This window comes from Oreochromis niloticus, unplaced genomic scaffold (assembly GCF_001858045.2).
Source record: "Oreochromis niloticus isolate F11D_XX unplaced genomic scaffold, O_niloticus_UMD_NMBU tig00001623_pilon, whole genome shotgun sequence".
Classification (NCBI taxonomy): Eukaryota; Metazoa; Chordata; class Actinopteri; order Cichliformes; family Cichlidae; genus Oreochromis; species Oreochromis niloticus.
The window spans coordinates 105487-233747 of NW_020327428.1; the positions used below are offsets into that span (position 1 = coordinate 105487).

The 128261-nt window shown below is 43.0% G+C and overlaps 2 protein-coding genes and 1 long non-coding RNA gene across 3 annotated transcripts in view; 1 reads left to right on the forward strand and 2 right to left on the reverse strand.

Moving 5' to 3' along the window:
- Positions 1-1670, forward strand: part of LOC112844794 (uncharacterized) — a 5760-nt gene extending 4090 nt beyond the window's left edge. The window contains exon 3 of the mRNA XM_025904437.1: positions 49-1670. Coding sequence (XP_025760222.1) covers positions 49-1666 — 1618 coding nt within the window. The 3' untranslated portion in view covers positions 1667-1670. The remainder of the gene's footprint in view (positions 1-48) is intronic.
- Positions 1671-42949: 41279 nt separating this feature from the next.
- Positions 42950-44959, reverse strand: LOC109199654 (uncharacterized). Its single transcript, XR_002059963.2, has 3 exons — positions 44572-44959; positions 43919-43969; positions 42950-43647 (listed from the first exon to the last, which is right to left on the reverse strand). It is a non-coding gene; the product is annotated as an uncharacterized LOC109199654 (long non-coding RNA).
- An 8512-nt stretch (positions 44960-53471) lies between these two features.
- LOC112844793 (NACHT, LRR and PYD domains-containing protein 12-like) lies at positions 53472-109929 on the reverse strand. Its single transcript, XM_025904435.1, has 6 exons — positions 109370-109929; positions 91217-91390; positions 64813-64986; positions 60400-60573; positions 58454-58627; positions 53472-53509 (listed from the first exon to the last, which is right to left on the reverse strand). The coding sequence occupies exons 1-6, from the start codon at positions 109927-109929 to the stop codon at positions 53503-53505; spliced, it is 1263 nt and encodes a 420-aa protein (XP_025760220.1). The 3' UTR covers positions 53472-53502.
- Positions 109930-128261: the final 18332 nt, after the last annotated feature.

Below are 128261 nucleotides of genomic sequence, written 5' to 3' on the forward strand. Positions count from 1 at the left end.
CATAATGTTTACATGTGTACTGAAGACTTTCTGTTCTTTACTCTGCAGGATCAGCTTGATCTCATCACCACATGAAGAGATCATCTCAAAAAGTTTGCTCATCAGTTCAGGACCTCCTGCTGTCTATCAGCTGAGACCAAAGAAAGAGAAGATTGGAACTCTAACAAGAGTCACTGTTGGAGAAAAAAATCCAAACAACACAAACAGAACCATCTTACTTGTGGGAGAAACAGGAGCAGGAAAATCTACTTTGATGAACGCTCTGCTCAACTACACTATGGGAGTGAAGTGGGAGGATGAAGTCTGGTTCACGATTGTAGAGGAGAAGAACAAAAGTCAAACAGAAAGTCAGACATCAGATGTGATCGTGTACGAGATCTTTGGTTTTGAAGATGAAACTCTGCCCTACTCTCTGACCATCATCGATACTCCTGGTTATAGAGACACCAGAGGGATTGAACATGATGACATCATCAGTCACAGATTATTGGACTTGTTTGGATCAGATGATGGAGTCCATGAACTTCATGCAGTGGGTTTGGTCATGAAGGCGAGTGTGAATCGATTGTGTGACCGACTGAAGTATGTCTTTGATTCAGTGATGTCTCTCTTTGGAAAAAACATGGAGAAAAACATTGTAGCTCTGATCACATACTCAAATGGAACAAGACCTGAAAATGCCTTTAAAGCTCTTGAAAATGCCAAAATTAAATCTTCCAAAAATGACAAAAATCAGCCAGTTTACTTCCTGTTTGATAACTGCCAGCATGAAAAGCGAATGGAGGAAAACACAATTTCCAAAAATACATGGGAACTCACACAGACAAACATGGATCAATTGACAGAGTTCTTTGAAAAATCTAGTCCTAAAAAACTGCTGACAACAGTCGAAGTGTTAAATGAACGAATCAGACTGAAAGCCTCCATTCAAAACCTGAAAGAGAGGATAGAGTTTATTGAACTGAAACAGAAAGAAATCAGACAGAGGCAAGAAATTATAAATAAACACGAAGAAGAGATGAAGAAGAATGAGGAATTCACCATAGAAGTTGATGAGCCCTATAAAGATAAACAACCTATTGATGGTGGGAAGAGATTGTGGGTATTTTATAAGGGAGCTGTCTGCTGTACAGTCTGTGAGGAGAACTGTCACTATCCTGGATGCACAATGGCCTGGAAACCTGCACACTGTAAGGTCATGAAAGGAGGCCGCTGCACTGTTTGTACTAACAAGTGCCCTGCATCAGATCATGTGAAAGAAAAGTGGAGATATGTGACCAAAACAAGGAAGGTAATGAAGACAAATGAAGAAATGAAAAAGCTGTATGAGAAGAATGAGCTGGGATGTGCGTTGGAGAGGAATCCGTTAACAGCAGCTGCTTCATCACTGAACAAAGAAGAAATGCAGCAGAAACATGAAGACCATCAAAAAGAAAGTGAGAAGAAGTGTAACCTGTTGGAAAATCTTGAAAAGGAAATGATCCAACTGACAGCAGAGAAGTCACACTTCCTGGAAGAGTCCTACCAACATGTTGTCAGACTGGAGCAGATCGCTCTGAAAGCTGTTTCAGCATCCACTATTGTCCACTTGGACTTCCTCATTGAGAAGATGAAGCAGAAAGGAGATACAAAGAAGGTCAAGAAACTGGAGAAGTTGAAAAGGTGAGTGAAAGAAGGAATCAAAGCAGCACTGCGGTATGTCAACCTGAGAGCACTTACGGAATAGTGACTGTAGTTTATAATAATTATTAAAATATATAATTAATTTACATTTTAATTACATTAATTATAAATAATTGGTATTTTCATTTTAAAGGTTTATGATAAATCAAATCATATATATCAAATCAATTATATCAACCTGCTTATAGTTTACAGTTTTTAAATATTATTAAAATATATAATTAATTAAAAAAATTAAATACAGTAATTATAATTAATTGCTATTTAAATTTCAAAGGTATATGATAATTATCAGAGAAAGAGTACAGATTATTATCATTATTATCATTATTACCCCCCCCCCCCCCCCCCCCCCCATGGTGCATTTATGAATATATGAAGGATATATCTCCAAGAGATATAAAACTAGAAATTACAAATAAATAACATGCTAAATTTAGGTAAACAATAAGGGGTAGGTACTAATTAATAAGGTACTAATTATTAACTATTCAATTCTATACAATACTATAATGGTAACTATACAATATTAACTGTATGATAAGCAAAGATAAACAAAGACAGGATAAAGATAATACAAAGTGGAATGTGCAGTAGGTATTGAATACCAGTTTCAAGTTATTGTCAGGATATTATTGACGAGATATGACAAAGACGTGCAAAATGCAAAATGTGCAAATATAATATAATGTAGGTGTGTGCTCAGAACTCTGTGACTGAGTGTGCAAATAAACATATCGTTCCCAGATCCAGTTTGTAGTAGATTTGTGGAAGTTTTTGTTGCTTTTGAGTCCTTTGATGAGTATTGTAAAGTGTTTGTAAAGGTGCATGTGTATATCAGTCCTTTTGTGGTTGTAAGTTTAGGGCTCTGACTGCTTGGGGAAGAAGCTCTTGCAGTATCTGGTCATTATGGTTTTGATGCTGTGAAACCATCTGCCAGATGGAAGGAGGGAGAACAGTGCATGTAAAGGGTGGAAAGTGTCCCTCACTATGCTGTTCGCACGTCGGATCATGTGTCTGTCATAGAGTTGGTAGATGGGTGGGAGAGGACCTCCAATAAGCCTCTCTGCTGTCCTCACTATCCGCTGCAGAAACTTCTTTTCAGCAAGGGTGCAGTTCCCGTACCAGATAGTGATGTAGCAGCAGAAGACGCTCTCAATGGTTCCCCAGTAAAATGATGTGAGGATGGGAGGAGGGAGACTGGCCTTCTTCAGTTTCCTAAGAAAGTGAAGACGTTGGGCTTTCTTCATGATGGTGATGGTGTTTGGGTTCCAGGAGAGGTCATCTGATATTTGCACACCCAGGAACTTCACACTGTTGACCATTTCAACAGCAAATCTGTTGATGTGCAGTGGGGTGTGGGCCATTAAGTTCTTCCTGAAGTTAACAACCATCTCTTTTGTCTTCCATGGGGGGATTATGGCTCAAGAGTTTGCAGTTCGTCTTGTAATCGGAAGGTTGCCGGTTTGAGCCCCGGCTCCGACAGTCTCAGTCGTTGTGCCCTTGGTCGTTGTGTCCTTGGGCAAGACACACAGCCCTGTGGCGATAGTGTACTCAGTCTGAGGACTTTGGAGGTTTTATTTCATATGAAGACAGACTGGGGCCTGTCAGTTAGGAAGTCCAAGATTCAATTGCAAAGGGAAGTGTTTATTCTTAGTGAGTCCAAATTCCTTACCAGCTTCTCGGGAATGACTGTGTTGAATGCTGAGCTGAAGTCAATAAATAGCGTTCTGACATAAGTGTCCTTTTTGTCGAGATGGGAAAGAGAAAGATGAAGAGCAGATGAGATGGCATCATCTGTAGAGCAGTTTTGGTGATAAGCAAACTGTAGCGGGTCCAGATTCAGTGGAAGCTGGGTTCTCATGTGCCTCAATACCAGCCTCTCAAGCACTTAGTGATGATTGGCGTAAGTGCCACTAGCCAGTAGTCATTGAGGCAGTACACTGTGGACTTCTTTGGCACTGGGATGATTTTCGTGGTTTTGAGGCATGCAGGTACGACAGCTGAGCTCAGTGATGTGTTTAGGATGTCCGTGAGGATGCCTGCAAGCTGGTCAGCACACTCCCGAAGCAACCGGCCAGGCATGTTGTCAGATCCTGCAGCCTTTCGTGGGTTTACTCTCTGAAGGGTCATCCTGACATCTGTTGTGGACAGACAGAGTACTTGGTCGTTGGGGGAGGGGGACATCTTCCTTGCTGGCTCTTTGTTGTCTGCCTCAAAACATGCAAAGAAGTCATTTAGTTGGTCTGGCAGAGAGGGATCACTGCTGCATGCCAGAGTGTTGGCTTGTAGCTGTCAGGCGTTGTGTGGAGGCGAGGAAGAAGGAACCCAAACGCAGGACTCGCAGGTAGGTGAAGACTGGTGAAGGTTTATTATAAGGAATGGATGAACAGATGGTGAACGGACACTGACTGGCTGGATAACTGAATGGCTGACTGAACTGAGGGAACACACGGAAAGGACAACATCACATGAACATCAATGACATGACGAAGAACTGGTGAAACCGAGGAGCTAAATACACAGGTTGAATGATGACAATGATTGGAAACGGGTGAGTACAGGGCTGAACATAATCTGACTAATGACACAAGCTGACATGGGAAAAACAGGAAGTGAGAACATTAATGTGGCAAACTACACTGAACATGAACAGAACTGAATCACTGGGTCAGCGACCCAGGAAACCTGACAGTACCCCCCCCTTCAAAGGCCGGCACCCGACGGCCAAAAGAAAGAAAAACCAGAATAGGGTGGGCGGAGGGGGCCCAGGACGGAGGGACGGAGTCCAAAACAAAACAGTTCAGGTGGCCGGCCACGTGGCCTGTAGCTGAGCCGAAACAGTTCCGGTGGGCGGCCACGTGGCCGGCGGCCGAGACGAGAAAATTCCGGTGGGCGGCCACGTGGCCGGCTGTGACGCTGGAGGCGATCTGGTGGGCGGCCGCGAGGAAGGCGGCGGCGGCCACTGAGCAGGTCCGGTGGGTGGCCGCGAGGAAGGCGGCGGCGGCCGCTGAGCAGGTCCAGTGGTCGACCACGCCGGCGACGAGGAGAAGGTGGCTGAGGAGCAGCTGCAGGAGGCGGCGTGGGAGCCGGCGGAGACTGACGAGCAGCTGCAGGAGGCGGCGTGGGAGCTGGCGGTGACTGAGGAGCGGCCGGGCCAGCGGGTGCGGAAACCCCTGGCTGAGGAGCGGCCGGGGTAAATACAGGTAATTAGAGCAATCAAACTGTTATGTTAATCATAAAAGTATTATTTTATGGTATGTAACTCTGAAGGGAGTTAAAATATTTTTCAGAGTTCTAATTTTCTGGAGGCCCGTGAAGGTAGCATAAAACGGGACCTGTGTATCTGTTGCAATGGAGGAGGAGAAGAGAACGGCATGGAGAGATGCACGAGGTTAGCTGAACCAAAGTGAGAGACTCGGCTAGTTTTACTGAGGTTAACTAGCACAAAAGAGTGTGTGACTAGAAAGCTGACCGTGTGAGAGCTTCACAACAGAGTGTGGGTGAAGTGACTTTTTGTTTCAATGGTCGCACCACCGTGCTGTGTTTCCAGCTACGATCGCCGAGGCTAAAGGCTAGCCCGGACTGCTTGGCTTCGCCAAGGAGGCAGCCGCTATGGACTATCGGAGAGCTGGACAGTGACTGGCTAACGTGCTGTAGCAGAGACAGCATCGGGTCCGCAGGGAGTGGATTTAGTGTGGGACTGGTGAATGGCGACCTACCGAGCAACGGAACTGTAAGTCAGACTTTTGTGCTCTTACTGGGGAGAAGAGGATTTTTCTCCATCGTCCGGCGTGAGCAGCAAACAGGCCTGCAACAAGTGTGAATGTGAGTGTGTGTGGGGCCCATGTGTGAATATTGTGTGTTTAGTGGATTTATATAACGTGTTTTGGAGTGTATATTAGTGAGTCACTTACCAAAAGGTGATAACATAAGTTGGGTTGTTTAATATAATTTGAAAGGGAATTATTTCATTTATACAGTGTATTTCATTTGGTTAAGGAATTGGAATATCATTTGAGTTTAAAAAAGGGATGTGTTGTACAGTATTTGTCTCTGCCCTTACGTTCAGTAAACGTTTCGTTTGTGTTAAAGAGTTGTCTGGGGTCGTTTCTTTACTACTGGTTAAGTTTAACTTGTGTGTGGTAGAAGTATCGGTTTTTGTACTCGGTATCGGCAAGTACTCAGATCCAAGTATCGGTATCGGATCGGTTTGAAAAAATTGGTATCGTTGCATCCCTAGTGAAAAGTGGTCAATATAGAGATGCTGAAAAACATGCTCATGCAAACATCGTCGGGTCTGCCGTGATATGTTTACAATGGGACTTCTGCTCCTGAACCTCTGCTCACAGCGTCTGCAAATTGGGGCTGTACGAAGTCAGTTTACGCAGGACTGTAAGCTGTCATCTGTGAGGCGTGAGCGGTGTTTGTCTTTAACATAGTTCACGGTGGAGAACAGCTGCTGACATAATGTGGATCCGAAGATCCATAATTGGCCTATCTGGGGTTGAAAGTCTCGATAAATGCCCGTTTCGGCGGGTATACCGGCTTCCGTGAGTGTGACTCTTATTTTGAGCGATGAAAAAATAATATAATTTTATTTTTATATTTCAATATCACAATAATCTTCCAATTTAGAACTACAAGTTAAAAAGAACTAACATAAATAAAATACACTTAAGCTAAATACTTCTAATTTATTTTCCCAAACCATGCGGAGCCGCACTATAAGGACTAAAGAGCCGCATGCGGCTCCGGAGCCGCAGGTTGCCGACCCCTGCACTAGGCCATTTGATCAAGATATTAGAATATTGTGGTCTAATGTTTCAAAGGCAGCGGTCAAGTCAATTAAAACCAAAACAATGTGGTTCTGGCTTTGCACTTCTAGGTACTTGTTTCATTAAGCTTTAGGCTATCCCCTGTCTCATACTTCCTATATTAGTTCATTTGTTTTAACTTCTGTCTACTTGCTACCGGCTTTTTGTCTAGGTTGGTTTTTATTTTTGACTTTTGATGATTACATGTACCTATTCATCATCCACTTTCACATTCCCAGTCAACCCTTAGCGCATAAGTACTCCTGACTTGTATATACTGGTATAATTATAAATCTTACTTCTTCTTGTTTTTTATAGGATCTTTATCATACACTATAAAGTGCCCTCAAGTGGCAGTTGTTGTGATTTGGGGATATAATTTGTAATTATAATAAATGTAATTTATGTCAAACATGTTTTCTTTCTGTCTTTTTTTTTGCTAATTAGTTGCATCATTCTTACCTCAGAGGATGTTTTGCTAAAATAAAAAAGAAACAGGGCTTTGATGTCTACAAACGGTTTAAATATACAGAAAAACATTACGTTAACTCACATGTAGTTAGTTAAAATTTCTCACGAAGTAACTTAGATAAACATCTGACATTATGTGATGGTGAATTATTAATACAGTATATAGAAAAAAGGCTTAAGTTACACACGATGCTGTAAAAAACCAGACACAAAAAACAAACCATGCAACAGCTTAATAATGCTGTGATGGATCTGTTATTATGTTTTTGTTTGTTTTTCTAGAGTCATATCAAAAGTGTGAGCCTAAACTCGATTCAAAACAAATGAAAAAGTTCAACTATAATAATTCAAGCAAGGAGTCATTTGTGAAGATCACAGCAACCATCCTGAAGAGAATGAAGCTGAATAAGCAGGCTGATCATCTACTGAGCAGTAAGAGGATATCTATAAATATATAAGCTAATGGAAAAACTAAACATTTAATAAAGTTGCAAGATCTTGACCTGATTCTTCACAAGCACTTAGTTTGGGCAGGAAAGAAATGGTCATGTACCCTTGATAAATACTTAAATTATATATATTTTTTCTTTATTTCTATAGGAAGTCCCAGTGGACGTTGTCAGCGTAAACTTAAATCTGCTTTGAAGAAGAAGTTTCAGTGTGTGTTTGAGGGCATCGCTAAAGCAGGAAACCCAACCCTTCTGAATCAGATCTACACAGAGCTCTACATCACAGAGGGAGGGACTGCAGAGGTCAATGATGAACATGAGGTCAGACAGATTGAAACAGCATCCAGGAAACCAGACAGACCAGAAACAACAATCAGACAAGAAGACATCTTTAAAGACTCACCTGGAAGAGATGAACCAATCAGAACAGTGCTGACAAAGGGAGTGGCTGGCATTGGGAAAACAGTCTTAACACAGAAATACACCCTGGACTGGGCTGAAGACAAAGCCAACCAGGACATCCAGTTCATATTTCCATTCACTTTCAGAGAGCTGAATGTGCTGAAAGAGGAAAAGTTCAGCTTGGTGGGACTTGTTCATCACTTCTTTACTGAAACCAAAGAAGCAGGAATCTGCAGCTTTGAAGACTTCCAGGTTGTGTTCATCTTTGATGGTCTGGATGAGTGTCGACTTCCTCTGGACTTCCACAAAACTACAATCCTAACTGACCCTAGAAAGTCCACCTCAGTGGATGTGCTGCTGATAAACCTCATCAGGGGGAAACTGCTTCCCTCTGCTCGCCTCTGGATAACCACACGACCTGCAGCAGCCAATCAGATCCCTCCTCAGTGTGTCGACATGGTGACAGACGTCAGAGGGTTCACTGACCCACAGAAGGAGGAGTACTTCAGGAAGAGATTCAGAGATGAGGAGCAGGCCAGCAGGATCATCTCCCACATCAAGACATCACGAAGCCTCCACATCATGTGCCACATCCCAGTCTTCTGCTGGATCACTGCTACAGTTCTGGAGGATGTGCTGGAAACCAGAGAGGGAGGACAGCTGCCCAAGACCCTGACTGAGATGTACATCCACTTCCTGGTGGTTCAGGCCAAAGTGAAGAAGGTCAAGTATGATGGAGGAGCTGAGACAGATCCACACTGGAGTCCAGAGAGCAGGAAGATGATGGAGTCTCTGGGAAAACTGGCTTTCGATCAGCTGCAGAAAGGAAACCTGATCTTCTATGAATCAGACCTGACAGAGTGTGGCATCGATATCAGAGCAGCCTCAGTGTACTCAGGAGTGTTCACACAGATCTTTAAAGAGGAGAGAGGACTGTACCAGGACAAGGTGTTCTGCTTCATCCATCTGAGTGTTCAGGAGTTTCTGGCTGCTCTTCATGTCCATCTGACCTTCATCAACTCTGGACTCAATCTGTTGGAAGAACAAACAACCTCCAAGAACTCTGAAACAAGAGAATCTGCAGAGAAACATTTCTACCAGAGTGCTGTGAACAAGGCCTTACAGAGTCCAAATGGACACCTGGACTTGTTCCTCCGCTTCCTCCTGGGTCTTTCACTGCAGACCAATCAGACTCTCCTTAGAGGTTTGCTGACACAGACAGGAAGTAGTTCACAGACCAATCAGGAAACAGTCCAGTACATCAAGGAGAAGCTCAGTGAGAATCTGTCTGCAGAGAAAAGCATCAATCTGTTCCACTGTCTGAATGAACTGAATCATCGTTCTCTAGTGGAGGAGATCCAACAGTCCCTGAGATCAGGAAGTCTCTCCACAGATAAACTGTCTCCTGCTCAGTGGTCAGCTCTGGTCTTCATCTTACTGTCATCAGAAAAAGATCTGGATGTGTTTGACCTGAAGAAATACTCTGCTTCAGAGGAGGCTTTTCTAAGGCTGCTGCCAGTGGTCAAAGCCTCCAACAAAGCTCTGTAAGTAATTGTGTTCATTGCTTCATTCTTAAGAATGGTCAGAATGTGACCCCATAAACGACTTCCCTAAACCTGCTGGTCTGGAAGTCCGGCAGTTCATCTAAACAAAATGCACTTATACTAAAACATATATACTTGTGTTTGCAATACCATACATCAGCAAGAGAAGATACGACCTCTCTCATGACCCTAGGATGTGAGTGTGTATGCCAGAACACTCTGCAATGCATACAAAATCTTTGCAGACTACTAAGGATCACACATCCTATCACTCCACAATTGATTACACCTCTAAGTATATATGGTTATGTATTTCCCAATACAAATGACAATAATAAAATATAACCCCAACAGCAAAATACTTGAGCTACCAGATTGTACCTACATCTTTTTCAGATGTTCATATTTTAAGGTCTGGTTTTTGTCTAACCTTTATTGCAATCCCCAATGTCTCTCTTTTTTCAAATATAAATCTTTTACCTCGGTGTGGCCAGAACAACATGGTGAACCCAAAATACAGACAAAGATGAAGGAACTGAATATTACTAGATGTGAAGACTTTATTTACACACAGGAACTTGACACTTTGACTTTTTAACATGAACTGTGAACTATGTCAGTTCATTGGTAATAAACAGTCAGGTACTTGAAGCTGTGAGCATGAAGTGGGCTCTGTGGTAGGTTTCGGGAATGGGTCTTGTTTCCAAAGATGGTGATGTTAGTCACTGTAACAGAGGTAGAGCAGCGTCAGAAAGATCTCTGGTGGAGGTTACAGTAAGTGAACGAGGTTATCTTCAATGTCTTACTTCTCAGCAGCTGGAAAGCGACTTGGGGAAGGCAGGTGGTGAGGTCTGGGTGAGTAGTTGTTAGCTTTGAATTCAGGCAAATTGGTCCAGTAAGTCTAAGAGACGAAAGGCATTAATGTGGCTGTGAGTGAATCAGGTAGACCAGCAACCAGGAAAACTTGACTGAACTGCAAGGGTGAGTAGATGATCCGAGGATTAGGAGGTTAGCAGACTTGTTGAGTGTGCTGGTGTTATATTAAGTCCAGTAGACTACTGGTCAGATCAAGCGATATCGATTGTTTTCATCAATTAATGTCATTTAATCAATTTCATTTGGAAAAAATTAACATTGAGCCTGTGTGGATTTTTTTTTTTTAATACATCCATCCAAGTCTCAGTAAACTGCCACATATGTCTTTTGTAACATAAGGCAATTAAGATTCCAGCATGTCCTGAAACAGTGTTGAAATATTGTAAATGTAGTAGCTCGTCATGGCACCATGAATATACTTTAACACAAGTGTTTCATGTCTTCTTGTCATCACTTTTTCAGACTGAGTGGCTGTAACCTGTCAGACAGAAGCTGTGAAGCTCTGTGCTCAGTCCTCAGCTCCCAGTCCTCTAGTCTGAGAGTGCTGGACCTGAGTAACTGTGACCTGCAGGATTCAGGAGTGAAGCTTCTGTCTGCTGGACTAAAGAGTTCACAGTGTGCAGTGGAAACTCTCAGGTCAGGATTCAAACGTTAACACATACGATCATTTAAAATGTGAATTATATTATTAATGGACTTATCTATAGAGCTTTTAGCTGAACTTATATTTATAAGTGGATTATTAGACTCTGAATTACTGTGTAAAATTTGTCACAGTCATATGTTTGTTTATTTAAAAAAAATAATGCACTGGCCAATTTACATAAATTTGGCTAATCTTCCACAATATATACATTTGATTTCGTTAGGAATAAAATGTCCAAATTACATATTTTGCTGGATATTGGGTATTTATGAAATTATTATGTCTTTAATGACACCGCATTTCCATATTTAGGAGGTTACTGGTGGTATTGTTTCAGTGTTTGAGTTTTCCTTGCAAAGAAACATCTGGAATTTAACAATACATATTTTACGTTTTTTATTTTCAATACCAAACTGTCATAAAACACATAAGTACATATAGAAACAATCTTTTCCTATTTCTTTTTTATAGCATACACAAGACATAAATGAGATGAATACCTAAATACATGAATACCCCCCACTCCCTCCCAATAATGAAAAAATAAATATTTTGCAGAGAAAATGAGTTGACCCATCAAAAAAACAATAAATACAAAACTCATACAAAAAAAAGAAAGAAAAAAAAATCAACAATAAAATATTAATGCATTTCCTTATAGTTTAATATTAACATTAATATCTGCTAGCCTCCTAAAATAAGGTCTTAACATTAATCAATATTGATATAAATCTTAACCAACAATAGTAACAATATTTGTGTTAATGATTACTTGCTCCTCATCAAAACCAATTAATAATGCTGGAATATCTTTAAATAGAGTATTTTTATAAGGTAGATCAACCACTGCCAGGAATAGCAGAAAAATTTGTACATCATCATATGGTGGATTACAGAGAGATTTCTCGTGCTGGTACCTTTTCTAAGTATTTAAGTAATGGTTTCCAGTAAGTAAAAAATCTATCCGATGAGCCTCTGATGGAGAATTTTATCTTCTCCAATTTTAAGAGTCCTAAAATATCCTGTAGCCAGACTTTAATTAATGGTGGCTGAGATGATTTCCACAACAACAAAATTCTTTTTCTAGCAATGAGAGAAGCAAGGGCAATAAGGTTAACAATACATATTTTAAAGCTGTTTTCTCCAAAGGGATTTGTATTAGTGATGGTAAATTTGATTCTTTTTACCGAATCGAGTTTAAATGTGTCATGATCCTGGGTCCTTTTGACCCAGCGTTTTGTGTTTTCTATTATGGTGATATTGGTTCTGTTCCTTCTGTTTAGTGTTTATTCTGTTCTGCCCATCTATTCCTGTGTTAAGTCTGCGTTTCCTAGTCTGTGTCCTTGTGTATGTGTTCCTGTTTTATTGTGAAGGTCTGCGTCTTATGTGAATGTTTTCAGTTGCCTCCCTTGTCTCGTCACGTTAATCACTCCCAGCTGTGTCCCCCACCTGTGTGTAATCTCCCTGTGTTCTCTGAGTGTATTTTAGTCGTGTCTTGTGTCTTTGTCGTTGCTGGTTCGTCTGTGTTGTCTCCCCTCGGTCTCCCTGCGTCTCTCCATGTGTATTTCCCCGGACCTCCCTGCATCTTCGTTTCAGGTTTGTTTTGTTAGTTTTACCCAGTTTAGGTTTTCCTGTTCATGTCACCTGCCATTTCTGTTGATTTGCACTCCTGTCAATAAATATTCACCTGCACCTGAGCTGCTGCTTTTGGTCCTAAATAATTCCCACACGGCTTGCACCCGCAAACCGTGACAGTACGAACCAGCCAGCATGGACCCAGCAGCTTGCGACCCTTCGGAGGAGCTAAGGGATGACATCATTTTCTCCGTTGAGAATCTTCTCAGCCTGTGGTTGGAACATCCCCCGGAGGAGCTTCGTCGCGCTTTGGAAACACGCCTACAGCGGCTCTTCTCTGGTCTTCCGTGGCTGTTTGGCTCGTTCTCTCCGACCATTCAGGCCTTCCTTCAGCACACACCTCACCTGCTCTCTGCCACTCCTGCCTCGCTGCCCGACTCGCCGGATGTGATCTTGCCTGGCCCGTCGGAGCCGTCGGCGGGGAGGAAATGTCGATCGCGCCGCCGGCGCGCCACCCCACAGCCGGACATTCGAACTTTTAATTCACCGGCTGTGGTGAGTGAGGACTCTTTTTCGGACTGTGTGACTGTTCATTCTGGGGCTGTCTTCTGTGCGGCAGATGATTGTGAGAACAGCTCATCGCCTGCTCAGCAGCCGCTCTCAGCTCAGTTTTCTGGTGTCACTCCACCGCTGCTTTCAGAAGTCAGGCCCTGCAGGAGGAGCAAGCAGCGGCGAAAGAAGGATTATGTGGTGGAAGACACTGGGTTTACTCCGCTGCAATCCTTTGCTTTGTTTTTGGGACTTCCAAGTTCGGAGCTACACAAACTTCCCACCTCCTCGTCCCAGCCTCGCTCCACCACTCCTCTCCAGCCTCCAGTAGCTGCCCAGCCTCCAGTAGCTCAGTTAGCTGCCCCGCAGCAGTCTCCAGTGCTCCCAGCTTCACCCTCGGTGCAGTCTCCAGTGCTCCCAGCTTCACCCTCGGTGCAGTCTCCAGTGCTCCCAGCTTCACCCTCGGTGCAGGCCCCAGTGCTCCCAGCTTCACCCTCGGTGCAGTCTCCAGTGCTCCCAGCTTCACCCTCGGTGCAGTCTCCAGTGCTCCCAGCTTCACCCTCGGTGCAGGCCCCAGTGCTCCCAGCTTCACCCTCGGTGCAGGCCCCAGTGCTCCCAGCTTCACCCTCGGTGCAGGCCCCAGTGCTCCCAGCTTCACCCTCGGTGCAGGCCCCAGTGCTCCCAGCTTCACCCTCGGTGCAGTCTCCAGTGCTCCCAGCTTCACCCTCGGTGCAGTCTCCAGTGCTCCCAGCTTCACCCTCGGTGCAGGCCCCAGTGCCGCCTGTAGTCCAGGCCCAGTGCCGCCTGTAGTCCAGGCCCCTGTGCCGCCTGTAGTCCAGGCCCCTGTGCCGCCTGTAGTCCAGGCCCCTGTGCCGCCAGTGTCACCTGTAGGTCAGGCCCCTGTAGGTCAGGCCCCTGTGCCTCCAGTGTCACCGTTACTTGCAGTTCAGGTTCCAGTATTACCAGATTCACCCGTTCACTCCATGCAGGGAGAAGGCTTTATGTCTACGCAGTGTACTTTTCAGGGTTTAGCCGCCGTTGGCACAGTTAGCCACTCCAGGGCTTCCCCAGAGGCTAGGTCTCAGTCCCCAGCCGATTCTGGACCCCTGAAGATTAAGCAGCCCCCTGAGAACCACTTCATGTCAGCGTTGCCTGGGCAGAGGCAATGCTCAGTGCATTGTCAGTCGCCACTGTGTCAGCTAGTGGTCTCCATGACTGCTGGCTTGGTCATGGCTTCTGCTGGAGGGACCGCTCCGGCCTTCGTCTCGTGTCTCCGCTGGAGGGTCCGAGGGACCGCTCCGGCCTTCGTCTCCTGTCTCCGCTGGAGGGTCCGAGGGACCGCTCCGGCCTTCGTCTCGTGTCTCCACTGGAGGGTCCGAGGGATCCGTCCAGCCTTCGTCTGCTGTCGTCGCTGGAAGGTCCGAGGGATCTGTCCAGCCTGCAGCGCCTTCGTCTCCGGCTTCCACGCCGCCGCCTGCAGCGCCACTGCCTCCGGCTTCCACGCCGCCGCCAGCTGCAGCCTCACCATCCACGCCAGCGGCAGCCTCACTATCTATGCCGCCGCCTGCAGCGCCTCCGTCTCCGGCTTCCACACCGCCGCCTGCAGCGCCACCGCCCTTGTCTTCCACGCCGCCGCCAGCTGCAGCCTCACCGTCCACGTCGTCGCCTGCAGCGCCTCCGTCTCCGTCTTCCACGCCGCCGCCTGCAGCGCTTCCGTCTCCGTCTTCCACGCCGCCGCCTGCAGCGCTTCCGTCTCCGGCTTCCACGCCGCCGCCTGCAGCGCCTCCGTCTCTGGCTTCCACACCAGCTGCAGCCTCTTCATTCACGCCAGTTGCAGCGCCTCCGTCTCCGGCTTCCACGCCGCCGCCTGCAGCGCCTCCGTCTCCGGCTTCCACGCCGCCGCCTGCAGCGCCACTGCCTCCGGCTTCCACGCCGCCGCCAGCTGCAGCCTCACCATCCATGCCAGCTGCAGCCTCACTGTCTACGTCGTCGCCTGCAGCGCCTCCGTCTCCGGCTTCCACGCCGCCGCCTGCAGCGCCTCCGTCTCCGGCTTCCACGCCAGCTGCAGCCTCTTCATTCTCGCCAGCTGCAGCGCCTCCGTCTCCGGCTTCCACGCCGTCGCCTGCAGCCTCTTCGTCCACACCAGCTGCAGCCTCTTCATCCACGCCAGCTGCAGCGCCTCCGTCTCCGGTTTCCACGCCGTCGCCAATAAATATTCACCTGCACCTGAGCTGCTGCTTTTCGTCCTAAATAATTCCCACACGGCTTGCACCCGCAAACCGTGAAAAAATGAGTCACTCAACAAAATAAAATGGGTTTTTTAAGTCATTTGAGTCACTGAGTCAGTTGCCCAGAGAGTACCAAAAATGCACATTTTCACTCAAACTTAATTTATTTTTATTTTCATGTGAATCCAACTATTACGATGAGTGATTGAAAAATAAAATCAACTATTTTATAGAGCAAAAAAAAAAGATTTCTAAAGGGAACATTTATTTTATTAGTATTTTCCTCAAATGTGTCAAATATATATTTTCTCATCTAAATAATTTAGTGAAATAGTAAATTTCAGATTACTTTACTTACGTTACAGCAGCAGCACAATACGAGTCAGACACTGCATTTTTTTTTTTACTAGTGGTGGAACTGAGTTCATTTTTTTTTTTTTCAGTCTGCTTATCATCTTTGCAAAAAAACCCAAAACAAAGTGTAGACTGAATGTTCTATTGCGTCAGTCAGACTATCAGATGAAGGAGTGACTCTTTGTGAGTTTCAGCAGCTGGGAGGCAGGAGGGAAGGGTGAGTGAGTGGTCTTGATGCATGCTCAATCATGCAGGTAAATAAATCTCCAAAAGTTGATTCTGTTCATCTGGACGTAGCGTTTTGTGGGAGAAACGTTTCGTCACTCATCCAAGTGACTTCTTCAGTCTCAGCTGACTGCAGGTTTCCCCAATCTTATAAACAGTACGTTTGCATAATGACTGAAACCAGCCCACTGAGGGAACAATGGGCTGGGAGGTCAGTTCCTTAATCTTAATTATGCAAATTCTCATGACCATTGATCAACAACCACTGACCAAAACCCACTGATCAAAGAACACTGATCAATGGCCATGAGTCCCATTCACAGAGAGTCAGGGAATGGCTGCAATCACAGCGTTGTAAGATGGTGACAGATGTACCCTTAGGCCCCCTCCTCGATTCAGAGATGGTCTTTCCCTTTTCATGTAAATGGCCTCCTTAACTCCTCGCTCAAACCAGCGTTCCTCCCTGTCCAGGATGTGTACATCCTCATCCTTGTTTGTGCTCCAGTGGATGATGAGAGTCAAACCTTAGATACTGATCCGTATGTGTAGGTTTACGGTACACGTCAGCTTTTAGATGTCCCCCATTACTGATGGAAATCTCAGTCTAAGAAGGCTAACCTGCCACTTTTCATATCCTCCCTGGTGAATTTGATGTGTTGGTCCACCGAGTTAATGTGATCCATGAATTGTGGTACGTCCTGAGATCTGATTTTCACCCAGGTGTCATCCACATATCTGAACCAATGGCTTGGTGGTGTTCCAGGGTAGGATAGCAATGCCCTCTTTTCCACTTCTTCCATGTACAAATTGGCCACGATGGGTGAAACTGGGGAGCCCATGGCACACCCATGTTTCTGCCTGTAGAACTGACCCTTGTATGTGAAGTAGGTGGAATGAAGACACAGTTCCAAAAGCAAACACACTTGGTCGATGCTGAGGGTGGTCCTGCTGCTGAGGTTGGTGTCATCCTGTAATCTCTTACGGACTACCTCCAACGCTTCCGTGACTGGGATGCAAGTGAAGAGAGATGTAACGTCATACGAGACCATGGTTTCATCTGCCTCCATAATGACATCTCTCACCTTCTCAACAAAATCCAGGGTCTTCTGGATGTGGTGTTCAGAGCTGCCCACCAGCGGGTTGAGGAACGCTATGTCCATATGAACAGAATCAATTTTTGAAGACTTATTTTAAACAGTATATAAAAAGCTAGTACTGCTGGGACTTTATATTTTCACAAGCCAACATGAGCCAATCAGTGAGACGTCTAGCCATGACAGCTGTATGTTGCTGTGAGAAGAGTCAGGCTACATACAGTGATGCTAGTGTTAGCCATGTTAGCTTTTGTGTTTTTAGACTTCTTGTTTATTGTTAGCTGCTCTGTTTAGTTGCTTTAGGGTTTCTTAGTTTACTTTTCCTGCTTTATTTTGGTAGTTATCATGGCTGGTGTCATAAGTTTAGCTATGACGCTTCCTCCCCTGACATTGTCTACATTACTTTCAGCTGTCGAAGGTTTTATTGAGTGTTTTCTATATCTTCCATTTGAACAATAGTGGTGCACTCTATGCTTGAAGCTGCTGTGTGCTAAGTTCTTCTGTCAAGCAAGATGGCGCCTGTGTTTGGCTTTGCTGCTGTTGCAGCCCGCTGGAGGCAACAATGTAGTTTTTCACTGTCGTCAATCATTTTTTGTAATGTTGTTTTTGCTCTTTTGTGTTCTGACTTAATTTCTGCTGCTTTAAATTATGATCGGGAGATACTGTTAACCCTTTAAGGCCAGTCAGAGCGGGAACGCTCAGTTTTGCATAACTATTTTTAAATGCCTGTAGATCTGCAACCACATAAGCTAGCGCAATATTTTTTTTTTTTTTTTTTTTTTGCATGTGAAACCAGAGTTTATATCTTGTGCATCCAGCTTGTCCTAGGTCACCGCTTCTATCCACACATAGCTTTGCAAAAGTTGCATGAAAAGCACTTGCAGCAACAAGTAAGTAAGTAAAATTTTGTTTATATAGCACATTTCTAGATAAAAGATCACAAAGTGCTTCACAAAGTATACAACAAAAACTGACAAAAGTTAATAAAATGCAATTCTAAAAAGATGTGTTTTTAGCTGTTTTTTAAAAGTGACCACTGAGTCTGCAGATCTTAATTTGTGAAGAAGAGAGTTCCACAGTCTGGCGGCCACAGTGGCAAAAGCTTTATCACCCTTGGTTTTCAGCCTTGTATGCTGAATAACAAGTAGGCCCTGATCACAAGACCTCAGGGACCTACTAGGGACATAGGGCTGTAAAAGTTCAATGATGTAGGCTGGTGCTTGTCCTTGAAGAGCTTTAAATGTCAGAACCAGTATCTTAAGATGGACTCTGAATTCATTTTTGTGGAAATTCTAGGGTTTTTTTTTTTTTTTTTACCTTCAGGGCCTTACAGGCCTCTACTGTTTTTTTTAAAGTCATATTTGAGTTTATACTCTTCTGTATAGTTTCTGGGAGGCTTAGAACTCAAATTACACAGTTGTTAATAGTTTATTTTGATGCACTGCAGTTTTTCTTGCAAATTTGCATTATAATGTTTATTTTCGTTTTTCATGCTGTATATAAAAATTGGTGTATCTCAAAAATAAAACTATGAATACACTCAAATTACATTTCCTGTGGTTGGAAACTATTTTGTGCATCTTTTTTTGGTTCTTCAGTTTTGAGGGATAAACCTCTTAAATTTCTCTAACTACAAATATATGTAAAAATCAAAACAAAACTATTTTTAATTTTTTTGTTGTTTATTGCACTTTTTTGCTATATATGTAGTTACTATGGACTGAATGCATACATATTAGTAAAATTTGGGCTATAACAGTTGTATTGATGTATAGCAACTTGAACTGCTCCCCAAAATGGCACTACAGCATTTAAAATTCTAAAGATAAGCTCTGGCGGACTTGGTTGTATGGTAGGTCTTAAAGGGTTTAACATCAAAGATCCAGTGGAGAGCTACCGTAACAGCTGAATAGAAAAACTGTTCCTCTTCCTCTGGTGTGCTACTATTCACCACCCACAGGACTTCCACCCTCAAGAGATGGAAAAGGGGAACGTGGGGTGGCGTCCAGTTAAAACTGAGAAGGTAACAGAGGCTAGCTTCTTGGCTGTGGGGAGAATCCTGGTGCCTGCGACCACTTTCTCTCTTGACATTTAGTTGATATGTTACGCCGGTGCCTGGGACCTGTGCTCCGTGGCTCAAAAGCAGTTTGCTCACGGTGTGTCCGTCAAACGTTCACTGTTTGTATTGATAATAGCTATGTCTGCTCAACGATCAAGGTTTTTCCCAGCTCTGAAGTCGCCGTCCTACCCAGCAGGTCCATAGGTGTGCATTGGTCTTTATTTCAAGTGCCGCTGCAGTCAGCTGTTGATTTTGCAGATTGACCATCATCAACTCGTTCGCTCAATAACAAACAAATAATTTATTATAAGCAATCTCTTTATTAAAGAGTCTCTAGATTTTATGTGTCTGACTGAGAAGTGGCAGCAAAATAAGGATTATGTCCAATGTTCCCTCTAATGTTTCATGTGTCTGAGTGAACACACAAACTCCCTGAGCGGTCCCTTGGATCACTGGATCACGTTGTCATTATCGTGGCTTCACTCCACAGCAGCCACGCCGCTTTGCTTGTTAAAACACCGGTGTCGGCACATAAGGACGATGTCATAGCCTGTCAGCGATGTTGATTAGCTGCGTATATACGAATGTGAATCGCATCATTGGCTGGACTATGGGATAAGGTGGCATCGTTCTAATCCCATACGGGAGCAGCCAGTCACTTACTGACTAACACTGCAAAACAGAATTGTTAACGTATTTATTTTAATTTCAGTTCAGGTTAGATTTATGTTTTTGTGTGCAATGCAGATTTTCTGTGCGCAGAGACTGTGTCAGCAGATTGCGCACAAGCGCAGCTTAGAGGGAGCATTGATTATGTCCACTTGAATGAAATCTGCTCGGCTGGCTGCTCCATCATCTGAACTCCGCGTCTTTTAGGACGTGGTGGAGGACTTGCTGTTGTTTACCAGGACAGATTCACAAGCAGTCTGATGACCTCGGACTCCTTTTCTTCATTTGAGTCACAGATGATGGTCAGTTCTCTAAAAACCATTTATTGTAAATGGACTGGTTCTTACATAGCGCTTTTCTACTCTGTCTGAGCACTCAAAGCACTTATACATTCACCCAATCACTTCTTCTAAACTAAGTGTTAATTATCTAACATTCATACTCCGACAGATGCATTGGAGAGCAACATGGGGTTAGTATCTTGCCCAAGGATATTTGGCATGCAGACTGGAGCAGCCTGGGATCGAACCACCGACCTTCTGGTTAGTGGTTGACCTGCTCTGCCACCTGAGCTACAGCCACCCCAGTGATGAACTCAGCAGCAGTGTTACAGGATGCTTCATCAATATGAAGGCTCAAATCTCCCTATCAGTCTTTTAACTTTAAGCAGCATGTTTCTGGCCCCACACATACAAAGGGCCACACACTGGATCTTGTTTTCTCCCTGGGATTAAATATACATGATGTATGTGTGGAGGATGTCCGTGTGAGTGACCATTGCTGCATATTTTTTAATCTGTTATTTTACTTGGATCCTTCATCTCCTAAACTGATGATCCAAAGGTGGATTATAAACCAGGATGCTGCTGGAAGGTTCTCTGCCATTTTTGACCCTCGCATGGCTCGTAGTGACCTCGACTCACGCATTTTGTCTTTTAACCTCCTAGGACCTGGCGTCCACATATGTGGACATCACTTTTTGGGTTATTTAGACCAAAATACTCTATTTTGCTCTACAGGGGCTTGATATCTACTGACGAGGACATTATACTGCTACTGTTCTATCAAAATTTTAAACTAATATCCTCATATGTGGCTCTTATTTTTCTTAAAAACAAAATAAGATAAACAAAAATTCTGGTAATTCTGTTTTTACATTCATTGGGCCCCATTATGCCCAAATATCAAAGAGAAATTAAAAATGCATGTCGTGGAAGAGTTTGATCATTAACCTCCTAAAACCCAATGTAAATTGTTAGAAAGCCCACTGATTACATGTTGTTTACATGGCTAAAATGTTATGGCTCATTCATTGATAGTATTTTGCCGTAGAAATTGTTATGTCCTATATTGTGAACCCCCCATATCTATGCTGATGCTGGATCTACTTTTAATACAGGGGCTCAAAAACAACCAGAGGTGGGTAGTAACGAGTTACATTTACTCTGTTACATTTACTTGAGTAAGTTTTTGAAAAAAATATACTTTTAAAGTACCTTTTTTGCACGATACTTTTTACTTTTACTTGAGTACATTTGTGAAGACGAAACGGTACTTTTAATCCACTACATTTGCAAAATTCGACTTGTTACTTTTTAAAAAAAATAATTAGTTTAACACATTAGATAATATGCCGCCAGTGGAGTTTCCGGTAACTTTTTTACCAATCAGATGTGGCCATGCAGTCACATGACCAGTTTGAAACTGTGGCGGACAGAGAGGCCCAAGCATTTCACTCAGTGTTGCCAACTTAGCGACTTTGTCGCTATATTTAGCGAGTTTTCAGACCCCCTTAGTGACATTTTTTTCTAAAAAGCGACTAGCGACAAATCTGGCGACTTTTTCTGGTGTTATTGGAGACTTATTTATGACGACTTTTTGACGTGAAAACGCGTATCGCTCTTACTCTCAACAAGCAGCGGTGCTGCCGTGGGCACCTCGCCCATTCCAAAGCGCTCACAGGCGGAGGATAGTCCTCCCCCAGCTGCTATCAGGACAGGAGACGTTCACATCTATGCGTCCAAACGGCAAATGAATCGCGCATGAGCGAAGCCGCTGCTCCCGCACTCACTGTAACGCAGTCAGTTCTTCTTTTACTGTTATGCTGTTTTGTGAATTAGAAGGTTTAAAACTACTTATAAACACACACGCACACAAAGTAACTCCACCAGTGTGCCAATTTTGGGTTATTTTTGCCGGTCCAAGCCCGGATAAAGGAGCAGGGTTGGAATTGTGGCACTAAAAAAACAATAATTGCTAAAAGAAATATAATTTTTAGTTCTAAATGAATCCTAAATGCATTTAGAACATTTTTTACTCACTTTATGTCTCTTCCACGATGTTATTTCTCTCTCCAACAACGTAGGTTACAATTACATTAGCATGACCAATTATGCAAATTAGGCGATGACATCTTCTAGCGACTTTTAGGACAGCCAATAGCAATTTTCCTTACTGAGGAGTTGGCAACACTGTTTGAACGCACCACACAGGTACTCGAGGCCATGCGGTGGCTGCTAGTCTGTGTTGTCATTATTTTTTCTCCTCTCACCACCAACCTGTGTTTCCTTGGTTTATTGCTGTGTCTGAATGCCAGAAGGTGTGTTCTGATTATATGATGTTGTGTAGGTCAAATGTTATTGAGTGTGTTTGTTCACTTGTGAGGATGCTAATGCTATCTTACAATAATGCGCTACTAAGCTAATTGATGCTAGTTGTAACCTTGTGTGCAGTGATTGTTGAGGTGTTGGTACCTGTGAGTGCTGAGTACAGTTTCCTTGTGTAATCGTGGATCTATGTTTGGGTGCGTTGAATGTTTGACACGTGCTTTACTGATGGTTCACTTTATGTATCATCACTACAGACCGAATAAATCACCTGAACTTGGAAGTCTGCCTCCGTGTTCTTTAACCTGAGTACACCCACCTTACCTGGCCACTCTTCATCAGCTAAACTCCTGGAGACAACACTTTCTCCATTTTATTTAGATACAGCGGCACCTCTGAAGCAAAGTGTTGTCCATTCTTCAAATTTCTATCCCTGGATAAATGAAAATACTCAAAATTTCAGGAGATATTGTGGCAAGTTAGAACGGTTATGGAAGGCTTCCAAGCTTCAGGTTCATAGAGTACATCTCAAGGAATCAATATCCTCATTTAATGACATGATTAAAAAATGCCAGAATTGAAAATTTTTCAAATCTAATAGCTTCAAAGAAGAACAATCCCAAAGTGTTGTTTGATACAATTATGAAAATTGTCTCTCCTGATATTGCTCCTGTACCAATTTATACTAAATGTGATTGCAATGAATCTTTGAACTATTTTGTAAATAAGGTTGCTGCCATCAGGTCTAATATTTCTCCATCATCCTCCCAGTATCACACTGACATGTTGCTTACTTCTGATACCTGCTCCTCTTTTACTCCTGTTACCTTACAGGACGTCAGTGCTCTGCTTGGTCAGTGGAAATTGACTTGAAGCCACCTTGATGTAATTCCTCCACCATTTTTCATTAGTGTGTTTGACTCTATTGGCCCCTGTATTCTGGACATAATTAATACTTCTCTTCATACTGGCTCAGTTTTAAACAAGCTGTCGTTGAACCAATATTAAAGAAACCAAATTTGGACCCATCTCTTCCAAGCAGTTACAGGCCAATATCAAAATGACCATTGGTGTCAAAGATCTTGGAAAAAACAGTTGCAGAACAACTAAACAACTTTCTGGAGAAAAACAATGCTCTGGACATTTTCTAGTCTGGTTTCTGTAAACTGTCCTCCACTGAAATGGCTTAACTTAAAGTGTGTGGTGACATTCTGATGGCAGCAGACTCTGGAGAGCACACCGAGTTGGATCTCACCTCTGCTTTTGATACTGTTGATCACAGCATCATGATAAATAGGCTGAAGGACTTGTTCAGGATTACTGGTGTTGCTTTAAAATGGTTTCAGTCGTATCTATCTGAGAGATCTTTGACTGTCTGTATAAATCATGTGTTGTCTGAAACATCAGTTCTGCCTTCTGGGGTACCTCAAGGATCTGTTTTAGGTCCGATTCTCTTTTTCCTTTATATACTTCCTCTAGGCCACAGGTGTCCAACTCCAGGCCTCGAGGGCCGGTGTCCTGCAGGTCTTAGATGTTTCCTTGATCCATCACATCTGATTTAAATGGTTAAATTTCTCCTCAACATGTCCTGAAGTTCTCCAGAGGCCTGGTAATGAATAATCATTTGATTCAGGTGTGCTGACCCAGGGTGAGATCTAAAACCTGCGGGACCCTGGCCCTCGAGGCCTAGAGATCCCCACCCCTGCTCTAGGCCAAATTATCAGGCGTTACAATAATATTTCTTATCATCTCTACGCTGATGACATTAAGTTATACTGTTCTTTCAAAGATTCTCAGTTTGATACATTTTCTTGTTTAAATAATTGTCTGTCAGGAATCAAACAATTGTTAAACTTCAACTTTCTCCAGTTTAATACGGATAAAACAGAAACTTTGATTATTGCTCCTGATCACATGTCTTCAGAAATTAGGCAGCAGATCAGTTTTTAGGCCCTTCCATTAAATCGAGTCTCAGAAACGTAGGTGTTATATTCAACATTTCAATGTTGCTTGAGAAACTCTCTAAACAACTGGTTCAAAATGGTTTTCATCATCTAAGAAACATTTTTAAACTCAGACTGGTGTCAAAGGCAGAACTTGAGATGATTCTTCATGCTTTTATCTCTTCTCACTTGGATTATTGTAATGGTCTTTTTACTTGTCTCAACAAATCAGCTCTGGAGCTTCACACTGTACAGAATGCTGCGGCAAGACTTTTAACTGGCGCTAACAAGAGGTCACACATTAGTCCAGTTTTGGCTTCTCTTCATTGGTTGCCACTAAATTTTAGGGTTCATTTAACATTTTAGTCATAACTTTTAGAGCTGTACATGGTGAAGCTCCTCAGTACATCTCTGACCTGTTGAAACCTCATGCTTCATCCCGAGCACTTAGGTCTTTAGGTCAGAGGTCACTGTTGGTCCCACAGACTCGGTTCAACACACGTGGGGATCGAGCTTTTCAGGCCTGTGGAACTCCCTGCTGTTGTCTTTACGCTTTCTAGACTCCACTGACTCTTTGAAAAAGCAGCTGAAGACATTTCTATACAAACGAGATTATGTGCTATATAAATATATTTTACTTACTTACTTGAATAATAGTTCATTTATGAATATGTTTTTATTAAAATATTTTTTCTTTACTTTATCACACAATTAAATTATAATTCTCTAAATAAGGGTGATAGTGTGGCCTGTGTGGGTTCTCTTCAGGTTCTCTGCTTCCTCCCACAGTCCAAAAACATGCATGCTGGGTTAACTGGAGTGATTGTGAGCATACATGCATAAGTGTTTACCTGGCTACGTCACCGTGGTTACTGATGCTGAACCTATAATCTGGTCTGTATCAGGTTATCAAATCAAATCAAATCAAATCAAATCACCTTTATTGTCACGTCACATGTGCAGGTACACTGGTACAGTACATGCGAGTGAAATTCTTGTGTGCAAGCTTCACAAGCAACAGAGTTGTGCAAAATACAATAACGTGCAACAAGCAAAGTATAAAAATGGTTAATCTAAAAAGTAATAAATATATGTACCATATATAAAGGTATATACATTACTGAATGTGTGTACTAAATATGTTTTTCTACGTGTGTGTGTGTGTGTGTGAGAGTGTGTATATACATGTTTTACAAATGAAATAGAGTAAACAATAAAATAAGATATATAAAATATAAAATATACAGAGGTTGGTATGTGCAAAACAGTGGCATTAATGTACAGTTTGGAGTGCATAATGTTGAAGTTCCAGTAGTGAAGGTGAGGTGTCTATGACGTGTTCAGCAGTCTGATGGCCTGGTGGAAAAAGCTGTCTCTCAGTCTGCTGGTTCGGGACCGGATGCTGCAGAACCTCCTGCCTGATGGAAGTAGTCTGAACAGTTTATGGCTGGGGTGACTGGAGTCCTTGATGATCCTCCCCGCTTTCCTCAGGCACCGCTTCCTGTAGATGTCTTGGAGGGAGGGAAGCTCACCTCCAATTATCCGTTCAGCACACCGCACTACTCTCTGGAGAGCTTTGCGGTTGTAGGCGGTGCTGTTGCCATACCAGGTGGTGATGCATCCGGTGAGGATGCTCTCAATGGCACAGCGATAGAAGGTCCTGAGGATGCGGGGGCTCATGCCGAATCTTTTCAGTCTCCTGAGAAAGAAGAGGCGCTGCTGCGCCTTCTTCACTGTCTTGTTAATGTGTACTGACCACGTAAGATCCTCAGCCAGATGTACACCAAGGAAGCGGAAGCTGCTCACTCTCTCCACAGCAGCGCCGTTGATGGTGATGGGGGTGTGTACTCCTCTGCACCTCCGGAAGTCCACTATCAGCTCCTTTGTCTTTGCGACGTTGAGGGTGAGATGGTTGTCTTGACACCAGTTGGTCAGGGCGCTGACCTCCTCCCTGTAGGCCGTCTCATCACCGTTGGTGATATGTTCAGAGATTGTGTTTAAAATCGACTGAAGTGCCTCGTTTTCACTGATTCTTTTATTTACAGAAAGCTTTAAGTGTGATATAGATTCAGTCATATGTTACTAATGTCAGTGAATGAGATGCATGGAGCCTAAACTCCAGTGACAATGAGACACATACAGTGTGACTGCTGTGACTTTACAGCTGGACCTCCAGCTGATGCTGCAGAAAAAGTAGAAATGTTTCTGTTTGGTTCTAATCTGACGCTGAGTCTCTTTTACAAAGATAGAACTGAAGCTAATCCTGCTCATGTAGCCAGTTATTAAAATCCAAGTCACAGCACAGACACAGCAGACATTTAGTGATAATCTCACTGTATGTGGTCTTTTAGCGCCTCCGAGTGGTGAACATGTGGAGTGGTGTTATTCTGGGTGAGGAGTGTAACTGTTGAGTGAGACACACCGAGATGGTATGCTGGTAGCTTAGCCACAGCTCAGGTGTGGAGAAGATGAAAAAGGTTTTCTAGTTTGTAAGGAGGAAAAAACTGAGAGGACTGAGTTAAAGAGAGGCTGGAGAGTAACACAGAGCAGCCATGAAAGCTGCTCACACAGTTTAGACAGTTTAGCATCAAATGTTCTAGTGAGTTAGCTCCCAGCTAACTACCACACCAGCTAACTAGCACACCGGCTAACTAGCGAACCAGTTAACTAGCACACCAGTTAACTGGCACACCGGCTAACTAGCAGACCAGCTAACTGCAGCCACAGGCTGAAGGACGATTAAATGTAGTGGAGATATCAGGGATGACACTGGTGTGTCTGATTCACTCTTTAGCACTCCGGTCACTCCGGTGTGTCAGCCAGAACACCACTGAAGGCCAAATGATCCCAGCGTGTGGAATAAGGAGCTTAAGGTTCGGTTTGAGGCACTTTATTCTTTCACTGATTGATTCTTGTGGCTGTGATCACGTGTGTGGTTTCTTACAAAAATGAAGTACACAATACAAATACATGACAAATAAGATGAATAAATAAGTTACATATCCAGTTATATGCATACGTCAGTATAGCTAACATATCCATATATAAGGACAAAGATCACAGTACTATAATGCAGTAATGTTAAACACAAAGGTGTATATCTACATATATCTATCCGATCAGTGATCAGAGTACTGTAGTATACTTCTACTAGTTACACTATACAAACTAAACGGCATTAGTGCGACTTTAAGTTACCATCAGTACAGACGAACTGATGGTAGTTGGACAAAATAAAGACTTTGCAATTATTGTGAAGGGTTAAACTAAGATCAGCTGATTACCTCATAACAAATTGTTTGCTATAGAACACAGCTCCCACTCTTCATTAATATCATGTACTGTAACTCCCAGGTAACCATGGTTACCCAGCCACGCCCAGTAGTCTCCAGAGAGACCAACAGCTGGTGCACGTTGTAATGTCGTGGCTTTCGTAGTCTCTCCTTTTTCTACAGCTCATGTATTCTTCTTGTGATAGTGCGTCTTGAGGGAGGCTCATACATGCCATCATTTGTTGATCCTAAGAACGTTCCTCAGACCGACTTCTTCAACAACACTAATCGGCCTGCAGTTTGTAGCTACTCACTTCACTGTGGCGTTTGCAGTTTTTTAATTTGTTGTGGATTTTTAATTTGTTGTGGATTTTTAATTTGTTGCGGTTTTTTAATTTGTTGTGGATTTTTAATTTGTTGTGGATTTTTAATTTGTTGTGGTTTTTTAATTTGTTGTGGATTTTTAATTTGTTGTGGATTTTTAATTTGTTGCGTTTTTTTAATTTGTTGTGGATTTTTAATTTGTTGCGGTTTTTTAATTTGTTGTGGATTTTTAATTTGTTGTGGTTTTTTAATTTGTTGCGGATTTTTAATTTGTTGCAGATTTTTAAGTTGTTGTGGATTTTTAATTTGTTGCGGATTTTTAATTTGTTGCAGATTTTTAATTTGTTGCGGTTTTTTAATTTGTTGCGGATTTTTAATTTGTTGTGGATTTTTAATTTGTTGCGGTTTTTTAATTTGTTGCGGATTTTTAATTTGTTGCAGATTTTTAAGTTGTTGTGGATTTTTAATTTGTTGCGGTTTTTTAATTTGTTGCGGATTTTTAAGTTGTTGTGGATTTTTAATTTGTTGCGGTTTTTTAATTTGTTGCCGTTTTTTAATTTGTTGCGCTTTGCACTTCCCAGCCACCGTAGTGTGAGGAGGAGGAGGAGGTGGTGTATTCTAGTTAACGCAGTACTGAAACACTCCAGCAGAGGGCGCTGTTAAGTCCTTATTGTAACACAGTTACTGTGTGCAGTTAGACTTCATACATAATCTGCACTTATTTCAATCAGACATGCTGTCAGTAAATGATTGGTTTCTATTGATTCTACTTCCTGTTGACTAGTTTGATGACAGTGAAACAATCACAGCTGATTGTGTGATGATGTAAACTGTCACTGTTACATTCAGTGTGTGTGACATCATGTTAGTGCAGCTGATAACAGCCTGGTTATGATGCTGTTAGAAACACATGAACGTGTCCATAGATCAGTGTGTGTTTAACATGAGAGCTTCAGCCCTGCTGATGTGTTCAATAAAGACATGCAGGAAAACTGATGAGACTCTGAAATAACTCTTTATATTTATAATGTAACTCTGCATCAAAAGAACAACAAAGGATCCCAGACAGGTTTATGTCAACAAAGACGATTCTGATGTTTCTGTGTTTCTAACAGTTTGACATTATTAGTAAACAGACTGCAGTGAACAGGATTTATAAAGAGCTTATATATAAAGATATGACAGCTGTTTGTTGATCACTCTGTGTTTGGACCTGATCAGTCCAGCTGTTTACTTGAAATATGTTCATTTACCTGTGACGTTATATTTATGTTCTTGTCTCTGTTGAAAAACACATTTTAATGTCCCTCAGATTTTTCTCCCAGATGAATAAATATAAAAATGACACAAACTGACTGCAGCTACTTTTTGTCCTTTCTGTCAGAAACCTTCATGTGACTCATGAGAGACACGTTTCAGCTGTTTGTGACAGATCAGAGGCCAACAAGTCATTTATAACACTTTCCATCATTGTTTAGCACAAACACATGTTGACACAGCAGCGGGGCCGCAGTGAGAGTCAGAGCCAGGAGATAAAAACTCCTGTTTGACCACAGCCTCAGTTTGTTCCTGCAAACACTTCCTGTTGTTGACTGGGTGGAGTCAGGAAGCCAGCGAGGCCCTGCAGGACTGAGACTGCAGACTGGGACGTGCTCTGTGATGGAGATCAACAGCATCACTGACTGTTTCTGTGAGGACACCATCATCCCAGCAGGGCTGTTTCCCAACAACAAGCCCTGGACCATCAGAGACCTGAAGCTGCTGCTGAATGAAAGAAGAGGATCTTCAGGTCTGGAACAAGGACGAGCTGAGAGTGTTAATAACGTTACTAATGTTCAGCTACACTTTACTAGGTCACATCTGTGACACACGTCACTTAAATAAAGAAGGAAATATTGGCTCTGTTTTATCTGCTGGGCCCAAAAGTGACTCCCCGTATTTAAACTGCTATGAATAACTTGTTGGTCTATAATATGTGAAACATGTGTCAAATGTCTCCATCATGAAAGATATCAGGTCATCTTGAGCCACAAAAACATTCCTATCATGAGGTAGAAGCTGGAATCAGTTTGTTGCAGAGGGACGTTTATATATCCCATATTTATCCAGTTAAAGTCGCATTGAAATTCAAAAATGTCTTTTCAAGAGTCGTCTGTCCAAGAGGAGCAGAAACAAATATAACAACAGTTATTTAAGCTGTTTTAAAGGCCACAAAGGAGCAGATTGGTTATAATGCAGCTGCTTCAGAGGAATAAAGATGAAACACTGTTTTTATTTCATGTGTAACACCTTTCAATCATGTGTTGACTAAAGTCTATTGACCAGTATGAGTAAAGACATCACACACACACACATGGAAACACTGAAACCTGTTTTTGGTGCAGCAGCGGTCCCAGCTGCTCGCCTTTATCTAGACTGGGTCGGCTGCTTATCTCAATATAATCAATGTTTAAAGTTCTCAGTGTTTCTGTGTTGCTTCGTATAGGATCTCCCAGCATCATCACTGTGCTGTCCAATCATTGTGTGCTAGGTTACCCTTATAGTGCGATGTGTGTTTGCACAAAGAGAAGCATGTGTGTCAAATATAAATAAGCACAGAACAGAAAAAGCTGCCAGTTTCTTCTATTTAGAGTCAAGTTAGTGTTTTGTGTCTTTGTTTGAGGCCTAATGTCAAGCAGAGGTGTGTGTAACTGCACTGCTCTGTTATATGTGTGAAATGTGTGCTTCTCTTCAGCATCATCTTCGTCACTGCTGATTCCTTTGTGTCATCATGTGTTGAGAAGAGAGAACAGTTATAACGGAGGAGCAACAGGAAGCCCTGAAATCTGCATCAACAAGGAAGTGTTGGCTCACCAGAGATCCCAGCAGAGCCACTGGTTTGGCTCCAGTTGTTATAGATTCAGTGATGTTGTTCCTACAGATACATGTTAGCATCTTTATTGTAGTAAAGTCTTGTAATGTGAAGCTAGAAACAAGGCAGGAAACAGCTCCATGATCTGATCTTAATGATGTTGTTTTTATTTCTGTCTTTCAGAACTGGATTGAAACTATCAAAGGTCTAAAAACAGCCTCAACCCTCCCAAAGACAAACTTTACACACGTCATCTTTCAGCTACAATCTTTGTTGCAGGGATCTTCTGCCAAACAAGGCTGAGAGAAGATTTCTTACAGCTGTCATGTTGATGCTGTTTCAATCTTTGGGCAAACACACTCATATATTAGGGCTGATATCAGGGCTGCACAAGTTCTTTGTGATCATGAATAATAGAAGTGTGCCTGTTGAAGATCATGTTTGCTACATGATTATATGTCCTGTTATTGTTCTGTATTATATTCAGCTGTCAGCATCCTTTCCCAGCCCCTGTTACACCATCCATACAAAGCCAATCTGACTGTGAGCCAATGTGTTTGATAGTTTGTGCTGGATCAATAGATTTGACAGACTTGGTTCTCATCCAGAGGGAAACAGTCCAAATTCAGATCTAATGAAATGATGGAGGCTGTTTCCTACCACGGTGCTAATGTGTGACTAACAAGGCTCATGGTCTCCAGCAGACAAGCGCCTGGAATGAGGTGAGCTGAGTGTTGCTTTGGTGGGTCTGTGCCCACGTCATGCATCAGGATTCATATTGGCAATAGTTCATATCTCTGTTCTTTAGCCTTCATCACAAAGCTGTGAAGGAAAAACAAACATCTAACAGGATTTGATGGATGCAAAGTCCACTGAGCTCTTTGTCATTTACAAACTTGTCCAACCAACAAGAGCACAGATGAAAAACACAGTGACACTTAAAGGATTTTGCCATATATGAGCATAGATTACTTTCATATAGATTTTCAATGCAGGCTTTTGGTGAGCCGCTGGGTTCTGTCTAATAATCATCTCAGCATTTTACAATAGAATAGCTCTTTATTAGCTCTTCATTTATTGTTATTGGACATGAAACAAGGAAGCTGTGTTTCTCATTGGATGTTAGTTTCATGTTCATCAGGATCATTTTCTAAAGAGCTGATATTTAGACCATTTACTGCACTGGCTGCACATTCTGTCTACATTTCTCTGTATGTGCTGTGTTTGTCTTTCATATTTCTCCATATTGACACAAACAGTGAACAGCAGTAGATCTACTCTTCATCTGTTTTAGGCCCAGTGAAAGATCTGAAGCAGAAATGGTGTCATTAGGAGAAGAAGAACGGCGAGGAGGCAGCAGCTCTTAAAGATGAAACACAGCAACTTAGCCCTGAGCTCAGAGAGCTTCACATGAAAAAGCTCCTCAAGCAGATCATGTCAGAGGTTTGTCATCAACAGGAGGAACTGTTCATATCATAGAATGAAGGATGCTGTCAGCTGGATGAAGAAGGTTATTTAATGGCAAACGTTCACATTGAAGTCAAATTGTTGTGGTGTTGAACAGATTCATGGACTGATTGTCTCCAGAATGTTAGAAGAGCTTCAATGAATCATTAGAAACAACTTACAGCTGCACAGTTGTGTCAAACACATCTTTGTGTCATTGTGGGATTTTTGTGTTTCTACATGTGACACACGTCTAAAACATGCACACAATTTGAACACAAACAGGGACTCATTTGTTCCCACAGCCAGATGCTGAGAGCCATTTCCTTGTAGTCCTGTGTCTATATATATGTACCATTAGATGTTATTGGAATGATTGTCAGCTTTGATAGTTTCATGTATGTTTAGCTGGACGGCTGTTTGATCCTCCACATGTTTAAAGGTGTCCAGTCCTGAGACACTGGGGGTGGAAACAGCTGTGATGTCATTGGACTGTCACAAAGACAGAAGTGCATGAAGTGAGCAGCCAAGGAGCCGCTGATGTTTTGGATTCAACAGCATTTGAAAGGTTGACACAGACACATTTGCACATAGAAAGCTGAATTTGTCATATGCCACAGTGAACTCACTGTTCAGTGTTTTTCAGGAAGCTTCTTAACTGCCTCTGCTGCCAAACAAGCAGCTGATGTCCTTGAGAAGAAGCTGAAGAAGTCTTCAACAACAAATACAGGAAGTGGACTTTCAAATACTAGATTCACTTTAGACTCACACAAGAAATGACTCAACTAGCTGTGTTTGATTGACTCCTTTGACTCTATGAAAGCTCAGTGTGTGTCTGTACACAGACTGTTGTGTTGGACTATTATTCAGTTGTCTGCTTTTCAAATGTCTGCATCTCAGTGTAGATGAGGCTGGGGGTCATGGGAGGCCACCATAGCAGTCTCTTCAACATCATGACATCATCATAAATGCTGCTGGACTGTCTGATGGGCTGACGGTGAAAAAGCCGTCGGGAAGGAAACAGAAGACATTTCAGAGGCTGCAGCAGATTTCTTTGATTTGGGGCCTTTTTCAGCTTTATTGGACAGAGCAGTGAAGATAAGTGACAGCAAAGCAGAGGGAGAGAGAAAGGGGGCGTGGTCAGAATCAAAGCCAGGCCAGCTGCTCTCCACCTCGTGGCACATGGTCACCTGCTCATCCTAGTGAGCTCCACCAGCAGCCCTTTCACACAGTTTACACTGTCAAACACTGTGTGTGGACCTCAGCTAACAATAGGCTACATTTAAGTCTGGACTACATGCTTTTATATTGAGGCAGATTTTTACCTGTTTTTATTCCATCAGCAGCTCAACATCATGAGCAGCTTTGACATAAAGACATCAAACTCAAGCTGACTTTAAACTGGATCTACTTTTAATACAGGGGCTCAAAAACAACCAACATCTTTATTATATATCAGGACAGAAAGTCATTTCATCTCAAATGGAAAACAGCTTTATTTGGAATAATCAGCACTATCAACTGGTTTGGGATCTCCACCAGTTTCATGTCTTTCCAGCCTCTCCAACAAGGTTCCTGTAAAATCAGCATCTTTATTGGTTTGATAGTGATTGATTATTCAGTCCCAATCTGCTGTCATCTAAAGAACAAAATGATGTTTCTATGAGTCAAAAAGCTCCAGATGTTGTTCACAAAGAAAACAAAGATTAGGAACTTAAACACAAAGTGTTTGGAGCCAAAATGTTCCCAAGCTGCTCTTTTTGAAATGGCAGAGGTACAGTGGTGTCTAACAGCACACTGTGGAAGGCAAACATGTTATTGTTGGATGAAACTTCATGAATCCTTTGTAGATTTGAGCTTTTGGAGCCTTTCTTTTCTCTTCAGGTGTACAGAGGCTGAGGAGGCAGGTGAAGCAGGTGGAGCTGTTGTAATGCTGGCAGAGGGTGTGTCTTAGTAACTCTGTGAGGTAGAACTGGATCCAACATTGTGGATGTGTTGATGTTGGAGCCATTAAGATTCTCTGCACACTGTAGGATTTCCCTGTGATTCACTGCAGGGGCATTTTGGAGTCTGTCAATGAAACTCTTCATATTTGTGTTTGACACCAGTTTATAGAAACAGACAAATGTGTCATGCTTTTGTTCGGCCTCCACAAATATACACATTTGTTCATTGGTTGGACTTTTTGGAAGGAGACACATTGAAAACCATGTTAATAAGATCTTGTTGTTTCCTGTGGATCCGACACAGAGAGTGGACTTCAGACAGAAAGCGTGGAAGAGATTTTAGAGGCCGTGTGTGGCAACAGGAAGTTTCTGTATGTTTGCTGATCTTACATGTGGAAAACAACACGTGATGTTTGTGAAGTTCTACAATGATCATTGTTCTGACAGCATTTTGAGTGGGAACAGTTCAAACTGAGAGTAGTGGGAGTTATTTACTGATTGAAACAAGCTGAATGTTTCTGTGCACGATGAAGATCAGCAGCAGCAGCTCAGCTGATCAATGAATTGACATCTATCAGTCATTTCATGAGATGAAGTCATCAGCAGACATTTGTTCTAACTGTGTGATAAATGTCAGAACGTCAGGGCTCTGCTTTAGTCACTACTTGATGATCATTGGCTCATTGTTGAATCACGTGGCCCAGTCTGACCTCTGACCCTTTGCTGCAGGTCTTCTGTGTTATCTCCACTTTCATGTCTGATCTTCTGCTGTATCGTCCAAAATAAACATCTGAATCATTTCCAACACTTCAGCAGATCTTTAGTTTGGGCAGCACAGTACAAAATAACACATATTGTACTATACTGCCCACTTCCTGATCTTATTGGATCTGTGTGTGAGGTTGGTGAAGGAAACACATGTTTACTGAGTGAATCGCTGCCATTAGGAACTAGTTTTTATATCACAGCCTAGAAATCACACAGGACCATTTCTGCAAGTGAAAAGTCCTAATTGGAGGAAAATAATTGTGTAGTTTGTGTGACTGAAGAATTGTCCCAACTACATGTGCTGCTGACCTTTGACCTTTTCTTTAGGTGCACAGAGGAGTCTGTGGAAACATCCAGAGCTGAGGCAGTGCTACAGATGTCTTCAAATAAAGTGGTGTATTATCCATGTTTTCTATGGATCACATCAATATCCTGATCTAACAAGCCCCCTTTTTGTGGATTTTAGAGCCTCTGACTTTTGCTGCGTCTGCGTCTCATTTCAAGCACAAGAGCAAGAAGTGGATGAAGAAATGGGGCGAGTGGGGTCAGTGTGGTGCATGTCAGCTGTGCAAAGGTGTGCAAGGGCAAAGCTGAGGCGCGTCTACACACACAACATCTACACATTTAAATCATGTCAATTATTCTCATTCAACATATTCATTAAACTTCTGATTCAGAATGAAGATGATTTACTAACAGCACTTCATATCATTGTAAACACAACAGCCTAAATGTTAAAACCTTTTTATTTCTCTCAGAGCCAATAAGAGGTGAGGGGGGGACTTCTGTCTCTCTCTGTCCCACCTCTCTCAACAAGGGCTCATTAAATTCATCCCACTTTCATCATTCATTAAAAACATATTTATGCTGACTATGTGATGTAATGCAAGAACAGTAGAGGTGAATGGATGGATAATACAATAATAAAATGTCATATAATAACTGCAGCTGTCAGCAGGCGCAGAGCAGCTGAACTAGAACAGCAGTCGTACATTTATTTACAAACCCCACGTGTACAGGGCAGGATGTGCAATGGTCCAGGGGAAAAGGGACAAAGTCCAACACTCGCTCCTCTCGTATTTGTTTTCATGTTCATCGCAGTCACAGACATGTCTTTAGTTGTTGTTGTCAGTTACTCTGTGTGTGTGTGTGTGTGTGTGTGTGTGTGTGTGTGTGTGTGTGTGTGTGTGTGTGTGTCTCCTCTGGTCCATAATCAAACAGAGGACACCAGGAACAGCAGCAGCTCCATGTAACAAACATAAACATGTTTCCACATGAGATAGAGAACATGACCCTGTGACTGTGGCAGATCACTGTTTTAATGGATGCACCGCTACATTTACCCACTCAGCCCGCTGGCTTTTCACACAAACACACTTGTTTTCATGTTTTAGGGAGGACATCTAATTAAGATGATGCTTTTTCTCACCACTTATTCTCCAAACTGAAGCCTAAACCTGACACACACACACACAGTAGCTGCAGCTGTATGATACGACTTTCACCTGCTGCAGGTAGAACAAACACTCACTGACTTCTTAAAGGAAGCAGGTGTCACATATTGTAAAAACAAGCATGTAGTCACTTCTAAAGCTTTAGTTGTCCCCATGATGGACAGCACCTCCACCCCCTGCAGGAGGCTGTGGAGGCCCTGAGAGCTCCTTCATCCCCACAGTCACACTGTGACACAGAATCAAATGCACACTCTGAAGATCATGAGTGGGTTTTCTTTCTTTTTCCACAGAAAGTAGTGAGAAACAAGTCTGAGCTGTTTGTGCTCGTTCAGCCGTGACTCAGCAGCTAAAGCAGGGGTGTCCAACATACGGCCAGCGGGCCACATCAGGCCCTGATACACTTTCATATGTCAGTTATTATTAATGATTAATGTGGGAGCTGAATCTTCAGCTTAAGGTCAAAGGTCACCCAGGCTGTGAGCAGAATCCTTAATGCAGGAAAACAACTTTCCAGGACTTTCCCCAAATTCCAGGTCAGATTTCATTGGTCAGAGAAAAGAACTTCAAATTTGGATCCAGTGCTCGTGTCACGATGCTGATCAGCTGATCGGTCCTTTCATTGTTTATCAGAGGAAACTTTATAACTGAGTTTAGTTTGGACGATCCACCAATCACAGAGCTCCATCAGGGACCTTACAGTAACTACATTCAGCAGCAGAGCTTTGATTGCACTTCTCTCCACCACCACTAGATGTCTCCACACTCTGTGCTGCCTCCAATGAACCATCAGAGCTGCTGAGCCTGAAACTCTTTACTCGGTTGGAGGCGGCTGAGCCCTCCATCTGCCACAGCGATGTTTCCAGCATCACTTTATTTTATAGAGCTGGAAGATTTCTGAAAGTCACCAAAAACAACAAAAGTGGGACTTCCTGCTTCTCACTGAGGACTTCCTGCTTCTCACAGAGGACTTCCTGTTCCTCACAGAGGACTTCCTGCTCCTCACAGAGGACTTCCTGCTTCCCACAGAGGACTTCCTGCCAGTTCAGACAGAAAAAATAACCAAAGTATGAACAGCATTTCTTCATTCACATGACCTTTAACCTCTGACCGCTGAAGCTGGCTGACCTTTTCTGCTTCCTTTTCCATCTATTTCAAATTAAAGGCCCTCCTAATAGCTGCTGGAGAGTTTTGTATTAACAAGGCTTTTATTGTGAAACACTGATTTTTTCCCTAAGAATATGTGTGGCTCTGACAAACGTTCTTTGCTGTGAGAGACGGAGTTTAGCTTCCTGTGAGGACAGGAAGTGATGTGAAGGCTTATGTGAAACTATGAGGAAGCTGAACTCTGTGGCAGTCTGCCGTGATGTTTGGCTGCACACACTAAACTGAGCTGAAAGAGAGTGTGTGTGTTTTAGTGTGCAATAAGAAGTGAAACACACACACACAGCAGCTGCTTTCAGCACACACACTCACTTTGTTCACATGAGGACAAAAACTTGATTTAACTGAGCTTGTGTGACAGGAGAGTGTGAGTTTAAAGCTCTGCACAGATGAATCACACGAGCTGGGCACGTTTCTGTGCAGCTTCACCTGAGACATGAGGAGGGAGGAGACAAGGACACGAGGAGGCAAAGGAGACCCGATGACAAAGCGCTCAGAGTAACGTCTCTGACTGGAGGCGGCTTCATGGTGTGATGGTGGATAAAAGGCTGAAACATGCTGAAGGTGGTGTTTGACTGCAGGCTGGAAGCATCACACTTCATGACAGCGCTCGTCTCCCTGCTGCACACACGTCTGACTCTTCTGTGTTTCCAGATTAGAGAGCAACAGGCATGAAGTCGTCACCTGTGTGGCCTCGTTTACGAATGTTTGTATGAAAAAGTTCAAACTTCTCGGAGACGTCACACAAAATGACATCAGATTTATTGGACGAGACTATTTTGTTGTCACCACTGTGCGTATGTTGGAACAGCATAAACACAGTGGTGTGTATGTTTGAAACACTGGGAGCTCAGCGTCTGCTCTTCTTCTGCTCCATCCACATCTTTGCCTTATTTTACACAGGACTCCATCAGGTTACAGCTGAACGATGAACGCACTGTTTCCTGCCACAGGCCATCAGGCTGCAGGTCAGTCAGCGTTCTGATGGCGCCGATCTTTCCACCAATGACATCTGTCGTCACAGTCACATGACTTCTCCTTGTGTGAATTAATGTTCTCTATCGTGGCTCCAAAGCTTTGGAATAATCTTCCTCTTCACATTAGGCAATCGACATCAGTGCTGTTTTGTAAATCCAGAATAAAAATGCATTTTTATTCGCTGGCCTTTGACTCAGTGGGTAACTGACTTTTATTTACTCGTGTTTATTATTCTTATTGTGTGTCTTATATTTCTGTTGTTCAGCACTTTGGTCAGCCTTGTGTGCTTTTAAAGTGCTATATAAATAAACTATGATGATGATGGTGATGATAAAATAATAAAAACATAAAAAATAAATATAAAATAATGTATTTATGATGGCTCTGCAACAGACTGTAGACCTGTCCAGGGTGTACCCTGCCTCTCGCCCTAAGAAAGCTGGGATAGGTCCAGCGCCCCCCGTGATCCTGAAAAGGATAAGCGGAAGCGATGGATGGATGTATTTATGATGATTCAGTTTGTTTGTCTATTCACTCTGTGCAGCAGACAGCTATTAAATGTTTAAACTGTAGAAATACAATAATTTTGCTGCTGTAAAATCAGCATTTTCTCATTTTTGAAATATAAATCTAATATAATCTGTTTCTTCATGTATTTTCTTTAAAACAGCTTCTAATATTTCTAATATTGTAATTATAATCATCTATAATTATGTGGATGTGCATATTAGACAGTTTTTAGTGAAATATAAGCCTTCCAGAAAGGCAGGGTAAAGACGTGTAACTTACTGTGAAATTAAATATGTTCCCTAAAATGGTGGGCAGAGTTACAGACCCCTGACAGCCTTACCCAGTGAGCCGGCAGGTACTAAAAGGACAGGTAATGTTTGTCACTTTTGCACACACAGCATACTGATTTCCTAGTCATATCCCTTCCCACGTGACCGCCAGCTCACAGGTTATCCACTGGCTCTTCAACATCACTGGAGTTCCTCGCCATAACTTTCAATACCAAGTTTTTACAGGCCTCCCTGCCTATCTAAAACTCAATCGCATCACTCTTCTCTTTTAAAACTATCTCCTCGTTCCCACATGTTCCAAACCAAAGCTACTTTCCCTTTTTGGCACATAAACTTTGCACTACGCATAATCGCATAATCCCTCAAGGCCATTCCTTTATCTTTCACTTGCAGCATCTAAACCATCACTGTTCGATTCAATCACGTTGGTGCCGAACTGCGACTCTGGTGACTTCTCCTTGCTAATTAGAATGGCATTGCCTTCTTTTATGTCGATAAGCTGTCCCACCCATTCAGCTTTACATGGGGGCTGCACCTTTTACGGCTTTGGGGGGTTATTATGGCGGAAGGTGGTTCTCTTCAGCATGGCCTCCTGAGTTCTGCCAAAATATCCAGGTGCAGTTCCTGCCTTCGTCAGACAGTTTTGAAATCTACCCGGTAGTCATCACAGCCTTACTGAGGGGCAACGAATGGTCATGAAGATCCATTCTCATTCACTCAGACAACCTTGCCTTGGTGGACATAATCAACACAGGCCAAAGCAATTCCTCTTCCACCACGCCTTTCACGTGTCTTCTCACGTGGCTATCAGTCACCCACCAGTTTTTAATCAGAGCAGAAAATATCCCAGGCCATTTCAATGCCATTGCTGACTCCCTGTCTCATCTCTGCCTCCAGACATTCAGAGCCTTAGCCCCTCATTCAGAGGCAGCTCCAACACCAGTTCCTACATTTTCAGCCACAACATTTGAGATCTAAACTCTACCATCGCAGAGCTCATTAGCCTCTCCCATGAAGCGATAATAAACAGTCTCGCCGCAAGCACCGTGTCCACCTATTGGACTGCCTGGAACACTGTTCAGAATTTACCTCCTCATTGAAAAAATTCCATCCGGACCTTCTCTTCTGCTTCAGTGGTTCTCACCCTGTCTCCAAAGACTACCTTGTCTTCTTCCTCAAACGAAGCAAAACCAACCAATTGGGCAGCCCCCTACCTATATAGTAATTCAAAATAAACTCTCCTTTAAGCCCCTTTGAATCCCTAACCCATTAGCTCTAGCTCAGAAAATCCCAGCACGCCTTACCTTCAGATCCACTGTTCAACACTGAATCCGGCCACGTCCCAATCAGATCATGGTTTCTTTCACACTTTCGCCAAGTTCTCTCATCCTCCGGGATTTCTCCCAATCTCTTCCCTGGCCATTCCTTCTGCATCAGCGCAGCAACTTCCCAGAAGGGAATTCCCGACCACTTAATCAGTGCGCCCCAGGGTGGCTGTGGCTACAACGTAGCTTGCCATCACCAGTGTGTGAATGTGTGTGTGAATGGGTGAATGACTGGATGTGTAAAGCGCTTTGGGGTCCTTAGGGACCAGTAAAGCGCTATATAAATACAGGCCATTTACCATTAATCAATCTCGTGGGTCATCACAAGCCCATCAGTTATACATTCACAACAATTTCCAAGACCTTCGTAATGCCCGGTCTTCGCTTGCACCAGGGGATACCTTCTTTGGGGATCTACCTGGCCCGGGAGCCACTGCCAGACCATTTCGAGGCCTTCCACAAACCACAGCACCAGTACACAGTGACTCATCCATCCCAGCTATTAACATCTCAAACTTTATTAGAGCTGTCTCCATGATGACAGCTCTAATACTTTCATCAGTGAGTCAGTGAGTGTAAATGGTGTCCAGTACAGGGCGCTCACACATCACAGACAGACCTTGTGCAGACAGGATATGACCTCACTCTGTGTCACAGTGTCATCTGCTCAACAACAACAGTTCCTCCTGTTTAATGTGACCGTATGTGTACTAGTGATGGTAAATTTGATTCTTTTTACTGAATCGAGTTTGAATGAGTCACTCACCAAAATGAATCGGGTTTTTTGAGTCATTTGCGTCACTGAGTCAGTTGCCCCGAGAGTGCAAAAAGTGTACATTTTCACTCAAACTTAGTTTGTTTCTCTTTTCATGTAAATCTTACTGCAAAGATGAGTGAAAAAGAAAACAACAATTTATAGAACAAAAAAAATTAAGATTTCTAAAGGGAACATTTATTTTTCTTTCAACAGAATATCAATGAAATTTCTGACAAACAGAAAATGAAATTTGAATAAAAAAAAATCCAAAATATAAATAAAAGAAATAAAATTCACAGATTAATGCGTTCAAAATTACTTGTCCACTTCAAAGTGAATAATCCTTTCCAGATAGGCATTGAGGAAAATCAGCTCCCAAACCTTTCAAGGGCTGAGACGGTTTCTCATGTCTGTAATTATTTGTCCTGCCTTTGAAAAGATCCTCTCTGATGGAACTGAAGTTGCCACTGGGGTGCGGTTATGCACCTTAACATTGGTTGCCAACCAAGAAGAAGAAGAAGAAGAAGAATCTGTGAGCCAGGAGGGAGGGGGTGAGTGACTCCTTAGTCCTAAATGACGCCGGCTACGGAGGAACTGAATAATTCGTTCCTGCTACGATTCCGCATTGGACATTAGCTCTGAGGAAGGGAGGGGGTAATTAACTTAAATGTGCTGTTAGCATGTTAGCAGAGCGATGCTAATGTGAACTGGTGAGCTACTGTCTTAATGTGAGCTTTCTACTCACGGTTTTTTCTTCCGGTCCAGAGCAGAAATGTTTTTGTTAAGAAACTGGCTGGTTTTTTTTTCCACACAATTTTAATTATAAGCTAGATATATTTCTACTAATGAAATTAGTTTGCTAACATTAACAGGGATGAGTCAGTGAATGAGTCGGTTGGGCTTGTGAATCATTATTCAGAAGTCATTAAAGTGATTTTTGAGTATTGAACGATTCGTTCATGACTCGCACATCACTACTGTCTAGTTAAATCTCGCTGAGCTCCGTCTTATTTTATATGACTGACTTTTATTTTGAAAGAGACACAGGAAGGAAAACTTTCTCTGTAAAGTCAGCTTTATTGTTATCAACAACATATGTGTGTCGTAACCAAAGTTCTGCATGGGTAAAAAAAATCAGACACATAAAAACATGAAAAATCCATCCATTCTCTTCCGCTTATCCTTTTCAGGATCGCGGGGGTCCGGAGCCTAACGCAGCTGTTTTAAGTTGAGAGGTAGGGTACCTCACCAGTCAGTCGCAGGGCTAACACAGAGACACAGACAACCATTCACACTCACATTCATACCTATGGGCAGTTTAGGCTATGTCCACACTAGCCCGGAGAGATGTGAAAATGGCGTTTTCAGTCGTTTTCACAGAGTTGTGCGTCCACATTGAAACGGCCAAAAATGCTTACATTCCAGTCCTGCGCATGCATGAAACGCAAGACGATTCGGTCTGCCTCATTTCTGTCTGCTGTTTATTTACTTTCTGGCTCTTTGAAATGTCGTGGCAAAATGTCGAGGAAAAGCACCGAGTTGTTTAAATGGACTAACAATGAGGTGGAGTTGTTGCTGCGAGTAACACAAAAGTTGCAAAAGCGAGTGAGAATTAAAGAATTTGAAGAAAAGCTATCTGGAGCATGTACAGACTGATATTAATCTTTAATAGGGCTGTCAAACAAAACAACTGCTGTATAATGCCCTCCGCTATCTTTGTTTAATTGGTCACATGACTGCATCACATGACTAAAATACGTCATCGTTTTCAAAAGTCTCTGTTTCGCTGTCCACACTGCGACACAAACGAACCGTCTTCAAATGTATTCGTTTTCGAGAGCGTTTTCCTTTGGGGAAAACGCATTGGTGTGGACGTAGCCTTAGTGTTACCAGTTAACCTAACCCCACTAAGTGGATGTCTTTGGACTGTGGGAGGAAGCCAAAGTACTGGAGAGAACCCACATAGACATGGGAGAACATGCAAACTCCACACAGAAAGACCTGATGGTGGAGTCAAACTAAGGACCTTCTTCTGTGATGCAACAGTCCTAACCACTGTGCTACCTTAAAAACCTGAGACAAGATGAGAGATTTTAAGAAAGGAAAAAACAGGAGAGAACCTGAGTCAGAAATAACACACATAAAAGTAGTCAGAGGTCATTGTGATTTAAATCCAGGGAGTAGTTTAAACAGGTCTCTGATGTTGGGGAGGTCCTGTTGTGGAGGGGCAGTCACAGTAAAGACCCCGCCTCTTCTGTGCTTTAATCTGGAGCTCAGCAAAGTGACGAGCATTTGGTTCTTCTATTTTTCATCGTCCTTCAACACATCACTATGGTTGACCGTTCAGCAGATGAATTTCTTCAGCATTCTCCCTTCTGTGTAGACAGACAGACACACACTGAGCTCTAGACTCTACAGCTTAACCCTGAGTCTAAACTAAACCTGCAGGTCCTCTGGTGTCCAAAAGAGGCAGCAGTGAGTCAGCATAAAGTCTCAGCTTTAGCACAGTCGTATATTTACAGCAGTGTTTATCAGAGACACTGGACTTCCTGTTTTGCATCCATGAAACACAACAAGCTGACAGACGGTTTCATCTTCATCCTCCAGCTCCTCCTCCAGTTTCAACAACACAAACATCAGACTCACCCATCTAAGTTCTCCAACATCACAGGAGCATTTTCACCTTCCACCTCATTTCTGTGAAGACAGAAGACAGACAGTCACAGGTGGATCCAGACTGAGGATCTCTGCAGTGTTTGGACCTGAACTGGACAAACTCAGCTTTAACCTGCAGTTCCTCTGACATCCAGCAGAGGCATCAGTGAGTCAGGATGAAGTCTCAGCTTTGGCATAGTCGTATATCGTATTTCATATATACCACCTAACTCAACTTCAGTAACCCTACAAATGTCATTGCGGTTTAGTCTTCTGTCTTCATTTGTGTCTGAAGTGATAGCAGAGCTGTACGTTTTAATTTTACAGAAATCCCTCAGTCAAAACATGCTATATTATGTTTAAATGGAAACTAGCAAGTTAACTTCCTGCTGACTTCTAACTCTGTTAAACTTAATAAATCTTGTTTTCATGGATGCCTGGATTTTAAACCTAATCGTTACACCTGGTAAAGCAGGCACACTGAGGGCCCGGAAATGGCTAATGATGTCAGACTTAAAGACCGGACAGCTGTGCTTGTCAGAGACACTGAACTTCCTGTTTTACATCCACGTAACACAAGAAACTGACAGATGGTCTCTTCACTCAAAATCTTCCACTTTAAACAACATACACGTCAGACTCACCCATACGTGTTCTCCACCATCTTAGTTAATGCGTCACTTAGCCTCCACATGCTGTTGAGACAAAAGACAGACAGTCACAGTTGGATCCAGACTGAGGATCTCTGCAGTGTTTGAACCTGAGCTGGATAAACTCAGCTCAAACCTGCAGTTCCTCTGGTGTCCAGCAGTGAGTCAGTCCTAATAGACCCAATAAACATGTTTACAGTACTGTACTGATACTAAGGGCCTCTTTGACTGACAGGTAGATGGACAGGATACAGGTTCATTCCTCTACTGCTTCTGACCAAATGTAAAAGGTTGATTCTGTGAGTGTTCATGATTCAACCTCATGTCTGAGCTCTGATTGGTCCACTAAGAAGGAAGTTCCCTATTCTGCTCTAGTGAAAAAAATAAAAGTCTCTTATTTGCTTTGGACAGATGGCTTAGGTCGATCTGATATCGTCGTGTTGGTGTTGTTCCCAGATCGTCATGAAAATGTTGTTCCAGGATCAACATTGCAAGTGACCAATCAGAATGTTGTGACGTCATACTTTTGCGACTTCGGGAAAAACCGCCGTAAAACAAAAAACTGTACTTAAGCTGCGAGAAACCGCCTCTGTCCGCCGATCAACGGACCCTGACCCTAATCCTAACCCTAACCTTTTAATAAACGGTAAGCAGGATTGATATTGTCCTTGCAACACTGGAATTTCATAAATGCAAGAATGGCTTATATATATATATATATATATATACACACACACATACTATAGCAGCTGGATAGCGTAGTGGTTAGACTACACGCCTTTGGAGCAGAGGATCGCAAGTTTGATTCCTGCCTGGGGCGTCTGTATCCAGTAAGGGTCCTAAGGCTAGACATAATGCAACATAAATGCTACGGCAAGGAGGAGTCAGGACGCCATACACACATATATATGTGTGTGTGTGTGTGTGTGTGTGTGTGGATATATATATATATATCCTGCTGATGTTGATGCCCAGGAATCTGAAGCATTGTTTTAAGAGCCAATGAACACCTGTTTTTTCCAGATGAACTGATCCTGCTGCTTCAGCACTAAAGCTAAATGCTACTAACTGCACATAATGTCCTCCTGTATATATTCACTTCATGTATATAATGTTCTGTCTCTTTGTGCACAGTCGAGGAGTGCGTCAGGATACATTTCACTGCGTGTTGTACTTTTATAACTGTGCACGTGACAAGTAAAGACTCTTGAAAGGACAGTATAGGTGACCGCGCTGATGCCTGTTCATAATTTCACCAAAGCTAATAAACTGTTGGCTAAATGTTCTTGTTGTCAGAGGTAAACAGAGGTGAGAGGAGCAGATAATAAGGATTAAATATATGCTGAGTAACTAAATGCTGCTACAAGCTAGAGTATGAACTCTCTGTAAAGCTGGGCACACACTGTGGGAGTTTTTCAGTCGCGTTATTCAGCTCGTGCTCAAACAACCGAATCGCAGGGGTTAGAAGTTCATAGGTCATGATGCAGGGTTTCACACTATATGGCCCGATGCTCTGCTGCGACCTGAGTGCTCACACTGTGTGTATACTTTTTTCTCACATGTTCATCACTCCTACTCTCATCTGGATTATTTTTTGGTCAGCAGCTCACTGCTGAGTGACATTTCAGACACTGAGATTCATCCTATAGCTGTCAGCGATCATGCTCCTGTATCTTTAACACTAATGCACAAGAATAATACTACGCCAAGTAAAAACTGGAGATTTAATACATCACTGCTTAAAGATGAAGACTTTATTAAATATTTTAAAAAAGAATGGAAAACAAAATACGCAAAACAAAACTAGAATTAAATGAGATAATTGACAAAAAAACAAAATTCTTAGTACAAAGACTACGCTTACAAAATTATGAACATAGTAATAAATCCGGTCAATTTCTAGCAAACCAGCTAAAAATAAATAAAGAAAAAACAACTATATGTGCTGTTCAAGATTCATCTGGGAACACAATATATGATCCGAAACAAATAAACAACATTTTCAGGGATTTCTATAAAAAGTTGTATTCACCACAAATAAACCCATCTAAAAAGGAAATTGATCAGTTTTTGGACAACATAACTCTTCCAAAATTATTAGACACTCAAGCAATGGCACTGGATTCGCCACTGACGCCAGGTGAACTCCAGGAAGCCCTGATAAGTATGCCCAATAATAAGGCTCCAGGTCCAGACGGCTTTCCTGCAGAATTCTACAAAGAATTCTGGACGATTCTAGCACCAGTTTTTTACAGAACGTTGTTGGAAATCAAAGAAAAGGGCAGACTTCCATCAAATATGAATTCTGCAAACATTAACCTCCTGCTAAAACTAGGCAAAGACCCTGTATATCCCTCAAGCTATCGTCCAATATCCCTTATAAATGTAGACCTCAAAATAATCTGCAAAGCTCTCTCAAAGAGACTAGAGAAAATAACCCCCCTCTTAATTCATCCTGACCAAACTGGTTTCATAAAAGGTCGGCACTCATCAACAAATACACGTAGACTACTTAATTTGATAGACTACTCATACAGTAAAAACCTTGAAACTACTATATTTTCTTTAGATGCAGAAAAAGCGTTTGACAGAGTTAACTGGAAATTTCTATTTGCAACTTTACACAAATTTGGTGTTGGATCTTCTTTCATCAACTGGTTAAAAATATTATATAATTCCGCAACAGCTTGTGTCAAAACAAATGACCAAACATCCCCCAGCTTCTGTCTCCTGAGGGGCACCAGGCAGGGATGCCCACTCTCCCCTTCACTGTTTGCAATTTTTATCGAACCACTAGCAGCAGCAATTAGACAGAATTCAGTAATTAAGGGCATAAAATGCAAGAACATGGAACATAAAATCAGCCTTTATGCGGATGATGTGTTACTTTTTCTCCAAAACTCACAAACCAATATCTCTGGGGTGACTGAATTGATAAACTCTTCTGCAAGAATATCAGATTACTCAATTAACTGGTCAAAATCTACAGTCCTTCCGATTAATTGCTCCTTCCATAATTCTTCTCCTACACCACTGCAATCGGGAAATATAAAATATTTAGGTATTAATGTTTCTCCCAAGCTTGCAGATCTAACTAAATTAAACCACATCCCACTTTTAAAGAAAGTAGAAGGTGATCTGGCTAGGTGGAAATGTCTACCCATATCACTCATGGGAAGGGTTGCCGCTATAAAAATGGTGGTCTTACCAAAAATAAATTATTTATTCTCAATGATCCCAACTAAACCACCGCAAGATTGGTTCAGATCTCTAGATTCATATATGTCCAAATTCCTTTGGAAAAATAAGCCCCCACGTATAAGCTTAAAAACATTACAAAAGACCAAGGATAAAGGAGGATTAGAACTACCTAACTTTCAGCTATACTTCTTAGCCAACAGGCTTCAGTTTATCTCAGGATGGCTAAAACATACCCTCTTAGATGAACCTTGGCTAGATGTAGAACAAGCACTTTGCAATAATCTAGAGATTTCAGATCTACCATTTATCAGCTCAAACATCCAACGACATGAATGCTTCAAAAGCGTCAACATCAGCTCTTCTCTGACAGCATGGTGGGAGTTTCTGAAGTTGACAGAGTCTTCATTAATCCCATGCAAACGTACACCTATCTGGAACAACCCTGACATATTACAAAACTGTCACGGCTCGGGGCAGCAGCCGTGTGATGTGTGGAAGGAGGACTCAAATGCAGCACTTATTCAGATGTGAGGGTGGTTTATTAAGAATACTGAACATAAAGTGGGGATGGCAAAACAGAACTAAGGATGAACTAAACTGGGAGAAACTAAACCAAGGAGCAGCAAACCTGAACATGGAGGGAGGACAGCAAGGAGAACATGCAGGGGATTCACGGAGAAATGCAGCGTACGCAGGGTGACACAGAGGATGAACACAGACGACACGACAAGGAGCACAGGCAGACACACAGTATAAATACACACACCAGGTAATTAGGGAATGGCAGACAGGAGGGGACACAGCTGGAACTAATGGATGTAACGAGACACAAACCTACAAAGTAAAACAGGAAACTCACAGACTGTTTACACAACCAACTGGGGACACGAACAGAACACAAAGGAGAGACACAGGTAGGAATGAAAGAAACACACAACTCAAACCCTAAGAACAGATACAAAATCAGAATAAACTAGAAGAATGATAATAATAAACTTAAAGCGCTGGGTCACCGACCCAGGACCATGACAAAAACAATAACATGATAAACTTACCAGATTGGAGTGGTAAAGGAATCAAATATTTAGAACATATATTGGAAGGAACAGAATGAAGTTAATTTGGAAACATATTCAGCGATGCTATAACGTGGCGCACAGCGTGACGTGAAAAAAGGCACATACCTTTGACGTTACGTGACGAACTCTGTATTCCTCGTCCACACGTAAACGCAAAAAAGGAGTTTGAAAAAAATCTCCATTCTCGGTGATTCGAAACGCCGTTTACGTGTGGACGAAACAGCTGCGTTTTCAAAAATACCCGTGTAGGTGCGGACGTAGTGTAACAGAGTTAGTAGTTTATTTTCTTACTACCTGTAATTTATTGCAGATTACTTGTATTTGCTTAATTGTTTACTAAATGTTTGAAATAAACCGCAATGGAGCAAAATATGGGTGTGTGTGGTTGGAGGATGTGTTCGTGCGTGCGTTTGCGCGCGCAAGAGGGGGCGCGAACATTTTTCTTGTAAAACAAAGGGGGGCCCAGCAAAAAAAGTTTGGGAACCACTGAATTAATTCAATACAAAATACTACATAGAGTGCACTATACAGGTCATCAGATGTTCAAGATGGGCTTTACGTCTACCAACAACTGCTCACACTGTCAAGGCAATACACCAGACAATTACATCCACGCTCTTTGGTTCTGTCCACCAGTTCAGAAGTTTTGGTGCCTTGAAGACTTATCGAAGTGTCTGAAATGTAACATTCCAACTTCCCCTTTAGTATGTTTGTTGGGCAGCTTAGATAATGTCACTACAGAAAAGAATATAGCCCATATGGTTTTCACTGCCCTATGCATTGCCAAGAAAACAGTCCTCATGAACTGGAAAAATAAAAATAATCTTAATTCTAACCAATATAGAAATTATCTATTAGATTACATTAGTCTTGATACAGCCTCTGCCACCACATCAGATCAATTGCTCTGGGCTCCTTTGATCAGCTCCATCACCTAGTGGGGGTGGGGGGTCATAGTTTGGTCCCACCTTTGCTGTTGTTATTGGTGTAGGGGTAGGGACAGGCTTGGGGCGTCGGGGGATTCCCCAGGAGCATCTGCCTTGGAAGACTCAACCCGGGGTAGCGGTCATGGCCTATTAAGGGCTCTGTTGGCTCTTAGGTGACGTTTTCCTCGTGGCTGCGTGCAGCGGGGCTAGGGGAGGGTCTGTGCTGATGGACGTGGGTTACTGGCCTGGTAGCCTGGCTGCCCTTGGGTGGGTCCGGGACGGGCGTGGGGTTCTGGCGGTGCTCCGTCTCTGGGCTGAGGCCCTGGCTGGGCCTCAGGGGCTTGGGTCCTGGTTGGTGTGTCGCCGGGGTTATGGGCGGGTGGGTGTATGGGGGCCCAGCCCTGGCGCAGGGTTCCGCCAGCTCATCGAGCCACCCTGGGGGCTCTTCAACTGGTGGGGGAGGCTGTTACATCTTGCAGGAGGTCTCCTCTCTTCAGGAACTCACTCTGCAGGAGGGGGAGATATAGGAGAGGTGGAGGAAGATCTCAGCCTGGGCGTCTATTGTCTTGTGTAGTCTGGAAGATGAGTGGATGATGGGGTGGGTGCGGTTTTCTTTGTGGTGGGGTCGGGTGGGGCTGCTGAACTGGGCCCCGGTCCAGATGGGCCTGCACCCCTTTCCTTCGTGGGTTGCAGAGTATGGGGGTGCCTACCTGGGTCAGTGGGGAGCTGGCCCCAGGGAGGGTCACTTGCCCCTCCCTTCCCTCCCCATCTCCAGCTGCCTCCCTCTTCCCGCTCCACCACAATCACCCATACATGCAGGGCCTTGGGGTAAAGGTGTATCACCAGGGTGCAGGGGAGGCATCCCCCCCTCTGTCCCCTTCTGGCTGCCTGTGCCTCAATTTTATCCCACAACTTAGACATTCATATTATTCACAGTCTCATAACACATACATATAGGACCTTGGGGGTGGGCACACTACACGGAATCCAAAAGACCATCAGGGTGTACACCTCACCCCTGGCGTCATTGCCCACCTCTCAATTTTAAATACACGTAGACATTGAGGGCTAGCAGGAGGGGCTATACGCTTACCTGCTGCTCTCTGGCAGGTAGCTCCATGCCCTCCTGGGTTTTAAATGCACCTTAGAACACACATACATCAACACCACATATGAGCGGGTGGAGGGAGGTTTGGAGTCTTCCTACACCCCCGTCCTCTGCGGCCTGCTGGAGCGGGGGGGCTAGGAGGAGGAGTTGGCCGTCCGACTGGGGTCTGGAATGTGGGGCCTCCCTGCTGCTGCGGAGTCGGGGCGGTCTGCTTCTCCCCACCGCAGGGAAAAGGGTAACACCACCTGGGTCTGCGTGCAGTTTCCCCCTCCAGGGGCAAGGGTACCTAGACCCGGTTCTTAGAGTACGCTTGGGGAGTGTGATTGTGTGTACAGTGTCTATTTATACACTGTCTCCACGTTGGGTGAGTGTTGAGTAATTGCATATGAGAGCATGAGGGTGGGAATGGATGTTTGTATCTGTGTGTGCCTATTTGTCTGTGTCTATATGTCAGGTTGGGTATCAGACGCCACCTCTCTGGGGACATCTCAGGCCCTCCAAGGTTTGGAGGCCCATCTCCCCCACCACTTCCCCTCCTAGTGCCAGACGCCCTCAGACATCGGTGCATTGGTGGTTCTTTGTGTCCAGGGATGGGCGTCCAGGTACCCACCGGCTCACTCCTGGTGGCTGCTTATCGGGGCCTGGAGCCTGGGGCTTGCTCGGGCCACTTCGGGGATGGGGTGCCCTCGGCCTCTCGGCCTGGGGCTCGGTCACTCTGGCACAGCTGGCTGCCGGCGGAGCTCACGGGCACGTCACTGCAACCCCCCTGGCTTATGCTGCGGCTGCTGAGTGACCCCTCATCTGGGGCTCTCCTCAGCTCTTTCTGGGATAGTGGCGCGGCTGCCCCTCTGTTGGTCTTCCTTGGTCTCTTGTGTTCTGAGGGCCTCTGGATGTCTGGAGTTTTGATCTCCTCCATACCTGCTTCATGCCCTGGTGGACGGGGCTGTGGCTCCCCACACCCTCTACGTCTGGGGAGCCCCCTAGGGGCGGGGCGCAGAGCCATTGCAGGGGGGGCGGTATGAAGAGGGGGGAAAAAACAAAACGCTTGGACACTGCTAGCATGGGGTGGCCGTAGAAACGCAAAGCAGGAGATGAAGCATAACTGAATATGTTTCCAAACCAACTTCATTCTAAGCCAAAGACTAGAAAATATGGTGAAGCATATCTTCCCTTTGGTTTCACCTGCACAAGTTCCAAGGTAGGTCTCTTCGGCAGAATTGGTTTTCCCTTCGTCGGGAGCACGCGCTGGGCTGTTCAAATCACGGACAAACAGTATCCCATATTCTTGATTTTTAGTTCACAAACACTTGTTGTAATGACTAACTACTCCTGACATTTTGGAGATGTTAGCTCTTTATTCAGTGAAGTTACAGTGGGATACAAATAATATCAGGCTGATCCTGCCACGATTTGTTCCCCCTGTCTAAATTAAGGACAAACAGTATCCCACAGTTGTTTGTTTTTAAACCTATTTTGCAGGCATTTTTTGAAAAATGTATTGACAGCAATGTTGAATATTATTACACAGGGGAAAAAAACAACTACACGTAAAATAATCACACCGTGACGCCTCTGCCTTTGTAAAGGGAACATTTTTCTTGTAAAACCAAAGGGGGCCTACCAAAGAAAGTTTGGGAACCACTGCTCTAGCAGATCATTACATGAAGGAACCTTTTAAATACAAGCGCGTTCATGCTCACAGGTGTACACACGGGTGCTCACACACACTAACTACACCCTTTTTGGCTCTTACCTCAAAGCACACTGTGCGCTGTCGATCTTACGTGCTGCACAATAATGTTTAATATTTAGTATTTACTGTTATATTCCCATAGATCATCGTGATGATGTTGTTTATTATATTGCTCTTTTTCTTCTGCTTGTTTTCTCTTTTTTCTTTCTCAACAGGTGATCCAGGTGATTGATATATGTATTTTTGTCTGCATATTTTGTTGGTTTTTGTTTTTTGCCTTTTATCACCGTTCCTCTTCCCCGCTGTTTTTCTTTCCATCTTTCTTTCTCCCCTTTCTTTTCCCCAGTCAAGTCTGTCCCATATTTAGCAAGTGCAAATAAAATAAAATAAACAATAAAAGGTGAATCAAATAGACCATCACGGCAAGGCTGGGATGGTCCATTTGGTAAAGTAAATCCGTTGGGCATCTTTCTTCGCCTTTAGACAATAATTCTGGCAAAAGAGCCAAATGGGACAGGTTAAAAAAAGAAAAAAAAGAAAGCCTTTCCAGGTGAGTTTGATCCAGCAGGGTCTGAAGCCAGTACCAGATAGAGACTGTGCAGAGACTGTAGAAGGACAGAGCAGCAGCAGAGCAGTCCAGATACACTGATGATCCTCTGTCAGATCCAGAGGGACACACAGGGATGATGCTGTCTGACAGTGGAGCTGTTCTCAGAGCAGTTCACTCTGCAGCACTGACAGTCATCTGCACTTCATTCCTCTGTCAGTCACTGCTGGATGAAGCTCTCCTCTCCACCTCCCAGTAACATGGCCCAGTCAGAGCGTCTCTACACACAAGCTGCTGCTGCTTCAACCTCTCTGGATCATCAGGACACAGCTCCTCCTCTCTCAGCACACACACTGTCCTCTTTACCATCATCACCACCTGCAGAGAGAAGAAGGAAGAGCAGAGGAGATAAACGAGTGTTTCAAGAGACTCTTCATCAACTGTCAGTCAGTGATGCAACACATCCAGTATAAAGAGCAGCAGTGCTGGGACTGTACTAGGACTCATTGTTGGTTCACTTTTTCTAATCTTTGGATTTTTATTGAAGTTGATGAAAATGTTTTTCACTCCTTGTTTTAGTTTCAACTTTCATCAGAATCAGAATTGCGTTTATTGGCCATGTATATGCGCAGACACATACAAGTAGATGGTGACTCTCAAGCACAGCAATGTAAATCACAACTAGGGATGTCCCGACATATATATACAACACGGAAGCAGCTTGAAGCGGAGAGCGCGAGTATGTCTGCGGTCTGGAGGTATTCTACAGTGGCTTGCAAAAGTATTCGGCCCCCTCGAACTTTTCCACATTTTGTCACATTACAGCCACAAACATGAATCAATTTTATTGGAATTCCACGTGAAAGACCAATATAAAGTAGTGTACACTTGAGAAGTGGAACGAAAATCATACATGATTCCAAACATTTTTTACAAATAAATAACTGAAAAGTGGGGTGTGCGTAATTATTCAGCCCCCTGAGTCAATACTTTGTAGAACCACCTTTTGCTGCAATTACAGCTGCCAGTCTTTTAGGGTATGTCTCTACCAGCTTTGCACATCTACAGACTGAAATTCTTGCCCATTCTTCTTTGCAAAACAGCTCCAGCTCAGTCAGATTAGATGGACAGCGTTTGTGAACAGCAGTTTTCAGATCTTGCCACAGATTCTGGATTGGATTTAGATCTGGACTTTGACTGGGCCATTCTAACACATGGATATGTTTTGTTTTAAACCATTCCATTGTTGCCCTGGCTTCATGTTTAGGGTCGTTGTCCTGCTGGAAGGTGAACCTCCGCCCCAGTCTCAAGTCTTTTGCAGACTCCAAGAGGTTTTCTTCCAAGATTGCCCTGTATTTGGCTCCATCCATCTTCCCATCAACTCTGACCAGCTTCCCTGTCCTTGCTGAAGAGAAGCGCCCCCAGAGCATGATGCTGTCACCACCATATTTGACAGTGGGGATGGTGTGTTCAGAGTGATGTGCAGTGTTAGTTTTCCCCCACACATAGCGTTTTGCATTGTGGCCAAAAAGTTCCATTTTGGTGTCATCTGACCAGAGCACCTTCTTCCACATGTTTGCTGTGTCCCCCACATGGCTTGTGGCAAACTGCAAACAGAACTTCTTATGGTTTTCTGTTAACAATGGCTTTCTTCTTGCCACTCTTCCATAAAGGCCAACTTTGTGCAGTGCACGACTAATAGTTGTCCTATGGACCGATTCCCCCACCTGAGCTGTAGATCTCTGGAGCTCGTCCAGAGTCACCATGGGCCTCTTGGCTGCATTTCTGATCAGCGCTCTCCTTGTTCGGCCTGTGAGTTTAGGTGGACGGCCTTGTCTTGGTAGGTTTACAGTTGTGCCATACTCCTTCCATTTCTGAATGATGGCTTGAACAGTGCTCCGTGGGATGTTCAAGGCTTGGGAAATCTTTTTGTAGCCTAAGCCTGCTTTAAATTTCTCAATAACTTTATCCCTGACCTGTCTGGTGTGTTCTTTGGACTTCATGGTGTTGTTGCTCCCAATATTCTCTTAGACAACCTCTGAGGCCGTCAAAGAGCAGCTGTATTTGTACTGACATTAGATTACACACAGGTGTACTCTATTTAGTCATTAGCACTCATCAGGCAATGTCTATGGGCAACTGACTGCACTCAGACCAAAGGGGGCTCAATAATTACGCACACCCCACTTTGCAGTTATTTATTTGTAAAATAATGTTTGGAATCATGTATGATTTTCGTTCCACTTCTCACGTGTACACCACTTTGTATCGGTCTTTCACGTGGAATTCCAATAAAATTGATTCATGTTTGTGGCTGTAATGTGACAAAATGTGTAAAAGTTCAAGGGGGCTGTTAGGTTCCCCTGAGGGGTCTAGGCGGTGAGGGGGATGTAACAAAAAGTATCCGGGTCAGAAAAAGGAGACAAGAAGCCAAAAAGAAAGCGGGCAGCTCACTATCTGCAAACACAGACTGGCAGCTCACTATCTGCAAACACAGACGGGCAGCTCACTAGCTGCAAACACCACAAACACTCAGCTCACTAGCTGTAACCACTCACATGGCACTCTGGCACAGAGCTCACCTTTCCCTGGGGGTCAGCTGTGTAAAAGGGAAAGGTGGCACCTCAGGTAGAAGCGATTGAAGGACACTCCCACACAGGCACCTTCAGGAGGAGGCCCTGCTGGGGCCGTAACACCCCCTCCCATAAATACAAACCCGTGGTTTGTCAAATTATTACGATAACCAAAACAATTCCATAACCGTTTCATCACCAAATTGCAGGCTTTCCACCTACCAAACCCCATAGCAACGGTTAGGCATTTCCTGCGGAAGCTGCCAACCCCATCTCAGTGGGTACACAACATTGACAGAGAGTGGCCCCAGACCCTCGAAACAGTGTCCCATGTGATAGCCAGGGCTTTGAACCATCACATGTGGAGAACCCAGCAGGCAGCTAGTGGGCCTTACTGAAACACTTTGCAGACGATTCCTCAAGTCACCGGTACAGGCATGTTTGTTAGCCAGGGTTGCGGGTCTTACTGGTGGTTTTATACACAGTCTGTCCCCCTGCAGGTCATTTTGAGGACCTGGGAAATGGTCAACCAGCGGCAGCTCAGGGTTAGTTGACCTCTTACCCCGACTACATGACACTACTGAGCAATTATGCTCCAAGTGTAGCCTTTTACTAGGCCGGGCAACTTGTCGGTTTGAGAACCCTGACTGACTTTTCTCAAAGCAGGCCCTTTTTGCTTTGAGTGTGCTTTCTGTTTGAGTTTCAGCCTCAAACAGTTAGCGACAAGGTGTCCAGGTTTGTGGCAGAAGAAACAAAGCTTCGTTCTGAGTCTCGAAACCACAACTTTTTCAGCCTCATTAGCTGGCTCCCTCCTAGCTCTCCAAGATGTATTATAGTGAGAAGGGATGTCACATTCTGCAGCATTTGTTTTATGAGTTAGGGTAAACTCATCTGCCAGTATGGCAGACTGCTGTAAAGTGGAAACCCTCTGTTCACTTAAATAACAAGCAACACACTCAGGCACTGTGTTCTTAAAGTCCTCTACCAGCACAAGCTTAAGTAACGACCCCAAGTCGTTAACCTGGCTTGCAGAGCACCACCCATCAAAAAGCTTTGCCTTGTCCCTAGCGAAGTCAAGATAGGACTGACCCTGTGCCAACTCCAAACCTCGAAAATGCTGCCTATAGGCCTCAGGTACAAGTTCATAGGCCTGGAGGACAGCACTTTTAATCTTTTCATAAGCTAGGCAGTCATCCCTAGACAGATTGGAACAAGCTTCCTGAGCCTTACCTGTGAATTTACACAGCAACATCACCCCCCACACGTCTTGAGGCCACTGCAATGCAGTTGCTATGCTTTCAAATGCAATAAAGAAGCTATGAACACTGGACTCACAGAAAACTGGAACCAGGTGGATGTTATTGCTCACAAACGAGTCTCTGGACACCTGTTCACCAACAGATGTAGGTAGGCCCAGTGCTCGTCAGCTCCAGCTGATTCAACTGGAACACCATTTCAGCCTGAAGAAAACCACCACACACCTGTGCCAGTGCTCTCACAGGCTAGCCAACAATTAATGGTAACCAAACAACTTACTCTTCTTGACCAACTTACCTTTTTCTGCACACACATTAACAAATACAACTTACCCAGTTCCTAAGCACACCAAACTATACCTACCTATCTTCTGGAGCGTGCTGGGCTCGAGGTAACTTTAAAGGCAAAACTTCAGCAACTGGAGCACTGAATTGCCTACCCCCAACAGGGAACTAATCCCCACCCAGGATTACTCCAAAAATAAGAAAGGCAAAATAATAAAAGAGTGCCCGAAGGAAGAACTTCGGAAGGAAGAGCTCAGCTGGACACTCACCTAACTTAACTGGGAAGTTGCGGTTCTCAAAAGGTGACAAAGCAAGATAATCAAAACCAAATCCAACTTGAAACTCCCTTTTAAAATATCCCGGACGAGCCCCCACTTGTTACGTTCCCCTGAGGGGTCTAGGCGGTGAGGGGGGATGTAACAAAAAGTATCCGGGTCAGAAAAAGGAGACAAGAAGGCATAAGGGTTAAATTGAAAAGTTTTATTAAAGTAGCTCAACTAAAAGAGACTGAGAAGCCGCTATATCCATTTAAGAAAACAAACAAAACTCAGGCGTTGGTCAATAAAGTAAAACGTAAGCCAAAAAGAAAGAGAGCAGCTCACTAGCTGCAAACACAGACACGCAGCTCACTAGCTGCAAACACAGACACGCAGCTCACTAGATGTAACCACTCACATGGCACTCTGGCACAGAGCTCACCTTTCCCTGGGATTAAATACTTTTAATTACTGACGAGAGTCAGCTGTGTAAAAGGGAAAGGTGGCACCTCAGGCAGAAGCGATTGAAGGACACACAGGCACCTTCAGGAGGAGGCCCTGCTAGGGCCGTAACAGGGGCCAAATACTTTGGCAAGCCACTGTACAATTGATGACAGCAACATTGCCATTGCAAACTGTGAGATATGTAAACTTGGGATTGCAAGAGTTAGCAGTGCAGTTCCTAAAAGCAAATTACTGGCTTTGCAAACACTGTGGCACTTTCAGCCACAGCAGGAGTCGAACCCGGAAGTATCCCTCCACAGCCGGTTTTCATACTGACCTCAAACCAGCTGACGTGGGTTATGTGACAGTGCGTAGTTGATATGGGTTACAACAGCTTCACTGAGAAGCTGCAGCTTTACAGGAAACACGGGATCTTTGTTTCATACTGACTGTGTTTGGTACAATACTGCTGACAGCACCACCCACTCACTCCAACACTCTACTGACCCCACAGTCTCCAGTCTGCAGTCTGGACTCTCCTTAAGATCAGACAGCTGCTTCACATCTGAATCCTGCAGCTTGTTTCCTCTCAGCTCCAGATCTCTCAGATGGGAGGGGTTGGACTTCAGTGCTGCTGCCAGATAATCACAGCTGATCTTTGACAAACCACAGCTGGTCAATCTGTATAAAGAATGAAAGATGTAAGTTTATTAGACAAAGTGTGAGCTTGAAATCATTCAGTGTTCCATCATCTGTTCAGAGCTGAAGAAGGTTCAGAATGTAGAAGTTTAGAAAATGGAAAATCCAAACAGCTGAAGCCAACATGAAGCAACTTCAAAAAGAAAAATCTGCAGAGAACTATATGCCCCGATGCAGCCGGTTTGATTTTGGAGATTTGAATCTCTGGTCTGTGACTAAGTCCTTGAATCATTTCTTCCAGTTGGTCCAACAAGACAGACTAAGTATTGGACATGTGTTGTGGCTCCATTAGGGGAGCTTCTAAATGTGATGTAATGGCCCCTCTGGGTCTGTCAGGTCACAGGACTGAAGAGAGCTCAAACTGGGCACAGTTGTTCCAGTCTGGACCAAAGACTCTATACTGGAACTGAGGGACTGCTTTGACTGCACCCACTGGGACTTTTTAAAGGCTCGTGTTCTCACTTAGATCATCGATTTCTACTTACATTTCTTTCTGGGAAAAATGGGGATTACTTTGAAAACAGGAAGTATTTTCCCCAATAAGCAGCCCTGGGTTAGTAAATCACTCCAACATGTTCTCAGTCAGAAGAAGCTGTCTGTTTTTGACGGAGAGAAGAAAATGATTGAGGCACATAAACTTGTTGAAAGAGAGATAAAGCAGCTAAAATCAGGTGTAAAAGTAAAGCAGAGGATGAGCTGAATAAAGGACACTCAAGGCTGGCTTGGAAAGGAATGAAGTCCATGGTGGGGATGCAGAACAAGGACAAAGATGAATGTGATGCTGAATCAGCAGAAGACTTGGACTCATTGGATTCCAGCTTTGATATCATTGATTTCAATGAAGAGCTTTGTGATTGTAGCAAAGGGCTGGTAAGCTCTGAGAGTCACACTGATGAGGTGTTTGTGTGTAAATCTCTTAGTGGTATCAAAGAGAGAAAAAGCCCTGGTCCTGATGCTTTGGGAGGTAAATGATTGAAGTGTGCTGACTGACTGAATCTTCACAGTTGCTTTATGAAACTCATTCTAACCCTGAATGTCAGAGTGTTCCTCCTTTTCTTTTTCCATCATTCATGCTGGAAGTGGAGGAGATTTGGATGTTGGACTGTGTTTTAGATGATGTGTGTATGTTTGTGTTGGACTGCTTTCTGCAGACGGCCAGTTTGGTTTGTATTTCAGTGTCAGACAGAGTTTAAGGTGGAATGAAGAGTTTTAGAGTTTCACAGTGAATTATCCAGTGGAGGATTTTTCTTCTTCGTTGAAGGTTTGAAATGTGAACACTGGACAATGGACCAGAGAAGAAGAAAAACAGACTTTACTGGTAAATGGCCTGCATTTGTATAGCGCTTTACTCAGTCCCTAAGGACCCCAAAGCGCTTTACACTACATTCAGTCATTCATTCACACACTGGCAATGGCAAGCTACATTGTAGCCACAGCTACAATGGGGCGCACTGACAGAGGCAAGGCTGCCGGACACTGGCGTCACCGGGCCCTCTGACCACCACCAGTAGGCAAACATGGGGTTAGTATCTTGCCCAAGGATATTCGGCATGCAGCCAGGAGGCAGCCTGGGACCGACCCACCGACCTTCTGATTAGTGGCTGACCTACTCTGCCACCTGAGCTACAGCCACCCCACTACCATGAAGATCCTCAGTGTGGATCAGTATAATATCAGCCTTATGTCTGCAGTTTATTGTCAGCACAACTTTCACATCATATTCATCTCAGCACAATGAAAACATGCTGACTGACCTCAGAGTTTCAAGTACACATACTGGACTCTCCAGAAAACCACACAACTGCTTCACTCCAGAACCCTGCAGCTTGTTCCAGCACAGGTCCAGCTGTCTCAGATGGGAGGGGTTGGACTTCAGAGCTGCTGCTAGATAATCACAGCTGATCTCTGACAAACCACAGATACTCAATCTGTATAAAGAATGAAAGTTGTAAGTTTTTTTAGACAAAGTGCTTGAAATCATTCAGTGTTTCATAATCTGATCAGTACTTTATTGGAAATTCAAATGGGATTCAAATGGTCAGACAAAAGAAGGTTATGAGGAAATATGATAAAATGTTGTGTATTAGCAGGAAGTTATTTAATCATTTTCCTCATAAACCAAACAAAATGATTAACAAACTTGTTTTTACAAACTCAGTGTTGGACTTTGATCAGCAGGATAACCCTGATGTTTGAAGTCAGCCATATTTGGATATTTCCCACAATAATCAAACCAAGTGGTTATGAAGAAACGCCATCATGTTCCAGGGTTCCTCTGGGATCATTTGAACTTGTAGAACTGCAGCATTTTCTAATGATTAGAGTCAAAAGTCAGAATATGATCCACTCACTTCTACATCAATACATCTTTAAACATGGTTGTGATCAAACTGCATCAGATTATTGTTGATCATCACAAATCCTCAGGCTCAGCTCCACAATGATTTCCAGTTTCTTTGCTGTAAATGCAACATGTACAGCAGGTCCTGAGAAACATTAGCAACATGACAGCTGAGTCTCAACATGACAGCGCTCTGCACTGTTGGTGGATTTGTATTCAGGGTGTTTGAGCCTCTCCACTTTATACTGAAATGTTTCTTCAATCAAATCTCCAAGGAAGAGTTTATAATCAGGGACGTTGGATTCAGCTCCACCTTTGAACTTGTAGCAGTGAGTTTTATTCCCACTGATCCAGAATGTTCCTCTGTTCACAGCATCACATTTATTTTAGTGAGAGGGATTTTCAGCAGGTGCTGAGCTCAGAGGCTCCTAAACCAGCGTTTATGGGACTTTTCTGCATTAAACATCTTTGTGGATCTGGATTACAAACTGAGGTTAAAGGTCGATGATGTCATCCAGACACCGTTTCTAATAGCTAGCTGGCAGCCGTCAGGGCCTGGAGATTCATCACTGTTTAGCTGATGATGCCAACCATCTCTCCTGGTTGGAGCTCAAAGGGATCGCCAATTGGCCCCACCAATCAGAGGAGGCGTGGCAGTAATTTAGTGTGGTGCATTAAAGGCTCCATCAGAGAGCTGCACACTCATGTTCAGCAGTCTGCCCTGAGATGGTGATGCCATCAGCTCCTTAGTAGTAATAAGGAGGAACTTTTGCCACCTTTTTGCATGTCTCTCACCAAACAGTATTACAGACATATGCCTTCTTAAACCAATTCGTTGTTTCACCGCTGCCAGTACAACCCTCTAATGGCTTTTTAAAATTTACATCTAGTCAGAAAAATTGTTACAATTTGGGTTTTAAGTATGGTAAGTTTTCTGGTTCTAACGATGTTTCACCAGTCATTTTATTTAAAAAAAAAAAAAAACAAAAAACGGCTCTAATCGAGCTTTCTTCTGTATGAGAAAATCCATGTTTCATGACTGTTCATAAGAGTTTAGATTAATCAGACCTCATTTTACGGATCTACAGGGTTTCTCATCACTAGGCGATTCAGGCGTGCACCTGTCCCGATAACAGCTCGCTCATGTGAGTTCTGGGTTCACTTGAGTTCACATGGTTTATCCATTGATTTTAATTTAATCAAATGCCTAGTTGTTTTAATTAAACTACTTTTTATGGTTTGTGGGGATGTCTTGGCATCCAGTTATGCAGCCATATGCGTTCTTAAAGCAATTCTTTGTCTTGTGTGAATGAGCAGAACCGTTCTATTTCTCTGTTGCCACGACAACCCTTGACAAAGCCTGAAATCACACACCAGCTTTTTGTATTTACATCTAGTTAGAAAATTGTTACAAATTGTGTCTTAATTGTGTTAGTTTTCTGGTTCTGACAATGTCTCACCATGCAGTTAGGCAGTCATTTAATTTTTTTTTTAAAAAAGGGCGAAAATCGGGATTTCTTCTGCATGGGAAAATTCATCACCGTTCATAAGAGTTTCATTTAATCAGACCTCATTTTACGGACCTACGTGGCTTCTCATCACTAGGCGATTCAAATTAGGGATGCACCGATCCCGATACTGGTATCGGGTATCGGGGCCGATACTGTAAAATGTGTGCGTACTCGTACTCGTAAAAGTCAACCGATACCATGAACCGATACTAATGTAGCCCGGATGGGAATTTGGGAGTAGATACTCATAATTCCCATGGACTTGAACGCCACATAAGGTGTTCACAGTTCACAGAAGAGAACGGCATGGAGAGATGCACGAGGTTAGCTGAACCAAAGTGAGAGACTCGGCTAGTTTTACTGAGGTTAACTAGCACAAAAGAGTGTGTGACTAGAAAGCTAACCGTGTGAGAGCTTCGCAACAGAGTGTGGGTGAAGTGACTTTTTGTTTCAACGGTCGCACCACCGTGGAAAACTGTGTTTCCAGCCATGACCGCCGAGGCTAAAGGCTAGCCCGGACTGCTTGGTTGCGCCACGGAGGCAGGACTGTCGGAGAGCTGGACAGTGACTGGCTAACGCGCTGTAGCAGAGACAGCATCGGGTCCGCAGGGAGTGGATTTAGTGTGGGACTAGTGAACGGCGACCTACCGAGCAACGGAACTGTAAGTCAGACTTTTGTGCTCTTACTGGGGAGAAGAGGATTTTTCTCCATCGTCCGGCGTGAGCAGCAAACAGGCCTGCAACAAGTGTGAATGTGAGTGTGTGTGGGGCCCATGTGTGAATATTGTATGTTTAGTGGATTTATATAACGTGTTTTGGAGTGTATATTAGTGAGTCACTTACCAAAAGGTGATAACATAAGTTGGGTTGTTTAATATAATTTGAAAGGGAATTATTTCATTTATACAGTGTATTTCATTTGGTTAAGGAATTGGAATATCATTTGAGTTTAAAAAAGGGATGTGTTGTACAGTATTTGTCTCTGCCCTTACGTTCAGTAAACGTTTCGTTTGTGTTAAAGAGTTGTCTGGGGTCGTTTCTTTACTACTGGTTAAGTTTAACTTGTGTGTGGTAGAAGTATCGGTTTTTGTACTCGGTATCGGCAAGTACTCCGATCCAAGTATCGGTATCGGATCGGTTTGAAAAAATTGGTATCGTTGCATCCCTAATTCAAATATCTGAATTTAAGTATCATGGCAAATAAGAAAACCAGCTGAAGGTAGTAGACAGTGATCACACAATTACCCGGAGACACACTGAACCATCTGCTGAAGTTTGATCTGCTGAAGTAGAATAGGGTGACCATATTTTGATTTCCAAAAAAGAGGACACTTGGCCCAGTCATGAATAACTTTAATAATATTCTTTGCTTAAAGAAAATGTAACACATTTTAACTATGCCTTCTCTGTGCAGTTAATGAATGGTGAAATAAAAAATGTCACATACTTTATCAAAAGCCTTCAAATGCAGAAAAAGAGGACAGTTGGTCACCCTAATGTAGAACAAACTGGGATCCAATGATAACTTTTTTTTAATTTATGATAACTTTAAGAGCAGTGGTGGCTGCTGCCTCATCACACTGAGGAGGACAGAAGGAAAACCCACTCACACACAGATGTCACATTATTTGGCTCTTTATCTCCAGTTTCTAATGATTCACACAAACTTCAGCAGAGACACAAACACTGACTGTGGCACAGTGGTGCAGTTGTTAGCACTGTGGCCTCACAGCAGGGGGTCCTGGGTTTGAATCCAGCTGACTCACGCTCCAAGTCATTTCCTCATTCCTAAAGTCAAAGCTCAGAGGAGAGAATTCATCTGCAGACGTTTACATTTAGACAAAACCTGGAATCCCAGTTTAACATTAGTGAGCATTACCCAGCATGCCGTGAAGCAGTGCCAGTTTGTAAATGTGCAAAAATTCCTGCTCCAAACTGTTTCTGTTTCACGGATTGCTGCGTGCCATGACCTTTGACCTGCTAAAGAGAGTCAGCTGTGGATTATTCATTGTTGTGTCTGATACTTAGAACTGTGAGGAAGAACCCTACACAGTTAATCAGGGTGCCCTCTCTCTGAATTAGAAAAGGCCGGCAGGCTGTGTGTGGGCCGCGGGCCATACGTTGAGTGTCATGGTTTGAAATGTGAACATTGTTCTGCTACAGTCAATGGACTAAACCAGAGAAGAAGAAAACAGACTTTACTACGAAGATCCTCAGTGTGGATCAGTATAATATCAGCCTGATGTCTGCAGTTTAGTGTCAGCACAACTTTCACATCATATTCACCTCAGCACAATGAAAACATGCTGACTGACCTCAGAGTTTCAAGTCCACATCCTGGACTCTCCAGAAAACCACACAGCTGCTTCACTCCTGAATCCTGCAGCTTGTTCTCACTCAGGTCCAGCTCTCTTAGATGGGAGGGGTTGGACTTTCGTGCTGCTGCTAGATAATCACAGCTGATCTCTGACAAACCACAGCTTCTCAATCTGTATAAAGAATGAAAGTTGTAAGTTTTTTTAGACAAAGTGCTTGAAATCATTCAGTGTTTCATAATCTGATCAGTACTTTATTGGAAATTCAAATGGGATTCAAATGGTCAGACAAAAGAAGGTTGTGAGGAAATATGATAAAATGTTGTGTATTAGCAGGAAGTTATTTAATCATTTTCCTCATAAACCAAACAAAATGATTAACAAACTTGTTTTTACAAACTCAGTGTTGGACTTTGATCAGCAGGATAACCCTGATGTTTGAAGTCAGCCATATTTGGATATTTCCCACAATAATCAAACCAAGTGGTTATGAAGAAACTCAATCATATTATTGTTCAGCATGTTCCAGGGTTCCTCTGGGATCATTGGAACTTGTAGAACTGCAGCATTTTCTAATGATTAGAGTCAAAAGTCAGAATATGATCCACTCACTTCTACATCAATACATCTTTAAACATGGTTGTGATCAAACTGCATCAGATTGTTGTTGACCATCACAAATCCTCCATTTCCATTTTTTTTTTTACTGTAAATGCAACATGTACAGCAGGTCCTGAGAAAAATTAGCAGCATGACAGCTGAGTCTCAGCTTCTTCTTCTCATTCTTCATCATTAATCACACTTTGTTTTCATTCATGTCCTCATCACATTTACGTTTGAACACTATTACTGTTCACTCACAGATTCACTCAAAAACATGATCAGGATTCATACAGATGTGAGGAGCACACGTCTGTTAGCTGTTCTTTCTTTCATGGTTAAGCTTGTACACTGATCTACAGTTTACACTGATCAGAAGGACTAAAGCTTTCAAATGTCCAGGGAAGAGGACTGTTGATCTTCAGTCTGATGGTCTTCCTCCTCCTGAGGTCACCAACAGTATTTTAGACAGCGTCACTGATGATCATCTTCTGCTCAGTAAAACTTTGGTTACCACATTTGAGTGTTAATGATGCTCATCACTAACCAGAGCAGACGTCTGTGACTGTCCAACACTGTCTCCTTAAAAAGAGCACACGTCACAGATGTTACACTGGATAAAACGTTGCAGCGTTTCCTGTCTTGTTGGAGTTGTTCTACAGAAGCCTAGCAGCACATGTTTCATCCTCATCAGTCACTGGACGTGTTTTTTTTTTTATTTCTGTGTTTTGCAGTTTACAATACTAGGTGCAGGTACTAGTTAATACAATTTGCAATCTTCGGCTGATATGGTCCACTCCGCACCAAACTGCACCAAAAAACACACCCTACTTCCAGCAGCAATAAAGTACTTTTCTGGAGCTGAAATATATGCATCTCACCGTTATTTGAGACCCTGTACCTCACAGATATACAGTCCAGTTCAAAGGTCAAAGGTCAAACAGTTCAAAGGTCAAACAGCCGAAGTGTACCAGCTAAACCTGTAAGATGAGCTAAACCACTGATCACTACACTGAGATACTGACACTAAAAGTACTGGAAGCCCATTATAATAGTATTACGATTACAATAGTTGTACAATGTACAAACTGTATTCAGCATAATCTGAGATGGACAGATCAAAAACATTTCAGGGCACATCCTTCCAAAGATGTGCTCAACCTTGAGGACCAAATTGTTACATTCAGGACATGTTATGTTTGATGCATTGGTAAGAGGTTAATGGACAGGTCAGTGAAGATCTTATATGGTAGATTCTTCTTAGTACAGAGAATATTTTGATGTCCATTTTTCACTGTTACATCTAAAAAGTTGTGCCCTCTCTGTGCCTCAATGATCCGTCAAAGTCAGAAAACTCAGTTGACTATCTTTTTTTTATCACTTTTTCCTGTTTACCCAAGACCAAGTATGTTAAAATTATTTTGATGAGCAGCAGTTCAAGAAATGACTCATTTGTGACATAATTGTACAGTTCAGCGCGGAGCGACCCACACCCCAGCATTTAACCTGATGAGTAATTAGACGTGCAAGGGGAAGCCAGGGCGACATCAACCCCCACCCGAGATTGGGTACCAAGCCCCAAGTGCGATTGAAGAAGGATCGTTGAGTGCGAGAGGAATTGACCTGAAAGATAGAAAACTGGATCCCTGTAATAATGGATTGGATTTGATTTTATATAGCGCTTTACAATGCCACTATTCACTCACACACATTCACAGCCACAGCTGCCCTGGGACAGACAGAAGCGAGGCTGCCACATCGCGCCATCGGCCTCTCTGGCCAACACCAGTAGGCGGTAGGGTAAAGTGTCTTGCCCAAGGACACAACGACCAGGACAGATCGAACCGGCGACCTTCCGGTTACAGATGTATTTTCCTACCCCCTGAGCCACGGTCGCCTCCAACTAAACTGTAGCCGGTTACCAAGACTACGTGAAGTACCCTCAGAAGATCTACTAGATGATGTGAATGCAGCACTACGGACGATACCTACCGCCACCATTACCGAGACTAACAAGCTGATCTATACTACGGCAGCAGTGATCAGTGAGATGCTTGGCTACAAGCTGAACAGCCACAAGGAGCAGTACCCTCCATGGAGAAGGAGGCTAGAGGGCAAGATGAAAGTAGCATGGGGGGAGGTTAGCCAACTATTGGAGTTGCAGAAAGGTGCGAGAAAGAAGGTGCATAACAAATACAGCAAGCTGTCCATACCTGAGGCCTTGGAAACTGCAAAGCAAAGACTCACAGCCTTGGCCGCTTGAGGACGTACACCAGAGATATAGAAGGCAGGAGAATAAACCAGCCATTCTACACAGAACCAGCCAAGTTGTACTCTCAGTGGCAAGGGAACAATACGAGAATGGCACCACCAAGGCTGGAGACGGAGCAATACTGGAGCGAAGTATGGGAGAAGGACGCAACCCATAACGGCAATGCTCATTGGATAGTGGATCTGAGGGCAGACCATAGCAACCTCCCAATGACAGCCACGAGAAGCCGCCGGGTAAAGATATCGTTTTTTATCGGATTCCGACGTGGAAGAAAAATTGTTCAAGCCATGTTACCGAAGTAACCAAGAGCCGACAGATGGCCTGGATTGCAGTCGTTCGAAGATCAAATATAAAGTCACAAAACACTCCAGCTCACATGTTAGTCTGCTCCAAGCATTTCCACAAAGGTAAGTCTTCTGTTGTAGTTATTACGTAATTTATCATAACATAATTGTTGATGTAGGTTACAAATAAGTCTTATATAGATTTGAATTGAATTTGTTGCGCTATGCTGCTTTGTTTGATTTGGCTTCCTGGGCTAATATTTGTTGTGTTTTGTAGGAAAACCAGCCAACAAATGCAGGAATGCGATCCAGACTGGGCACCCTCTATCAACCTGGGTCATACCGAGTTTAAAGCTGCTACCACAGCGAGATTTGATTGGTTAAGAGAGAAAGAGCGATATCAAAACAGCCACGAAAAGTCCCACATATATGTGCCCAAGTGTTGTAATGAAGCATTCAAGTGATGAATAACTGTTTTCCAATATGTTGTTTTGCAATGGGTTTTTAGTTTAGTTTTTTTTTTTTTTGCATTGTTGATTTGTTTTTCACGGAAGCAGCTAATAAAGCATAATGGAATAAAATTTATCCTCTTTCTTGTAATTCTATATTATTGTGATTCTATAATAGAATGAAACAGTGCCAGTTATAAACAAAGACAATAAATTGAATGAATTACAAAACACTTATTGTATTTCTATTAGATCTGAAAATGTTGTGTAATGCTACAACCAAAAAAGACAAGTAGATTGCGTTGACCTGTACAGGAGATAAAGGAAAAAAATGTAACAACAGCTGTGAAATGGAATAGTCCAAATCACCAAAGTAAACTGGACCTGGGCTTGTTGCAGTGAACTGAAGTTACTAAACATTTTGTGAGTGTATGCAGTCACACTTAGGACCATATAATAATAAATATGTTCTTGATGAAAGTTGGGCTGCACGCTAACGTCCTTACTCCACTCTGTATGCTCATATGGGTCTGACCCTTTGACTCCTTTGATTTTTTCCTTGTACTTTTTTTTGCCTTTTAGTCAAGTCTGTCTTTGTACGGACCTGCCGTGTTCACTGTCGTTTTGTACATAACTGTTTTTGGGGCAAATAAAATGCAAGTAGGGTTTAAAACCGCAGAATTAATGATTACTGGTGCTGGAAATGCTAGCGCTTGATGCAGTGTTTTGATTTTGTTGCCACTCGTAGCCACAATGCAATGCGTGAAAGTCACGTGGTCTGTCAAGCTCTATACCCTCTGGTCTCCTCCCCTACAGAAAACACCACCCACAATGGAAAACTACTGGTACAGTGATCCCCATCTCCTTTTAAGGCAATGTCCCTCTGCCATTTTTCTGCCCCTCACCCTCAGTAACTCCTACCCTAGATCACTTAAATTACACAATTGAAAGCATATGTGTATTGTTTGTGTATTTATACACAAGCACTCATATGTATTCAAATAATTAAAAGAAAAATGTTCATTTACCTGTTACTACCACACACCAAATCAGGTTGTTGGTAGTTCCTGGCTTGTGTAGCCACTAGGTAACAAAAGCTCAACACTGCCCCTAGTATCCTGGAGCACTTCTCTTGAGTTTTGCACGTGTTTTGGAGTCTGTACGTGCTTCAGGGTTTGTACATGCTTCGAAGTTTTTACGTGTTTTGGAGTTTGTACGTGATTGGTCTTTAGGGGCCACCGTAAATATACATTTATTTATTCACTCCACTCCACTACATGTAATAAATAAATCATATAATACAAAAACCAACTATTTACATTTCAACTTTTAACTATTTACATTTTCAGCTTTTTCCTTTTACACAAATTTAAAGTAAAACAACACAAAACACTGCAAATCACAACACAATAAATATAAATTAAAATATGAAAACAAAAAGAAGATGCACATTCTCTGTCATATGGGCCTGCATGAATAAACTTTCTGAATCCTTTATCATCTGCAACTGAAAATAGTTGTGGATGATTACTATACCTTTCTAATGTGACGTTGTTGTCCCTGGCTCTCTTTCTCTCTCTTTCCCTCCCGCTCTGTTCCTGTGCTGCTGCGAGTGTAACTACCGCCCCTCCCCCTTCTTCCCAGCGCAAAGCACAAGGCTCACGTGCGGAGTGAAGCGGAAGTACGATTCAATGCAGAGAGGTCTATTAACACATAGTGAGTGAGAAAGGTGACTAGAAAGGAAAAACTCAATTCATCATGGGAATTCCCCGGCAGACAACGTCAATTGCAGCATAACTAAGGGAGGATTCAGGGTAGGGCTGTTCAATATAACGATGTATGACAATGACGATATAAAAACGTGTATCGTTTCATTTTATGCTATAGTTTGCTTCGTGGTGTCGCAAAATAAACTGTTTATGGCAATATTTTTTCATCATTTTGATGGTCACTGTTAGGGATGCACCGATCCCGATACTGGTATCGGGTATCGGGGCCGATACTGTAAAATGTGTGCGTACTCGTACTCGTAAAAGTCAACCGATACCATGAACCGATACTAATGTAGCCCGGATGGGAATTTGGGAGTAGATACTCATAATTCCCATGGACTTGAACGCCACATAAGGTGTTCACAGTTCACAGAAGAGAACGGCATGGAGAGATGCACGAGGTTAGCTGAACCAAAGTGAGAGACTCGGCTAGTTTTACTGAGGTTAACTAGCACAAAAGAGTGTGTGACTAGAAAGCTAACCGTGTGAGAGCTTCGCAACAGAGTGTGGGTGAAGTGACTTTTTGTTTCAACGGTCGCACCACCGTGGAAAACTGTGTTTCCAGCCATGACCGCCGAGGCTAAAGGCTAGCCCGGACTGCTTGGTTGCGCCACGGAGGCAGGACTGTCGGAGAGCTGGACAGTGACTGGCTAACGCGCTGTAGCAGAGACAGCATCGGGTCCGCAGGGAGTGGATTTAGTGTGGGACTAGTGAACGGCGACCTACCGAGCAACGGAACTGTAAGTCAGACTTTTGTGCTCTTACTGGGGAGAAGAGGATTTTTCTCCATCGTCCGGCGTGAGCAGCAAACAGGCCTGCAACAAGTGTGAATGTGAGTGTGTGTGGGGCCCATGTGTGAATATTGTATGTTTAGTGGATTTATATAACGTGTTTTGGAGTGTATATTAGTGAGTCACTTACCAAAAGGTGATAACATAAGTTGGGTTGTTTAATATAATTTGAAAGGGAATTATTTCATTTATACAGTGTATTTCATTTGGTTAAGGAATTGGAATATCATTTGAGTTTAAAAAAGGGATGTGTTGTACAGTATTTGTCTCTGCCCTTACGTTCAGTAAACGTTTCGTTTGTGTTAAAGAGTTGTCTGGGGTCGTTTCTTTACTACTGGTTAAGTTTAACTTGTGTGTGGTAGAAGTATCGGTTTTTGTACTCGGTATCGGCAAGTACTCGATCCAAGTATCGGTATCGGATCGGTTTGAAAAAATTGGTATCGTTGCATCCCTAGTCACTGTAGTGGCTATATTCACTTCTTAAAGTTCTCTCTTTCTCTTATATTTAATATAACCACACCACAGACAGACAAACGACTGTTTTTATGCGTTGTCGTTAGCAACAACTATGGTAAAACCATCGCGTGTCCGCTTGTTTATTTTCGACATAAACCTTTCACAATAAAGCTCAAGATCCTGCTGAGACTTTTCAAAATAAACTGAATCACGTGAAAGAGGATGCAGAGTGTTTACAGATGAGAAGCAAAAAGAAATCCGCCAGGTGCTAAAAAAATGAACCTTAGACTCAAATGTTAGAACAGGCTTTTCCCCACAGCACGCCATGTAATAAATACAAAGAAAACGGCGGCCATCCAGAGTAAGAATCTGGTTAGATACCATGTTTTTAAGATTTTCAGGGCCGAGTACAATAACCTCAGTTTGATCTGAATTAAGAAGCAGAAAGTTAGCGGACATCCAGGTCTTTATGTCTTTAAGACATTCCTGCAGTTTAACTAATTGGTGTGTGTTACCTGGCTTCATGGACAGATAGAGCTGCGTGTCATCTGCATAGCAGTGAAAATTTATGCTATGTCTTCTAATGATGCTGCCTAGGGGAAGCATGTATAATGTAAATAGAATTGGTCCTAACACTGAACCCTGTGGAACACCATAATTGACCTTAGTGTGTGAAGAGGACTCTCCATTTACATGAACAAATTGGAGTCTATTAGATAGATATGATACAAACCACTGCAGTGCAGTACCTGTAATACCTACAGCATGTTCTAATCGCTCTAATAGGATATTATGGTCAACAGTATCGAACGCTGCACTGAGGTCTAGCAGGACAAGCACAGAGATGAGTCCACTGTCAGAGGCCATAAGAAGATCATTTGTAACCTTCACTAAAGCTGTTTCTGTGCTGTGATGAGCTCTGAAACCTGACTGAAACTCTTCAAATAAGCCATTCCTCTGCAGATGATCTGTTAGCTGTTTGACAACTACTCTTTCAAGGATTTTTGATATGAAAGGAAGGTTGGAGATTGGCCTATAATTAGCTAAGACAGCTGGGTCTAGAGATGGCTTTTTGAGTAAAGGTTTAACTACAGCCAGCTTGAAGGCCTGTGGTACATAGCCGATTATTAGAGATAGGTTGATCATATTTAAGATTGAAGAATTAATTAATGGTAGGCCTTCTTTGAGCAATTTTGTAGGAATGGGGCCTAAAAGACACGTTGATGGTTTGGAGGAATTAATTATTGAAGTTAACCCAGAAAGATCAATTGGAGAAAAAGAGTCTAAATGAATATCAATGGTACTAAAAGTATCCATCCATTCGCTTCCGCTTATCCTTTTTTTTCAGGGTCGCGGAGGGTGCTGGAGCCTATCCCAGCTGTCATAGGGCGAGAGGCTGGGTACACCCTGGACAGGTCGCCAGGGACACACAGGGACAGACAACCATTCAGCACTCACATTCACTCGGACATTCACAGCTATGGGCAATTTGGATTAACCAATTAACCTATCCCCACAAGCTGCATGTCTTTTGGACGGTGGGCGGCAACAGTGCTAACCACCGTGCCATCATGCTGCCTGGTACTGAAAGTAGCTGTAGATAATATTACATCTGTGAGATGATTATGCAGGGCCCTAGACCAACCTTTTTGCCATGGTTCCACTGGTGCGCCTAACTTTTTTTCTTAGGCGCACCAGCACAAAAGTTAGGCGCACCCAAATTTTTCAACCGCATCGCTTAACACCACAGTTTTACAAGTTCACTTTTTTTGGGGGAAAATTGCTGTCCATACAGACAATATTGATTTGTAAATGATTAACTAACAATCTTGTCAACACAAAGTTCTTTATTTGGAGCAAGACAAAGAAAGATAAGTTACTGAAAAAGTGCTTGTGCTTAAAGTGCTTTGGTTATGTTAAACTTAATCATCATCTCGGCCTCCTCTGATGACCTGTTTGCTGCTGCCTGCTGCTGAAAGGCAGTGGGGAGAGGGGACAGTTGAGTAGTGCATTTATCACTGCATACAGTGTGTTTTCTGGACATACTGTGCTTTTTCAGCGTTCAGAAATTGATGGCTCCATGTCAGAGCTGGCTATGAATTTCAGATGGATCAGGCCTTAACCTAACCTAACAAAAAAGTTATCAATAGTTCTTTTCATCTTTTCTTATTACCCACAGCTACATCCACTTCTGTTGGGCCTAGGCTGCACGCTAGGGCTGGGTATCGTCGCATATTTCTATAATTCATTCTGGTTCACAAGGTCCCGATTCAATTTGATTAAATTTTGCCTCAGAGTCAGAAATATTATAATTCTGATAATTTATCAGTAGTTATACATATGAGACTTAATCAGAGGTGTGAGCATCACAGCAGATGCCTTTGTGTCAAAGTAACTGAGGATAAAATAGACAAACATGAAGGAGATTTTCCAGGCTTGGCTTTTTATAGCAGATAACCTTAAAAATATTTTTGCAGTAGAACAAAAACGAAAGAAAACCAGGAATCAGCATATGAACATTACCTGATGCTGCTGAAGTGAAGCAAAGTTACAGAGGTTTGATTAGAGACACAGCCAAGTGTTTTGCAATTTGGCATTATTTTGAAAAATTTAAATTTCTTCAGTATTGAACAGCAGACATTAGGTTTTCTTGTCTGAGGTTATTTAAGTAAAAAAAAAAAAAAAGAAGAAGAAAGACAGCAGCCGACAACGCTGTAAACAATGGTATACTGGTGGGTAATAGGCAAATATGAATAATGTAGAAAACAGAGATTTGCGATGGGAAACTGTTCTTGAAGTACACTGAGAGAGAGAGAGCTGTACATGAAGTGTGATTTTGTCGTGGTGGAAGCAAAACAGCAAAACTAAGAGGGAATTAATGACAACATTTATTAAATGTGAAGCGTAGTTTGAATCTTCGTTTGCTGCTGGTTCAGTGAATTTTGGCTGGAGAGAGACAAAAATTGCACCTCAGAATCTAACGCATTGGTTCTTAACCTTATTGGAGGTACCAAACCCCACCAGTTTCATATGCGCATTCACTGAACCCCTCTTTAGTGAAAAATGAAATATGATTTTTTTCAAATTCAAGACATAGACATGTTTTTTACTGGTGCACAAAATGAGGCGTGCATGTCACGGCGGAGGCTCTGCCGAACCCCTGAGACTGACTCACTGAACCCCTAGGGTTCGATCGAACCCAGGTTAAGAACCACTGATCTAGCGCAAAAAAAGATGCAAACACAAAGCGCGGACCCACCGACGCATCAGAATCAGTGAGCTGTCGACTTTCAGCCCCGACAGCGTGTACATCTAAGTGCCGTCGGGTGAGAAAGCCGAGAAAGAGAACGCTGATTCTGATGCGTCGAGTCCGCGCTTTTTGTTTACGTTTTTGTGTGGAATCCATGTACCTGCTCTCATTTACTGTTTTAGCTGTTTGGTGGCGTTGAAATAGTTTTGTGAACTTTAACCTGTGATTCTGGCATTTCGGGCAAAATACATTTATATTTAAAAGTCGATTCGGGATTTAATGAATCAATATCGCTTTATTCAAGCTATTCACCTTCCTCTATCCACCTGCACTTTCAAACATACACACAGAGGACTACAGGAATATCTGGACCATGGCCAATCAGAGGGGTCCCCCACCTGACTATCTCTGATTGGTTAAGACCATGATAGGGGCGTAATGTGTGTCTGTTGTTGACCACACGGAAACACACAGAGTTTTTACTCGAACAGCTGGTCGCACCGGTGCGAGCTAGGATTTTTTTTAGTCGCGGCATTGAAAAATTTGGTCACACTCTAGAGCCCTGTTATGGGTAATTTTTTGTCTAATGGTTAAAATTTTATTTCTGAAGAAGTTCAAGAATTCATTACTAGTTAACGTTAAAGGGATGGTTGGCTCAGTAGAGCTCTGACTTTTTGTCAGCCTGGCTACAGTGCTGAAGAGAAACCTGGGGTTGTTCTTATTTTCTTCAATCAGTGACGAATAGTAAGATGTTCTGGCTTTGCGGAGGCTTTCTTATAAAGCACAAACTATTTCTCCAGGCTAAATGATGATCCTCTAAATTTGTGACACGCCATTTCCTCTCCAGCTTACAAGTTATCTGCTTTAGGCTACGTGTTTGAGAATTATACCACGGAGTCAGGTACTTCGGATTTGAGGCCTTAGTTTTCACAGGAGCTTCAGTATCCAGATTCGTACGCAGTGAGGAGGTAAAATTATTAACAAGATGATCAACCTCTGTTGGAGTAGTGTTCAGGTAGCTGCTCTGCCCTGTGTTGGTACAGGGCATTGAAGATGATAGCAGTGGGTATATTAAATTCTTAAACTTAGTTACAGCGCAACCCAGGAACAAGATCTCCGATGTTGTTCCTGGGATCTGCTGGAGCCACTTGCCTAGTTTGGGAATCACCGCACCTAGTGCTCCAATTACCTCTGGGACCACTGTTACCTTCACCCTCCACATTTTCTTGAGCTCTTCGCTTAGCCCAAGCTCTTCTCTGAGGTTCCAAATTACAGCAACATCAGAAAGAAGGACTTCTTTTTGATGTTGCAGCCATTTGGAACCGCTACATCTATCACTACGGCTGTCTTCTTCTGTTTGTCTACCACTACTATGTCCGGTTGGTTAGCCACCACCATTTTGTCCTTCTGTATCTGAAAGTTCCACAGGATCTTAGCTCAGTCATTCTCCACCACCCTCGGGGGCGTCTGTCATCATCCACCCCAACATTCACATCAATCTTTTGCATTTCCTGATCACTAACTAGTTTAAATCTATCCCAATCATCCATCCACCCATCCATCTTCGTCAGCTTATCAGGGGCCGGGTCGCGGGGACAGCAGCCCAAGCACAGAAGCCCAGACCTCCCTCTCCCCAGCCACCTCCTCCAGCTTCTCTCGGGGGACACCAAGGCGTTCCCAGGCTAGCCCCATCTGCATTACTAAATCAGCATCCCAGTCAGCATTACTGAAACACCACTTCTGCACACCCCCTATATCATGTTCCTCTACACTCAGCGCTATCTCTGTCATTATACGATAATTGTCACTACCTACAGTTGTCTCTTTTAGTACCTTCCATGAACAAATACTGGCCAATGAGTCTGACACTAATTTGAGGTCAATTGCTGACTCTGCACCTGTTCTATCATTTACTCTTGTACTACTTCCATCATTAAGACACACATAATTTTTTATCTGTATCAATTCCTCAATCACTGCTCTATTCTGATCATTATGATTACCCCATAATGTGCTGTGCGCACTAAAGTCCCCACACCAAATTACTTTTCCCCTTAAATATGTGCCAAGTTCCTCTACTGATAACAGTTTGCTAGCAGGATTGTAAAAATTGATGCTGCCATTTCTTGACCAGATTTCAAGTACAGTATATTCTAACTGTGTTCCTAAAGCTACAGCTCTACATTGGGTCCCTTGCTTTACAAATGTTACACATCCTCCTCCATTACCCTCCTTTCTATCTCTGCGGACATCATCATAACCTTTAATACAAACAAATCCGAGCTTCTCTTGGTAGGCACTAAATCAACACTATCCAGAACCAACTGTTTTGTCACATCCTGGGTTGGTGACCCAGTGTTTTTGGTTTTTGAACTTTTACTTTTGATTTTATTATGATTTATGACTGTTTGTGTTTTGGTTTCCCAGTGTTTATTCTGTGCTCCCTCTGTTTTGTGTCATCCATGCCTGTGTATCCCCTCTAGTGTAGTCAGGTCTCTGTGTTAAGCCCACATCTCTGAGTCTGTGGTGTGTCCCAGAGTCTGCATCCTTCAAGGCCCCATTTGAAGGCTGATTACGTCACAGCGATGCGACGAAGGCTGTCCCAATTCGAAGACTGCTCCAAATACGGCCGAAAAACCGTCTGTCATTTCCCCGAATTTGAAGGATGTGTTAGGTGTATCCTTTGTAGCCCAACCTATCCCAGACTTCATAGCGCGGTGATGGGTGTGGATACTTTTGCCAAAAAACCCCAAAAAACGGCAGATGGCTGAACCGGGGCAGCTGAAGAGTAAACATTTAAAAGTAAGTACTGATGATTATGTCACTTGTTTATGTGTGAATGTTTACTAACGAAGAACATTAAAACATTACTCTTGGCCAAATGTCGGCAAAGTTATGTGGCATTAGCAGTGTTGGGACTAACGCGTTATTAAGTAACGCGTTACAGTAACTACGTTATTATTGTGGTAATGAACACGGTAACTAGTTATTATGCCAAAATCAGGAACGTGTTAGTCGTTACTGGGATTTAGATAGGGTCGTTACTCGTTACTTCGTGTGGTGGCTATCGCGGAGTTTCCACAGATTCAGTAACATTAGCAAGTGGTGGAGGCCAGCAGGCGGATGAGAGAAATGGGACGCGGATGGAAGAGAGGCGGTCTCCGGTCCGAGTGTCAGGTGAACTGAACTTCAGGTAAGAAGTTATGACCTGCAGTCTATCTGGGTCAGATATAAACCAAGTTTAGGTGGAGTTTATTTTCGTTATGCTGACTTTTTCCGTACTGCGTACTAGCTAGCATGACGGAGTTTCTATACAGCTGGGCGGGTGCTATGATGTTAATGATGTTGAACTTTATTTTGTTCGTAAGGTTAATTATTAGAGTTGCCAACCATCCTGTAAAAAACAATCGTCTGGTATTCAGAGAAAATATCACGCGTTTCGTACTGAGGTGAAAAGGAACCATTTGTCCGGTACTTCAGCTACAATGAAAAAGACACAAAGCTGGAGCTGCACAGCTGCCTCTTCTTCTCTTATCCTCTCACCTTCCCTCTTCTGTTTCTACTTCAATCATGAAACTGATCAATGATCAGCTGATCGGCTTTTCTCTCTTGTTTGTTTATCGCCCACTTTGCGCCAGAAAGAGGAAACCAGTGGATGTCGTTAAACAGCACCTTTAAGCTTGATCAGCTGTTGTTAGAATTTATTTAATATTACTTTCTAGTATCAGCTGATGTTTGCTGGAGCCACAGCTGTAAAAGCTGCTGGTCATGATATCGGTTTGGTTATCTGGTGAGAGGGAAACATGCAGATGAAACCAGGAGATGTCCTTACTGAATCATCAGAGCTGACAGGTGATGGAGAAACAGGTTTACCTTTTAGGTGACATGAATGAGTTGAAGGGAAGTTATGAGCTGTTTCTGAGAGACAAATAACACCAGGATCCTTTTCTACGTAGCTGACAGCTGGAAACTGTGCAGGGGCGGGTCTAGCAAAGTGTTGCCAGGGGCCAGGTAGGGCATTAACAGGGAAAGGGGGGACAAAGAAATACTTTCTTATTCTCATTTAAAATACCTAGCTTTTAAAAAATAATTATCTGAATCTTACAACAAATGATTGATAGATTGATACATATATACCATCAGAACAGTGTACATCACTGTCACAACAGTGTTTGTTTTCAGTCAAAGGCTTTATGATTTTTCCTATAATGGTGGGCCGGTCTCTAGTCAAAATGCCCGGGCCGATTTTTTTGTCCCAGTCCAGCCCTGTATGCAGCTCATCTGCAGTCTGGTGTTACCTACATCTTCCTATTCAGAAGGCAGAATTTCCAAGTTCTGAGTACAATCGAAAGCACCACGACTGCAGTTTTTGTGTTGGATGTAAAAAGCGCACATGACGCTGTGACGTAGGCTAGAATCATTGTCAGAGTGAATTGTTAAATGTTTGTCATTTTTATGCTTACCATCCATTTCTATATTGTTTAACTGTGGGATGAAAGCAATTCCACAGTCCCCCTCCCCAGATTCTCGAGGTTCTGGGTGAGGGGCTATAATCTTTTATTGCAGATACATCCTATCTGGAAGATCTGCTTCTTTTGATGTAAGCTTCCTGCATTTACGACCCTTTGGTCAGCAGGAGGTAACACACACACACACACACACGCACTTACAAAACCACAGGCAAGGTACTCTTTGTGTGTATGTATACATCATATGTTAATGACCCTATGCATATTCAAGTAACCTCAATAAAAGGAGTGCTATGGGGAACCTGGCTGAGAGTCTGACGGAGGTCAAGTGGGTGGAACGACACTTGGCTCCAGGCAGGCCTCCTCATGCATGAGCAACACAAAGAACTTTGCCTACTTCGTGTCTTGCTTGCTGTGTTATTACATTGCCTTTAACGTTCCAGCGAATAGGTTTAAGCTACAAACCTATCAATCATGGCAGTGGTCAATGACGGTCCAGGCGTGGGATTTCTCTCATGGAAATATGCACATTATTTTTTTCTTTCTATTGGTAGGTGGCACAGTGCACTTATGGCAAGTAAGCAAGCTAGAACACTGGCAAAGTTACGGAAGCAACACATTAACAAGAGAATTCTGAGTAAAACCACAGTTACTTTGCCTAGTAACTAGTTACTCTGAAAGTAACGAGTAACTTGAAGTAACTGAGTTACTTTTGATAGAAGTAACTAGAAATGTAACTAAGTTACTAATTTAAAGTAACTTATCCAACACTGGGCATTAGTGATGTTAGTACTTTCAGCGTTCAATAGTCGACCTTAATCTACAGAGAATGTGATGATTTTATGGATAATTAAAGTCAGACATATATCCACAAACACAACAAGCTGAAAGTCAGTGATGCTGCTCGGTTTGCAGTCCTGAATATGACGGCACAAGCAGGATTCACTGCACTGTTAATGTTAGCTATGTTATATTGCTGCCTCTGTTCGGTGGTGTGAGCCAAACGGCTTTAACGTGTGTTTGAACGAGCTGACGGTTCACTCGTTAAGCTGAAAGAAAGATGCTTTAATCACGGGAGTCACACATGTGTCCACTGGACCATCTGGAACTCTTCTTGTTTAGCACTCGTAATAACACAAACACTAAATCCTCCTTCTCTTGTGCTGTTTTGTAGCAGTGTGTACACCTGAGACTGTCACCTGTCTGTCTGTCCTGCACTCTCTCTCTGTTTCTTTCTCTCTGATTGTGGAATAAAAGTATGAACATGTATTTATAAGTTACACTTGTGTTTGAATCCTGCAGCTTATCACACATTTGATTTCCATGTGTGACAACTGCAAGTGTCCAGAGTGAGGACAGACTGAGGGACCCACTGCTGCACATCATCTGTGAGGCTTTGCACCCCTGATGATCCACCAGGACAACTCAGCAGTGTGTGAGGAAGAGGAGGAGGAAGAGCCAGCAGCAGCTGACAGATGGAGAGAATAGACAGACTGTTCCCTGTTTGTGAAGGACTGCTAGGAAAGTTTAACATAACTAATTATCTGTCCTGAATCAGTCTTATTAGGTAATGTTCAAATAATGTTATCATCCCAGTGTTTTCAGTGTGGGAGAAAGTACTCAGGGCCTTCAAGTTACACACTATGAAAGGCAGAAACAAGTTTAATATTCAGAAACCTAAAGTATGTATCAGCAGCAGGATGGAGCTAAAAATAAATGTTTGTTTCAGTTCTATGAAGCTTTGAGTGTTTTGGATTAGTAGTACTGCTGTGTTTGTTGCATCATATTGCTGTAATTGTTTATGTGCTTTATATATTCTGAGGTAAGTTGATCTATAGTGTTACATCATATTCTATAAGGATGTTATGTGTTTGTAGACTTTCTGCCCAGTTTGACCCATTTAGCAAAAGTCAGCCTGTCTAAGGCTCTGATATCTATTCTGTATGACTTAAAGCAGTTATGACATGGTCTGATTTTACTTTTGCTTTACAGAGACATTAAAAAACAAAAACAAATAAAAAGCATGATTTAAAATTGAAAGAAAAAAAGGATGGAACAGTGGATAAAATCAGTTGTTAAAATGTAAGTTTTGAAATTAAGCTTAAAAGTGCGGATTTGGTGCTTTATTCAAATGCAGCTGAGAATAGGTGAGTCTTCAACCTGGATTTAAATAAACTGAGTGTTTCAGCTGATCTGAGGCTTTCTGGGAGTTTGTTCCAGATATAAGGAGCATAAAAGCTGAATGCAGCTTCTCCGTGTCTGGTTCTGACTCTGGGAACTGATAAAAAACCGAATCGAGATGACCTGACGGATCTGGAAGGTTCATAGTGGGTCAGGAGGTCACTGATGTATTTTGGTCCTAAACCATTGAGAGCTTTATAGACCAGCATCAGACCTTTAAAGCCTATCCTCTGACGGACAGGCAGCCAGTGTAAAGACCTCAGAGCTGGACTGATGTGGTCCACTTTTTTGGTCTTAGTGAGGACTCGAGCAGCAGAGTTCTGAATGAGCTGTAGTTGTCTGACTGATTTTTTTAGGAAGACCTTAAAGTTTATTTTGTTGTTCTTTATAATCTGTGCCAGTGGGAGCATGTAAATGTTAAACAGAAGGGGTCCCAAGATGGAACCTTGGGGAACTCCACATGTCACACTTGTCTGCTCAGATGTAAAGTTACCTATTGATAAAAAGTATTTCCTGTTTTCTAAGTATGTTTTGAACCAGTTTAGTACAGTTCCTGATAGACCTGCCTAGTTCTCCAGTCGTTTGAGTAATATGTTATGGTCAGTCTTAGTTTTATCTCAGTGTAGCATTTGATACATTTTTCCACTTTCTGTATTTAGACCAGTGTTGGGAAGGTTACTTTTAAAATGTATTCCACTACAGATTACAGAATACATGCCCCAAAATGTATTTTGTAACATATTCTGTTACGTTACTCAATGAGAGTAACTGTGATGGCATGCCACACATGGTAAGCTCCACACCTCACCACCAGTTGATTCATGATAGGTTTGTAGCTTGAACCTATCCGCTGGAACGTTGAAGGCAATGTAATTACACAGCAAGCAAGACACGAAGTAGGCAAAGTTCTTTATGTTTCACGTGCACGGGAGAGAACTGGACAGGCGCGTTCCTTCGCTTGACCTCAGTTGCTCTCTCCGCTCTCCCGTAACACTGCTCTTTTATTGTGGTTACATGAATATGCATAGGTTCATTAACATATAACATACCTTGTGTGTGTGTGTGTGTGTGTGTGTGTGTGTGTGAACCCATTAATGACTTCCTAACCCTGCTGGCCTGGAAGTCCAGCAGTTCATCTAAACAAAATGCACTTAGCCTAAAACAGACATAGATACGTTTATCCTACCATAAAACAATAAGACAAGGTACGACCTCTCCCATGCTCCCAGGATGTGGGTTTGAATACCAGAACACCCTGGAATGCACACAAAGCTTGCAGACTATTAAGGATCAAACCTCCTATCACTCTACACCTAATTATAAAACTCTAAGCATATATAAGTAGATATTTCTAAGCATAAATGACAATCACAATACAAATCTAACAATTCACTTTAGTTTACTTTGCAGTCACTACTTTAATATATTCTTATTGTCCAATATTGTTTCTTTATTAAATTTATTGATTTTTCCATCACACCTTCCAATGTTTATCTGGCGTGCACACATATTAACACTGCAAGGTCAAAGTTCTGTTTTGTTATATTAATACATCTTTCTTTTTTTAGTTACCTGGGGTTTGGCTTCTCCTGTCTGGCAAAAGGTGTGGCAAAGGGCTGGGAGAGCTGAAGTATCACTGACAGCCTAATTGGATAGAACCACATGCTTCATTGCCTGGGGGGTGTTTCATGTTTGTTTAATTGTTTTGTATTAGTTGGTTATATGGCAGCCATTTTGTTTTCCCCCGTGTGTGTCATTTGATTTAGCTAAACCAGTATTTAAGTTTCTCCGTGTGTCATTTCAGCAGGTCAGTTTATCTTGTGTTCGTTTGAGGTTTTGTTAATTATTATCTTGAGTTTAGTCTATTGAGTTGACCTCTTTTATTGTTCTGCCTGTTTAAGTTTTGGCTTTGTTAAATATATTTTCATATTTTGGGTCAATGAAACCCCTTTTTTTAATTAAAACACCTGTGTCCTTTATGCTTTACTGCTTGGTCCCTGACAGTAACGTATTCTGAATACTTTGGATTACTTAATATGTTATCATGCTGTTTACAACTACATGAATGTGATTTATTACTATTACTGAAGGTCCGCGGCTCCGCACCATAGTAAAGGGACCTCAGGCTAATACGTAGGGTTTGTGTCGGGCTCGTAGCCGAAAACTAGCTTTACTTTGTTGCCTGCATCATCTTTGCTAGCAAGAGACAGAGAGAGACGTTGAAAGGCTGCTCCAACGGAACTTATTGTTTCGGAGGAAAACACGAACACAGTGTACAGTCGAGTCTTAGCTTACTTCATGTCTTACTTCATAGCTTACTTACAACTGGGCTCGTCAGGCACTCTTCTTAGCTGCAGTGGTTGTTATTATTATATTTACATGCTTCCAGCTCCCATTTCTGCTCGGTGACAACTCGTACTTTTCTCCTTTTTCTCCCTCCTCCCGCTCACAGACACATAACGTGTATGGCAGTCCATTCTCCCTGCAGCACTGACTACACTGCCCATCAGGCTACATTCTTTAGGGCCATGCCTGTAACATTCTGCCTATTAGCTTAGCACAACAACAACAACAAAAAGGCACTCTCTCACCCAGGAAACACGCAGAGAGAGAGCGCGTCATCCTGTAACCATGGCAACTGTAACGCTGCCGCCTGGAACAACAGAACATAGCTGTCAAACAAAACCCAAACAATCCTGACCCGCGACAATATGAAACAGGGAAGTACCGCCGTGTAATCCATTTATTTCAACAAAGTAACTGTATTCTGAATACCACCTTTTTAAACGGTAACTGTAACGGAATACAGTTACTCATATTTTGTATTTTAAATACTTAACGTCGGTACATGTATTCCATTACTCCCCAACACTGATTTAGACATATGTCATTAGACACTTTGGTCAGAGCAGTTTCAGTGCTGTGGTTCTGTCTAAAACCTGACTGGAAGGCATCATAGCAGTTATTCTCTGTTAAGAAGTAATTGAGCTGTTGAGAAACTGCTTTTTCAATGATCTTACTTAAAAATGGGAGATTTGAGATAGGCCTGTAGTTGTTCATTTGTGTCTTGTCAAGATTGTCCTTTTTCAGCTGTAAAGCCACATATTCAAAAGACTGAAAACTTCCAGGAGATAACCGCTTACATTGAAATGATTCATTAAATAAGACAGCAACCCCTCCTCTCCTGCTCACCCTGGCCTTACTGATAAAACTGTAGTTGGGGGGGTCGTCTCGATGAGAACAGCTCCACTGTTATTTGGGTCCAACTGAGTTTCAGTTAAAAACATAAAATGAAGGCTGTGCTCAGTGATTAAATAATAAATGAAAAATGTTTTCCCAGCTAAAGATCTAACATTTAATAAATCTAACTTAAGTGTTTTAGAGGTATTATTTGCCCCCTCGTGTTTGGGAGCAGTCTGTGGCACACAAGGTATGTTTACTATATTTAAAGATCTTTTAGAGTGCAGCTCTCTGTATTTTGACCAGGCCACATGTCTCCTGTCACCTAAAAGTGCAGAAATTTTAAAACCTTCTAGTAAACAGGGTCCCAGCTTCTCCTGGGAAAAGTCACCACTGCCATAATCCTCACAGCCTGGACCCTCCACACATCACACATCAGACTGCGGAGACAGGCATGAAGGTGGTAAGGAGGAACTAAGGGGGGCAAGGCTGTGCAATGTAACTTTGATTGCTCTGTTGAGGGAGGGGCTTGGTGGCAAACCTTTGGCTGCTCTGGTGGGGGGTTTATGGGGGACAAAAAGAGATTGGGCCAGGGGGTAGATCTGAGCCCAGCATTGACCCGCTCCATCATCTCCTCAGTGAATTTCAGGTGTGGGGAGGAGCGGGAGGAGGGTGATTTCAGGGGTTTGGGGGACTGGGGAATGTCGTGGTCCCTGGTCCTGGTCGTTGGTGTTGTTGAGAGAGTTGGAGGCGAATAGGGACCCCTCTTCTTGCCTCAGATGTCTCTCCTTTCTGAAGCTCTTCTCGGGTGGGGGCAGATGGAGCTCCTCCTCAAGGTTTCTGCTGGGCTTTGTCTGTTCTTGGAGTACTGTTTGTTCCTCTTTATGAGATAACTCCTCGTTTATCTCAGCCTTGGCACCAAGCACAGATGGATGAAGCATGGAATAAAACAAGTTGGAGGTGAACAGTTTCACCCCTGACTTGTTAAAAGTAAATCCATGCTTTAAACAGAAAAAATATATAAATTGTTGATAAAATGCACTGAGTGGTCAGCACATGCTGATATAAGCCATTTATTCAGTGCAAACAACCTGCTGAATCTCTCGTCTCCTCCTCTGACGGGCGGTACAGGTCCACTGATGAATACAGCTGCATTCAGAGAGTTTACTGTATTTAATCATCCAGTAAAGTCCCGTTTCAGAACCTCCGACTGTTGTTTGGACACATCGTTTGACCCTGTATGCAGAACAATATTTGTCACAGTTGGATATTCATCTGCAATCTGAAGAATTCTCTCCTTCAGGTTGTTGACCATATCCTTAGGAAAGCAGAGGACTTTAGTGTTCTTACCGCGCATCCTTTGTACATCCTTTACAGCAGAGTCACCTACAATCAGAGTTTCAGGCCTAGCCTGTAGCTTTCCCTGTGGCCTTTTTCTTTTCAACAGATTTTCAGACCTTACTTCGCTACTTTTAGATGGATGGTTGTCCGATATAGATCCAGGGTCCTTTGATAGTGGAGCAAATCTGTTCTGCAGTTTCACATTCAGTTGTTTTGGAGGTTTGCTGTTAACCTTCCTATTCACGGTTGTCCAGTCCTGTTTCCTCCCGTATACAGGGGTAGAAGAGCTTCTCTGTCTCGTAGGAAGTGAAGGCCAGTCAGTTTCAGGGATTTCAGCTCGCTGTGCCCTGCCTGTGATCAGTGATGGGAATAACGACGTTACAAGTAACGGCGTTACTAACGGCATTACTTTTTTCAGTAACGAGTAATCTAACTAATTACTATTCCTATCATTACAACGCCGTTACAGTTACTAACAAGGAAACGCGGTCCGTTACTATTTTTCAACAAACAGACGGTTGAAGCTGTGTTCAGCTTACCGCATCTTATATCAGCTGCACGGAAGTAGCTGTAAGTAATCTGGACGCTACAGCTTTAAGCAGCTGCGCGCTCCCGCGGACGGCAATCACGATCGCTGTCTAGCACAACACCTGGAGCTCAGGGGGCAAAACAATCGCATGAGTACTGCTGTTTGACTGAGGAAGAATAAAGTAGTCGTGGTAAGTCAATCACGTGACCACTTAAAGACGAAGCAACACGGTGATATATACCAGTTTTTAAATTGTGTGATAGGCCACGTAAAACCAGAGTCATGATAAACAATCTATACGCGGCGCTTTTTCCTCAATAGTTTGCCACGTTAGCGCTAGCAAGCACTCTCTGCTTATGAGCAAAAAACAAAACAAAACAGGGGAAGTTTTAGGAGTGACGTCGAGAGAGAGAGAGAGAGCGCAGAAAAAGAGAGAGAGCGAGTTTTGAGATGTGAGATTTGTGACGTTTAGCGTGTTTGGAGTGTGTAGTTAATGTGTTGTCTTGTGTAGTTAGTGTGTAGTGTTGTGGATAGTTTTGTGTTGTGTGTCAGAACAATGAGGCGACTGCTGTCTCCAGGTAGAAACAGAGTGATACACCTGCTGCTGTCAGACCTGCAGGTATCAGGCTGTGATGTTCTCCTTTGTAGTGGACACAAAATATTTTTTTGGAGTGGCACAAATAATTTGTGTGGCATCTTATTGAAGAACAGCTGATTGTTCTGTAAATAGTTTGAAATGGTTATTTAAAAAATAAGGTAAATGGATGCAAATAATTTGTTGTTTGCAAAACTTGTTCATAGGATGTTAAAATTGACAATTAATATTTGCATTTGAAGTTATGAAATATGATTCATTAAACATGTTTGTGGTTGTTACAGTAAAAATATAACTTTTTCTACTCTGATTTTATGTTTTTTGTCTGATTTTAGATCAATTCTGGTTATACAGTATGACAAAATGAGAACATAACTGTAAATTCAGGCACGCGAGGTTGCGCTAAAAAGAATGATACCAAACAAGGCAAAGCAAATAGTTTTTAAAGGTAAAATGTGGAGGGAAAATCAAGAGTAGTAAAAAAAATGGCCAATTATACCCTGGACCCCAGGGGTTAAACATTCTTTGTTTTTTTTAAAGTAACGCAATAGTTACTTTTCCAAGTAATTAATTACTTTTAGAATATTGTAACTCAGTTACTAACTCAGTTACTTTTTTGAAGAAGTAACTAGTAACTATAATTGAATTACTTTTTCAAAGTAACTTGCCCAACACTGCCTGTGATACATCCTCCCCCTTCCAGGAGACATGAGTTATGTCTTGGTTTTGCACCAAGACAGTCCAAGGGGGGATCATCGCTTGAGGATTTATTAGAATGCACAGAGTCTACTTTCTTGGTCATGTTATCTGTGCTCCTTAGCTGTGTACTAGCTTGCTCATCGCCATTGCTTTGAATCAAAGGCAAGGTTGTTTCATTTCCACACAGTCCATTTACCTCCACCTTTACTTCTAAGCGATGAATTTTTGTCTCCAGTACTGCAATCTTCTGCAGGAGGCTGTGGTAGTCATCTGTGGAGAGTTAGCCTAGCGGTTAGCACCTTTCCAGGCTATTGAGGCTGTTCAGTGCCCAGACGCTGTAAATCAGGCTTCAGCTGTGTGTAGGCCACAGACACACGGAGCGCTGAAGATAAGGTAACTATAAAAATGTTGCTGTTTCTGTTAAGAGCACTTTAGTCCAAATGATCTATAAGTGTCCAAAAGCTATCACAGGTAAGCTCATATGCAAAAAAGGGAAAAAATCAGCATAAAAATCAATAAAAGAAGCAAAGCATTTAAAGAGCAAAGAGAGGAAGCGTCCACACTCACAAAAGGGGGAGGTTAAGTTGAACAAATGAATCTTCTCCTTTATTTCTGTCAAACAGTGCTGTACGAAACGTTTCTAGCGGTTAGTATCATGGTTGCTAGGCAACCTGAGCAGCGCAATGGAGGCTAGACCGTCCCATTTCACAAGCCTCGCATTTCCGGCCTTCTCGGCCTTGGAGGATGCGGCCCACGTAGACCGCAAAGGCCGCGTCCTCCAAGGTGCAGACCCTGAATTGGGACACACCCTGTATCTTTGCGTGTGTGTTTCTTGTTTTACTTTGAAGGTCCGTGTCTGATGTCAGTGTGTTCAGATTACATTTCCCCTGTCCCGTCATGTCTGATTACTCCCAGCTGTGCCCTCCTTCTGTGTCTGTTATCCCTCTGTGTATTTAAGCCTTGTGTCTGCCTCTGTTAGTTGCTGGTTCATCTGCGTTATCTCCTTCATCTTATGTTTTCTCTCTGTGTCTCCCTGTATCTCTGTTTTTGGTTTCAGGTTTGTTTTGTTAGTTTTTTCCAGTTTAGGTTTTATTGTCACCCTGCCGTTTCTGTTTTTTTTTTTTCACCCACCTCTTAAAATAAAGCTCACTCGCATCAAAAGTTGCATCTTGGGTCCTACTTCCAACTCCACTCATTTGCCACCGCAGATGTGAAAAGTTTCTCTATAACTATTAATAACTGGCCGGTCTCCGTTTCTTCCTCTATGAAATGTTTGGGTGTCATTAGGGCGCACGATTTTGCATAAAATGAGAATCACGATTTTTTTGCTTAGAATTGAGATCACGATTCTCTCACGATTTTCTTTTCCAATATAAATATTTATTGCACTTATTAACTGCCCATCAACTTCGTAACAGTTGAGACTGAACATAAAAACAATAAATGTCTCACATTTTGTCGTTGCCGCAAAATGTTGTACTGCTTGAAATTCCGTCTCCACCGTTGCTCGACACTGCGTGTATAGAGCAGGTAGTGCAACAATAGAAAAATAGTTGCGGGACGGCACTGTGTAGCGTTTGGCTAGGGTGTTGATCATTTTCCTAAATCCCTCGTTTTGCACAGTGTTGATGGGAGCCATATCTTTAGCCAGGCGATAAGTGATAGCCTCCGTAATTTCTTTGTGCCTGCGGGAGTTCAACATGTATAGGGAAGCGCTGTATAAGGTTCCCGTTGTTGATGTTTGGGTGGTTGACCAGGACGGATTTTCTCCTGTCACTTTCTCGTTATCCCTGATGTGCTCTCTGTTGTTTTTTCCCTGCCAATTTTAACAGCCAGCTGGCTTCTGTATCACGTGCTCTCCGTTGTTTTTTCCCTGCCAGCTGGCTTCTGTATCACGTGGTATAAGGCTCCGCCCTTGTCATTTGTTGAGCAGGAAGAGTGAGCGCTTGTTTTCATGCAGATTATGTCCCGGATCAAAATGCGGTACAATCGTCATCTTTCTTTTTCTTTTTTTTAAAATCGTTGTCATTTGGAAATGAGATCGCACATAAGTATGAATTGAGATCACGATTTTCTAACAATTTATTGTGCAGCCCTAGGTGTCATCCTTGACAGTACTCTATCTTTCAATTCACACATTAATAATGTCACTCGGTCTGCATATTTTCAATTGCACAACATTAATCGTCTCCATCCTTTTCTCACCCCACATGCCATTGCTATTCTTATTCACAGCCTTGTTACTTCCCAGATCGATTACTGTAATTCACTTCTTTTTGGTCTCACTCAAAAATCCATCCACAACCTCCAACATGTCCAGAACTGCCTGTATTATCACCAGGTCCACTTCTATCCATCACATCACTCCTGTCCTGCAGCAGCTTCATTGGCTCACAGTCAAATACCGAATCAATTTTAAAATACTTTTGTATACATTTAAGGAAATTAATCATCTCTCCCCTCCATATCTCTCTGATCTGGTTCAGATCACCATTACATCGCGGTGTCGTAGATCCTCTTCTTCTCTTTCTCTCTCTGTCCCCTCCCCCCCCGTCTTGTCACCATGGGGAGCAGGGCTTTCTGCTGCTCTGCTCCTCCACTTTGGAATTCCCTACCTCCTGATTTAAGAAATATCTCTTTCTCCTCTCTCTTTAAGTCTAGACTCAAAAATCACTTGTTGAAAATAGCATATGCCACATAACCTCTTCATTCTGCTATTTTAAATTTGTTTTATGTCTTATGTTTTTATGATATATTATTTATATTTTTGTGTAAACGGCTTGCTTTTATGTTGCTTTTTTTATTCTGCTGTGCACCGTGTCCTTGAGTGTTCTGAAAGGCGCTTTCAAATAAAATGTATTATTATTCTTATTATTAATAACATGTGTCTGTACTAAATCTGATGTCTACATTGGTTGAACCTTTCCTGTGTCATCCTTTGCGTTCTGTACCCTCTTGACCACCTCTGCGTAACTTATGTTGTGAGCTTTTCTAGATCCTCCTCTCTTCTCCCTCTTCCTGATCCTCCCCCACTAGAAACTGGGGTCCAGTCACCAAAATTAATTTTATCATCATCATCTTCCTGGGATGCCATGCCAGCCAGTCACACACCAGTTTAGGTGATCTCACAACGACAGTTTTCCTTGTTCTCAAACAGTTGTATCATGCTCCAGCTCCTGCTCCCTGCCTTTACATAACTGTATAAACTGAGAACTATTTCTACATTTGAAAATATGGATTCATTTCCATTCACTTCTGTACATTAGTGTATAAATGAATGTTAGACTGGGCTCCATGGAAACACTTGGACTGGTCTCAGCTGCCTTCTTTCTGTAGTCATTCCAACAGAGTCCTTTCTCTTCTCCAGCTTCTGTTTGAAATTATTAGCTTTGACATTCATGACATTCATTTCTTTCTTTTCTCTCTCTGTTTCCACACAAGCTCAAAGTCTCTGCAGCCTGTTTTTATCTGCAAGTTTCAAACATCAAAGATCTGAAATATAGAAAATCAACAACAGCTGCAGTCAGTGAACTCACACCAGAGTCTCCAGTCGACAGTTTGGACTCTCCAGTCCAGCACACAGAAGCTTCACTGCTGAATGCTTCAGGTTGTTGTTGCTCATGTCCAGCTCTGTCAGATGGGAGGGGTTGGACTTCAGAGCTGAGGCCACAACTTCACAGTGAGTCTCTGAGAGTCGACACTGAATCAGTCTGTGATTATAGAAAATATATATTGTGTTATTATAAAAGAAGAAAATCTGCATTATAACACAGGCTGAATGTATATGAAGACAAAAGAGAGTGAGGTCATAATCTGATGAACATCTGCTCTTCACATCAGTGCTTCAGCTCGTCTTACTGTGTTTAACACAGTAAGAGCGCAATGATTCACACAATGAGCGCAATGACACAACGATTGAGTCTCTCTCAGACCTGCAGACTTTTAATCAGAATCTTTGTTTGGCTTTAATCTGCAGATGAAGCAGGAAGATGGTGTCACATTTAGGCTTCCGTAATGTCCACAGTCTGTCACTGAGATTTGATCCAGAGTCAGAGTGAAGACACACATTTGGACTGTTTCCTATTTTGAATCTGACTCCAGAGCATTTTGAATGAGTTCATCTCAGTGAAGAGTTCCAGCTGGTAAAGATAAGCTCTGTTTGCTACCTGCTGCTGTCAGGTACGACTGTTCACGTCCACACACAGGAAAAATCTGCTGACTGTTGCGAAACGGAGCAGAAATCTCATCACAGGACAATAATCATGACATGGATCAGTTTGTCTTTGATTGGTTTGTAAATGTCACTGTTTCCATTGAACCTGAGTGACGGTACAAAGACTGAGAGGGGGAGAGAGGAGAGAGAGGATGGAGACAGCAAAGAGAGAGCAAACACAAACAGGTGAGAGTGGACAGGTAACCAAGGTCAGCAACCAATCAGAGAGCTTCTGTTTGACCCACAGTCACTGATGATGATTGCACATAACCAAGCAGTGTGTTACTCTGATATCAAATATGGATCCTGCTCTTATAATAATGATCATCAGATGATATATTGTGTTAAATCAAATCAAGTCAAATCACTTTAATTGTCACGTCACATGTGCAGGTACACTGGTACAGGACATGCAAGTGAAATTCTTGTGTGCGAGCTTCACAAGCAACAGAGTTGTGCAAAAATACAATAACATAAAACAAGCAAAATATATGAATGGCTAAATCTGAGAGTAATAAATATATGTACAATATAAGAGTGTATGCATTACCAGATGTGTATACTAAATAAGTTTTTCTACGTGTGTGTGTGTGTGTGTGTGTATACATATTTTACAAATTAAAGAGAGATAAAATAAAATATATAAAATATACAGAGGTTGGTGGTTGGACATGAGCAAAACAAGTGGCATTTATATACAGTGTGGAGTGCATAATGTTGAAGTTCCAGTAGTGAAGGTGAGGTGTCTATGAAGTGTTCAGCAGTCTGATGGCTTGGTGGAAAAAGCTGTCTCTCAGTCTGCTGGTACGGGACCGGATACTGCAGAACCTCCTTCCCGATGGAAGTAGTCTGAAGAGTTTATGACTGGGGGGACTGGAGTCCTTGATGATCCTCCCCGCTTTCCTCAGGCACCGCTTCCTGTAGATGTCCTGGAGGGAGGGAAGCTCACCTCCATATATATTATATTATATTAGATATGTATATACATGCATACATATATATATCTATATATATATAGATATATATATACATATACATATATATATAGCTATATATAGCTTATAGCTACAGCTTCTCGTGTTCCTTCTTTCTGATGTTGCTGTCATTCGGAACCGCCACATCGATCACTACGGCCGTCTTCTTCTGTTTGTCTACCACCACTATGTCCGATTGGTTAGCCACCACCATTTTGTCCGTCTGTATCTGGAAGTCCCACAGGATCTTAGCTCGGTCATTCTCCATCACCCTTGGGGGCATCTCCCATTTTCACTTCCAGGTTATACTCGGCACAGATGTTCCTGTACACTATGCCGGCCACTTGGTTATGGTGTTCCATGTATGCCTTGCCTGCTAGCATCTTGCACCCTGCTGTTATGTGCTGGATTGTCTCTGGGGCATCTTTACACAGCCTGCACCTGGGGTCTTGCCTGGTGTGATAGACCCCAGCCTCTATGGATCTTGTGCTCAGTGCTTGTTCCTGTGCTGCCATGATTAGTGCCTCTGTGCTGTCTTTCAGTCCAGCTTTGTCCAGCCACTGGTAGGATTTCTGGATATCAGCCACCTCCTCTATCTGCCGGTGGTACATACCGTGCAGGGGCCTGATGATGGTTCCTTGTCTTCCTCCTCTTTCTTGGGTTTCTGCTGCCTGAGGTATTCACTGAGCACGCTGTCAGTTGGGGCCATTTTCCCAGTGTATTCATGGATGTTCGTTGTCTCATCCTGGACTGTGGTGCTGACACTCACCAGTTCCCGGCTTCCTTCCTTCCGCTCAGCATACAGCCTCAGGGTGCTGGACTTGGGGTGAAACCCTCCATGCATGGTAAGGAGCTTTCTTGTCTTTATGTCAGTGACTTCTATCTCCTCCTTTGGCCAACTTATTATACCAGCAGGGTACCTGATCACGGGCAGGGCGTAGGTGTTGATGGCCCTGATCTTGTTCTTACCGTTCAGCTGACTCCTCAGGACTTGCCTGACCCTCTGCAGGTACTTGGTGGTTGCAGCTTTCCTAGCGGCCTCTTCATGGTTCCCATTCGCCTGCGGGATCCCCAGGTACTTGTAACTGTCCTCTATGTCTGCAATGTTGCCTTCTGGTAGTTCGATCCCCTCAGTTCTGACTACCTTCCCTCTCTTTGTTATCATTCGACTACACTTCTCCAGCCCGAATGACATTCCAATGTCATTGCTGTATATCCTGGTAGTGTGGATCAGTGAATCGATGTCTCGTTCACTCTTGGCATACAGCTTGATGTCATCCATGTACAGGAGGTGGCTGACAACCGCTCCGTTCCGTAGTCAGTATCCGTAGCCAGTCTTGTTAATGATCTCACTGAGGGGGTTCAGGCCTATGCAGAACAGCAGTGGGGACAGAGCATCTCCTTGGTAGATCCCGCACTTGATGGTGACTTGTACTATGGGCTTGAAGTTGACCTCTAGTGTTGTACACCACATCCCCATTGAGTTCCTGATGAAGGCTCTTAGGGTCCTGTTGATCTTGTACAATTCTAGGCATTCCAGTATCCAGCTGTGGGGCATTGACTCATAGGCCTTCTTGTAATCAGTCCAGGCAGTGACTGCTCTGGATATTTGTCTCTGTTTTTAACATTAGAGTTCACGTCACTACAAAGAAGCTCTTCATGGATTCTTATTTCTGTCTTCTCTCTAACAGCAGCGTCTGAATGACCAACAACAGCAGCAGGAGGTTTAAAATACTGCCCCCTAATGACACAACACAGGTACTACATGTAGATGTGAGTCTACAACACACAGCGTACGACTACCAATGCAGGATTATGCTAAATGCACACACACATTTCCTGATCAACACAAAATATCATTTTATCTGAGAAATTCAAACTAATGAGAGTCGTTTAGCACTGTGTATATCTGAAGAACTAAACTACTAATCTACACTAATTAATGATGTTAACCCTTTAAAGCCGGTCGGAGCGGACACTCTCCATTTTGCGTAACTATTTTTCCTTCCACATATAGCTTTGCAAAAACTGCATAAAAAGCGCTTGCAGCAACAAAAACATAATATTCCAGAAACATGCTTTGCCGATCCGATCAGCTGTTCATAACACTTCCTACGTCCATCAGCGCGAACTATCGCATGTCCCCCATGACCTGCCCGAAACCGGAAGTGATGTCATTTTGCGGAAATGTAGTTTTTTACCATCTGGGCCTCATGAGCCTATACTTGTGTTTTTAAAAGTTATGTTTGACATCATGACTTTCTGTGTTGTTTCTGGGATGCTCAGGACTCATATTGCACTGCTGGAAATAGTTTATTTTGATGCATATGCTGGTTTTTTTGCAAATTTGCATTATAATATTTATTTTCGTTTTTCCTGCAATATATGAAAATTGGTGTATTTCAAAAATAAAACTATGAAGACACTTAAAATAAATTTCCTGTGGTGGGAAACTAGTTTGTGCAACTTTTTTGTATTCACAGTTTTGAGGGATAAGCCTCTTAAATTTCTCTAACTAGAAATATATGTTAAAAAAACAAAAACGATTTTCAATTATTTTGTAGTTCATTGCACTTTTTTTTTGCAATTTATGTAATTACTATGCACTTAATGCATTAATATTATTAAAATTTGGGCTATAATTCTCGCCTCTGTCAGTGTGCCCCAGGGTGGCTGTGGCTACAATGTAGCTTGCCATCACCAGTGTGTGAATGTGTGTGTGAATGGGTGGATGACTGGATGTGTAAAGCACTTTGGGGTCCTTAGGGACTAGTAAAGCGCTATATAAATACAGGCCATTTACCATAATTCAATTCAATTCAATTCAATTTTATTTATATAGTGCCAAATCACAACAAAAGTCACCTCAAGGCGCTTTATATTGTACAGTAGATCGTACAATAATAAATACAGAGAAAAACCCAACAATCATATGACCCCCTATGAGCAAGCACGTTGGCGACAGTGGGAAGGAAAAACTCCCTTTTAACAGGAAGAAACCTCCGGCAGAACCAGGCTCAGGGAGGGGCGGCCATCTGCTGCGACCGGTTGGGGTGAGAGAAGGAAAACAGGATAAAGACATGCTGTGGAAGAGAGACAGAGATTAATAACAGATGTGATTCGATGCAGAGAGGTCTATTAACACATAGTGAGTGAGAAAGGTGACTGGAAAGGAAAAACTCAATGCATCATGGGAATCCCCGGCAGCCTACGTCTATTGCAGCATAACTAAGGGAGGATTCAGGGTCATCTGGTCCAGCCCTAACTATATGCTTTAGCAAAAAGGAAAGTTTGAAGCCTAATCTTGAAAGTAGAGATAGTGTCTGTCTCCTGAATCCAAACTGGAAGCTGGTTCCACAGAAGAGGGGGCTGAAAACTGAAGGCTCTCCCTCCCATTCTACTTTTAAATACTCTAGGAACAACAAGTAGGCCTGCAAAGCGAGAGCGAAGTGCTCTAATGGGGTGATATGGTACTACAAGGTCATTAAGATAAGATGGGGCCTGATTATTTAAGACCTTGTATGTGAGGAGCAGGATTTTGAATTCAATTCTGGATTTAACAGGAAGCCAATGAAGGGAAGCCAAAACAGGAGAAATATGCTCTCTCTTTCTAGTCCCTGTCAGGACTCTTGCTGCAGCATTTTGGATTAGCTGAAGACTTTTCAGTGAGTTTTTAGGACATCCTGATGATAATGAATTACAGTAGTCCAGCCTGGAAGTAATAAATGCATGAACTAGTTTTTCAGCATCACTCTGAGACAGGATATTTCTAATTTTAGAGATGTTGCGCAAATGGAAGAAAGCAGTCTTACATATTTGTTTAATATGTGCGTTGAAGGACATGTCCTGGTCAAAAATGACTCCAAGGTTCCTCACAGTGTTACTGGAGGCCAAGGTAATGCCATCCAGAGTAAGAATCTGGTTAGATACCATATTTCTAAGATTTTCAGGGCCGAGTACAATAACCTCAGTTTGATCTGAATTAAGAAGCAGAAAGTTAGCGGCCATCCAGGTCTTTATGTCTTTAAGACATTCCTGCAGTTTAACTAGTTGGTGTGTGTTATCTGGCTTCATGGATAGATAGAGCTGCGTGTCATCTGCATAGCAGTGAAAATGTATGCTATGTCTTCTAATGATGCTGCCTAAGGGAAGCATGTATAATGTAAATAGAATTGGTCCTAGCACTGAACCCTGTGGAACACCATAATTGACCTTAGTGTGTGAAGAGGACTCTCCATTTACATGTACAAATTGGAGTCTATTAGATAGATATGATACAAACCACTGCAGTGCAGTACCTGTAATACCTACAGCATGTTCTAATCGCTCTAATAGGATATTATGGTCGACAGTATCGAACGCAGCACTAAGGTCTAGCAGGACAAGCACAGAGATGAGTCCACTGTCAGAGGCCATAAGAAGATCATTTGTAACCTTCACTAAAGCTGTTTCTGTGCTGTGATGAGCTCTGAAACCTGACTGAAACTCTTCAAATAAGCCATTCCTCTGCAGATGATCTGTTAGCTGTTTGACAACTACTCTTTCAAGGATTTTTGATATGAAAGAAAGGTTGGAGATTGGCCTATAATTAGCTAAGATAGCTGGGTCTAGAGATGGCTTTTTGAGTAAAGGTTTAACTACAGCCAGCTTGAAGTCCTGTGGTACATAGCCGATTATTAGAGCTAGGTTGATCATATTTAAGATTGAAGAATTAATTAATGGCAGGACTTCTTTGAGCAGTTTTGTAGGAATGGGGTCTAAAAGACACGTTGATGGTTTGGAGGAAGTAATTATTGAAGTTAACTCAGAAAGATCAATTGGAGAAAAAGAGTCTAACTTAACATCGATGGTACTAAAAGTAGCTGTAGATAAGATTACATCTGTGGGATGATTATTGGTAATTTTTTTCTCTAATGATAAAAATTTTATTTGTGAAGAAGTTCATGAAGTCATTACTAGTTAACGTTAAAGGGATTGTTGGCTCAGTAGAGCTCTGACTTTTTGTCAGCCTGGCTACAGTGCTGAAGAGAAACCTGGGGTTGTTCTTATTTTCTTCAATCAGTGACGAATAGTAAGATGTTCTGGCTTTGCGGAGGGCTTTCTTATAAAGCAGCAAACTATTTCTCCAGGCTAAATGATGATCCCCTAAATTTGTGACACGCCATTTCCTCTCCAGCTTATGAGTTATCTGCTTTAGGCTACGTGTTTGAGAATTATACCACGGAGTCAGGTACTTCTGATTTGAGACCTTAGTTTTCACAGGAGCTACAGTTTCCAGAGTCGTACGTAGTGGGGAGGTAAAATTATTAACAAGATAATCGACCTCTGTTGGAGTAGCGTTCAGATAGCTGCTCTGCTCTGTGTTGGTACAGGGCATTGAAGATGATAACAGTGGGTGGATTATATTCTTAAACTTAGTTACAGCACTTTCAGAAAGACATCTACTTTGATAAAGTCTACTCTCCACTGCTGTGTAATCAATTATTGTAAATGTAAATGTTATCAGGAAATGATCAGACAGCAGAGGGTTTTCAGGAAACACTGTTAAATGTTCAGTTTCTATGCCATATGTTAAAACAAGATCTAGAGTGTGATTAAAGTGGTGGGTGGGTTCTTTTACAGTTTGAGAGAAGCCAATTGAGTCTAATAACAGATTAAATGCGATGTTGAGGCTGTCATTTTTAGCATCTACATGGATGTTAAAATCACCCACAATAATTATTTTATCTGAGCTGAGCACTAAATCAGATAAAAAGTCTGAGAAATCAGAGAGAAACTCTGTGTAAGGCCCAGGTGGACGATAGATGATAACAAGTAAGACTGGTTTCTGAGTTTTACAGCTGGGGTGGACAAGGTTAAGCATCAGGCTTTCAAATGAATTAAAAGTCTGTCTTGGTCTTATAATGGTTGTATTGATGTATATCAACTTGAAATGCTCCCAAAAATGGCTCTACAGCATGTAAAAATACAGGGAGTGCAGAATTATTAGGCAAATGAGTATTTTGTCCACATCATCCTCTTCATGCATGTTGTCTTACTCCAAGCTGTATAGGCTCGAAAGCCTACTACCAACTAGAAAAATTTGCATTTCCTGCGAAAATGCAGTGTGGATGCTTTAACGCTGAAGCTGTCTGCTGAAACTAGCTGAAAGAGCTGAAAAGTTGCAAAAATTGTAAAAACTTTGCAGAAGCAAAGGAACTTTGCTAAAATGTAGTAACTTAGCAGAACTGTAATATCTTAGAGGAAACATAATACTTGGCAGAAATACAATAGCATAGCAGAACTTAGCAGAAATATTGTAACTTACCAGAAACATGATAACTTCTCAAAAATACAAGAATTTAGGAGAAATAGTATAAGATAACAGAAAGAATATATTTAGCCATCCATCCACCCATCCATCCATCTATCTTCCGCTTTATCCGAGGCCGGGTCGCGGGGGCAGCAGCCTAAGCAGAGAAGCCCAGACCTCCCTCTCCCCAGCCACCTCCTCCAGCTTATCCGGGGGAATACCAAGGCGTTCCCAGGCCAGCCGAGAGATATAATCTCTCCAGCGTGTCCTCGGTCTGCCCCGGGGCCTCCTCCCGGTGGGAAATGCCCGGAACACCTCACCCAGGAGGCGCCCAGGAGGCATCCTTGTCAGATGCCCGAACCACCTCAACTGGCTCCTTTCGATGTGGAGGAGCAGCGGCTCTACTCTGAGCCCCTCCCGGATGGCCGAACTTCTCACCCTATCTCTAAGGGAGAGGCCAGCCACCCTTCGGAGGAAGCTCATTTCTGCTGCTTGTATCTGCGATCTCGTTCTTTTGGTCACTACCCACAGCTCGTGGCCATAGGTGAGGGTAGGGACGTAGATCGACCGGTAAATTGAGAGCTTCGCTTTTACACTCAGCTCCCTCTTCACCACGACGGACCGGTGCAGCGTCCGCATCACTGCAGCCGCAGCACCAATCCGTCTGTCGATCTCCGGCTCCCTTCTCCCATCACTCGCGAACAAGACCCCGAGATACTTGAACTCCTCCACTTGGGGCAGGAACTCATCCCCGACCCGGAGTGGGCACTCCACCCTTTTCCGGCTGAGAACCATGGCCTCAGATTTGGAGGTGCTGATCCTCATTCCCGCTGCTTCACACTCGGCTGCGAACCACTCCAGTGCGAGCTGGAGGCCCTCACCTGATGAAGCCAACAGAACCACATCATCCGCAAAAAGCAGAGATGAGATTCTGAGGCCACCGAAGTGAAAGCCCTCCGCCACTTGGCTGCGCCTAGAAATCCTGTCCATAAAAATTATGAACAGAACCGGTGACAAAGGGCAGCCCTGGCGGAGCCCATCACCCACCGGGAACAAGTCCGACTTATTGCCGGCAATGCGAACCAAACTCTTGCAACGGTTGTACAGGGATCGAATGGCCCGTAGCAATGGGCCAGACACCCCATACTCCCGCAACACCTCCCACAGGACACCCCGAGGGACATGGTCGAATGCCTTCTCCAAGTCCACAAAACACATGTAGACTGGTTGGGCAAACTCCCATGCACCCTCAAGTATCCTTGAGAGGATAAAGAGCTGGTCCAGTGTTCCGCGACCAGGACGAAAACCGCATTGTTCCTCCTGTATCCGAGGTTCGACTAACGGACGAACTCTCCTTTCCAGCACCCTGGCATAGACTTTCCCAGGGAGGCTGAGGAGTGTGATCCCCCTGTAGTTGGAACACACCCTCCGGTCTCCCCTCTTAAAGATGGGGACCACCACCCCGGTCTGCCAGTCCAGGGGTACTGCCCCTGATCTCCACGCAACATTGTAGAGGCGTGTCAACCAGGACAACCCTACAACATCCAGAGCCTTCAGGAACTCGGGGCGGACCTCATCAACACCAGGGGCTCTGCCACCAAGGAGTTGTTTAACTGCCTCAGTGACCTCGCCCCCGGAAATTGGCGGGTCACTCCCCTCATCCCCAGACTCTGCTTCCTCCTCGGAAGACGTGTCAGTGGGATTAAGGAGGTCCTCGAAGTATTCCTTCCACCGCCTGACAATTTTCTCAGTCGACGTCAGCAGCGCTCCGCCAGCACTATACACAGTGCAGGTAGAGCACCGCTTTCCCCTCCTGAGACGCCTGACGGTTTGCCAGAATCTCTTCGAGGCAGTCCGAAAGTCTTTTTCCATGGCCTCTCCGAACTCCTCCCACACCCGAGTTTTTGCTTCAGCCACTGCCCGAGCCGCATTCCGCTTGGCCTGTCGATACCTGTCGGCTGCCTCCGGAGTCCCACAGGCTAACCAAGCCCGATAGGACTCCTTCTTCAGCTTGATGGCTCCCTTCACCTCTGGTGTCCACCATTTGGTTCGGGGATTACCACCACGGCAGGCACCAACCACCTTGCGGCCGCAGCTCAATGCAGCAGCTTCGGCGATGGAGACGCTGAACATGGTCCATTCGGACTCAATGTCCCCAGTCTCCCTCGGAATGCTGTTGAAGCTCTGCCGGAGGTGTGCGTTGAAGATCTCGCGGACTGGGGCCTCTGCTAGACGTTCCCAGCACACCCTCACTACGCGTTTAGGTGCACCGGGTCTGTCCAGCGTCCTCCCCCGCCACCTGATCCAACTCACCACCAGGTGGTGATCAGTTGACAGCTCAGCCCTCTCTTTACCCGAGTGTCCAGAACATATGGACGCAGGTCTGGTGATACGATTACAAAATCGATCATCGACCTGCGGCCTAGAGCGTCCTGCTGCCACGTGCACTTATGGACACTCTTATGTTCGAACAAGGTGTTCGTTATGGCCAAACTGTGATTTGCACAGAAGTCCAATAACAAAACACCGCTCGGATTCAGATCAGGGAGGCCATTCCTCCCAATCACGCCCCTCCAGGTCTCGCTGTTGTTACCCACGTGAGCATTGAAGTCTCCCAGCAGGACCACAGAGTCTCCCGGTGGGGCACCTTCCAGCACCCCCCGAGGGACTCTAAGAAGGCTGGGTACTCTGAACTGCCACTCGGCGCATAAGCGCAGATGACAGTCAGGACCCTTTCCCCGACCCTAAGGCGCAGGGAACAAACCCTCTCATCCACCGGGAAAAACCCCAACATACTGGCAGCAAGCCGAGGGGATATTAGAATACCCACCCCAGCCCGCCGCCTCTCACTAGGGGCAACTCCAGACTGAGACAGAGTCCAGCCCCTCTCTAGGAGACTGGTTCCAGAGCCCAAGCCATGCGTAGAGGTGAGCCCGACTATATCTAGCCGGTACCTCTCAACCTCACGCACTAACTCAGGCTCCTTCCCCACCAGAGAGGTGACATTCCATGTCCCTATTGCCAGTCTTGGCAGCCGGGGATCAGTCTGCCAGGGCCTCTGCTCCTGGCTGCCGCCCAGCACACAATGCACCAACATGTTTAGCCAAACATTCTTAAACATTACAGAAATACTATGATTTAGAAAAACAGTACAACATAGCAGAAATGCTGTGATTTACCAAAGACACTGTAATATACTATGAATATTGTAATTTTATATAAATACTATGTTTTAGCAAAAATACTCCAGTTTAGCACAAATATTATAACATAGCAGAAATACTATTCTATAGCAGAAATGCTATATTTAGAAAGAAAAATATAATATAGTAGAAATACTATGATTTAGCAGAAACCCTACAATATTGCTTAATAACAATGATTTAGAACAGATACTATGATTGAGCAGAATAGTAATAACTTAAGTGAAAATATTGGAAAGGTAAAATGACAAGCTGAATAAAAAGGAACATGGTTAAGTTTGCTCAAAACTAATTTTTGTTCACCTGTGAAAAAATAAAATAAAAATACATTTAGAAAAAAAACAAATAAGAACAGCCAACAGATATACACAAAATCAAATATGGATACACAAATCACCAAATACACAGAAAATCAAATATGGATACACAAATGTACAGAGAGAGGCACACACACAGGGTCTATGCCAGTCAACCAGTCTGGATATATTATATTTTTATCAAACAATGAGATGCTGCCCTAAAAAGGGTCTTTGTGTGTGTGTCTTTCTTTCTCTCTCTCTCTCTCTCTCTCACACACACACACACACACACACAGCAGCATCAGCAAGTGAACAGGGGCTGTTAACAGCATGTTTCTAGGTCAGTCAAACAGCTGTGAGCTTCTCAATTTGAATCCACCAATCAGAGAGGCTGTGTGCTTTTTCCCGCCCAAACTGGTGCACTAAGTGCATGCTTTTACACACGCATCACAGAGAGAGACAGGATTTTTGCAGTCTATTTCTCATAGTGAGGATTTCCCTCAAACAAACAGCCATAAATTCGTAAACGTAGGGGCTAAAACAGTCATTCTTAGACCGTTTTGTTCAGACGACATGGGGGAATCTTGAAATGTTGACCATTTAAAATAAAAATATGAAATATTATAGATATATGACATAGATGATTGGCTGGCTGGGAAGCCATGAAGGCCCCAATATGCAAATTTGAATGTGCCAGCCCTCAGATATGATTGGTTGTCTTAGAAGCCATGAATGCCCCAATATACAAATTTGAATGTGCCAGCCCTCAGATATGATTGGCTGGCTGGGAAGCCATGAAGGCAACAATATGCAAATTTGAATGTGCAAGCCCTCAGATATGATTGGTTATCTTAGAAGTCATATAAAAAGCAGTAAAACTGTACTATGATTTGGTAGAAAAACTATAATTAATCAAAAATACTATATTTGGCAGAAATACAATTTTTTAGCAGAAACACTATATTTAGCACAAATCTTATAAAATAGCAGAAATAGTATGATTTAGCAGAAATGCTGTATTTAGCACAAATGCTGAAAAGCAGCAGAAATGCTATGACTTAGCACAATATTAATAACTTAAATAGAAAAATTGGAAAAGCAAAATGGACAGCTGAAACAATGCTGAACATGCTAAGGGTCCCTCAAATGTAATTGTTAAATGAAAAAAAATCAGCAAAAAAAAGTATAACAGTCACACAATCACAAATATGGACACATATAGAAACACACATGCACAGAGAGACACACACAGGACCAAATTCAGTCAACCAGTCTAAATATATTGAATTTAAATCATACAACAAGATGCTCCCATAAAGAGGCTCTCTCTGTCTGTCACACACACACACACACACACACACACACGGGGAGAGAAAAGCAAGTTTCTAGGTCAGTCAAGCAGCCTGGGAGCTGCTAAATTTGAATCCACCAATCAGAGAGGCTGTGTACTTTTCCCGCCAAAACAGGTGCACCTGTTTTTACACACACGCAGCACAGAGACAGGATTTGTGCTGTCTATTTTTCATAGTCAGGATTCCCCTCAAACAAATGGCTATAATTTCCTAACCGTAGGGTCTAGAACAGTCATTCTTACACCGTTTTGTTCAGAAGAGATGGGGGAATATTAAAGTGTTGACAATTTATCATTTAAATATGAAATATTGAAGATATTTGACTTCTAATGCACCATAACTGAGTAGAGGCAAAGCGAAAACTGCCTTGACTTGCCCTCAAAAAACGCTTTCTAACTCTAAATCTATTTGAAGTATCGATATCATTCTTTCACCGTTAGAGACAGCAGGCTTTGGTGAACAGTCATGGAAATTCTCAGGTCTGTGTGGAAATCCATCAAAAAGATATGACGAGAGAAAAAAGTGCCTCATTTCCAGAGTTTGAAATCTGAAGAAATCTGAGCGAGGAACAAATTTCCTACCCTCAAACAAACCCAATTCATGGCCAAATGGTAATGGGTGAGAAACAAATTCTTGAATTGTGAGCGTCAGGAGTGTCTGAAGATATATTGGGACAAGCCTCATGTCTCAACTTTGTTTCGTTAAGGAGATATGACAATTTGAAAATGCATCTCATTAGAGAAATCAAGCGGTAATTTTGAACAATCTCTCCATTGACTTTCTATGGAGAGTTTTCAGACTTTGTGTTGGTCTGGGGAGATTTGACAAAATTCTATAAATCCCACAACAATGATAGTGACATTTTCTGAAAGCCTGCAGAAATACCTACGTTTTGATGTATAATTTGTGGGGCTTGAGTAAAAATTGAGCAAGTAGCAAGAAGTTGTTCGGACATGAAGAGAAAATTGCGAAAGGTACAGTCTCTCACACAGAACCAACTGCATAGCAAACATAACAACACATGTATTTTGTGAAAAATCACAAAGATGAAACTCAAAACTTCAAGAGGGATAAGATGAAAACAGTAACAGATATGAAAAAGCTGAATCATACATGAATAGCCCAATAATTTGTGAACATTTTAAAGTTTAAATGGAGTTTCTATGTGAAAGCATGAGGAAGTAGTAAAGTTTCAAAAACAAGCATGTTTTAGCAGAATTGTGGAAGTTTCCCATTCATTTCAATGGGACAAATTAAAGGAAAAAAACTTAATATTTCAAAAAGTATAATAGTAATAAATACCAAAAGTCATAGCCGGAAAGAGCAGAAATAGCAGAATATTGTGAAATTTGAACAGTGAAAATAGCACAAAAATTGTGGAAGTAGTTAAAGGCCAAAAAACGTACGGAAGCAACTTGAAGATGAAGAATAATAAAGAACTAGAAAAATTTGCATTTCCTGCGAAAATGCTGTGTGGATGCCTTAACGCTGAAGCTGTCTGCTGAAAAGCTGAAAAAGAGGAAAAGTTGCAAAAAGTTGTATGGTGGTGAAAAAAGACTGTCACCCTGAGCAGGATTCGAACCGGGACCTCCTGAGCGCAAGGCGGCTACTCATCTCACTGTGCCAAATTCACTCTCACAAGGTAAGAGATGGAGAGACTGACAATTATGGTGAAATGAGCAGAAACTGCTGAGAATTGCGCTGATAAGAGGTGAAATGGTTGAAAATTTTGCAGAAAAGAGGTGAATCAGCAGAATTTCTGCAGAAAAGAGGCAAAGAAGCAGAACGTTGCGCTGAATAGAGGTGAATCAGCAGAATTTCTGCTGAAAAGAGGCAAAACAACCTGTTTCTGCTCAAATTCACCAATCAGAGGTACTGCCTCTGTCTGCTTCATCAGGTGGGTACTTGTATGTATTTCTGCCATGGAGCGTTAACAAGAATCTGAGGTCCATATTAGAAAAGCTGCTAAAATCATAAAACTTGCGCTGAAAAGAGATGAATCAGCAGAGTTTCTGCTGAAAAGAGTTTTTTTTTTCTGAAAACAGCCAAAAAAGCTGGAATTTGTGCTGAAAAGGGGTGAAAAAAAATGAAAATTTTGCTGAAAAGGGGTGAAGAAGCTAAAGTATACCAAATCAAAGTATTTGTGCCAAAACATAGTGTTTCTGCCATATTGTGGTACTACTACATTACAACATGAATACGGATTAAAGATGAAAGAAACTGGCAACAAATTCCTCCACTACAAACCAGTCTGATACCACTTCTTTGCAGTGTTCACGTTTACTAAGGCACTACCCAAAAGGCACCACAAGAGGGCACTCCAACACAACAGATGACCTATGTACACTGATGCACTTAGTAACAGTCAGCCTCCTTGAATTGGCAGAAATACTGTGATTTAGTAGTAATACTATAACATAACAGATATACTGTGATGTTGCAGACATAGTATGTTTTTGCACTACTCATTTGTAGTGAAAAAAATTAGCAATATAAATTACAGGTCTGTGATAGTGTATAAATTTGTAGTGAAAAAAAAATGTTGACCAAGGTGGGATTGAACCCACGACCTTTGAGCTGCAGAGCCGTGTCATTACTGATTGCGCCACCTGGAAAGGGGGCGGGCGGCTGAAAAACAAAGACATCAGCAATCAGAAATAGATCGCGGTGAGCGGCGAAAAGCGCCGTTTTTTGGAGTTACAAAACGTCTTGTAACTCAAAAACTAGGAGGGCTAGCAGCATAATTCTTGTACTGGGTGAATCAGCGGACTTTGGTGTACTTTGACTGCGATTTTCATTGCTCTTTGTAACTCCATCGCGGAGATATGACGAGAGAAGAAACGGCTTCATTTTCGGAGTTTGAAAACTGAGAGGAGGACCGATTTCCACCCCTCAAACAAACGTAATTCATTGCTCAACGGTAAGATAATTGTAAAAACTGCTTCCACTGTGAGTGTCAGCAGTGCCTGAAGATATATTGGCACAAGCCTCATGTCCTAACTTTGCTTTGTTAAAGAGATATGGCGATTTGAAAATGGCTCCCGTTACAGAATTTCAGCTCTGAATTTCAAAATCTCCCCATAGACTTTGAATGGGGAGTTGTCAGACCTTGTGTCACTCCGAGGCAAATTGCGAAAAGACGGTAAATCTCACAATAAAGATAGTGACATTTTCTGAAAGCCAGCAAAAATACCTACGTTTTGATGTATAATTTGTGGGGGTTGAGTGGAAATTGAGCGAGTAGCAAGAAGTTGTTTAGACATGAAGAGAAAATTCAGAACGGACCAGCACTCACTCTGACTTAATTGCATAGCAACCATAGCAATGCATGTATTTTCTGAAAAATCACAATTTTGCAACTGAAAACTTAAAGAGAGATAAGATTAAAACGGTAGAAGATCTGAAAAAGCTGAATCAGACAGGAATAGCCCAATAATCTGAGAACATTTTAAAGTTTGAATGGAGTTTCTAGGTGAAAGTATGAGGAAGCAGTTAAGTTTCAAAACCAAGCAAGTTTTAGCAGAATTGTGGAAGTTTTCCATTCATTTCAATGGGACACAAAAAGTGTAATATTTTAAAAAGTATAATAGTAATAAACACCAAAAGATATAGCCGGAATTAGCAGAAATAGCAGAACAGTTTAGAGTTTGAACGGAGAAAATCGGCTGAAAACTGAGGGAGTAGTTAAGTGCCGAAAAACGGGGCAGCAACTTGAAGAATAAAGTTTAAAACAGGAACTCAATAGTGTGGAAGCCCTTTTAGGGCATCCACACAATAAAGAGAAACAGGAACTCAATAGTGTGGATGCTTAATCAGCATCCACACAATTAAGCATATTAGGTGATGTGCATCTCTGTAATGAGAAGGGGTGTGGTCTAATGACATCAACACCCTATATCAGGTGTGCATAATTATTAGGCAACTTCCTTTCCTTTGGCAAAATGGGTCAAAAGAAGGACTTGACAGGCTCAGAAAAGTCCAAAATAGTGAGATATCTTGCAGAGGGATGCAGCAGTCTTAAAATTGCAAAGCTTCTGAAGCGTGATCATCGAACAATCAAGCGTTTCATTCAAAATAGTCAACAGGGTCGCAAGAAGCGTGTGGAAAAACCAAGGCGCAAAATAACTGCCCATGAACTGAGAAAAGTCAAGCGTGGAGCTGCCAAGATGCCATTTGCCACCAGTTTGGCCATATTTCAGAGCTGCAACATCACTGGAGTGCCCAAAAGCACAAGGTGTGCAATACTCAGAGACATGGCCAAGGTAAGAAAGGCTGAAAGACGACCACCACTGAACAAGACACACAAGCTGAAATGTCAAGACTGGGCCAAGAAATATATCAAGACTGATTTTTCTAAGGTTTTATGGACTGATGAAATGAGAGTGAGTCTTGATGGGCCAGATGGATGGGCCCGTGGCTGGATTGGTAAAGGGCAAAGAGCTCCAGTCTGACTCAGACGCCAGCAAGGTGGAGGTGGAGTACTGGTTTGGGCTGGTATCATCAAAGATGAGCTTGTGGGGCCTTTTCAGGTTGAGGATGGAGTCAAGCTCAACTCCCAGTCCTACTGCCAGTTTCTGGAAGACACCTTCTTCAAGCAGTGGTACAGGAAGAAGTCTGCATCCTTCAAGAAAAACATGATTTTCATGCAGGACAATGCTCCATCACACGCGTCCAAGTACTCCACAGCGTGGCTGGCAAGAAAGGGTATAAAAGAAGAAAAACTAATGACATGGCCTCCTTGTTCACCTGATCTGAACCCCATTGAGAACCTGTGGTCCATCATCAAATGTGAGATTTACAAGGAGGGAAAACAGTACACCTCTCTGAACAGTGTCTGGGAGGCTGTGGTTGCTGCTGCACGCAATGTTGATGGTGAACAGATCAAAACACTGACAGAATCCATGGATGGCAGGCTTTTGAGTGTCCTTGCAAAGAAAGGTGGCTATATTGGTCGCTGATTTGTTTTTCTTTTGTTTTTGAATGTCAGAAATGTATATTTGTGAATGAGGAGATGTTATATTGGTTTCACTGGTAAAAATAAATAATTGAAATGGGTATATATTTGTTTTTTGTTAAGTTGCCTAATAATTATGCACAGTAATAGTCACCTGCACACACAGATATCCCCCTAAAATACTAAAACTAAAAACAAACTAAAAACTACTTCCAAAAACATTCAGCTTTGATATTAATGTGTTTTTTGGGTTCATTGAGAACATGGTTGTTGTTCAATAATAAAATTATTCCTCAAAAATACAACTTGCCTAATAATTCTGCACTCCCTGTATAATATAAGCTCTGGCGGACTTGGTTCTATGGTAGGTCTTAAAGGGTTAATCATCACATCTGGACTCACCGAGCCTTTCTGCAGTTCCTCACAGCTGGAATCAGTCTCAGTCGTCCCTGCTTTGATGTTTTGTACTTATGAAGGTCCAACTCATCCAGAACCTCCTCTGACATCTGCAGCATGAAGGCCAGAGCTGAGCACTGGATCTCAGAGAGTTCCTTCTTTGATCTGTTCTCTGACTTCAGGAGCTCTTGGATCTCCTGATGTACTGAGAGGTCGTTCATCTCCATCAGACAGTGGAAGATGTTGATGCTTCTGTCAGGAGAGATTTTATCACTGTTCATCTCCTTCAGGTGGTTGATGACTCTCTGGATCGTTTCTGAACTGATCTCTGTCTGACCCAGCAGACCTCTTAAGAGACTCTGGTTGGACTCCAAAGAGAGGCCATGAAGGAAGCGAACAAACAGGTCCAGGTGGCCATTTTTACTCTGGAGAGATTTCTTCATGGCTTTGTTCAGAAACACATCATGCGATTGGAGATCTCTGTTATCAAAACAACTGTACATATTCTTGGTTAAAAATTTTGGTTTCAGGAAGTCCACCAGCTCCTCTCTCTTCCTAGTGCTCATGCCCAGTTCATTTGGATTAAGCGGGTAATGACCCAGCAAATCATCATCATCATCATCATCATCATCATCATCATCATCATCATCATTGTCATCCTCCTCATTCCAGTCTATCTTCAGGAAGTTCTTCAACACCTCTGTCTTCCTGTTGGTGAAACAGTGGGACATGTAGACTGCAGCCAGAAACTCCTGAATGCTCAGATGAACAAAGCAGTAGACTGGATTCTGGAAGATCACACACTCTCTTTTGAAGATCTCTGTACAAACTCCTGAGTACACCGAGGCCTCTGTCACATCCAGACCACACTGCTCCAGGTCTTCTTGGTAGAACATGATGTTTCCTTTCTCCAGATGTTCAAACGCCAGCCTCCCCAGCTTCAGAAGAACTTCCCTGTCAGCCTCCTTCAGCTCCTGTGGACTCGTCTCATGTCCCTCATGGTACTTGTTCTTCTTCCTCTTTGTCTGAACCAGCAGGAAGTGTGAGTACATGTCAGTCAGGGTCTTGGGCAGCTCTCCTCTCTGCTCTGTAGTCAACATGTGCTCCAGAACTGTAGCAGTGATCCAGCAGAAGACTGGGATACTACACATGATGTGGAGGCTCCTGGATGTCTTCATGTGGGAGATGATTCTGCTGGACAGCTCTTCATCACTGAATCTCCTCCTGAAGTACTCCTCCTTCTGGGTGTCAGTGAAGCCTCGTACTTCTGTTACCCTGTCAACACATGTAGGAGGGATCTGATTGGCTGCTGCAGGTCGGGAAGTTATCCAGACGAGAGCCGAGGGAAGCAGATTCCCCTGGATGAGGTTTGTCAGCAGCTGGCTGACTGATGACTTCTGTGTGACATCAGACAGCAGCTTCCTGTTGGTGAAATCCAATGAAAGTCTGCTTTCATCCAGGCCGTCAAAGATGAACAAAAGCTGAGAGACAGCCAGCTTCTCTGCTGTGACCTTCTGTAATGTTGGATGGAAAACATGGAGCAGCTCCAGAAGACTGTACTGCTCATCTCTGATCAGGTTCAGCTCCCTGAATGAAAGCAGAACCACCACACTGACATGTTGGTTCTCCAAGCCCTCTGCCCAGTCCAGAGTGAACTTCTGCACTGAGAAGGTTTTTCCAACACCAGCCACGCCGTTGGTCAGAACCACTCTGATGGGTCTCTGTTGGTCAGGTAAGGCTTTAAAGATGTCCTGGCACCTGATTGGAGCATCATGGAGGGCGTCCATCTTGGAAGCTGTCTCCAGCTGACTCACCTCATGTTGGGTATGAACCTCTTCACTCTGTCCCTCTGTGATATAGAGCTCAGTGTAGATGGTGTTGAGGAGGGTTCTACTTCCTGTTTCATCACTTCCTTCAGTCACACGTTCACATCTCCTCCTCAGACTGATCTTATGTTCATCTAAAACCTCCTGCAGACCAACATCTGCTGAAAGAAAGAAAAACAGAAAGAAAACTCTTCAATGTCTGAACAACACAAGAAGTCCAGTTTTCAGAAATGAGTCCATCAGCAGACAGATGTTCAGTCTTACTTTGTACACAGCTGCTCTGACTGGCTGTCTGCAGTCCCGCTCTGGTTCTGGATCTTTCTCCACACTGGGGACAGGAGGAGTCTCCTGATGAAGCTGACTGGCCCCAGTATGAGGAGATGCACTGTCTGCAGAACCAGAAACATATCCAAGGTGAGCAGGTTCCCCTCCAGCATAAACCCTAAACAGCTAAAAGATGAATGAATGTAAAAAGTGTCCCAGCTGTCAGTCAGACTGTACTCGGTGCCACATTACAGATGTGGTTTCTGATAGCTGCTCCAGCTGCAGGACCAAACACACACAAGTCCAAACATCTTTGTCTTTGCTGCTTCTTTATTATTGAACTACACAACATGTAATTCTTGTCCCAGCTGAACATTAGTTGTGCACCCTTTAGCATTAGCATTGTTAGCATATCTGCAACAGAAACAATGTCAGAAACTGTTGAGAGGGGCCGACATAGGGAAAGGAGAAGATCGGTGTTCCCATTCTCAGTTATTACAATCAACCCACCGCTGACTCTGAGTGGGAGAGGGTTGGCCCCCTGACTCTTACAGTCTGAGGGAAACCCACACTGCACACTGGTCCTAATGTCAAATCAAACAACAATTACAAGGCAAGAGGAGAGGAGAGGTAGGAAAGACCAAGGAAAGGAAACAATCAAAGGGAACACTAACAAATCAGCTTCTGTAGCGTCTCTGGATTCTCCTGGTGACCAGCCTCTATGTCCACACTGGCTCCAGCTGCTCCTCTATGTATATTTATTCATTTATTATTTATGTTTGTGATTCTCCTGTTCTTTACCCCCAGCCTCATCTTGATCAGGATAAGTTTTCCTCTGAGTTAAACTAATCAGACTTTTCTCTGTGTGCAGCAGCTGTGAGATGAAGGCTCCAGGACGTCTACACGGAGCTTAAACATTTCAAAATATTTCCTAAGTTAAGTCTTAGGAGTGAAGCTTCACCACAATCATTTTAACAGCTCTGGTCTCTGCTGATCGAACTACAAAACTTAGATTAGAACTACAGACTTCTAAATGTTATTTTAGGAAACTTATTCTCACAAGACAACATGTTTACATTTCTGTCAAAACTTCTTTTGGTACTTTTACCATTTTTGTAATGAGTCATATCCATGAAGTAGATTAAAAGAAAAAATCAAACCAATCAGACAAAAATATTTCAGGTGAACATTCACTGCAGTCTTCTCCACCTAAAAGAGAAAAGTGTGTGAAATATTACTGACACTACCTGCTGTGACGTCTTTGTGCAGCAACTCTAAACTTTTCTGCAACTGCTCATTGCTCAAATCAGTTTGAGTTAGTTTGCTGCTTCTAAAACTTTTTCTTATTTTTCTCTGACGTCCCTTGTAAGACCGACTTGTTTGCTTCGTGTCACTGCCTCACTTCCTCCTGAGACTCAGCTCACAGACACTATACAGTCAAAAGTATTCAGTCACTACTGAACCACAGACTTCAGGTGTTCCAGTCACTTTAAGCACCTAGGCATGCAGACTGCTTCCACAAACTGCTTCTCCTAAGCGACAGACCCCAGAACGTCAGGATGGGACAGCATACATCCTTCACCCTCAATCTGAACGTAGGTGTCCCACATGGGTGTGTCCTCAGTCCCCTCTTATACTCACTTTTCATCCATGACTGTTCTCCAGTCCACACCAGTACCACCATTATAAAATGTGTTGATGACACCACCATCATAGGACTGATCAACAACAACAATGATTCAGCCTACAGCGAAGAGGTTTAGCACCTGAAGCGATGGTGTGACAACAACAACCTGCATCTGAACACAGCCAAGACCAAGGAGATGGTAATCGACTTTAGGAGAACAAAGCGATCTGAGCACTCTACCCTGTAAAATTGTCTGTGTTATATTGAAAATACTTACACTACTGTGTATTTTACACACATGGAGAGATGCCAAACTGCCTTTCATTGTATAAAGAGCTATTCTATTCTATTCTATTCTATTCTAAACATCTGTGAAAGGATGACTAGCTCTCAGGATCTCAGTGAACTCCAGTGTAGTGCTATGATAGGATGCCACCTGTGCATCAAGTCCATGTGTGAACTTTCCTCACTACTAAATATTCCACTGTCAGCTGTTAGTGAGCTCAGCCATGAAGTGTTAAAATCACAGAGTGGGGTCAGTGGATGCTGAGGGACACAGAGGTCGCTGACTTTCTGTAAATCACTACAGACCTCCAAACTTCACATGGCGTTCAGATGACCTCAAGAACAGTGCTTCATGGAATGTGTGTTTTATGGCAACCGAGCTGCATCCAAGCCTTACATCACCAAGCACAATGAAAGCATCTGATGCCACTGGGTCTAGAGCAGTGGAGACATGTTCTCTGGAGTGACCAATCACACTTCTCCATCTGGCAATCTGATAGACGAGTCTGAGTTTGGTGGTTGCCTGGACAACAGTACTTTTCTAACTGCATTGTACCAAAGATAAAGTTCTCTCCAGCATCGGTGTCTGACCTCACAAAGTGTGTGTGTGTGTGTGTGTGTGTGTGTGTGTGTGTGTGAGAGAGAGAGAGAGTTAGGGTTGCCACTATTAGTCGGCTAGTCACGATTACGTTGACTATCAAAATTGTCAACGACTAATTTAATAGTCGACGTGTCGTTTGAAGCGTTGTAAGATCATGAAAGACACAGGAATAAGTAGTAGGATTTAAGAGTGTAGTAACTGACTGAAACAGAAGATGTCAGCATCTACACGGATGCCAGCTGCTATTAAACGCAGAAGAAGAAGAAGCCGTCTCTGGTATCGTAGCTGTGTCCAAACTCAGGGGTCGCATCCTTCGGAGTCCGAATTTGTAGGTCGACTACGGCACAGTGACGCGACGAAGGCTTTCCAAATTTGAAGACTCCTCCAAATGCAGCCGAAAAATGCGTCCTCCTTTTGAAGGATGGGTCTGGTGTATCCTTCGTGGGCCAACCTATTCCGGAAGTCATAGCGTGGCCCAGCCAATTAAAGTTTCCAAAAATGGCAGCAGCTACTTAGTTTTAATATTACTCTCATTCCTCTTTCTGGGTCACAAAATAAACTTTTAAGATATTTTCAGGAGAGAATGAAGCTGTGTAAACTTCAAATATCTGCTTGGTTTATCAAGACATCACATATTTGCAAAAGTGCTCCGACATATTCGGAGACGTCTGTTATCCAGCAGCTCAATAGCTGACCAGGAGGTCGAGGCTCACTGGAGCCGGCGGGAACAGAGAACTCCCTTCACATGGTTTTCAAACCCCCGTGGTCTTTCACTACTCAGGTTAAACATGGTATATAAGTCACAATAACTTAAAATGTTATTGTTTGGCTTTTTTCAGTGTTTTATTTGTTCCTGAGTAAATCAGTTTGGCTGAGATTAAAGTTATAGTTTTCACACAGCTCAATAAATTTCAAACGGAATAGTGATTACACAGAAGTGTCAGATGGTTGAGAATTTATTCAAATTTGTCCTGTTATATTTTAGATAGAAAGGAGCAGACGGCTGAGTTTATTAAACTCCACCAAGACAATCTGCAAATTTTATTAAAAGTTTAAAAAAACTATCATGTTGTCTTTATTTTTAGTTAGCACATACCTTAAACACTTCAGCTGTAAGTTAATGATAGTTATATAAGAGCAGATGCATGCTGGTGCAATAGGCTGAACGTTTTATGTCCAATGAATGCGTGATTTGATTAGTCGACTAAGCGCAAACATAATCGGTAACTAGTCGACTGTCAAAACAATCGTTTGTGGCAGCCCTAGTGTGAGATTCACCTGAGTTGCTAACCAGAGGGCAGCGGAAGACAGGTGGTGGGTGGGGTGTGAGGGGTCAGCTGTCATGGTCCTGGTTTACCTGAGACAGGAGGATCTGATGATGGCCTCCAGGGGTGGCAGAGGGCAGCCAATGATAATTTGGGTGGGCTTATTGACCCTCTGTGCAGCCCTCCTGTACTCGGTCATGGCCCCTGAGTGCAAACACCAGCAGACCACACTGTCCACTGAGGAGCAGTAGAAGGCCAGCAGCAGCTTCTCGTCCAGGTATTCTTCCTCAGGACATGGAGGAAGTGCAGCTGCCGCTGGGCCGTTTTTACCAGGGTGATGGTGTCGTGAGTATAGGTGAGATCAGTGGAAAGGTGGGTGCCCAGAAACCTGAAGGTGGAGACAGATTCCACCTGTTCTCTATTTATAATGAGAGGGGAGTGGAGTTGGGTTAGGTTTTAAGGATGTTCAACTTCAGGTTATTCTCTGAGCATCAGCGGGACACGTTCTCTACTAGGGCTGTTCGATATAACGATCTATATCAGATGACGATATGAAAGCGTCTGTCATTTCATATTATACGCTATTGTTTGTTTCTTGGTGTCCCAAAATAAACTTTTATTGATGATACCTTTTCATGGTTTTGATGGTCACTGTAGTGTCTATATTTAAAATAACCACACTACGGACGGACAAGCGACTGTTTTTATGCGTTGTCATTAGCAACAACGACGGTAAACCAAGTGTGTGGCCCCTTTGTAATAAATACTGACAAAGAAAATGGTGGCCGTTACAACCGGTATCTAAAAATATTTAGTTTCATGCATGGTCAGAACACTCGACTCCAGGTACACGACGCCCAGCTGAGAACACTTCACACAGGTCGAGTTGCCCGAGATTCACAGAATTTAGAGAAAATGTTGAATTTTTGCGATATATATCATTGTCAGGACGGTACATGTCTTATATCGGGATATGAGAGTTTGGTCATATCGAACAGCCCTATTCTCTACCTCTTCCCTGTACGCTGTCTCATCTCCATCAGAGATGAGCCCAAACATGGTGGTGTGATCAGCATACATGATGATCACATTGGTTGGGTGATTGGTGTGCAGTCATAGGGTACAGGACATGCAGTGCTAAATGCCACAGTGGGGGGTCAGGGGGGATCTGAACTTATCAGAGCTCTGCTGATCAAAATACAAGATTAGAACTAAAGACACTAAAGACTGCTAAATACTATTTTAGGAAACTTGTTCTCAATAGACTAATTGACAGATTGTGATTTTCAAAAGTCTGTTAGTAATTATTATTTATTACTGAGTCATATCCAGGAAGCTGCACAGGAAGTTCTAGTGCACAGGAATATTAATAGATAAGACACAGAAAAGAGGAACTTTGTCATATAAGGAATGTTGGTATCGAAACTGTGACGTTTAAAGTACTGAAATAACACCATATAAGACACATGTTGAGCTTGTAATGTTAGAGATCCTGCAACTGGCGTTTGGGCGGTACAGGGGTCTCTCTCTTCTGGAAGATGATTGAATAAAAAGTCATATAAAATGTTTTGACCACTATGAGTTGGGTTTTCTCTGTTCTATCATGGGGATCAAAGAATCGGGTTTTAATATTTGGTGTTTCCGCCCGGATCTCCTTGCAACATAGAGAACAAATGTGGCCGAAGGTTGGATCTGATATGAGGCGAACAGAAGATTGGTCTAAAAAGATTTAAATGTAGGCACAAACCTAATATTAAATTGGCTCAGTAGTGGTAAAACTAAAGTCTTGAGAATAAGGTAAAGCTTTGAAGTAAGGGTAATGAAACTTTGAAAGATGACATACTGAGTTAAAGAGATAAAGAAATGAAAAGAGAAAAGAGAGAAATGTTAAGAGAATATAGGATAATAGGTAATTGGTTAATTGTTTGTGACAATAAAGTCTCAATTGAATATAAAGCCGGGCTTGGACATCAATAGAATTGCTTGTGTGATTTTGTGGGGTGTCTTCAAAGTAATTAAATTGTTGTAGGACGGAACTTGGGAAGTTCTAAGAAGTGCATTGTTCGAAGGTGACGCTTCCAACTTGTCGCGGACGCGTGGCATTTTCCTCTGGGAGGGATAGTCCAGTTTGGCAACTGTGGAGAACTGAGGACGCTCCTTAATAAGCTACTGATCGGATCAGTTTACCATTCGGAATGGTGGTTTGCACTTGTTTGGGCAGCAAAGGTCGGACCTTGGGCGTTGGACGCTTTTAAATTGATTTAGGGCTTTAGTAATTGCGCCACAGTCCGGGACTGATACTGGTTAATTGATGACAAAAAAGTTAGACTTTATCCGTCGGACGGTTAATTTAAATTTGTCGAAATTGTGTAGGTTTGCGGTATTAAGTATGTCAGGCCTGTTGTTGTAATTACTGGACGTCCTTGTAATATAATATAAGAGATTGTTATGTGGAGGAAGTCTGTAAGTTGACAGTGAGTGAAAGGACTGATGCTATTTTTAGACCCAACAACACGTTTTGGTCCTTCCAGCTGAGCCCAAGACACCGCCACTCATCGAGGAGGGAGACGACACAACGAAGTCTGCTAGCAGCCAGGACGTCTGGGACGCCTGACGAAAGCCCTGGGACGCAAATTCGTTGCCAGGTCGGTGACATAGCATCTGATCTCCCCTCGTTGGGCGTCGATTGACAGGATCCAGAGACCCTCCCTGCATTCGAAAGCAACACAAAAGCCAGTAGAAAAAGAGAGCATCTCTATAATCGTGCGAGTGTGAAAGTCTTTATCGCCGCATTAAAGTCGTAGTCAGGGACTGCGTGTAGCCTAGTGTCTGGGACACGCAAAGAGGCTCGTCACCACTGTGTGTGGTGACACACCGCGGTGTCCGTGGAGGATGGATGGACAATGGGCCTAAAGTGTGCGTGAGGGTGAATGTGTGAGTGCGGAACAGACACATAGTCTGTAGGACTAGTTGTTGTTGTAATAAGAAAACAAACGAGTAAGACTGCCTCAGAGGGGGACGAGAAAGTCATGGAAAAATTTGCCACTGGCAGCACTAAGTAATGTGTGTAAAAGGAATTGTCTCCAACTGGCAGGAGATGGTGGTACTGCAGGCCACCAACTGCCCCCAGATGGACATAAGAAACAAAACAAAACAAAACAAAAAAATAGGACCGTTTTTGATGTAAATAAGCAATAATAACATAAAGAGGGTTTTGTGCTTCACATAAAGAGGGTTTTGTGCTTCTCAACGTAGAACAACTACAACCTCACTTTCTGGTTTTAAGAAAGGAGAGTCCAAATCCAGAGAGGGGGGATGTGTTGTTTAAGCAATGATGAGAATGATCAAAATGTCTCAGTGTGTCATTGCAGGTGAGGAAACAGACCTGGATCAATCTCCACACGTGCAGCGGTCAGACAAAAATTGTAGGTTGACATCATTAGAAACACTCAGGCCGAGTTTTTAGCTGAATTGTTTTGCAGCTTCACTTCCATGTGTTCCTCATCCTGAAAAGCAAGCTCCAAGGACAGCAACCTCTCCCTGGAGACAAGAAATCCTGCTCCAAAAGCAACAACATGGAAGGCCAAGAGAGAACACCAGTATCCTGAGCAGTGAGAGGTTCAGCAGCAGCAGTATGGGCAAACGGCATCAGCAAGGAGAGAAAACCGTCATCATAACTGGATGGATGGAGATGTGTTTCCAACAACCTGTAACTTCACTGTATGTGAATGGACCTTTGAGAGAACTGTCTGAGTTTGACTTCAGCGTAAAATGGCAAGGAAAGAGACAGTGGGGATTGCACAGGACAAAACTGAAGAGAAAAACGGCCACTGGACTGCTGCACAAGGCCACAGTGGAAGGAGCAGGGGAGGACACAGAGGAATGCTGTTGTTTAGTGTGGGAAATCAAATTGGGTTAGCGAACCTGGGGAATGAAAAACTGACTGCCTTGGAGCGGAGAATTGAGAAGGTGTCTGAAGCACTGCAAAGAGAGAGGTACACAAAATCACACACACAAACAGAAAATGCCTTAACCCTACTAACACATACACACATACAATGAAGCTCATGAAGACCAGAGAGAGGAGTTTGAATGAGTGAGACTAATAGATCATTGAGTTTCTTGTTTCAGATGTGTGGGAAGGTTTTACCATAGCACACGCCTGGTTACATGGGAAGAAACTTGGCATCTAATAGGACATTAAGGTTCTGCTGTGTGGTGTGCATGCTGATGGATGAATGTTTGGGGGATTAATCTGGCTAATACATTTTCTTTTGTTGCAAAGTTGAACCTGCCACTTAGTTTTGGTTTGATTTACCCTCCTAAAATGAAGAGCACGCTTAGACATGGCTTAACTAGGCCGTCTTAATTTTTACTTTCACAGTGGACTGAGAGTTTTGTTTGGGAATCTCTCTCATTTAAGCAGGCCTGCATGATTGGAACTGAAAGCGCTACACAACATTTTGTCGGGAAAGGAACGCAAAATAAGCTTCTCCACATTACAATGGGCTCTGGAGAAAGCCACTTATTTGGTACACAATTGGATAGTGACTCCCTGGTTAAAAGGATTCAGCGAGGTAATCCAGTCTAAATTCTTTTTTCTTTTTGAAATGATGTCATATTGCTGACTGTAGAAACTTAATGTGATGAGAGATTCTGCTAGCAGCAATGAACACATCGGACTACAAACACGCACATTACCAACTCCGGAAGACGATCAAAGCAGCCAAACGTGAGTACAGGGACAGGGTGGAGCAACAGTTTGACAACCCTCGGAGTATGTGGCAGGGACTAAACACAATCGCAGACTTTAGAGGGAAAACCAGCACACCGCAGACCACGGCCTCTCTGTGTGAGGATCTAAACGTATTCTACGCTAGATTCGACACAGCGAACACCATGAGACCGGACAGTGTGCGCACCGCGGATGACGTCAGTGCGCACACTGTGTCTGAGGAGGATGTGCGGAAGTGCTTCAGGAGAGTGAACGGACGCAAAGCTACTGGTCCGGACGGGATTCCCGGCCGCGTCCTCAAGTCATGCGCAGCTCAGCTGGCTGGAGTGTTTACACACATCTTCAACCTTTCCCTCTCTCTGTCTGTAGTCCCAGCCTGCTTCAAAATGGCCACCATCGTCCCTGTACCCAAATCCTCCACCATCTCCTCATTGAACGACTGGCGACCTGTAGCCCTGACCCCTATCGTGAGCAAATGCTTCAAGAAGCTGGTCAGGACTTCATCTGCTCCGCACTACCCGACTCACTGGACCCTCTACAGTTCGCATACCGCCACAACAGGTCCACTGATGATGCCATAGCCCTGACACTCCATGCTGCCCTGGCACACCTGGAGAAGAGAGACACGTATGTGAGAATGCTGTTTGTAGATTACAGCTCAGCATTCAATACCATCGTTCCCTCAAAGCTGGACAGGAAACTGCAGGATCTAGGACTGAGCAGCTCCCTCTGCAGATGGATCCTTAACTTCCTGTCTGACAGACGCCAAGTGGTCAGACTGGGCAGCACCACCTCATCCCCCATCACACTGAACACTGGTGCTCCACAGGGGTGTGTACTGAGCCCTCTCCTGTACTCACTCTACACCTACGACTGCACGGCCACTAGAAACTCCAACATCATTGTGAAGTTTGCGGACGACACTACAGTGGTGGGTCTTATCACCAACGGTGATGAGACGGCCTACAGGGAGGAGGTCAGCGCCCTGACCCACTGGTGTCAAGACAACCATCTCACCCTCAACGTCGCAAAGACAAAGGAGTTGATAGTGGACTTCCGGAGGTGCAGAGAGTACACACCCCCATCACCATCAACGGCGCCGCTGTGGAGAGAGTGAGCAGCTTCCGCTTCCTTGGTGTACATCTGGCTGAGGATCTTACGTGGTCAGTACACATAAATAAAACAGTGAAGAAGGCGCAGCAGCGCCTCTTCTTTCTCAGGAGACTGAAAAGATTCGGCATGAGCCCCCGCATCCTCAGGACCTTCTATCGCTGTGCCATTGAGAGCATCCTCACTGGATGCATCACCACCTGGTATGGCAACAGCACCGCTTACAACCGCAAAGCTCTCCAGAGAGTAGTGCGGTGTGCTGAACGGATAATTGGAGGTGAGCTTCCCTCCCTCCAAGACATCTACAGGAAGCGGTGCCTGAGGAAAGCGGGGAGGATCATCAAGGACTCCAGTCACCCCAGCCATAAACTCTTCAGACTACTTCCATCAGGAAGGAGGTTCTGCAGCATCCGGTCCCGAACCAGCAGACTGAGAGACAGCTTTTTCCACCAGGCCATCAGACTGCTGAACACGTCATAGACACCTCACCCTCACTACTGGAACTTCAACATTATGCACTCCATACTGTACATTAATGCCACTGTTTTGCACATACCAACCTCTGTATATTTTATATTTTATATATCTTATTTTATTGTTTACTCTATTTCATTTGTAAAACATGTATATACACACTCACACACACACACACACACACGTAGAAAAACATATTTAGTATACACATTCAGTAATGTATATACCTTTATATATGGTACATATATTTATTACTTTTTAGATTAGCCATTTTTATATTTTGCTTGTTGCACGTTATTGTATTTTGCACAACTCTGTTGCTTGTGAAGCTTGCACACAAGCATTTCACTCGCATGTACTGTACCAGTGTACCTGCACATGTGACGTGACAATAAAGGTGATTTGATTTGATTTGATTTGATTTGATTTGATTTGAAAAAATGGGGAACTGACTGGGCTGACTATATGTATGGATGTTTGTTTCTTTTGTTGCAGGAGCAGGAGGAGACCAGAGGGGGAAATTTGAAGGTCACATGAGTGTGTGGGCCCTGCAGATCTAACCTTTAGCTGTAATTTTTCTGGACTACTGATTTTTGTGTGAAGAGAACTGTGTTTACTGACTATGTGCTGGTGATGCTATCACATTGTGTTGTTGGGAAATTGAGTATACAGTGTGAAAAATATTGTGTTGAAACCAGTGTCACTCTTTTTACAGCAGCAGATTGGCAACTTTATGATTTACAGCACCTCTGGAATGTTGACCTAGGCCTGACCACCAGGACACTCCACTGCTAATGTTTGTTTCTCTCAAAGACTGCTTGTGGCAGATTCAGCACACATACAGACAGACAAGTGACAATGAAGCAGGATGTGCAGTGATCACAGAATAGTTTGATGTTGTGCTCATTATCTGACCACTATTGAGCTCATACAGGTAAAATGAGTGAGTGACATTGCTTAAGGAAAGTCACTGATTACAGTAGTGTGGAATAAATACAAGGGATGATAAACGATTTGGGGCAAATTATGGCAACAGTAGTGTTTTAATGATTTGGAAAGGAAAACTGCATATGACACTTGTCTCTGTGGTGCTGAATGCTTTATTAGTCTCTGATCTACAGTTGCCTGCAAATGTGAAGTTTGATTTAACTTACAGATTTTGTCTTCTAGGATACAGGCTCCAGGTGGAGCTAGGAGTTAAAGAGATTTAACATGAAAGCCATTGGCTAATGTTTTTTTCTTATGACAGGTTTACGGGCTTGGAGTAGAGCTACTCCAAGGGAGACGCCCTGGAATTTTTAAGAGAGAATGTGCAACTTTTTTTGTGCATCCCTAGCTGTGTGAAGTTGACACATGGCGAGGATGAGGTGGCAGATGGGGGTTTTCCAGGGTAGTTTTCATTTTTGAATTACAGGTGCCATGATGTGAGTGGTATGGAAAAAGAGACTGAGATGCAGATGGGAGCTGAGACCAGGAGAGAGGCTTCAAGTGACCAGTGAGGAGCGGAGATCACTTCCAGCACAGCTGACAACTTAGAAAGGAGCTAAAGCAGAGGTCTGCGCCACTGGGCTTCCTTGAGATCGTCAAGAGGAGATTTTGAACAGCAAAATCCAAACTCAAGTGAAAGACTTTCTACGTTGACGGTGAGGAAGACAACTAGGGTGTATGACTTGCTCTGCCCCAATCCTCCAGTGGCTTTGGAAGGGAAACTGAAGGATGAAGCGAGCGTGCCAAGCTCCAATCGACAGCGCAGAGGGAGATCAGCGATAGAATTATGACACTGTAGACAGCACAGACACCAGGAGTCATAATTTGTGACTGGGAATGACTGACAGCACTTTCCCGTGAATGACCACCTAATGGTGTTTCACTTTGCCATGCAAACTTTGATACTCTGAAGAAGGTTTTTCCTTTGTATCACTGTGGTTCATCATGAGAACTTCTGCAAGACTGCTGAAATTTTGAGCCATGGGCAATGCCATGTCTCAACAGGAGGGATCATGGACCCAGCTGAAGAGAACGGCCCAGAACAGAGTCCGTTGGCGTGGTGTTGTTGCGGCCCTATGCTCCACCAGGAGTCTACAGGAAAATTGATTGATTGATGTATAATATGTTGCAAGCAAAAGGTATATGAGAATTACACCAACTGACAATGGGTTAACCCCATTTGAGATCATATATGGTAGACCATTCAAAGTTCCAGTATTCTGCAGTGATGAAAGAAAAGCAGAAGAAGAGAACACACTAGCAGACTGGATGATTAAAATGCTAAGAAGCAAAAAAGTCACGAGTATAAACAATCTGCCAGGTGATTCTGATTCACCTACAGGAAGAATGCCTGAAGCCAGAAAACTGGGCCCACGCTGGGAAAGTCCATACCAGACGCTGCTGACGACGCCCACAGCTATGATAATAGCTGAGAGGCACACCTGGATACATCAAACGCACTGCAAGAAGGTAACACATTTCCAGGCCGACTCCGACTAATGGTGGAAGTCCAGCTACAAAGGGCAGGTGGCTTTTAGGGTTGTCTTGGTCTCAAACCACTGAAGAAATTAACTGATCCATACAACTCATTTAGAATGGCTGGGAATGTGTTGTTTACCTTACTGGGCCTGTTGACCCTGAGTGGGCTGGCAGGAGCGCACTGGGACAAAGCTAACCACATCCAGTACCCGCACGGGTTTTCAACAAATTACTAATGGCAGTTTATGAATACAACCGCTCACATAAACAACAAGACTAATTGTTATGTTTGTGCACACATGCCGCGGTCTACACATTCTTCTGGACTGTGGCCGTATAGCATCACCAAGAGCAAAACAGTTCGTTTGCCACGCACCCAGGAGTAAAAGTACTTGGAACACTGTCAACTTCTCAACTCCCCTGAACCTGAATGGGAAGGTTGATTCACCAGAAGCTGGAATGGTGGTAAGACAGACCTGCTGGCCTGGCCCCAAGTATCTGAACCGTTGCCGGAAATTACACTGCTAAACAAACTGGAAGCAGCCCAGTGTACTGTATTTATTCTTATTTTATTTTATTCTAATTTTTGCTTCATAACTTTTGCACTGTCCACTTCCTGCTGTGACAAAACAAATTTCCCACATGTGGGACTAATAAAGATTATCTTATCTTATCTTATCTTATCTTGTTACCCATGTGTGTGAAGGGCAATGGGTCAGTCCAGGTTGGGGATTTGCCATGGCATTTGTACAATGTCACCTATTCTTTTTGTCCCCGTTTGAACAGAATTAAAAAATGGATTGGATTTCATTTATATAGCGCTTTTCAAATTAAGTGCCTGACGGATCTGATGAATGCCAGTGCAAGTGATGAACCTCATCGGGCAGTAGACTGTGCATTTGACTCTTCACACCAGATGACAATGACTGAGAGAAGACAGAACGTGACCAAATGCTCAACGATCGAGCCAACACCTAATGGTACGAGGATTCTGGCAGACTGATATTTCTTATGTGGACACAAAGCCTATCCATCTTTACCAGCACAGTGAGGTGGTCTGTATGCCCTCCTGAAATTATCAGACCATGTCTTCTTCATGGAGAGAATTGAACACCATCCAGGATCATGGACAAAGAGGGACCTACTGAGCACGAGCAGTGGACTCACTGATCTGAGCGTCGTCCCCTGGGATTTCACTTCTGGGGACCCAGAGCCAAGATCATGCAAGGTTTGTTCCTGTGGATTGAGGTTGGGGAAGTTGGAACACACGTAGAAACAGGTATGTACTGGTGGGACACATAAGGATGAATAAGACCCTGGGAAAGTCCTTGGAGAAGAACAGATGGCCATCAGAGAAATGATGCATACACAACTGGAGTGTATGCAGTGTTACAAAGCCTGACAGCATTGCAGAAGTATGTGGAAGAACGCACACCAGGAGGATCCCCAGGGATGGCTTGGTTGATGTCTGGACCATGGTGGCATATGCTTTTGAAAATATTAACTCCTGTTCATGGACTGTTGGTATTGATTAGCCTATTTGTAGGATGTATTTTACCATGTATGAGATGATTGCTACTGACAATGTACTGTTGCAGCAACATGACATGAATGACCTGCCGGACGCCTGTGTATAAATGATGCATGCTCTGAAAATGTTTTGTGAAGTGGTGTATGGTTGAGAGTATATTACAGAGGAGTTCCTTGCAAAATGACAAACAGGAGGGAAATGTTAGAGATTTGTGGATCAGTATGATTGTCATTATGCAAGATGATTAGATCTTTAACAAGATGATTGGATCTTTAGCAGAGTAATTAGATCTTTAGCATGAATGCTCACCTCTGTTTTCTACACAGACACACATACACATATCACTGATCACATCACATGTTTACACACACACACATCACATGTTCACTGTTGCAGACACATATGACACATGTTCACATGTGAGTGTTTTATCTGTTGCATGATTAATGAGATGTTTGTGTAAACACAGAGTTAATAAAAGGCTGCAGGGGAGGCTGGTTCTTTTGGAGTTTTTTAGGATCATTTGCAGAACTTACAACTCTGAGACCCTGACCGGGCTCCCCTTGCAGCAAATAAAAGACAAAGAGTGCTGTGGTCTTGCTTCGTACACAAGTGATTGGTCTCTGAGTCAGTCAGTGGGGTTTAAGTGTTAGACCCAACAACATATTTGTGCAACTATAAACATATCTGTGACTCCTGATCGTTCACATCAGTTTGAGGTTTTTGGTAAATCAGAAACATTTTATTACACTGGAGTTGTGAAAAGTACGTATGCATGCAGGTTTGGTTTATTCCAAGCAGGTTCTTTGGGACATAAGACAAAATACATTTGTGGTTAGAGACACTGATATATTTGCATCATAGTGTCTAAGACATCACCGAATGAAAGCTGTTAGGATTTGGCTCCCTAAGAAGCTGTGGGTTTAGGGAAAAAAGGAATGATTTCAAAAACAGATTAAAAGTGTCAATAAAACCTGTGTTAGGAGCTCTGTGCTCTGGAGCCTGGTGCTGAGACTAAGCAGTCTGCTAAAGCACAGGCGCCATCATTCAGAAACAGCTCTGAGTCCCTCTGTGACAACCACCCAGGACCACTAACATGTAGGTGTGGAACAGGAGGAGGGTGAGGACAGGTGGAAGAAACCAAACTGACATCAAAGAGTTCATGTTATTAACAGCTCACCTCTCTGCAGCAGACACAGGCTGGGATTTCGAATACATGATGTGACCATTAGATGCGTTACTCTGTAAGGACATACAGCTGGGTTCAGGTTCAGGTCCAGCAGGTCTCCCTTTGATCCTGTCAGAGAAGAAAAATGTTGTTGTTTTTTTGTTGTTGTTGTTTTCATTTGCAGCCACAGAAGCTGATGAAGACTTAGAATACCTTCATCATCCCAAAGAGAAACAGGTTTGCAGGCTGAACATGAGCAGAAGGAAACTCCAAACTACTGTTTTACAGTGTAAGAACAGAGCGCCACCCAGAGGTAAACACAGTCATTTACACTGTGCAGGACTATTGATGGTCCCACTGTGAGTAGAAGGAGTTTAAATGTTGGACATGTTTTATAGAATAAAGGAATTCCACACTCGGCTTCTTCCTTTGAGATGCAGTTTAGAGATCAGGAAACAACATCAAACAGTTCATTTAAATCAGATAAACTGACATCAAAGAGTTCATGTTACTAACAGCTCACCTCTCTGCAGCAGACACAGGCTGGACTTTAAAATTAAGGGGGAACTCTTTAGATGCGTCACTCTGTAAGGACACAGAGCTGGGTGGAGGTCCAGGTGGGTTCCTGTGAATAATGATGAAGCAGTGATGTGAGTGCTGAGCTGTGACATGGAGAAGAGTCATGGACAGTTAGAGATGGTCATCTCACCTCTGAGCTTTGGTCTGGCTCTCATGTTCCCCACACAGAGTGCTTTTAGAGGGAGGGACTCCCTCCTCTCTGTCCTCACACTGATCCATGCTGCTCAATTCAGCTCACACACACTTTCTACCTTCACCTGCAGAGGAAACACAAATCATTCATCATTCACATCAAGTGAAATCCTCCTTTCCATCATGTGTGCTGTCCAAATATCAGCTGCTTCTTTCCTGCTTCATCTCAGTGTCAGCTGAATGCAGTCAGACAGCAGAGTGAGGCAGAGGAAGCTGCCATCAGCTGCTCTACTATCAGTCCACTAGATGGAGCCGTGATATGGGTAGAACTTTGTGAATTTGAATAAGTTAAATTTGAAACAGCAAACTTTGTAAATAAACAACACTTCTCATTCTCTAAACGTTTGGCCACAGCTGTAGATTACACTATCAGTGCTTGTTCACTCTTGACAATAATTACATTTCTAAATTCTCTTTGTGCATTTACAGGTAAACAATATCTAATATTTTATCTAAATGACTGCTTTGTCTTTGAAAAGGTGAAGAGCCTGAGGCCGGTGACAGTCCAGTTCTACTCTAAGTACATCCTTATGGTGGCTCACAGGACAAGGCCACATTGCTGTCCTGCCAGAAGAGAAGCGAAACACACTAGCGTTTTCAATCGTTTTCAAACAGTTGCGCGTCCACACTGAAATGGCTGAAAACGCTTATGTTCCTGTATTGCATATGCGTGAAATGTAAGACTATTCAACCAGCGTCTTTTATGTCTGCCGTTTATTTACTTTCTGGCTCTTTGAAACGGCAAAATGTCAAGGAAAAGCACAGAGTTGTTATA

Excerpts from the sequence above, each read along its gene's own strand:
- LOC112844793 (XM_025904435.1), bottom strand. The coding sequence starts at position 109,929 with ATGAGCACTAGGAAGAGAGAGGAGCTGGTGGACTTCCTGAAACCAAAA. Across the intron at positions 91,391-109,369 it reads AGGAACTGCAGAAAGGCTCG|ACTGATTCAGTGTCGACTCT; the intron begins GTGAGTCCAGAT and ends CTATAATCACAG. Across the intron at positions 64,987-91,216 it reads TGTCGACTGGAGACTCTGGT|ATTGAGAAGCTGTGGTTTGT; the intron begins GTGAGTTCACTG and ends TTCTTTATACAG.